General features: G+C 37.0%; 7 protein-coding genes and 1 long non-coding RNA gene across 15 annotated transcripts; 2 read left to right on the top strand and 6 right to left on the bottom strand.

The window, feature by feature from the left end:
• Positions 1-4,224: 4,224 nt before the first annotated feature.
• Positions 4,225-12,679, bottom strand: LOC120341674 (serine/threonine-protein phosphatase 6 regulatory ankyrin repeat subunit C-like). Its single transcript, XM_039410241.2, has 3 exons — positions 12,286-12,679; positions 7,575-10,245; positions 4,225-6,740 (listed from the first exon to the last, which is right to left on the bottom strand). Exons 1-3 carry the CDS (start codon positions 12,570-12,572, stop codon positions 6,441-6,443), a joined length of 3,258 nt encoding a protein of 1,085 aa, XP_039266175.2. The 5' UTR covers positions 12,573-12,679; the 3' UTR covers positions 4,225-6,440.
• A 35,879-nt stretch (positions 12,680-48,558) lies between these two features.
• On the bottom strand, positions 48,559-56,581 carry LOC120341686 (transmembrane protein 272-like). 3 transcript variants are annotated; one of them, XM_078120259.1, is made up of 5 exons: positions 56,409-56,581; positions 52,995-53,150; positions 52,461-52,520; positions 51,512-51,733; positions 48,559-51,024 (listed from the first exon to the last, which is right to left on the bottom strand). In XM_078120259.1, exons 1-5 carry the CDS (start codon positions 56,485-56,487, stop codon positions 50,849-50,851), a joined length of 693 nt encoding a protein of 230 aa, XP_077976385.1. In that variant the 5' UTR covers positions 56,488-56,581; the 3' UTR covers positions 48,559-50,848. The 3 variants fall into 3 exon arrangements, with proteins under 3 accessions (XP_077976385.1, XP_039266192.2, XP_039266193.2); XM_039410258.2 differs by lacking the exon at positions 56,409-56,581 and adding an exon at positions 55,446-56,358; XM_039410259.2 differs by lacking the exon at positions 56,409-56,581 and adding an exon at positions 54,399-54,626.
• Positions 56,582-59,374: 2,793 nt separating this feature from the next.
• Positions 59,375-65,329, top strand: LOC120341679 (carboxylesterase 4A-like). Of its 6 annotated transcripts, XM_039410247.2 has the most exons (8): positions 59,382-60,571; positions 61,400-61,506; positions 61,863-62,482; positions 62,823-63,039; positions 63,339-63,501; positions 63,862-64,045; positions 64,159-64,261; positions 65,094-65,329. In XM_039410247.2, the coding sequence occupies exons 1-8, from the start codon at positions 60,135-60,137 to the stop codon at positions 65,240-65,242; spliced, it is 1,980 nt and encodes a 659-aa protein (XP_039266181.2). In that variant the 5' UTR covers positions 59,382-60,134; the 3' UTR covers positions 65,243-65,329. The 6 variants fall into 6 exon arrangements, 3 of the variants coding, with proteins under 3 accessions (XP_039266185.2, XP_039266181.2, XP_039266183.2); XR_013480414.1 differs by lacking the exon at positions 64,159-64,261 and having other exon boundaries at positions 59,375-60,571; positions 63,782-64,045; positions 65,094-65,298; XR_013480413.1 differs by lacking the exon at positions 65,094-65,329 and having other exon boundaries at positions 59,377-60,571; positions 63,782-64,045.
• Positions 65,330-65,943: 614 nt separating this feature from the next.
• LOC120341684 (uncharacterized) lies at positions 65,944-88,293 on the bottom strand. The gene is made up of 10 exons (XM_039410256.2): positions 88,076-88,293; positions 73,317-73,412; positions 72,209-72,498; positions 70,971-71,073; positions 70,719-70,820; positions 69,950-70,051; positions 69,444-69,545; positions 68,981-69,082; positions 68,316-68,417; positions 65,944-67,551 (listed from the first exon to the last, which is right to left on the bottom strand). Exons 1-10 carry the CDS (start codon positions 88,122-88,124, stop codon positions 67,523-67,525), a joined length of 1,077 nt encoding a protein of 358 aa, XP_039266190.1. The 5' UTR covers positions 88,125-88,293; the 3' UTR covers positions 65,944-67,522.
• Positions 82,047-83,526, top strand: LOC144432148 (uncharacterized). Its single transcript, XM_078120263.1, has 2 exons — positions 82,047-82,591; positions 82,765-83,526. The coding sequence occupies exons 1-2, from the start codon at positions 82,563-82,565 to the stop codon at positions 83,093-83,095; spliced, it is 360 nt and encodes a 119-aa protein (XP_077976389.1). The 5' UTR covers positions 82,047-82,562; the 3' UTR covers positions 83,096-83,526.
• Positions 88,294-98,634: 10,341 nt separating the features above from the next.
• On the bottom strand, positions 98,635-100,149 carry LOC144432149 (uncharacterized). Its single transcript, XR_013480416.1, has 4 exons — positions 99,959-100,149; positions 99,543-99,647; positions 99,226-99,246; positions 98,635-99,139 (listed from the first exon to the last, which is right to left on the bottom strand). It is a non-coding gene; the product is annotated as an uncharacterized LOC144432149 (long non-coding RNA).
• An 18,284-nt stretch (positions 100,150-118,433) lies between these two features.
• Positions 118,434-122,278, bottom strand: LOC120341467 (uncharacterized). The gene is made up of 6 exons (XM_078120261.1): positions 122,117-122,278; positions 121,868-122,007; positions 121,355-121,437; positions 121,221-121,276; positions 120,764-120,848; positions 118,434-118,680 (listed from the first exon to the last, which is right to left on the bottom strand). Exons 1-6 carry the CDS (start codon positions 122,246-122,248, stop codon positions 118,517-118,519), a joined length of 660 nt encoding a protein of 219 aa, XP_077976387.1. The 5' UTR covers positions 122,249-122,278; the 3' UTR covers positions 118,434-118,516.
• Positions 122,279-133,429: 11,151 nt separating this feature from the next.
• On the bottom strand, positions 133,430-137,870 carry LOC120340962 (small ribosomal subunit protein eS1-like). Its single transcript, XM_039409363.2, has 6 exons — positions 137,712-137,870; positions 137,388-137,538; positions 136,097-136,203; positions 135,585-135,744; positions 134,241-134,433; positions 133,430-133,600 (listed from the first exon to the last, which is right to left on the bottom strand). The coding sequence occupies exons 1-6, from the start codon at positions 137,771-137,773 to the stop codon at positions 133,470-133,472; spliced, it is 804 nt and encodes a 267-aa protein (XP_039265297.1). The 5' UTR covers positions 137,774-137,870; the 3' UTR covers positions 133,430-133,469.
• Positions 137,871-143,342: the final 5,472 nt, after the last annotated feature.

Genomic DNA, 143,342 nt, shown 5'->3' with positions numbered 1-143,342 from the left:
AAACAGTCGCCGCGATTGCGCTCTCGTTAAAAAGGCCGAGTTTTTCAGCGTATACCAACTTTCTCTCCAGTAAAATATTCATTTCATGATAGCTACTAGAATCTAAAACTTTCTCCTATATTGATATAATCTTGTGTCCAACGTAACTCGCGGTTACGTCTTCTTGCGTCAAAATATAAACATTATTAGTCTGAAATACCACTCAATCTTTTGATGTAAAAATATGAGATAAACAGGCCTAATGCCTAATTGTATTTAGTTTCGATTGATTGTATAATAACTCTCAGCGAATTTCAATTCTGGGCAAAAATAAAGTAATTATTATCGTTGTCGTGAAATAATTGTTGTGATTCAGGGAGAATAAACACCAACTAAAAGTGTTTACGGCCTAAATAACACGTCACGCTGATAAAAACATTCAGGAATTTTAGCGAAAAGCAATCGCACGCGCTATTTGTTACTTTTTCAGTTTTCCAAAAATTTGAAAGGAGGGGGGAATTATAAAATCGCGAGTGGAAGGACTTTCTATTAATATTTGAAAATTTAACCCTTTTTCGCTTTACGTAATTTTGAACAAAATGGGTATCTTCAACAGGGGAATACTCCTTTTTCTAAGTTCGAGTAGTTTTAGGTTCAATGTGTGTGAAAAACTTAATATATTCTACTTTGATATGAAATTATAAAATCGCGTGCCTCTTGAGCGGAACATATTTCTATTAACATTTGAAAATTGCAAAATTTAACCCTTTTTCGCTTTACGTAATTTCGATGGAAAGGGGTATCTTCAACAGGGGAGTACTCCATTTTCTAAGTTCGAGTAGTTTTAGGTTCAATGTGTGTGATAAACTTAATATATTCTACTTTGATATGAAATTATAAAATCGCGTGCCTCTTGAGCGGAACATATTTCTATTAATATTTGAAAATTGCAAAATTTACCATTTTTACGTTTCACGTAATTTCGAGTAATAGGGGTATCTTCAACAAGGGAGTACTCCATTTTCTAAGTTCGAGTAGTTTTAGGTTCAATGTGTGTGATAAACCTAATATATTCTACTTTGATATGAAATTATAAAATCGCGTGCCTCTTGTGCGGAACATATTTCTATTAATATTTGAAAATTGCAAAATTTACCATTTTTACGTTCCACGAAATTTCGAGTAATAGGGGTATCTTCAACAAGGGAGTACTCCCTTTTCTAAGTTCGAGTAGTTTTAGGTTCAATGTGTGTGATAAACTTAATATATTCTACTTTGATATATATGAAATTATAAAATCGCGTGCCTCTTGAGCGGAACATATTTCTATTAACATTTGAAAATTGCAAAATTTAACCCTTTTTCGCTTTACGTAATTTTGATGAACAGGGGTATCTTCAACAGGGGAGTACTCCCTTTTCTAAGTTCGAGTAGTTTTAGGTTCAATGTGTGTGATAAACCTAATATATTCTACTTTGATATGAAATTATAAAATCGCGCGCCTCTTGAGCGGAACATATTTCTACTAACATTTGAAAATTGCAAAATTTAACCCTTTTTCGCTTTACGTAATTTTGATGAAAAGGGGTATCTTCAACAGGGGAGTACTCTTTTTTCTAAGTTCGAGTAGTTTTAGGTTCAATGTGTGTGATAAACTTAATATATTCTACTTTGATATGAAATTATAAAATCGCGTGCCTCTTGAGCGGAACATATTTCTATTAACATTTGAAAATTGCAAAATTTAACCCTTTTTTGCTTTACGTAATTTTAATAAAAAGGGGTATCTTCAACAGAGGAGTACTCCCTTTTCTAAGTTTGAGTAGTTTTAGGTTCAATGTGTGTGATTAACTTAATATATTCTACTTTGATATGAAATTATAAAATCGCGTGCCTCTTGAGCGGAAGATATTTTTCACAGCACTAATATTGTTATTAAAATCACCGATTGTTCAAAATCGGAAATTCCCATGCAACGGCTTCTAAAACGTTCGCCGAGATTGTGTGTTCGTTAAAACGGCTGACATATTCAGCGTACAATGACTCTTATGTGGCGTGAAATATTTAATCCGCGACAACTACAGGAATTTGAAAAGTCCTTCTATATTAATTTAATTGTGTTCAGTGTAACTCGTTGTTGCGTCGATAGAGTCTACTGTAATATACTACGGCAATCTTTGGACATAATAATGTGAGATAAATTGCGTCAACAAAATGAAAGCGTTAATTCTCAACTTAACACCGTAATCCGCGGACATAAAAATGTGTGGTAAAGTCCCTGATAATATCGTGTTGTATGTAATTTGTATTTAAGCAAATTTGATAAATCTGGGCTGTTCTTGTAATATTGACACGTATCTATCGCATTTCTTTCGGTGATAATGCTTTTAAGACAACCGTTAGACAAATCCCTGCGTCAGCAATAAAATTTAATTGAATTAAATTTAGTTCAAAAAGTTGATTGAAGATACTTTACACATTAATTATTTTATATAAAAAGTTACGCTAGTTTCCCGCCGGTATTTTTACAATGAATAAAAAGTGCCTCGCTCGCACAATTGACAAAAAATAAATAAACAATATGTAATTTTAATCTTTCTTCATGAAACAAGACATTTGTCTTTCGCTATTTGTCATTACGGCTGAATAACACGTCTCGCTGCCGAAAATAATCGGCTATTTTAATAACATCATTAGCGCTGTGAAAATCGTCAATTGTGCATTTTCACGGCGATTGTTGGTCTCGGATGGTTGGTCTTGATGTTTCTTCCATATCTATAATCGAGAGCAATTCTATAATCGAGAGCAATTCTGCCGTGTGGAATTTAGAAATCGCCTACGTTTTACTCCATCACCCTTCAAAAAGCACAAAACTGTAATATCACTCTTCAATGAGCACAAAAACGAGACTTAACGCACCGCTGCGCACAATTCGAAGAAGGTTTGCTACTAGCTTCACAGTGGTACCCCGGCGCACCAAGTCAAAAATCGCGGTTCTGATCTATGGTTCAGTAGATAAGCGTGTTTGTATGTTTTCAGTGTTGCGCTCCCTGAATACCGAAATATTGTTTGATTCCCCCAAAAATCTTGTCATGTATCGCAATCAGCCTTATATTGCACAATACCTATATGATAAGGCAGGGGTGGGCAACATACTGCCCGCGGGCCGCGTCCGGCCCGCGACGAGATTTTGACCGGCCCGCTGATGTACATCAGTACATTATGATAAATTCATTATTTTTTGGCCTCTATTTTTTGTAAAGTTTAAGCTTTACTTTTAACGCTAGTTATAATTTTTTTTTCTTGCATTAGCAAATAAATATGTGATTAAGCGTAAATATATACTACTACGGATTAAGATATTAAATACTATCGTAAATATATACTACTACGATACTATTCATGTAATAATCCGGCCCACATGACTTCATTTTCCCACACCTGGCCCGCCGGCTAGAGAAGTTGCCCACCCCTTTGATAAGGAAACCATTCTTGGGTGCGCCATGTACACTACAAATCACGCATGTGAACAGCAACTCATCCTAGTTATCTTGATTTGATAACCGTTAGGTACCGGTACGGTATGCAGTTAAAAAAGGTGATACCTGGGAAACCTCGTAGAACAATTAGGAGTGCAATGAATGGATGTTTCGAATGCTTATCACGATACGCCAAAAGTCGAGTTATTGAGCCCTTGATGCTTTTCCGAGCACGTGTTAGGATAATAATTACGTGCTCGTTCTGGGGGAAGCCGTCAGGGGACGGCTTAGTCATATGGCAAACCACGGCCTATCGCCCGGTTACCAGTCCATGTCGGGTGTGGTATCAATTATTTTGTTTTCGGTTGCATGGACTTTATGGTGGTGGAACGACCAGTGGTTACGTAAACCACCCTACGACGCACATAACTATCTACACAGGGTAATTAGCGGTGCTGTGGCAAGCGTATTACTAACGCATAGTACGATGCACCACACGCCTAGCCCGAATGCAGCCGAGCATTTTCATCTGCAGTTTTATGAAGTATGAACATAAATCACACTAAACTGTGAAATCTGACCCAGACACCCAATATTGCTTACCGGGCCACTCCTATCAAACTTTCATGTTCACATTTCTCATACCTGCATAACCTTCAATGACAACTGGAGAGTTGAAACTAAAGTCTTCATCGTTTTATGGAAGGAATTTACACAAATTAGCTCGCTCTATCAGCGCCTCAATGCAAAACCACCACAAGACCAATGAAATTAAAGGATTTTATAACTACATGACCAAATCTCTTATTATAAATGGTAAAGCAAAACGCTAAATTAATTATTACTGTAATGTTGACTCAAAAATATAACATGAAAACAGTGAATTCAAATTATCAATCCATCTAAGAATATAAAATAAAATTAATTGAGTCAAACATTGTGAGGACTGATTTAAATGTTGGGCTGTAAATAAACGTCAAAAATATGGGAGCACATTGGATGTATTTATCACTGAGTAGGTAGTACAGTTCTCATATTAACAACAATAACTAACTAGGACATGCAAAAAAAATCGATTTCCATACGTTATTGAGCAAATTATGAAAAATAATCAAGTTTCGGAGTCAAGAGATTAATATGACTTCCATCATATTACAGATAATGATAAATCATGAAAAAATAAAGTATAAACTTAATTGGAACATTTACAGTAATGTTAATTGAATGAGATGATGATAAATTAATGGACATGACAGAAAACAAACAGGTCTTCTATAAAATTCAAGGAAATTTCGTGTGCTATCAAACAAATTTGCAATAAGAGTTCGATAGCAGATTGAAAATTTACATTAATATTATTATACATTGTATAGGAGGAATTTTCTGTGTTACAAGAAAGGGAGTTTCCAACTGGATTCAGGTTATTGTAATTGCGTTGGCATAAGTTTTACCTAAATTTGTCAAAAAGAAATTATATAATACATGTATAACAATATCAGTTTGGAAGCGCTTAATAAAATCCCAGCCTGGTATAGAATACAAAGTATTCCAAACAACACAATGATAAGACAAATATAACAAACATATTAAATAGGTCCAAATAGAATACCAGTTACGATCTTAGTTACATAAATACACAAAATCTGAACAAGAATAAGTCAGAAATCTGCATCTAATCACATTGAAAAACTAAGTTGATAAACTGAGCAGACTAAAGCAATAAGCTAAGGGCAATTTAGGCAGGCAGTTGATAAAATATCACAATGCATTTTACTAAATAATGCATTTAGTCGAATATACAGAATACACTTTTGAATCGCATTAGAAGCATCTAAATATGACAATTTTCAAAAGGTTTTAAAAGAGCCTAAACAATACTGGTGGTCAGGAATAATCAAATTATCAGCAAAAATGTTTTAACACTCAAAATATATATATTTAGCAGGAAGGATCAACACTTCAACCATCCCAGAAGGGATCTATCTTTGGGATTGGGACCCAAATATATATTGTCGAAGGGGTGTTTGAATGAAAGCACACTCCCACAAATTGTATAAAGGCAAATCTTTTTAATCGCATAGATACAAAAGAAAGTGTGAAAGCTGTTTAAAGTTCCTAAATACAATAAGTGGCTGGCTGGTCGCAATCCAGTCAATTTCCATCTCCAGTTATAACTGGAAAAAGGAAATGAAACTATTCCACAAAATTGCATGAGTATGGATGATGATTCAAAAAGAACAATTCAACTATTCATATATGTATTCTCAAAGAATATATTATTTTCAATACTAGCTACCAGTAGTCTTTTTTGAGTATAATTTGAGGATTCCAGTTTTTCAATTCAAGTACAACTTGGTCTCAAGCCTGTTCCAATCTATGAAGTTGTATAATCTAATAAATAAATATAAAATCATGCTAAAAGTTATGCCAAAACCACCGCATATATAACGAAAAACATAATATTCTTAAGATGAATAGCCGGGAGACCACTGCTGCATGACATTGAATATACACTGCTGGACCATTCACATGATTCATTTTGGATTGATAATGGTGTTGATGACAAATAAGCTTCTAAACTTCAACAATGAGTATGAAATGAAGAACATGAATTCAAGAAAAGTTCAATAAGTAATTTGTTCCATGGTTACCAACTTGGTCATCATTTTGATCTCAAGGACTAAAAACTACCATACAGCTCGCGCTATAAGTATTCGAGGTAATAAAATTCATATTCAAAATGAGCTATCTATCAAACAATATATAAAAAAAATCCAACGTCTATGAATAAAAGAATTCGCATCAGGGGTATTTATGAAGCATTTGCCACCTCAACAAAAGTGATATACGTGAGATGAAGCTAGAACGTTGTTGCGGGTTACGGAAGTACTTATAAACCCTGTGATACATTAGCGATTCCTTGCTTCTTCGTTTTCTAAATCAAATATTTTTGTTGCCGGACAGATGCTCAACAACGTAAGACTAAAAGTATGTATCAGAGTCTACGTTATCTACTTCACCATTGACTTCGGGTTCATGGTTTTCTGATATTTTTTCTATAATTGTTCCAACATAGGAAGCTCTAGATTGTGACGATTCCATACTCGATCTTGGCGCAGTTGATGAATGTGAAGTAGTGTTTGAATTGTCCGTCATGAACGATATTATCAATTCGAGACAGTCTGCTACATCATTAGTTGGTGCGCAAGATAACGCTGCATTCATGCCTCGATTGTCCAAAATTTCTGTTGCTGCGTCATGCATAAGCAACTGCTGAGTAACCTGCATTAAACAATTATTAAAACATTGAGTCATATATAAATTACATGCAATTAATTTGATTGCAAACGCTAGAAGATTTCAGAAGATTTACTCAAATCAAGGTCATGCAGCCGCCTCACGCCCACTCAGTCAAGATGTAAATGAGACTCATCTCTGAGCAAAATAATGGATAACCACCAAAATATCAATAGGTAAATATTAAACTATATGGAATTACGCTGATGCAAATGTACTATATGTCACTGAATGCCGATTGACAAGAGTCTTGCAAATCAAGTTAATATATTCAGGAAAACAGCCAAGAACGACTATATGGGCGCTAAGGGCTAACCACTAATAATATCATCTGATAAGTTGTTGTACACAAAGGTGCGCAATTGGTGGTCTGTGAGTAAAATGTAGAAAAAGCAGGGTTTCTCATTTTTGTAGGAGTATGGGTGATCCTGATGTTATACGAACTTGAGCACGAGGCTAAATGTAGTGTTGACTTTTTCCCTTTGCCCTATATTATTGATACTGTGATTAACAACATATTATGAGTTACGAATTATGAAGTCAATTGATCAAAAAATAAATCAAATAAGTTCATACCAGCCAGTGTGAACATGAGTAAACGACTTCATGTTCTTTAGGGCTACACATATGCGTTTTTGATGGATAGTAGTTAGTTTGACTGGAGTTCACCTCACCGATCTGACAGAGTACAATACTGAATGCAAAACTGGAATTCTACGTATATTGTAATTATCTATAAACACTCTTATCTAAGATAAACCAAATGGATAGGATAACAGGATAGTATATAAAATATAGAATATCACTAATCAAACTCACCGGCAATAGACCAGCTTTCCCGGATATATGTAGAGGAGTCTGTCCATCATTATTCTGTGCATTCACAATTGCTGGTTCTCCAGCCTTTTCTATAATTGTAATAGCGCAGTCACTTTTTCTATTCAAACAAGCTAGATGAAGAGCATTGTTATTATCTTTATCAACCAGAGCTACATCAGATTTCATATTCAACAAGAGTTCAACTGCATTAATATTTCCTTCAATAGCCGCCAACATGAGTGGCGTCCTTGCCATGCTATCCACAGCATTGACATCTGCAGAGTGACTGAGCAGAAACTGTATGCAGTCAATATGATCTTTCATGGCAGCAACATGCAATGGTGTCCGACCCAAGTTATCGAAGATGTGTGTGACTTCATCATCGAAAACATCGAGTAGTCTGTCCGCACAAATCTCGTTATCGTTGTAGACAGCACAATGCAATGGACTAAATGCAGAACCCTCCATAGTAGAGAAAGACTCATGCATCACTAAAGCTTCAACGCAGCCTTCGTGTCCTTCGTAGCATGCGTAATGCAGTGCCGTGTATCCAAACTTATCGACAGTATTTACAGATGCGGCATAGCGTAGAAGAGTTTCCAATATATCTGTGCTGCCACGTATAGAAGCAAAATGAAGGGGGGTCTTTCCTGTACGACTCTGCATAACGGTAGCTTTACTGGCAGGACCACTAGTATTTTCATCATAACTACGTCCACCATTGAAATGCTTCAATAGACTGATTATGACATCCTCGTGTCCAATAGCGGCTGCACGGTGCATGGCAGTACAACCATACTTATCTCTTAAAAGTGGGTTAGCTCCTTGACTGAGTAAGAATTCTAATGACGTTACATGGCCATTTGTGACGCAATGCATAAGTGCAGTCGTGCCATTGATATCCTTAGCATTAATGTATTTTTTGACCTCTTGATCATCCATTCCTCCACTGTCAACAGCTGCATCCTCTAATAACAATTTCATGACTTTGGTGTGTCCATTACAAGCCGCCAGATGAAGAGCAGTCTGTTTTGTATTTTCATTTACTTGCATAAAGGAAGCACCTTGTATTAACAAAGATTGAATACAATCGGCATGACCTTGGAAAGAAGCGATTTGCAGTGGAGTTCGACCTTGCTCATCACAAATTTCTAAATCGATTAAGATGTCGGCAAGATATGATACTACATCAGTGTGGCCGTTGTAAGCGGCATAATGCAGTGGAGAGGGAACGTGCATATCTTTATGAGCTTGCTCTAAAACAGAAGGTTGTTGATCATACAGCATTTCAACAATAGTATCATGACCGCATATTGCCGCATAATGCATTGGTGTGTGACGATGTTTGTCAGTTAGGCCACAATCAGCATTGCGAGACAAAAGAAGTTCGACACAACGACCATTCCAATCTGCAGCAACAGCATGATGAAGTAGTGTTCTTCCACATTCATCTGCATCATTTATATCAAAAGCACTAACTCCATCATCAATGCTAATAGAAGCCATGGTTGTGATAAGTCGTTTGGCGCAATCAAATCGAGCAGATCCCAGAGCGTAATACAGTGGCGTCCGACCATGCTTATCTCTTTTGAATGCATCAACAGGTTCCACATATGACATAAACATATCAAGGCATTCTAAAGATCCACCGCAAGCTGCGTAGTGAAGACAAGTCCGATCATTATTATCTTTAATATTGATATGAACTTCGGGATTACTTTCAGGATCATCGTCTGATCTTGATAAAAGTAATTTACGACAGCAATTAACATTACCATGAATAGCTGCTAGTCCCAAAGGTATCGCACCATCTGTCCCATGCCTCCTTGGGTTCGCGTTTGATTCTAAGAGGGTTGTTACCAACAGTTCATGACCATAGCGTGAAGCAACATGAAGCGCCGTGTTACCTTCTTTATCAGCAAGGTCAACTCGAGCACCATTTTGTAACAACTTTTGCGATCGAGTAAATCGTCCATGAACTGCCGTCATGTGCAGTGGGGTCTTCCCATTTTCATCTTGTACATTGACATTAGCTTCACTATTAACTAGCAATTCAAGAGAAAGAGCACCGTGGGTAGACTTAGCCGCTAGGTGTAGCGGTGTACAACTGTTGTCATTAGCCATATTAACTTTTGCACCTGCTTTTAACAGCTCGTGTACAACAACATCCTGACCATTCAAGCAGGCAAGATGAAGAGGAGTATCACGATGCCCATTGGGAGTATTTATATCACAACCAAGATCTATAAACATTTTAACAACTGAAATTTGTCCAGCAGAGGCCGCAGCGTGCATTGGCGTATTCTGATTATGTTTATCGCGACAATTGATTTCTGCTCCATGTGACACGAGGGCTTTAATAATTTCAGTATGACCCATGTAAGCAGCCCAATGGATTGCCCTCCTCTCTTGACGATCATATGCATGCACATTTGCACCATTGTCCAGAAGTAAATTAACAATACTAATATGTCCATTCAGGGCAGCATGATGTAGTGCTTGCCTACCTGCCCTATCAGACAGATTGAGATTGCTTAGATGTGGCACAAGCAATTCTGCACATGCAAGAGCATCATGAGCTGCTGCAACATGCAATGGAGATTGCCAAGATTTATCTCTTGCATTGACATCAGCCTGATGTTTAAGAAGGATTTTGACAGCTTCACCTCCCCTACAGATTGAAAAAAGAGTTTCAGATATAAATCCATATAATACCTAATTACAAAAAATTCTAACAGTGCCCAAAAAGGTTTCATATTTAGAATTATATATAGAGATACGTTGTCTAGCAATCACAATTATTCTAAATTTATTAGTTTTGGGCTATGATGCCATTTCATTCATAACTTATGAATCATGATATTCATATCTGAAAATATCTACTTGAATAAATAATAATTAACTAGAACATCCTTAAATTTAACCATAGAGATATTCGCGGTATATTAAAGAATATGGACATACTAAACCAGACAACCAAATCATGTATTGAATGGAATATTTTGGGCTGAGCTACACAAATAACAATCAAAAACGAAACTAAATGGTATTCCAATCACCGTGGATTGCTTTCTTATAATATTTGATCAATTGTATTGATTTATTTTCCTCAGGAATAATTTATATCAAAATTCCCTCAAGAATTAATGAAATCATCTGGAAATCGGATGCCTTAATATGCCCAAGGCAGTTTAATTCTCTACTCGCGAAAGGCGACACTTGTTGCTTTTGCCATTTAATCAAATATCTTTCATGTTAAATGTCAAATACAAAAATGAATGAAAGATGAATCAATTGCAAATCACCAAATTGCTTTAAAACTCATATAAATCTCATCAAATATAATTCAAAACATATTGACAAAAGCAATAATAAAGATTTAATTGATAAATTGATTTAATTAAATTCTCTCAAAGTTTTGATAACAGTTGAACTGCAATGTTCAATAAACAAGTAATCAAGTTAATCAAGCTGAGCGAACATATTCGACATTTATTTATAACTACACAATTACAATAATGAACTTTTCACCTTTTTTAATACCAATAATATGAGGTTGAAACGTCACAAGAAACCACCATAGCAAGATCTTAGAAGGGATTTGAAGGATTTATTTAATATTGCCTGATTTGCTTATTTTATTTGCTTCACAACATACGAGTTTGTTTTTCATTAAACCGACTTGAACTGGTCGATGTGATTGAGATATTTCCTAGCATGAATGGTAGTCTTTTTTAATTCTAGTATTAATAAGTTAATAATCTTTTTATACCCCAATGATGAAAAGCAATTCTTGATTTATACTTTTGAGTTGTTCCAATTCATATATTATTATTAAAATAAATGATACAGTGTTGTTCAGGTATCATTTTAATCTCAAATGCTGTAGTACTGAGTCAAAATGGCGATGTGTGGTAATAAGGACAAATCATGTAGACTTGTTTAATGAGTCATAGAGTATTAAATCATGATTCATTGCAGAAATATCAATAGGGAAATAAAAACTAGCAGCAATATTTCCATATATGTAATAAACTTTTAAGAATTTCAAATTTCTTTTTTTGCATTAGTTAGGAATAGGATCAGATAGGCTCAAGGCTCACGTCATCAAACCTATCTGGCAAACCCTATCCACCCTAAAAGCAAACTGATTGCTGGCAATGTCAATAATCAAATGTGAATAGATTAATTATCTCATGCTAAATCCCTTTTATATAATTATACCAGCCAGAAATATGTCAAATCCATGAATTGAATTAGATATTAATAATGATATTACGTTGCTGTCTAATATGCCATGAGGCTATATTGATTCATTAAACTAGAATCTCAGTTTCCTTATTTATAATATTTACATAAGCAAAGTCATTGATAATATCTAAAAAAGCAGAGTGATCTACATTCTGTCATTGAGATTAGTTTGACCTCAAGCTTGCTTTGGCCTAATCATATCAATGCTAATTTACAATCTGACCAAGCAAGTCAAGAACAGTTGAGGGCACCGGCCCATATGTGGCCATTGATAACATCTTTGATTTTGTGACTAGTGAGGGTTTATGATGACAAAAAATTTTAAACATAATACCGTACTCTATGACTGAATTTTTAAGGATCTATCTTAATTAACAAATACATCAAAATTCTAAATATCCAAATCCATCAAAAAATCTAAATATTATCTAACATCTTTCAAAAAATTTCCAAAACTTACCTTGAAGCACAGGCTCTATGAAGTGGTGTAATCCATTTAGAGTCCTTAGCATTGATATGTGCACCACTTAAAATAAGCAGTTCCACAATTTCACCATCACCAAGAAATGCTGCGGCATGTAGTGGTGACCTCCTTTCACTATCTATCGCATTGACATCTTCTTTCTTAAAAATAAGTGATCTGACCTCATCTGCATCGCCATGAAATACAGCTTGCTCCAATATATTTGCATCCTGAATACTGTTCACCAGATGCTGTGTATCGAACAGAGCATGAACCTCTGTCATTCTTGTGACTTGAAAAAATTGGTTGTTCAATAATTTTGCTCCATTCACATTGTCAAAATTTATCAATATTAGTTTGAGATATTTTAAAATATAAATTTCTGAAATTTAATATTCCAGTTAAATATGGATAGCCTACTTGCAACATTCACGAATACAAAGACTATTAAAGCAATATTATGGAAGAAGTTGCTTCAATATATAATTGAAGGCTTAAATTGATTGCCTATGGTTTTTATTGGGAACTTATTGCCAAAATTCAAAAGTACATTTTTTCCTCAAAACAGTTGACAAAATAGATATTATTTGGTAAGATAGGATATTCAAATTTGAAAGTTTAACTTTGTGCATATACCAGTAATAGCGTCATAAACAATGGCAAGAGACGCCACGGTTCGTTCATGGCAGGAGTTGCCATGAAGTGGTAAGAACTGCAACTCTTTGAGTTTATCTCAATTACTCCCATAATAAAACACTATATCAAGGTATTTCTACATTTCATGAAGCTCTGATCAAAAGATAACACAAAGTTAAGACTCTCTCTCGCACTCCAGCTTCTTGCTTCACACATTCGCCGAATTTTATACTATGATGTTTGTCATCTTCGTTTATGATGCCTTGCGTAATCACAATGCCTCTTGCTAAATTTCAATCTAATTTATTTGCCATATTTCATGATTTTATTGCCTGTACGATAAGGTATTGTCCAGAACACACTGTTACAGAAAGGTACCGAGAAGTGAAACATTCTAGCTAGACGGATGTAAACAGACGTAATCAAATCAAAATACAGAATAGATGTATACAAAAATGAAAATACAAAATAGTACATAAATAAACTTATGAACCGCCTCTACCTATTTTGGGGGTCTGGTATAGTTTAGTACCACATGCACTTCTAGTTGGCCTGGCTCGACAATTTTTGCATATGTCAATCCTAACCCCCACCTGACTACGTCACCGAAAAAATTTTGTCATTTCGTCATCACAGTGGCGTAATAAGGCCCACCAAAATATCCGGATGGTCGTCCAAAACGCGCAGACGATCACCCGAAATCGAGCAATCTATTCCTCTAGTTTTCTCGTCACAACAATCACGATATGAGAGAGATATCCGGCATTAGCGAGCTCGTTATCGGCGGCGCAGATGCCAATTATACTTTGGCAAGGCCTATGGCGTGATGGTGACGAAATTTATGAATGACATAATCAGATGGAGGTTAGGAATAACATGTGCAAAATCCGTTATGCTACGCCTACTGGAAGTACTTGTGGTACTAAACTATACCAGACATTATTTTGGTTTGTCTTCTATAGTATTGCCATCCCATCATTATCTACTATTAATTCAATATACCAAGCATTTCTTGTTTAATTTCGACAATGTTAGTTGGATCACTTTTCACTATCTTTAAAAGCATTTATAATACTGTTAAAAGTTTGAATTTTTTTTTCAGTCTAAAATTGAGATGCAGGCATTCCAAATTTCCAAAGGCAGTAAGGAAAACTGTAAAGTACGGTATGTTGCAGTAGTTTCCTATATATTATTTGGCTCTTTTAACCAATTTTTTCAATAATCTTAAAATCCACTGTACTTGGATAGCATTAATTTGACTTCTCAAATTTTGATAATTAGCATTTTCAAACCCATTTGTGAAAAATCAGCACATACTATATCTATTTACTAATTGAGGCTTATCATTCCAGATAAATTTCCAACAGATTGATTCTATATTTTTTATCCGCATTCCGGGTATAAATTCATACCTAACTAAATGCCATAATTTAGATAGCAGTAAAGATTTTGTAATCAGGATTCTTCCAATTTTCAATAAATTTCTATCTATTAATTACTTTTTGTACCGTATGTTGTTTACTACATTGGACCAGTTTTTGTCTTCTAAAGATACTATATGCCATTTCCGATACACGCACCAATAATCTTAACCTCATCCTGTCATCTCGTTTAACTTCAATTTCTTTATATTCAACGCCTATCGGCCACAATTTTTCAGCTTCAATACGCTTACGCATCCACCACAGGGACTTGGAAAAAATAAGGGATCCTACCCTGTCGCAAATTATGCACTTTGATTCATAAATGAACTTCTTTGTTTCAAATAAAATTCTGATCAACTGAAGAATCTCCCTCCGGACCCGCCTGGAGAGGAGATTCTTCAGTTGGACTCACCTGGGGGGAGTTGGGGTGAAGATTCTTCAGTTGATCCCGTTTCCCAACTGAAGAATATCCCCCTCACCCAACCCACCTAAGCCGATAATACCAATTGATCCTTCATTTAACCTGGACTAACTAGTTGGCAGGGTTAGGGTTAGATGGTCTTAGTTGGGGTGGAGATTCTACAGTTGGTCTTAGTTGAGGGGGGGGAGATTCTTTGGTTGATCCTAAAATCCAATGCCAAATGGAATTTTCGTAGAGATTTAAGTGTCAAATTGGTTGCCCCAATTTTTTTTATTTTTTATTAAACAGTTTTATAATTTCAAACACATTCCCCACAAGTTCAAATGATGTAATTAACGATTAAATAAGTGACAATTAAAATATAAATCACACCATTACCAAAATTTCATATCATATATTATCCAATGTATGTCAATTGAAAACACGTTAATCCATTTATCATACAGTCGTCATCCAATTGCACATTCTGACATTTATTATATATATTTATCATTAATTAAATCGACTTAGTTAATTTTTGCATGGAAATTAGAAAATAGAAAAATTAGACAGAAAATCAGAAAACAACCAAAGTGGGTTTTTGGCACTTTTCTATTCACTATCTATGTATGACTAAAATTCAGACATTTAAATCTTTTCATATAATCTGCATTTAAGTTGGTGTTGAATAGAAAATGTCACATGATTGATCTATTATTCAATAATCAAAGAATGTATGAAATGAACAATAAATAACCATACAAAATTAACAGAAAGAATACATTAACAGCAGCCAGTAGAATTATTTCATTACTGCAGTACTGGTACAATCCATTGATTGTATTTTCCATTATATCCATTTATGTATCCATGTAGTTCCCACAGTGATTGACAGTGCATTATTTTTTAATTAACATTAATTATCTCTAATTTTTATTATTTCTCTCTATTGTATGTAAAAACAAGTTTTTCCAATTATTATTTATCTAGACTACTAATTACATACACTTGTATAGACATTTGTATATATACTTTCGTACGATCGTACGAGTATTTGGCAAGCTCTATGACGTGATTGTGACGTCGTAGTGACGTAATGTTTGCATGGCGTAGTCAGGTGAGGGTTAGGATTGGCATGTCAAAAAATTGTTATGCTACGCCTACTAGAGGTACGTTAGGTAAGAAACTACATGAGACCCCTTTATGTCTACATTTTAAAGCATTTTTAACTGTGTTTATTACACTATTAACACTTGGCATAGCATTTTGAAAAATTACTGCATTTTGATGCAACCAAATCTTATACCTAGTAATAGACAATAATAAAATAATAACATTTTTTCTACATTTGATAAATGTTCATAATAAGGGCTACTCAAATCTAATAATACACAAGTTTCATAATCAATTGAATTATTTCTGCCAGTTATTGTCATTATAATCCAAAAAACATAATCATATACTTGTTTTACAAACGGACAATTTTCTCTAATTCTTAATAGGATTTCTCTCCATTCTATCGGAAGAGCTTCATAAATGAACCAGATACCGCACGGTGTAGTGCCAGATATCGCTTTATTCATTCGCAACGCGGACGTCGCGAGGCGCGAGCTAAGGGAACGAGGTCACAAATATTTTTTTTTTTTTTTTTTTTTTGCCAAATTTAATTCCAGAGTCAATATGGAATTATTTAATTATGTTTTTGAAGCCAATTAAATTTTCAGTTTTTGTTTTATATAATTTTATTTTTTTTTTTGTTTTTTGGAAACCAATTGCATGTATTGCGTTCCAATTACGGTACTTGAGGAAAATTAAAACAGTTGGATAAACAATTATTAATACATATCAAACCCAGTGATGATAATCCATTTTTCGTCATATATCCGTTTGTATTGAAGATTGTCCATATTTCGTCATAAATATAGCATTTTTATGTACATATATAATTAATTATTTTATTTTAGCATGGAAAAAGAGAAGGTTTCAAAAAATTAGACAGAAAATTCAAAAACCTATCATGCTACTAGATTTTCATTTAATCTGTCTATGTTATGCAATCATTTATATAGTCAAACCTCCTAAATCAAGACAATCTCAATTTCTTCAAATCATTATCGATTTTTGTAGTACATCATCAACAATTTCGTCAGATAATATTCTTTGCCTATCAAAATCTGACATTAATCTGATTACACCCAGGAGTTTGCATTTAAAAATAGCTCGCAAGTTACATTGCATTTGGAATACATCATCATATTTGACACTATTCCTGAACTCCCATATGGCTGATTTTCCACATTGAATGATTAATGATACCACTTCACTATGAATATTATTAGCAATAATTATGTCACAATTGATTTCCCTTACATTGCACCACTGCCAAAAGTCAATTATCCAATCACAATAACAAAATAAATGTATACAGGTTTCTTCATTTTCATTACAAAATACACATTGTCCATTCTCATCATCAAACCAATATTTTAATTTGTCCCCCGTAGGTAAACCATTATGTAAAATTTTCCAACTTAGAATTTTATATTTATTTGAGAGTTTATATTGCCAAATATTTGACCAGTCTATAGGAATATTCAAATTTAATTTTTGTGTAATGTACATATCATGCCGTGTAGCAATTTCTGTGATTTTCCTTATTTTCAATAAACTACTTATTTTTTTGGTGGATAAATTGGAGTTCATATATCTATCGATTCCAAGTCTGTTTTCGGGTAAATTATGATTTCTCGATAGAATTTCTTTCCAGCTAATAGGTAGATTGCCCCAAACCTGTTGGATTTCACTAGAGCATCTATTTAAATAAAAGAGCTTTCTTCTGTGATCCCCAATTTGATCAATAGAATATATTCTATTTGTTAAATAATGCACTGTGTTATCCACAATATCAGCCACAGAAATGACTTTTGCTTGGATCCATTTGGACGAAAATCTAAAATTTTGCTCTGAGATTAAGGGATTGTACCATAAAATTTCATTTTTAACCTCTGTAATATTAAAGGGATGATTTCTCTCCAACTTAATATCCTTGAATGAATTGATAATGGCGGTATAAAAATTAGGTATGGTAGTTACTTTGTCAAATTGGACTTTCAAATACAGACATTCCAAATTATCTTTGGACAAAATATTACAATAATTATTAATAAAATAATTGGCTCTTTTACTCCATGGCCTACTCTCGTTTTTGAGGATTTTAAAAATCCATTTGACCTGAAGAGCTTTTATTTGGCTCCTGAGGTCTAACATATTCAAACCTCCGGATGTGAAAATATTAGATGTAATTTGTCTTGACACTAGTTGAGTTTTATTATTCCAAATGAATTTCCATATTATAGATTCTAATTTTCGAACGAAGTTTCCTGGCATAATTTCAAAATTGGCAAGGTGCCACACTTTGGATAACATTAATGATTTGACAATAATAATTTTTCCTATCATTGATAACTTCCGTCCCTGCCATAAATTTACTACATTTTGAATTGAGTTAATGATTTTCAACCAGTTTTTATCTCTTGATACAACATTGTTTCCTATATAAGCTCCTAGAATTTTAAGCTCTTCTTGAATTTGAATACCCTTGTATGAAGGTCCTAAGTTTAGCCGTTTTGCTGACCCACACAACATTATGTTGCATTTTGGAATATTTATTCTCAAGCCTGTAGCTTTTTCAAATTCTGCCATTAATTTTAATACTTCATCTATGGAGGATAAACTTTCTACTGTGACAATAGTGTCATCCGCAAAACCTTTATATTTCTCTCTATCTCCTGCACAATTTTGAAAACCTATTATTGCTCTATTGTATCTGATGCTGGATGCTAACAATTCGGACATTATAATATATAAAAGTGGGGCAAGGGGGCAACCTTGTCTAACTCCTCGTGTTATACTAAATTGCTTTGATAAAAATCCATTTGTTATTATTTTTGCATTGGTGTTGTTAAATAGGGTATTGACCCATCGAATGAAATAATTACCAAAATTAACTTTTTTTAATATTCGCAGTAACAAAACTCTATCAACAGTATCGTAAGCCTTTTCTTGGTCTATACTAAAAATTATTAACGGTTGGTTTTGTTTATTCGCCCAAAAAATGTCATCTCTTATTGTTAATAAATTTTCATGAATCGTTCTTCCTTCAATAAATCCTGTTTGGTCATGATTTATTATATCAGGCAGTACTGCTTTCATTCTCAAAGCTAAAACTTTTGCGATTAATTTATATTCGAAATTAAGTAGAGTAATAGGTCTCCAATTTTTTATATCATTTTTATCTCCTTTTTTATAAAGTAAAGTTATTACACCAAGACTTGTGTTCTGAGACAGACATGATTGTTTATGATAACTATTATAGATTAGTAAGAGAATTGGGCGCAATTGTTTCCAAAATTTGACATAAAACTCTTTTGTTAAACCATCTAGGCCTGGGGATTTATTTAACTTCATTTGTTTGAACGCATTTTCCAATTCCTCTTCTGTTAATTCGTTATCCATTTCTTGTTTTTGCTCATCTGACACTTTTTGCTGATAATTATTTAATAAATAATTTTGAATATTAACGTCCAAATTTTCATCACTTTGATACAGATTTTTATAAAATTGGACCTGTTCTTCCTGAATTTCTTTACATGTATAAACTAAAGAGTTGTCAGATTTCCTCAAAGATTTGAACATTTTTGCTTTACCTTTAGATTTCTCTAAATTCAAAAAATATTTATTCGATTTTTCCCCTTTTTCCGCCCAATTAACTCTAGCCCTAATTATTGCCCCCTTGGATTTTTGTTCATAATACTCCTTAATTTCTAATTCTGTATCATGTATTGCTTGAAGAGTGTCCTCATCCTCTATATTATCTTGCATTTCCCTGTATGCTTCTCTATATTTTACTAGTAATTTATCTTCCCTTTGATTATCTGATTCTTTTTTTATTTTACTACAATGGATTGCCCATATTTTTATTTTGGATTTACATGTGTCCCAAAAAGCTCCCTTTTCTGCATCATCCAAGTTACATAATTTAAAATGCCATGCCTGTAGTATTGATTCAATTCCCAGGATAAAATACTCAAATTCAATCAGTTGTGCATTAAATTTCCAATAACCCGGTCCTCTTTTTACATTTTTAAAGGATGAAGTAACAATTTGAAATGGATAGTGGTCAGAAAAGGTGGCCATTTCAACATCTGTTCTAATAACATTATAGATTTGATTTGAAGATAAATACCATCTATCTAAACGACTCTGGGCCATTCGCGAACAGCCTCTTTTTTGTTTCCATGTATATATTTTAGAATTTAAATTTAAATGACGCCAAATATCAACAAGATTCCATTTATCTATAATTTCCTCCAATTTTACAATACTATTATCTCTTCTGAAATTTTGTTCCGGGTATTTATCTAGTTTATCTAACACGCAATTAAAGTCACCTCCCAGCCAAATTTGATATAGTGGAGTTGTTAACAAACTTATATAAAATTCAATTTTACTATCAATAAACTCAAAAAATTCTTTTCTATCCCTACAAGAATTTGGTGCATATATATTTATTAACATATGGAGAGATTCAGATGATTGCCAAGTCAAAATTATATATCTACCATTTATGTCAATTTCTTTAATAAATAAGTCTGAATCCATTTTACTTGAAAATAAAATTGCTACACCACATGTTATATTAGAACTTACGGACCAAAATGCGTTATTCCCCCATTCCTTTGTCCAATCGTCTGCTTCTTCATCTGACCCACAATGCGTTTCTTGCAGGCAAATTATGTCTGATTTTCCCCTTTTTAAAAATTCAAAAATTGATTTTCGTTTAGCCATGTTTCGAATTCCCTTAACGTTATAAGTTAAAACCTTTACTCCCTCTTTAAAATGCATGATGTGTATCCTGTATGAAGAAAAAGAAAACTATGATAATATCTCCCTATGAAAGCAAACAATACTTCACTTCTAATACGAGCTAATGTGGGCTATCAAATTGCATGTATCAGTGTAGTTGAGTTTCAACTTCCAGTTTTATCCAATGCATGTTGGTATTTTTTCACATGCTTCTTGGCTATTGGAGGGCTGTCGTCTGTCGCCCTTTTTAGCTTTGGTTCTCTAAGTGTCACATATTCGTTTATATTTTCGATGACTACTTCCGCTCCTGTTGCACTGAGATGCATCATATCATCTAAATAATAGCTGTCCATGATTTTTTCTTCTGAGAAAGAATCTGGTTTTGGGACAAATACTACTCCTTGTTTCAGTGCTTCTTTTTCAAGTTGTTTGTTAATCCTGTCACAACCATATTTACCAGCACTTCTTCCATGAATTGGTATGATGCCACAGATATAAACATTGTCACTATATTCCCTTGCTTTGTGTATCATTTCCCGTATATCTTGTTTAATTTCGTCGTCTGTTTTATGGGTATCGTTTGTACCTGCATAAACAACAATTTTTCCAAATTTCCTTTGTTCATTTTCTATTTCGAAGGTTATGCGTTCAAATGTTCCTCCTGAGTAAGTTCTTTTTATAATCTTTTTGTTTTTAATTTTTCTTTGCATGTGCGCCATCTGGGAGTCGCCAATGAGTAGAATTTCATTCTTGTTCTCCGACTGGTTGCTGGCTGTTAACATATTTTCAGTTTCAGTGGCTTCCATTGATGAGTCTGGTTTATTCTCGGCGCTCTTGTCCTTCCTGGGATTTATCTTCGCAACATTGCTATTTGCTGACCTAGTATCTATTGTGGTATTTGTTATTTTCTTCGAGGATTCAGGATCTATTGTTTTTTGTATTGTATTTCTCATCTCAACGTTATTTATTGGATTCCCTCTAGTTATTTCTTGCCCTGAGTTTGAGACTCCGGCATTATTCTGGGATATATTTTTATTTCCAGTTTTTGTTGATGGTGACTGTGTATTTTGTTTGTTTACACTTGTTTGTTTCTGTAATTCTTTTGTTATTTCACTGATTACGGAAACGGTTTGATCTCTGGCAGCTCTTTCATAAGATTTTGACGTATCTGTATTTTCAGTATTTTCTTGATTAGCATTTTGACTTTTTTGGATTTGTTTTTTCTCAATACAATCTTTCTCTAAATGGGGTTTTCCTTTTCCTCCACAATATTTGCATTTCCTTCGTCTTGGACAAGCCTCCACTTCGTGACTTAGAGAATGGCATATGTAACACCAATTGTCAAATTTCCTCAAGTTAGCTGGTCTTGTGGTGTAATAAACCCCAAATTCATCACCTGTACAGCTATTTGGAAGTCTGACTATTGGTGGAATGTCACTATGCATGATTATTTTGCACTTTCTGATTCCGTTTTCCGTACCATCATCGTCCAAATATCTGTTGAACGACTTTATCTCCCCAAATTTTGATAAAATTTTATTAATTGTGTTGTCTGGTACTTCCACAGGTACATAGCTGAGTGTTACCTCAGTGGCATTAGAATATACCTCTTCTGGTTTGGCATTGTATACATTTTCCTGGTGTTTGTATGAAATTCCATTTTTGATTATTTTATCATAGAATTCTTTGGTTTTCAATTTGATCCTCCAGCAGCTCTTCTTATCCAAAAAGTATATGCTAGATATGCTTCCTATTGCCGTTTGATCATATATCAATTTCTTTATTTCTTCTCTTTTCAACCATCTGTTGTAGGGAAATTTGATATTAAAAGTATTTACGTGTTCTACAAATTCTTCTTCTTCTTCCATTCTATCACTTTCTTCATTTGCCTCCTCCTCGTCGTCTCCGTCTGGCATACCTCAGGCCTTCTGCAAATTCAGTTTACAATACTAGGCTAGTGCTTAATTATACGCCCTTAATCAAATAGCGAATAAATATCTGCGCCCGCTGGGTATACGTTTGAACTAGGGTTAGTTCGGATACCTATTATTTTCGCTATCCGGATAACGGATATATCCGGGTATTCCGTATATTGAAAATCCGATTAACCGGATGTTCACTGCTAATTTTAGTGAACCGATTTCACAATATTTTTGCGGTAGATTGACTAAAAACCACCTCACAGTTCTATTGTGGATACGCACATATTTTTCTCGAATAAAAATGATTGTGCATTTTGATGTTGCATGTGTCAATAAATAATAATTTGAGCTCTGTGATCGTAGCGATGTACAGCGGAATAATGAAACGAAACATTTAAAAAAAATACTGTGTCCTAATTGTCTTTCCTTCCGACAGCTACGTTATTTTCTCCTATTCAAATTTTATGTAAAGATTTATGTTATTTCATACTTTATTTTTTAGAAGTTTCTTTTTGTGTCTAGCTAGAGCGTCTTTTTAAATTTTTTACTCGTACTAAATTTCAGTGTCGCAGAATCACAATGACCATTTCTGATTCTTCGCAACTTCCTATCAATTGCAATAAAATTTATTATTGTCATGTATAGTATTTTGTGTTCTATATTATTTTGTGATTTCTTTCACGACGAAATAAACTTTGTACACATATACCGTAAGAGCATACATATAAATGAAATTATCAACACAAAAAATCATGCATTTTATTTCGGTGAGAGAAGTATCCAAAAAAAAAAGAATACAGGCGGGACAAAGACCGTGAAAGTGTTTAGGGAATATCAGTAATTTGAACAAAGTTTTTAATAATAAAGAAAAATGATGATTTTGAAAAAACCGAACTAGTCAGAAACTTCTCCTAATTTGAAAACTTCACTTATTTAACATGTCACTGTAAATATTCTCACGTTTGTACTAAATTAACAGAGCCAAAACAATGGTGCACCAGTTTTTGAACAACTTTACTTATCACCCTAGGTGAGTAAATGGAAAACATGACACCATACAAAGTCTGTTAAATTAAACTTTGCTGAAATATTATGGACCATCTTGCAAACAAATTGTTTTGGGAAAGTTCCATGGAAACCATAAATGTAATAACAGCCCTTCCCCCTTCTCTATTTAAAATTTTCGAAAACTTCACTTATAAAGACGGTCGAATATTACAGGCTAATTTTGTTATCATCGTCGATAGTTTTCTTCCGAGCCGCGTGATTATTTGGGGAATTAACATCGGCATTATGCCAGTTTTATTTTGATAAGAAGTTACATCCCGTGAAAGTTACCCTTGTTGTTAATTCAGTAAATACGATTATTACGAAATTTTGGCGCCTAGAATAGCGTTTTGTTTTATCTATCACTGGCTCATAAATCGAGAGTCATGGTATTTACATTCACTTCCCCATTTTCAGTCAAAAAATGTGTGTTTCAGACCTACTCACTTAACGATAGATAGATACAACGATAGATAACATACTACGGCGATTTCAGTTTCAGGCAAAATAAAACAATTATCGGCGTTATATACCGACGAGACCGCACCCGATTTTTCTTCCAAATATGTTGATATAAGGTAATTAATATCTGCATTTAATGTACTAAATAAATTATACCCATTGGAATTGCAACAATACCTCAAAGTTGATAAATTTGCAAGATCGCAAAAATACGAAACTTGATTCATTCATGCAGCTTACCACATATTTTAATATCTAGAGTAGAAGTGCTTTTAATTTAACGCAAGTTGAGCTTTTCTATAACGCAAATACGCAATAATCTCATTTGTTCTGCGTGTTTTGTGATGTAATAGTCAAGTTCACATTAGCATTAGACGGATGGCTGAAATATAGGCAGAATAGTGTGGATATAAGTTGCTATTATATGCTCGGAGGAGATGATGAGAAAAATATAAAAATCACTAATGAGCATATGCATTATTTATACTGCTCTATTATCCGGTTAACCGTCATAATAATATCCGGATATCAGATAGGAAAATACCTCTCGGTTAACCGCTATCCGGATAGTCCAACCCTAGTTTGCACTCACCCATTGAATGTTTCCCCGAACATCGATTTTCTTGTTTATTTCCGTAACAATGACCAATCAGCAAAATGTGAACATCGTCATTTGTAACACTGTAAATAAAATTATGTCATAAATGTAACTTTTTACGTCACATTTACATGACCCGCCAGTCTAGGTGGAAAAAATTGTTGGCTCCTGGTGCAAAAACCTTACCAACCCATGAACTAGCGTCACTCCAAATTCACGGCAAATGTGGCAGTCAAAACCATTTCTACTAAACAAGAAAGACGCCTAGAAGCATTTATTGTTCGAAATTTGATGAAAAATACTCTATCAAAGACTTATTTATCACCCTTGAGTGGCGCGACGGTATAGGCAGGCAGTGCACATGTACCTCCTATATTTCGCCCATTCATATTACCGGTATATGGTCCCACCACTCCAGGGGGCTGTATCTACGCCTAAATTTTTATTTTATCATTAGACATTATGTATTTGGTGTATTGAGTTGTCCCTATTTATATATATTGTCTTATAAACTCCCTTGTATAAACAGTTCTGTGTACTCCTTCCTTACCACTTTTGCCACACCAACCCATTGCCCCACCTTACACAATTGTCTGTATAAGGGACCATATCATATGCATTTAATCTGACATTTTTTGTTCTGTACTTGTCAAAAGGGGTGCATGTCGCACATTTGTGTTTTAGGCCAGTACGGTCTTGTGCATGCGTCCCGTCTCCAATAACAATATTGTCAATTTTTTATATTGCTTACTACCACGAGACTAATAAACATACATACATACAATTGGAAAAATCTGTACCATGCAGATTACTGGTATTACCACTACTGATTTACTGCAACCAACCCCTGTACGTACGGCTCCCAATCATAAAGCTGGATGTTGCAGCACGGTTTGTCAAACCGACCGCGCCGTGAGGCGCGAATAGGTGATAGATTTCGGTGCACGTGTAACGTGCTATGTGGTTGGGAAGTGACTTTCGAAAGTCGGGGTCAGCGAGTATTCTGGAGAAAACCGCAAGTCCTAGAGACACGCCCGAGGTGTCTGAAGAGAGCTGACGGTCCCCCCATGAGCAGAGAAATTTTTCAGAACGATCCCGCCACGGGAAGGGCCCGAAAAACGGCCCGAAAGACCGAAAGTGCCTTTCTCTTTCACTACGTTGGTCACATGACGATCCATATAAGGTAATCCTTTGATTTCTTGCCGTTTCCCGGGGTTACCGGGCCGCGCGAGGCGACAGGGACCTTGCTAAAAATATTTCGAATATTTTCAAGGCGGGGGGGTTTCCCCTCCCCGCCCCAGATAACGAGAAAGGGATTTCTTAGTTTTTAAAACCTGGCAACACCATTTCGGCAGTCTGGTCTGTGTCGTTATCGGAAATAAGGGTTCCCGTGTAGGCAGAGGGCTCATACTTGGAAAACGTGTATAACTAAACTAATTACCCACTCAAAAAAAATCTGGGACGGATCCGGCCACCTTGTGGTCAAATATTGAAATCGCTAAATTCCGGCTTCTGCGATAGATGGAGTCTTCAAAGTCGGTCAGTGGAAAGCTTTTGTGTTACTCTTTCTTAGTTTGGAGACTCTACCGCACCAGAGCTCCCACTAGTGGTCAAATCGCGAAAATCTATATCTCGAATTCTGCGATAGATAGAGTGTTCAAACTCGGTCAGTGGAAAGCTTTGGTGGTACTCTTTCTTAGTTTGAAGTCTCTACCGCACACGTGCTCCCACTAGTGGTCATTACGCAAAAATCTGTATCTGGAGTTCTGTAGTTAGTAGAACCTGTAAACCTGGACGACACGTTGTACTAACGACACTTATTCTTTATTTCATGAACTAGAGTCCTCAACGCCCCCTAGTGGTAAAACGCCTATAGATCGATTAAACGTGGTGAACAATTCAAATTTGGGGGGCGTGCGCCGATCGAATTTCCGCGATTCGATCGGCGCCACTCACGGCGGTGATAGAGACGCGAATGCTACGTTTTTAAAGAAGCGTCGAGCTTTACAAATGTGCGCGAGAGCGCTTTTCCCTCTCGTTGGGAGGCCAAAGGCCGCACCTTTGACACCACTGGATGTTGCAGCACGGTTTGTCAAACCGACCGCGCCGTGAGGCGCGAATAGGTGATAGATTTCGGTGCACGTGTAACGTGCTATGTGGTTGGGAAGTGACTTTCGAAAGTCGGGGTCAGCGAGTATTCTGGAGAAAACCGCAAGTCCTAGAGACACGCCCGAGGTGTCTGAAGAGAGCTGACGGTCCCCCCATGAGCAGAGAAATTTTTCAGAACGATCCCGCCACGGGAAGGGCCCGAAAAACGGCCCGAAAGACCGAAAGTGCCTTTCTCTTTCACTACGTTGGTCACATGACGATCCATATAAGGTAATCCTTTGATTTCTTGCCGTTTCCCGGGGTTACCGGGCCGCGCGAGGCGACAGGGACCTTGCTAAAAATATTTCGAATATTTTCAAGGCGGGGGGGTTTCCCCTCCCCGCCCCAGATAACGAGAAAGGGATTTCTTAGTTTTTAAAACCTGGCAACACCATTTCGGCAGTCTGGTCTGTGTCGTTATCGGAAATAAGGGTTCCCGTGTAGGCAGAGGGCTCATACTTGGAAAACGTGTATAACTAAACTAATTACCCACTCAAAAAAAATCTGGGACGGATCCGGCCACCTTGTGGTCAAATATTGAAATCGCTAAATTCCGGCTTCTGCGATAGATGGAGTCTTCAAAGTCGGTCAGTGGAAAGCTTTTGTGTTACTCTTTCTTAGTTTGGAGACTCTACCGCACCAGAGCTCCCACTAGTGGTCAAATCGCGAAAATCTATATCTCGAATTCTGCGATAGATAGAGTGTTCAAACTCGGTCAGTGGAAAGCTTTGGTGGTACTCTTTCTTAGTTTGAAGTCTCTACCGCACACGTGCTCCCACTAGTGGTCATTACGCAAAAATCTGTATCTGGAGTTCTGTAGTTAGTAGAACCTGTAAACCTGGACGACACGTTGTACTAACGACACTTATTCTTTATTTCATGAACTAGAGTCCTCAACGCCCCCTAGTGGTAAAACGCCTATAGATCGATTAAACGTGGTGAACAATTCAAATTTGGGGGGCGTGCGCCGATCGAATTTCCGCGATTCGATCGGCGCCACTCACGGCGGTGATAGAGACGCGAATGCTACGTTTTTAAAGAAGCGTCGAGCTTTACAAATGTGCGCGAGAGCGCTTTTCCCTCTCGTTGGGAGGCCAAAGGCCGCACCTTTGACACCACTGGATGTTGCAGCACGGTTTGTCAAACCGACCGCGCCGTGAGGCGCGAATAGGTGATAGATTTCGGTGCACGTGTAACGTGCTATGTGGTTGGGAAGTGACTTTCGAAAGTCGGGGTCAGCGAGTATTCTGGAGAAAACCGCAAGTCCTAGAGACACGCCCGAGGTGTCTGAAGAGAGCTGACGGTCCCCCCATGAGCAGAGAAATTTTTCAGAACGATCCCGCCACGGGAAGGGCCCGAAAAACGGCCCGAAAGACCGAAAGTGCCTTTCTCTTTCACTACGTTGGTCACATGACGATCCATATAAGGTAATCCTTTGATTTCTTGCCGTTTCCCGGGGTTACCGGGCCGCGCGAGGCGACAGGGACCTTGCTAAAAATATTTCGAATATTTTCAAGGCGGGGGGGTTTCCCCTCCCCGCCCCAGATAACGAGAAAGGGATTTCTTAGTTTTTAAAACCTGGCAACACCATTTCGGCAGTCTGGTCTGTGTCGTTATCGGAAATAAGGGTTCCCGTGTAGGCAGAGGGCTCATACTTGGAAAACGTGTATAACTAAACTAATTACCCACTCAAAAAAAATCTGGGACGGATCCGGCCACCTTGTGGTCAAATATTGAAATCGCTAAATTCCGGCTTCTGCGATAGATGGAGTCTTCAAAGTCGGTCAGTGGAAAGCTTTTGTGTTACTCTTTCTTAGTTTGGAGACTCTACCGCACCAGAGCTCCCACTAGTGGTCAAATCGCGAAAATCTATATCTCGAATTCTGCGATAGATAGAGTGTTCAAACTCGGTCAGTGGAAAGCTTTGGTGGTACTCTTTCTTAGTTTGAAGTCTCTACCGCACACGTGCTCCCACTAGTGGTCATTACGCAAAAATCTGTATCTGGAGTTCTGTAGTTAGTAGAACCTGTAAACCTGGACGACACGTTGTACTAACGACACTTATTCTTTATTTCATGAACTAGAGTCCTCAACGCCCCCTAGTGGTAAAACGCCTATAGATCGATTAAACGTGGTGAACAATTCAAATTTGGGGGGCGTGCGCCGATCGAATTTCCGCGATTCGATCGGCGCCACTCACGGCGGTGATAGAGACGCGAATGCTACGTTTTTAAAGAAGCGTCGAGCTTTACAAATGTGCGCGAGAGCGCTTTTCCCTCTCGTTGGGAGGCCAAAGGCCGCACCTTTGACACCACTGGATGCTATTCCGCCCACGTCAGTGCATATGGCAACGATAGTTGCAACAGAAATCGAAAGCCGGCGGCCAAGTGTGTGATATGTGGGTAATATAGGCGACGGCTCTAGTAGTGAGTGTTTTCGGAGAACCGCAAATGGTAGAGACACGCCCGAGGTGTCAAAAGATGGGGGACGGGGGGAAACTAACAAAGAAAATTTTTCGGAACGATCGGGCCAGGGCAAGTGGGCCAAAACTGGCTTTTAGTGGCCCAAAGCTGCTGATTGGTCAATGGGCTGTCAGTCAAGTCACGCAAGAGTGATTTTGGGGTTTAGAAGCCGTTTGGCTGCGTTTCCGGGCCGGGAAACGGTTCGCCCGGGCATTGGGAATTTTTCCAAACATGTTTGGGGGTGGGGGAAGTGCCCCCGCCCCCCCAGTGGTGAGAAAACGTGTGGAAAGCCACGCCCACTTGGGTAATATGGTTTTTGGACGATTAGGAGTCTTTGGAATCGGTTTTGGGGCAAAGTGATGCCTATTTATGGAAGGGACTAATTAATAGAATATATTACCACCTCAACTTTGGGGATTCCCCTTCCCCGTAACGGTCCAGTGAGTTCGGAATGTTGCGCTTAAGATTTGAGATATTGAGGAAAAAAAATACATAGGTAGGTTGAGAAAGTTTAGTTTAATACTTTTTTCAAGAAATTTTTTTGCTCCCGTGCCTCTGTCACGGTCTAGTGATTTTGGCCTTTTGCCGGCTTCTGAGAGGTCATATCAAGAATCTAAATGCATGGGCATGATCAGAAAAATTATTCCAATCACGTATCAGCAAAATTTTTTTTCTATCAGCCTTCAGTCACGGTCCAGTGATTTTAGGCCATATCTCGAGAACGGTGATAGATAGGGGTCTCGTATTTGGGGTATACGAGGTAGTTGGAGTAAAGTTTATGCCTATAAAATTTCGTCATGGTCGAGTGATCACGGACCTTAAAATTAATAAAAATATACTCCAGTCCGTACCGTTGAAACTCTTTATGTTAGGGGGGGCCGATGGCGTCGGTCGGATCATGCCGCGATCCGTCCGACGCAACGGATGGCGGCCCGAGCGTCGTAGACAAAACCGGCCTGAGCCCAACCAACCATTTGTGCGCCCGCGGCCCCCCTCGTCGTGTGCCGCAGGCAGACGTTTATTCTGGATGGTATGGCAACCCGGTAGCACTTTAGTGCGTATGCACAGTATAGATCAAAAGTCTTTGCACAGAAGACAAAAAGCTGGAAGTACTCTCTGGGAGCACTCGTAAATCACTATTATCTGAAGAACGGAAGGGCCGATCAGGACGAAACTTGGCATGTAGCAGGGGACACATACCAAATGAACACAGAAAATTTTTGGGAGCGATCGGGCCAAAGGAAGTGGGCCAAAACGGTAATTTAGTGGCCCGGAGCTGCTGATTGGTCAATCGGCTGTCCATCAAGTCACGCAAGAGTGGGTTTGGGGTTTAGAGGCCGTTTAGCTCCGTTTCCGGGGCCAGAAAGCGTTTGCCCGAGTATTAGGAATTTATCCAAGTATAATTGGGGGTGGGGGCACCGCCACCGCCCCCTCAATGGTGAGAAAACGTGTGGAAAGCCACGCCCACTGAGGTAATATGGTTTTTGGGCGAATAGGAGCACTTGGAATCGGTTTTCGGGCAAAGCGATGCATAAATATCGAAGGGACTAATTAATAGAATATATCACCACCCGAACTTTGGGGATTCCCCGTCCCCGTAACGGTCCAGTGAGTTCGGAATGTTGCGCTTAAGAATTGAGATATTGAGAAAAAAAAATACATAGGTAGGTTGAGAAAGTTTAGTTTAATACTTTTTTCAAGAAATTTTTTTGCTCCCGTGCCTCCGTCACGGTCTAGTGATTTTGGCCTTTTGCCGGCTTCAGAGAGGTCTTATCAAGAATCTAAAGGCATGGGCATGATCAGAAAAATCATTCCAATCACGTATCGGCAAAATTTTTTTTCTAGTAGCCTTCAGTAACGGTCCAGTGATTTTCTGCCATATCTCGAGAACGGTAATAGACAGGGGTCTCATATTTGGGTTATACAAGGTAGTTGGAGTAAAGTTTATGCCTATGAAATTTCGTCACGGTCGAGTGATCACGGACCTTAAAATTGATAAAAATCGACATCCATCAAGAGTGATCAGTTTATGACGTGTTATTTAAACTACTGAATGAACTAAAGTGGCAGGGGGCTACGCGCCGGACGAATTTCCGCCATTCGTCCGGCGCAACGACCCTGGTGCATCCAACAAACTCGTAATGAAACATACGCTCGTTTATACTCAAATATCTCCCTTACATTTCCCCTCGCGGGTAGCGCAGCGACCGTCCCTGGATGTTGCCGCACCCTGTTGTCAAACAGACGCGCCGTGAGGCGCGAATAGGTGATAGATTTCGGTGCACGTGTAACGTGCTATGTGGTTGGGAAGTGACTTTCGAAAGTCGGGGTCAGCGAGTATTCTGGAGAAAACCGCAAGTCCTAGAGACACGCCCGAGGTGTCTGAAGAGAGCTGACGGTCCCCCCATGAGCAGAGAAATTTTTCAGAACGATCCCGCCACGGGAAGGGCCCGAAAAACGGCCCGAAAGACCGAAAGTGCCTTTCTCTTTCACTACGTTGGTCACATGACGTTCCATATAAGGTAATCCTTTGATTTCTTGCCGTTTCCCGGGGTTTCCGGGCCGCGCGAGGCGACAGGGACCTCGCTAAAATTATTTCGAATTTTTTCGAGGCGGGGGGGTTTCCCCTCCCCGCCCCAGATAACGAGAAAGGGATTTCTTAGTTTTTAAAACCTGGCAACACCATTTCGGCAGTCTGGTCTGTGTCGTTATCGGAAATAAGGGTTCCCGTGTAGGCAGAGGGCTCATACTCGGAAAACGTGTATAACTAAACTAATTAACCACTCAAAAAAAATCTGGGACGGATCCGGCCACCTTGTGGTCAAATATTGAAATCGCTAAATCCCGGCTTCTGCGATAGATGGAGTCTTCAAAGTCGGTCAGTGGAAAGCTCTAGTGTTACTCTTTCTTAGTTTGGGGACCCAAACGCACCCGAGCTCCCACTAGTGGTCAAATCGCAAAAATCTATATCTCGAGTTCTGCGATAGATAGAGTGTTCAATCTCGGTCAGTGAGAAGCTTTGGTGGTACTCTTTCTTAGTTTAAAGTCTCTACCCCACACGTGTTCCCACTAGTGGTCAAATCGAAAAAATCTGTATCTCGAGTTCTGTAGTTAGTAGAACCTGTAAACCTGGCCGACACGTTGTACTAACGACACTCTTTCTTTATTTCATAAACTAGAGTCCCCCACACGCCCCCTAGTGGTAAAACGCCTATATGTCGATTAAACTTGATAAACATTTCAAATTTGGGGGGCGTGCGCCGATCGAATTTCCGCGATTCGATCGGCGCAACTTACGGCGGTGATAGAGACGCGAGTGCTACGTTTTTAAACAAGCGTCAAGCTTTACAAATGTGCGCGAGAGCGCATTTCCCTCTCGTTGGGAGGCCGAAGGCCGCACCTTTGACACCACTGGATGGTAAGGCAAAAGTGTAGCACTTTAGTGCGTTATGCACAGTTGAAATCAGAAGTCTTTGCACAGAAGACAAATAGCTCCATTATAAAGCGATAGCACTGTGAGATTGACTATTTCCCAGAAAACTGGAGGGCCGATCGGGACGAAACTTGGCATGTAGCGGGTGGAAGTTACCAAACTAACACACAAAATTTTTCAGAACGATCGGACTAGGGGAAGTGGGCCAAAACGGGGTTCTAGTGGAAAAATTAAAGGATGCGCGACATTGAGCTGTCAATCAAGCCACGCTATGTGATTTTGGGGTTTAGAGGCCGTTTAGCTCCGTTTCCGGGGCCAAAAAGCGTTTGCCCGAGTATTGGGATTTTTTCCAAGTGTAATTGGGGGTGGGGGCACTGCCACCGCCCCCCCAGTGGTGAGAAAACGTGTGGAAAGCCACGCCCACTTAGGTAATATGGTTTTTGGGCTATTAGGAGCACTTGGAAGTGGTTTTTGGGCAAAGTGATGTTCAAATCTCAAAGGGACTAATATATAGAATATTTCACCACCTGAACTTTGGGAATTCCCCCTCCCAATCGCCCTCCAGTGGCGTAAGAAGGTTGCGCACCTAAAAACGAAGCTATCGAGAAATAAAATAGATAGGTATGTTGGGAAAGTTTAGTTTAATGCTTTTTTCAAGAAATTTTTTTTCTCTCACTCCCCAGTCATGGTCTAGTGATTTTGGCTTATTGCAGGCCTCTGAAAGGACTTATTAAGGAAGTAAAGGCATGGGCATGTTAAGAAAAATTATATGAATCTATTTTGGAAGAAATTTTATTTCCTCATCTCCTCAGTCTCGCTCCAGTGATTTTACGTTATATCTCAAGAATGGTAGAAGGTAGAGGTGCCATATTTGGGTCATACAAGGTAGTTGAGGTCTAGTTTGTGTCAAAAAAAATTCGTCACGGTTGAGTGATCACGGACCTTAAAATTGGAAAAAATTTAACTCCGGTTAGGGGTGATCAGTTTATTACGTGGTATTTGAACTTCTTAATGGACTGAAGGGGTCGGGGGCAGAGCGCCGGACGAATTTCCGCCATTCGTCCGGCGCAACGACGCGAGTCCTCCAACAAACTTCAAACAAACATCTGCTTCTTAATTTACTAAAAATATTTCTATACATTTCCCCTCGCGGGTAGCGTAGCGACCTCCCCTGGATGGTCAGGCAACCCGAGAGCACTGAAAGTGCGTATGCACAGTATAATTCAGAAGCCTTTGCGCGTAAGCCAGTAGCCAGGACAAAGTTAATTCGAGTAGACCCCAACATTCTGGCTTTCCCGGGAAACTGTTGGGCCAATCGGGACGAAACTTGGCATGTACCTGGGGACTATTGCCAAATGAACCCAGAAAATTTTTCAGAAGGAACGGGATAAAAGAAGTGGGCCAAAACGGGGGTTTTAGTGGCACCTTCAGAGGTTGCAAGACATCGAGCTGTCAATCAATTCACGCTATGTGATTTTGGGGTTTAGAGGCTGTTTAGCTCCGTTTCCGGGGCCAAGAAGCGTTTGCCCGAGTATTGGGAATTTTTCCAAGTATAATTGGGGGTGGGGGCAGTGCCACCACCCCCCCAGTGGTGAGAAAACGTGTGGAAAGCCACGCCCACTTAGGTAATATGGTTTTTGGGCTATTAGGAGCACTTGGAATTGGTTTTTGGGCAAAGTGATGCTTAAATCTCAAAGGGACTAATATATAGAATATTTCACCACCTGAATTTTGGGACTTCCCCCTCCCAATCGCCCTCCAGTGGCGTAAGAAGGTTGCGCACCTAAAAATGAAGCTATCGAGAAATAAAATAGATAGGTATGTTGGGAAAATTTAGTTTAACGCTTTTTTCAAGAATTTTTTTTTCTCCTACTCCCCAGTCACGCTTTAGTGATTTTGGCTTATTGCAGGCTTCTGAAGGGACTTATTAAGAAAGTAAAGGCATGGGCATGTTTAGAAAAATTATTTGAAGCCATTTTAGAAGAAATTTTTTTTCTCCAGTACCTCAGTCACGCTCCAGTGATTTTACGTTATATCTCGAGAATGGTAAAAGGTAGAGATGTCATATTTGGGTCATACAAGGTAGTTGAGGTCTAGTTTGTGTCAAAAAAATTTCGTCACGGTTGAGTGAACACGGACCTTAAAATTGGAAAAATTCGACTCCGGTTAGGGGTGATCAGTTTATTACAGGGTATTTGTACTTCTCAATGGACTAGAGGTGTCGGGGGCAGAGCGCCGGACGAATTTACGTCATTCGTCCGGCGCAACGACCCGGGTCCTTCAACAAACTGCAAACAAACATCTGCTTCTTAATTTACTAAAAATATTTCTATACATTTCCCCTCGCGGGTAGCGCAGCGACCTCCCCTGGATGGTTAGGCAACCCGAGAGCACTGAAAGTGCGTATGCACAGTATAGAATCAAAAGCCTTTGCGCGTAAGCCAGTAGCCAGGACAAAGTTACTTATAGTAGACCCCAACATTCTGGCTTTCCCGGGAAACTGTTGGGCCAATCGGGACGAAACTTGGCATGTACGTGGGGACTATTGCCAAATGAACCCAGAAAATTTTTCAGAAGGAACGGGCCAAAAGAAGTGGGCCAAAACGGGGTTTTAGTGGCACCAACAGAAGGTTGCAAGACATCGAGCTGTCAATCAAGTCACGCTATGTGATTTAGGGGTTTAGAGGCCGTTCAGCTCCGTTTCCGGGGCCAAGAAGCGTTTGCCCGAGTATTGGGAATTTTTCCAAGTATAATTGGGGGTGGGGGCAGTGCCACCACCCCTCCAGTGGTGAGAAAACGTGTGGAAAGCCACGCCCACTTAGGTAATATGGTTTTTGGGCTATTAGGAGCACTTGGAATTGGTTTTTGGGCAAAGTGATGCTTAAATCTCAAAGGGACTAATATGTAGAATATTTCACCACCTGAATTTTGGGACTTCCCCCTCCCAATCGCCCTCCAGTGGCGTAAGAAGGTTGCGCACCTAAAAATGAAGCTATCGAGAAATAAAATAGATAGGTATGTTGGGAAAATTTAGTTTAACGCTTTTTTCAAGAAATTTTTTTTCTCCTACTCCCCAGTCACGCTTTAGTGATTTTGGCTTATTGCAGGCTTCTGAAGGGACTTATTAAGAAAGTAAAGGCATGGGCATGTTTAGAAAAATTATTTGAAGCCATTTTAGAAGAATTTTTTTTTCTCCAGTACTTCAGTCACGCTCCAGTGATTTTACGTTATATCTCGAGAATGGTGAAAGGTAGAGATGTCATATTTGGGTCATACAAGGTAGTTGAGGTCTAGTTTGTGTCAAAAAAATTTCGTCACGGTTGAGTGAACACGGACCTTAAAATTGGAAAAATTCGACTCCGGTTAGGGGTGATCAGTTTATTACAGGGTATTTGTACTTCTCAATGGACTAGAGGTGTCGGGGGCAGAGCGCCGGACGAATTTCCGTCATTCGTCCGGCGCAACGACCCGGGTCCTTCAACAAACTGCAAACAAACATCTGCTTCCTAATTTACTAAATATATTTCTATACATTTCCCCTCGCGGGTAGCGCAGCGACCTCCCCTGGATGGTCTCGCAACCTGTCGCACTTTAGTGCGAATGCACAGTCTAAATCAGAAAACGTTGCACGTGAGGTGGAAGTTAAAATTCTATGCGTGGGAGACCGACTGATGAGCATTTCCACCATGTAGGGTAGGGCAGATGAGGTAGGTGATTAGCACGTTAGTCAGGTAGCCCTGTCCGCATGACGCAGAAAATTTTTGGAAACGATCGGGCCAGAGGAAAGGGGTCAAAACGGGGTTTTTGTGGCCCGAGGCTGTTCATTGGTCAATCAGCTGTCAATCAAGTCACGCAAGAGTGATTTAGGGGTTTAGAGGCCGTTTAGCTAAGTTTCCGGGGCCGGAAAGCGTTTGCCCGAGTATTAGGAATTTATCCAAGTCTTTTTGGCGGTGGGGGCCCTGCCCCCACGCCCTCTGTGGTGAGAAAACTCGTGCAAAGCCACGCCCACTTAGGTTCTATTGTTTTTAGGCAATTCTGAGGCATGTGAATGGGGTTTTGGGCCAAGATTTGCCTAATTCTCAAAGAGTATTATTATTTGAAATTTTCTTTACTGAAAAATCGGTGTTTCCCCCTCCCAATCGCCCTCCAGTGGCGTAAGAAGGTTGCGCACTTAAAAATGGAGCTATTGAGAAATGAAATAGATAGGTATGGTTGGAAATATTAGTTTAACATTGTTTTGAAGAAATTTTTGTTCTCTTACTCCCCAGTCACGCTTTAGTGATTTTGGATTATTGCAGGCCTCTGAAAGGACATATAGAGAAAGTGAAAGCATGGGCATATTTGGAAAAATTATTTGAATCCATTTTAAAAGGAATTTTTTTCCTCCAACTCCTCAGTCATGCTCCAGTGATTTTACGTTATATCTCGAGAATGGTAATAGGTAGAGATGTCATATTTGGGTCATACAAGTTAATTGAGGTCTAGTTTATGTCAAAAAAATTTCGTCACGGTTGAGTGATCATGGGCCCTAAAATTAATAAAACTTGATTCCCATTGGGGGTGATCAGTTTCTAACCTGGTATTTAAACTATTTATTAATGGACTAAAAAGGTCGGGGGCACTGCGCCGGACGAATGCCGCCATTCGTCCGGCGCAACGACCAGGGTCTTCCAACAAAATCAGAACAAACACCTACTTTTTACCCTACTAAACACATTTCTTTACATTTCCCCTCGCGGGTAGCGAAGCGACCGACCCCTGGATGGTCCGGCAAGGCGAGCACTGAAGGTGCGTCAGCATTTTATTGTCGGAGAACGTTGCGCTTTTAGCGTGAGTATTGGTAGTTTCGAGTATATCTACAGTTCGGGGGTAGAACGAGCATTTCCCAGACAACTGCCGGGCCGATCGGGCCAAAACTTTGCACGGGTGCGGGGACCGTTACCAAAACGACCCAGAAAATTTTACAGACCGATCGGGTCGGAGGAAGGGGGTCAAAACGGGGGTTGAAAATCGGGGCGCGGCCACCTGTCAATATGTCGATCAATCAAGTCGGTCAGTTTGAATTCGAGACCGTTTCACGGCGTTTCCGGGACGGGGGAGCGACGGTCCGAGCCCTGGCAATTTTTTCGGGTACTTTGGGCAGCGGGGGCTGGCCCCCCCGCCCTCTGCGGTGGTTAAACGTGTGCCAGACCCCGCCCACTCGAGTTTCGTTTGTTTTCGGCCGTTCGTAGGCTTTTGAACGGGTTTTCGATCAAAGTGTCACTTATTTCTCGAAGAGGATACTGAAACGAAAGTATTGTCGCCGTCGAACAGGGAATTACCCCTCTCGGTCGCACGCCAGGGTCTTCGAAAGTTTTGCGTACGAAAACACCACAAACGTTAGGATAGAATAGATCGATGGGTATATAAACGAAAAGCGCTTTGCGCGCAATCATTTTTGTTTTTTGTCACTTTGCGATTTCGGAAGTATACTGTGAGTCGGGCGTAAAACGAGCATTTCCAAGACAACTGCCGGGCCGATCGGGCCGAAACTTTGCACGGGTGCAGGAAACTTTACCAAAACGACCCAGAAAATTTTTCAGAGCGATCGCGTTTGTGGAAAGGGGTCAAAACGGGCTTTTAGTGGCCCGAATCGGTTATTGGGCAATCGAGCTGTCAGTCAAGACGTGTTCGAAGCCTCGCCCATTCGGCGATGGGAGATGAAAGTATATATGTGAGTCGGGCGTAGAACGAGCATTTCCCAGACAACTGCCGGGCCGATCGGGCTGAAACTTTGCACGGGTGCGGGGATCTTTACCAAAACGACCCAGAAAATTTTTCAGAGCGATCGCCTTTGTGGAAAGGGGTCAAAACGGGCTTTTAGTGGCCCGAATCGGTTATTGGCCAATCGAGCTGTCAGTCAAGGCGTGTTTGAAGCCTCGCCCATTCGGCGATGGTAGATGAAAGTATATACTGTGAGTCGGGCGTAGAACGAGCATTTCCCAGACAACTGCCGGGCCGATCGGGCCGAAACTTTGCACGAGTGCAGGGGCCTTTACCAAAACAACCGAGAAAATTTTTCAGAGCGATCACGTTGGGGGAAAGGGGTCAAAACGTGGGTTTTGTGGGACGGAGAGAGGTTGCAAGTTAATCAGGCCGTCAATCAAGTCACACACCACAAACGGTGGGATAAAAGTATATTGCTATTATATTAACGAAAAAGAAATATACTCTTAGTGAAGAGGTCGGAGGTGGGTACCTCTGAAGAGCGTCAACCGAGATGATGACGCAGGCAGGCTGTCAGGCAACGGTGATCACTTCGTTCATAATATTTTTTATTTCGTGAAATTTTGCTCGTCGAGCGTTAGTGGTACAATTCTGAAGTATACTGTGAGTCTGGCGTAGAACGAGCATTTCCCAAACAACTGACGGGCCGATAAGGCCGAAACTTTGCACGAGTGCGGAGGATGTTACCAAAACGACCCAGAAAATTTTTAAGAGCGATCGTATCGCAGGAAAGGGGTCATAACTGGGGTTTTGTGGGACTGAGAGGGTTGCAAGGTAATCAAGCCGTCAATCAAGTCACACACCACAAACTTTAGGTTAGAAGAAATCGCTAGTATATGTACCAAAAGAAACAATGTTTCTATTGAGCAGCTCGGAAGTGGGTACCTCCAAATTATGTGAGTTGGCGCACTTGGACGGGGGGCCCTACGCCGGACGAATCTCCGCCATTCGTCCGGCGTGACGACGTGCCACTCGAAATAGCCACCTCGACAGCACTACTTCGTTAAAAACAATTTCAAACAGACCCTCTCCTTTTCCCTCGCGGGTAGCGTAGCGACCTCTTCTGGATGGTTAGGCAAGGAAAAGCACTATAGTGCGTCATGCACAGTATAGATCAGAATTCGTTGCACGAAAGACTAGTCCAGAGTATGTTAGGGCAGACCCTACGAGTTACCATTTCCCAGAAAACTGGCGGGCCGATCGGGTTGAAACTTTGCATGTAGCGGGGGACACTTACCAAACGAACACAGAAAATTTTTCAGAACGATCGGGCCATAGGAAGTGGGCCAAAACGGTAATTTAGTGGCCCGGAGCTGCTGATTGGTCAATCGGCTGTCCATCAAGTCACGCAAGAGTGGGTTTGGGGTTTAGAGGCCGTTTAGCTCCGTTTCCGGGGCAAGAAAGCGTTTGCCCGAGTATTAGGAATTTATCCAAGTATAATTGGGGGTGGGGGCACCGCCACCGCCCCCTCAATGGTGAGAAAACGTGTGGAAAGCCACGCCCACTTAGGTAATATGGTTTTTGGGCGAATAGGAGCACTTGGAATCGGTTTTCGGGCAAAGCGATGCATAAATATCGAAGGGACTAATTAATAGAATATATCACCACCCGAACTTTGGGGATTCCCCGTCCCCGTAACGGTCCAGTGAGTTCGGAATGTTGCGCTTAAGAATTGAGATATTGAGAAAAAAAAATACATAGGTAGGTTGAGAAAGTTTAGTTTAATACTTTTTTCAAGAAATTTTTTTGCTCCCGTGCCTCCGTCACGGTCTAGTGATTTTGGCCTTTTGCCGGCTTCAGAGAGGTCTTATCAAGAATCTAAAGGCATGGGCATGATCAGAAAAATCATTCCAATCACGTATCAGCAAAAAAAATTTTCTAGTAGCCTTCAGTAACGGTCCAGTGATTTTCTGCCATATCTCGAGAACGATAATAGACAGGGGTCTCATATTTGGGTCATACAAGGTAGTTGGAGTAAAGTTTATGCCTATAAAATTTCGTCACGGTCGAGTGATCACGGACCTCAAAATGATAAAAATCGACATCCATCAAGAGTGATCAGTTTATGACGTGTTATTTAACCTACTGAATGAACTAAAGTGGCTGGGGGCTACGCGCCGGACGAATTTCCGCCATTCGTCCGGCGCAACGACCCTGGTGCATCCAACAAACTCATAATGAAACATACGCTCGTTTATACTAAAATATCTCCCTTACATTTCCCCTCGCGGGTAGCGCAGCGACCGTCCCTGGATGGTAAGGCAAAAGGGTAGCACTTTAGTGCGTTATGCACAGTTGAAATCAGAAGTCTTTGCACAGAAGACAAATAGCTCCATTATAAAGCGATAGCACTGTGAGATTGACTATTTCCCAGAAAACTGGAGGGCCGATCGGGACGAAACTTGGCATGTAGCGGGTGGAAGTTACCAAACTAACACACAAAATTTTTCAGAACGATCGGACTAGGGGAAGTGGGCCAAAACGGGGTTCTAGTGGAAAAATTAAAGGATGCGCGACATTGAGCTGTCAATCAAGCCACGCTATGTGATTTTGGGGTTTAGAGGCCGTTTAGCTCCGTTTCCGGGGCCAAAAAGCGTTTGCCCGAGTATTGGGATTTTTTCCAAGTGTAATTGGGGGTGGGGGCACTGCCACCGCCCCCCCAGTGGTGAGAAAACGTGTGGAAAGCCACGCCCACCTAGGTAATATGGTTTTTGGGCTATTAGGAGCACTTGGAAGTGGTTTTTGGGCAAAGTGATGCTCAAATCTCAAAGGGACTAATATATAGAATATTTCACCACCTGAACTTTGGGAATTCCCCCTCCCAATCGCCCTCCAGTGGCGTAAGAAGGTTGCGCACCTAAAAACGAAGCTATCGAGAAATAAAATAGATAGGTATGTTGGGAAAATTTAGTTTAATGCTTTTTTCAAGAAATTTTTTTTCTCTCACTCCCCAGTCATGGTCTAGTGATTTTTGCTTATTGCAGGCCTCTGAAAGGACCTATTAAGAAAGTAAAGGCATGGGCATGTTAAGAAAAATTATATGAATCTATTTTGGAAGAAATTTTATTTCCTCATCTCCTCAGTCACGCTCCAGTGATTTTACGTTATATCTCAAGAATGGTAGAAGGTAGAGATGCCATATTTGGGTCATACAAGGTAGTTGAGGTCTAGTTTGTGTCAAAAAAAATTCGTCACGGTTGAGTGATCACGGACCTTAAAATTGGAAAAATTGGACTCCGGTTAGGGGTGATCAGTTTATTACGTGGTATTTGAACTTCTTAATGGACTGAAGGGGTCGGGGGCAGAGCGCCGGACGAATTTCCGCCATTCGTCCGGCGCAACGACGCGAGTCATCCAACAAACTTCAAACAAACATCTGCTTCTTAATTTACTAAAAATATTTCTATAAATTTCCCCTCGCGGGTAGCGTAGCGACCTCCCCTGGATGGTTAGGCAACCTGAGAGCACTGAAAGTGCGTATGCACAGTATAGAATCAAATTTCGTTGCACGAAAGTCAATAGCTAAAGCTAACTACTCTAAGCGACCGTGAATCACTATTATCTGAAGAACCACAGGGCCGATCCGGACGAAACTTTGCATGTAGCGGGGGCTAGTTACCAAACGAACACAGAAAATTTTTGGGAGCGATCGGGCCAAAGGAAGTGGGCCAAAACGGGATTTTAGTGGCCCGACGCTGCTGATTGGTCAATGGGCTGTCCGTCAAGTCACGCGAGAGTGAGTTTGGGGTTTAGAGGCCGTTTAGCTCCGTTTCCGGGGTCGGAAAGCGTTTGCCCGAGTATTGGGAATTTTTCCAAGTATAATTGGGGGTGGGGGCAGTGCCACCGCCCCCCCAGTGGTGAGAAAACGTTTGGAAAGCCACGCCCACTTAGGTAATATCGTTTTGGGGCTATTAGGAGCACTTGGAATTGATTTTTGGGCAAAGTGATGCTCAAATCTCAAAGGGACCAATATATAGAATATTTCACCACCTCAACTTTGGGAATTCCCCCTCCCAATCGCCCTCCAGTGGAGTAAGAAGGTTGCGCACCTAAAAACGAAGCTATCGAGAAATAAAATAGATAGGTATGTTGGGAAAATTTAGTTTAATGCTTTTTTAAAGAAATTTTTTTTTTCTCACTCCCCAGTCATGGTCTAGTGATTTCGGCTTATTGCAGGCCTCTGAAAGGATCTGTTGAGAAAGTAAAGGCATGGGCATGTTTAGAAAAATTATTTGAATCTATTTTGGAGAAAATTTTATTTCTCCATCTCCTCAGTCACGCTCCAGTGATTTTACGTTATATCTGGAGAATGGTAGAAGGTAGAGGTGCCATATTCGGGTCATACAAGGTAGTTGAGGTCTAGTTTATGTCAAAAAAATTTCGTCACGGTTGAGTGATCACAGACCTCAAAATTGGAAAAATTCGACTCCGGTTAGGGGTGATCAGTTTAGTACGTGGTATTTGAACTTCTTAATGGACTGAAGGGGTCGGGGGTAGAGCGCCGGACGAATTTCCGCCATTCGTCCGGCGCAACGACCCGGGCCCTTCAACAAACTTCAAACAAACATCTGCTTCTTAATTTACTAAAAATATTTCTATACATTTCCCCTCGCGGGTAGCGTAGCGACCTTCCCCTGGATGGTCTCGCAACCTGTCGCACTGAAAGTGCGAATGCACAGTCTAAATCAGAAAACGTTGCACGTGAGGTGGAAGTTAAAATTCTATGCGTGGGAGACCGATTGATGAGCATTTCCACTATGTAGGGTAGGGCTGATGAGGTAGGTGATTAGCACGTTAGTCAGGTATCCCTGTCCGCTTGACGCAGAAAATTTTTGGAAACGATCGGGCCAGAGGAAAGGGGTCAAAACGGGGTTTTTGTTGCCCGAGGCTGTTCATTGGTCAATCAGCTGTCAATCAAGTCACGCTAGAGTGATTTAGGGGTTTAGAGGCCGTTTAGCTAAGTTTCCGGGGCCGGAAAGCGTTTGCCCGAGTATTAGGAATTTTTCCAAGTCTTTTTGGCGGTGGGGGCTGTGCCCCCACGCCCTCTTTGGTGAGAAAACCCGTGCAAAGCCACGCCCACTTAGGTTCTATTGTTTTTAGAGAATTCTGAGGCATGTGAATGGGGTTTTGGGCCAAGATTTGCCTAATTCTCAAAGAGTATAATTATTTGAAATTTTCTTTACTGAAAAATTGGTGTTTCCCCCTCCCAATCGCCCTCCAGTGGCGTAAGAAGGTTGCGCACTTAAAAATGGAGCTAATGAGAAATGAAATAGATAGGTATGGTTGGAAAAATTAGTTTAACATTGTTTTGAAGAAATTTTTGTTCTCTTACTCCCCAGTCACGCTTTAGTGATTTTGGCTTATTGCAAGCCTCTGAAAGGACATATTGAGAAAGTGAAAGCATGGGCATATTTGGAAAAATTATTTGAATCCATTTTAAAAGGAATTTTTTTTCTCCAATCCCTCAGTCATGCTCCAGTGATTTTACGTTATATCTCGAGAATGGTAATAGGTAGAGATGCCATATTTGGGTCATACAAGTTAATTGAGGTCTAGTTTATGTCAAAAAAATTTCGTCACAGTTGAGTGATCACGTGCACTAAAATTAATAAAACTTGATTCCCATTGGGGATGATCAGTTTCTAACCTAGTATTTAAACTATTTATTGGACTAAAAAGGTCGGGGGCACTGCGCCGGACGAATGCCGCCATTCGTCCGGCGCAACGACCAGGGTCTTCCAACAAAATCAGAACAAACACCTACTTTTTACCCTACTAAACACATTTCTTTACATTTCCCCTCGCGGGTAGCGAAGCGACCGACCCCTGGATGGTCAGGCAAGGAAAAGCACTTTAGTGCGTATGCACAGTATATATCAAAATTCGTTGCACGAAAGTTAATAGCTAAACTATAACCTCTGAGCGTATATGATTAAGCATTTCCCAGACAACTGGCGGGCCAATCCGGGCGAAACTTGGCATGTAGCTGGGGGCTGTTACCAAACGAACACAGAAAATTTTTGGGAACGATCGGGCCAAGGGAAGTGTGCCAAAACGGGCATTTAGTGGCCCTGGCGTGGCTACCTGTCAATCAAGCTGTCCTTCAAGTCACGCAAGAGTGATTTTGGGGTTTAGAGGCCGTTTAGCTCCGTTACCGGGGCCAGAAAGCGTTTGCCCGAGTATTGGGAATTTATCCAAGTAATATTGGGGGTGGGGGCACCGCCACCGCCCCCTCAGTGGTGAGAAAACGTGTGGAAAGCCACGCCCACTTAGGTAATATGGTTTTTGGGCGATTAGGAGCACTTGGAATGGTTTTCGGGCAAAGTGATGCCTAAATATCAAAGGGACTAATTAATAGAATATATTACCACCCGAACTTTGGGGATTCCCCTTCCTCGTAACGGTCCAGTGAGTTCGGAATGTTGCGCTTAAGATTTGAGATATTGAGAAAAAAAAATAAATAGGTAGGTTGAGAAAATTTAGTTTAATACTTTTTTCAAGAAATTTTTTTGCTCCCGTGCCTCCGTCACGGTCTAGTGATTTTGGCCTTTTGCCGGCTTCAGAGAGGTCTTATCAAGAATCTAAAGGCATGGGCATGATCAGAAAAATCATTCCAATCACGTATCAGCGAAATTTTTTTTCTAGTACCCTTCAGTCACGGTCCAGTGATTTTCTGCCCTATCTCGAGAACGGTAATAGATGGGGGTCTCATATTTGGGGTGTACAAGGTAGTTGGAGTGAAGTTTATGCCTAAAAAATTTCGTCACGGTCGAGTGATCACGGACCTTAAAATTGATAAAAATCGACATCCATCAAGAGTGATCAGTTTATGACTTGTTATTTAAACTACTGAATGAACTAAAGTGGCTGGGGGCTACGCGCCGGACGAATTCCCGCCATTCGTCCGGCGCAACGACTCTGGTGAATCCAACAAACTCATAATGAAACATACGCTCATTTATACTCAAATATCTTCCTTACATTTCCCCTCGCGGGTAGCGCAGCGACCGTCCCTGGATGGTATGCCAACCCGAGAGCACTGAAAGTGCGTATGCACAGTATAGAATCAAATTTCGTTGCACGAAAGTCAATAGCTAAAGCTAACTACTCTAAGCGACCGTGAATCACTATTATCTGAAGAACCACAGGGCCGATCCGGACGAAACTTTGCATGTAGCGGGGGCTAGTTACCAAACGAACACAGAAAATTTTTGGGAGCGATCGGGCCAAAGGAAGTGGGCCAAAACGGGATTTTAGTGGCCCGAAGCTGCTGATTGGTCAATCGGCTGTCCGTCAAGTCACGCGAGAGTGAGTTTGGGGTTTAGAGGCCGTTTAGCTCCGTTTCCGGGGTCGGAAAGCGTTTGCCCGAGTATTGGGAATTTTTCCAAGTATATTTGGGGGTGGGGGCAGTGCCACCGCCCCCCCAATGGTGAGAAAACGTGGGGAAAGCCACGCCCACTTAGGTAATATCGTTTTGGGGCTATTAGGAGCACTTGGAATTGGTTTTTGGGCAAAGTGATGCTTAAATCTCAAAGGGACTAATATATAGAATATTTCACCTCCTGAATTTTGGGACTTCCCCCTCCCAATCGCCCTCCAGTGGCGTAAGAAGGTTGCGCACCTAAAAATGTAGCTATCGAGAAATAAAATAGATAGGTATGTTGGGAAAATTTAGTTTAATGCTTTTTTCAAGAAATTTTTTTTCTCCCACTCCCCAGTCATGGTCTAGTGATTTTGGCTTATTGCGGGCCTCTGAAAGGACCTGTTGAGAAAGTAAAGGCACGGGCATGTTTAGAAAAATTATTTGAATCTATTTTGAAAGAAATTTTATTTCTCCATCTCCTCAGTCACGCTCCAGTGATTTTACGTTATATCTCGAGAATGGTAGAAGGTAGAGGTGCCATATTTGGGTCATACAAAGTAGTTGAGGTCTAGTTTATGTCAAAAAAAATTCGTCACGGTTGAGTGATCACGGACCTTAAAATTGGAAAAATTCGACTCCTGTTAGGGGTGATCAGTTTATTACAGGGTATTTGAACTTCTTAATGGACTAGCGGGGTCGGGGGGCACAGCGCCGGACGAATTTCCGCCATTCGTCCGGCGCAACGACCCGGGTCCTTCAACAAACTTCAAACAAAAAAATGCTTCTTAATTTACTAAAAATATTTCCATACATTTCCCCTCGCGGGTAGCGTAGCGACCTTCCCCTGGATGGTCAGGCAAACTTGTAGCACTTTAGTGCGAAAGCACAGTAATGGTCGAAAGCCTTTGCTCGTAGAGCAAAAATAATGTGACGAAGTCTGTTAAGAGATAGCGTTAGAATTACCATTTCCCAGAAAACTGGCGGACCAATCGGGACGAAATTTGGCATGAAGCGGGAGGTAGTTACCAAACGAACACAGAAAATTTTTGGGAGCGATCGGGCCAAAGGAAGTGGGCCAAAACGGGATTTTAGTGGCCCGGAGCTGCTTATTGGTCAATCAGCTGTCAGTCAAGTCACGCAAGAGTGAGTTTGGGGTTTAGAGGCCATTTGCCTCTGTTTCCGGGGCCGGAAAGTGTTTGCCCGAGTATTGGGAATTTTTCCAAGTATTTTTGGCGGTGGGGGCTGTGCCCCCACGCCTCTGTGGTGAGAAAACTCGTGCAAAGCCACGCCCACTTAGGTTCTATTGTTTTTAGGCAATTCTGAGGCATGTGAATGGGATTTTGGGCAAAGTATTGCCTAATTCTCGAAGAATATAACTAATTGTAATTTTCTTTACCCAATAATCGGTGCTTCCCCCTCCCAATCGCCCTCCAGTGGCGTAAGAAGGTTGCGTACCTAAAATTGAAGCTATCGAGAAATAAAATAGATGGGCATGGTTGGAAAATTTGGTTTAACATTTTCTTGAAGAAATTTTTTTTCTCCTACTCCCCAGTCACGCTTTAGTGATTTTGGCTTATTGCAGGCTTCTGAAGGGACTTATTAAGAAAGTAAAGGCATGGGCATGTTTAGAAAAGTTATTTGAAGCCATTTTAGGAAAAAAAATTTTTCTCCAGTACCTCAGTCACGCTCCAGTGATTTTACGTTATATCTCAAGAATGGTAAAAGGTAGAGGTGCCATATTTGGGTCTTACAAGGTAGTTGAGGTCTAGTTTGTGTCAAAAAAATTTCGTCACGGTTGAGTGATCACGGACTTCAAAATTGGAAAAATTCGACTCCGGTTAGGGGTAATCAGTTTATTACGTGGTATTTGAACTTCTTAATGGACTAGAGGTGTCGGGGGCAGAGCGCCGGACGAATTTCCGCCATTCGTCCGGCGCAACGACCCGGGTCCTCCAACAAACTTCAAACAAACATCTGCTTCTTAATTTACTAAAAATACTTCTATAAATATCCCCTCGCGGGTAGCGTAGCGACCTCCCCTGGATCAGAAAATACCACACGGTGTTTTTACCATATACTATATGTCACAGGGTGAGATTATCCATGTAGTTCATATACGCTGCATGTTTTAAACCAATCTGAAGTGAAGACCACTTTCCTGGTCGTTTTCCTTGTGTATTGTAATTTTTTCTAAATGAAGTTCAAATTAGAACCATCTTAACTCAAACAACCACCATAACACCATGATAAGTAAAAGCAAAGCAAATGAACAAATTGTAATCAAACCCATAGTTTTATTAGTACAACTTATAAGTTACATTATAAGGAAAACGAGTAGTAAGTACTTTATTTAAGACGTTAAACACATGCAGTGTTATAGTTAAAATAATTATACTATTGAATATTAAAATTGAATTAGATAAGAAAGCCTTTTTAACAGAATAGGACACTAAGTCATTAGGATAAGTAAACAAACATCAACTACTTTTTTCAACACCAAATCTGTAATTTAAAATAAAAGTGCTTCAGAAAAACTTTCCAAATATATCTCTTTAGTTTCAGCACCAATGCATATAACTACAATATAATTATGTAATCATTATAATTATATTACAATTAAATCTATGGAAAACAAAATCAAGTCCCAATGCATAAGGTGAAACATTTCTGCAAAAATCGGGCTTTTGTACAATGTGAAACTACTACTGAAAGAAAATATCCATTCTACATTGACTTTCTATTTCGATAAAACTGGATGGCAAATTTCAGATAGTCAGGAATATAAAAATAATGTTTTCGGTCAGAATTGTCAGAACCAAAATTGTGGGCAACAGATTCCAACTTACAGGCAGTTAGAAACAACTAAAATTGTGAAATTACTGAATACAAACAAAAGTGATGTAAAAATCTTGTACCATTTCGGTATGCAATCTCATTTGGTAACATGATCTCAATCGCATACGAAACTTTGGTAAGCATTTAATCACATATAGACATTCTCATAGAATTCAGTTCCTAACTAAAATCACTGAGATCCCACAACCGTTGAGATCACATATCGAAGTAGCACTAAAATCTCATCTGTGAAATGATATATTATGGATGTTGATGAAAACTAAAAAAATACTCTCATGATCACATAATCAATTAAGTCAAAACAATGAAATATTTCATAATATATTAAACGATACATTTACACTTATAACATCTAATAGAGATTAATCCAACTTCGTATAATATACCGGTAATACATTGAAAAAAATATCAGATAAAATACCACCTCAAAAAGAACTAAGATGAGCCAAATTGGGAATAATGATTTTGTGCAGAATAATTTAGATATCTGTAAATTGTAGACATTGCGATATCAAGGAGTAAAGGCAGGGGTAGACGTTTTGCATGAATATTAGGGAAATACAAATCGTTACCTGAGTACTAAATAGAGGATCACAAGGTTTTTTGAATGCATGATAGATATAATAGGTAAGTAGAAATTGAAGAAAAGTTTGCGATAGATATACTTACACACCAAATTATTAAATTTTCCCCAAGACAACATCATATTCGTTGCTTGGTGATGGATGATATTCACTAAAGCGATTATGACTGTGTATGGTAGAGAAACACTGTTCTTAGGGGTTTCGATTTAACTTTCTATACATTCATTTTTACTGATAAAGTTCTCAAGTAGCTGTATCATATATTATTTTAAATCTCTACAGCAATCCTTTCAAATATATCTCATAATAGGGTCATCAAAATAACTATATGACAGACAGTAAGATACTGAGCAATGTGCAAAAAAAAATGGAACAGATAAACAAGTTGAAGAAACACTATTTCTGCTACGCCCTGATTAAATAAAGTAATGTTATACAACTGCATATCATTTTTATTAACGAAAATGGTATTTATGATATCTTCCATATTAGATTGTACGCATCAATCAAGTGTGTATAAAAATACTATAATAGAACCACATTGAAAGGCAAAATAGGTGCAACGGAGAGTAGGACAAAATTTGGATTAAAGTGAAAAATTTGTATAACATAACTGTTAATTTTTTAATCTGTCCGCAAAAATCGAAAAATCAGAATACATTAATCGAAACATAGGTCTTTTAAATGTATCATGAAACAAAGAAAAAAAAAAAAAACTCTAATACGACTAAAAAGAAAAAACCTACTGCATTCTACAACACATAACAATACATTAGAATTAACATACATGCAATAACAAGTAGTGAAGAAGTACCAAAAAAAATTTCTTGAATAATAAGTTTGTCCATAATCTGAAAATCTCTTGTTTATAAGAATGGTGAAACAAAAAAAATAATGATATATACTGAAAATGTTCCCATGATAACAGTTTGATCAAGAATTGATCTCAGACGAATATGGGCAATTGGGCATAACACACTGCTGAAGAATATTCAAGATGCCTATCGACTATCGAGCTAACCAAATAGTACAATAAAGGTAACATTTTAAAGTAATGGCACTGAAAATATTCCCTTTTAATAAAGTAGGAAATAGCAAAATGATGAAATTCCATATAGCGTTTTACAATTTAGGTCAAAATAGACTATAAATCAACTATTTAAATCAAACAAACAGTATCTGTAGTGAAATACAGACAATGCACGCCTTAAACAAATATTAATCTTTTCAAAGCACACACATGATCTGTTAAGCATGACCACTAAGAATGCTACATTAGCAGTCTGTAATGCTTCATCACAACCAAGGTATGCACAAATAGACAAAAGGGCAGTATGACCTGTCCCCACCCACGCAGCAAATTGAATTTTCAAATTTTCAGCCAATAGGAGAGATAAAGTCAAAGGTAACTAATTTGAAACTATCAGCAAATAGGTGAGATATCTTAGTATAAAAGATCTTGGCACGAATTATCGTAAAATTGGGTCATCATTATGAAAGTATATTTAACTATCTACTAAACTGAAAATGAACGACAAAGTAAATATAATTTCAATCAAAACAGGGAACCGCTTCCATGTCCTCACTTGGAACTCTATTTTCTTCCACCTGCAGCAATGCAACAGGAGCAACAACACACGAGTGCCAAAATGATGTAAGCAGTCGTGATGATCCAAAATGCAAAATAATATGTCACTGGATCACAATAATTTTCAAGTACAGGATTACCTGTATTTTTCGACGAATATGCTCTGTAGACCCATACATTTCCTAAAAACATTTATAAAAAAGTTTTAATGAATTACCATAAGCAAATTAGGTACATAGCATCAGGATTTCGAAATATTATAGAAAAAGAAAATTTTATAGTATTGAATACAGTTTACTGACTATAATATCCCATATGACGATATGACGAGGGAATTATGGGAAACATATCAATGACTGTTCACATTTTATTTTTACTCAATCGCTAATCAAAATTTCATTAAATTTAAAACAAAAATAGCACTGAATTTTCTCAGAAATTCGAAACAAGTCAATATCCATTGAAGCAAATCTAATTATAACAGTCTGAAATTTATTACTGATAAATATTTGCCAATAGACTGAAAAACTATAATACCAAATAAAAGCAAGACTTATTTAATAATTGTAAAATTTATTAAAACCGTTTACTTTTTTCAAAACAGATAATCAAATATTCGTATCCTATACGGGATAGACACAATTTGGCTTATCATATAATTAAGCATACCAGCGAAAAACCATGCAATATTGAAACACCCGATAAGACCATTGAATCCATTCAGCACAGAGGAAGATTGTGCTTCTTCCTCAGGATCGTCAATTCCGTCACATTTAGCCTTGATTTTTTTGAAGATAGATCCAAGTTGCATGAATGCACTGACTGAACCAGCTACAATCAGCCATATTGGAATAAAACGTTCAAGAGGACAATTGTTCAAGTTTATTGCCCCTGTTAAAAAAATGGCATAGCATATTGTATAAATATTGAAGCATTTAGGGATCTAGCTTTGGTGAACTTAGCAATAATCTAAACTATTAATGCTGGTCTTAGCCTGCAAACTAATAGTAGTTGAAATGTTATTAACATATGATTGGTTGATTAGATCAGGAGTGTGCAACCTTTTGTACGAGTGGGCCAGATACAGATAACTGGGTGAAACCGCGGGCCGCACCTTTATTTAGCATGTGCCTTCTGGTCAGGCACAAAAATTTTGGTTATTGATCTTATGACATGCGTTGTTTGCTTCGCACGAGTTTTGCAACGCAAAGGGATTGGAATTACCTACACTTAAGAGATTAAATCAAATTAAAAACCTGTTTCGAGGGCCGCACACCATTCAAAATTGGCCTCTTCTCCCCGGGCCGCACAATTTTTCCCTGTGGGCCGCAGGTTGCACACCCCTGGATTAGTTTATAAAAAATTTCTGTCTATATGGTTCATAAAGTTTCAATTTCACTGATGATCTGTTCTCATTCCTGACCCATCCGACGGATTACTTTAATTTCAATGTCTACTCAATGATTGAGCTTCTTTTTTCTATTCTAGCATACAAATGAAAAATGATGCTCGCATGCAACATTGCTCAATAATCATTTCTTTTTCTTTGTAATGAGTATTGTACTATTTACTTGTCCATGTTATTCTCAATTGTATTGTATGAATAAGTTTTACTCACCAATAACAATCATTGACACAGGGATGCACAGCATAATTGCAATGAAGATGGTGAATCCAACTGCGAAAAAATAATAAAAACTTATTAAGAGTTTACCAAGGTTATTGTGAAAGCCTCATCCAGTCACGCTGTGATTCAGTATTGGCTCAACGACTATTTTAATATATTATCATTATCTGTATTATTTCCACACGAATTATATTGGATCTGCAAAACGTGTTTAAATGAAGTTCTAACTCTCATTTTTCAAGCTTCAGAATGTGTTTACTATGTAATACTATGTATGGAGTATAGCATGATTGAGGAAGTCCTGACTTTGATCAGGCATTACAGAAATACATTGTGTCAGTCGGTGAATTACCTAGGATAGTCATGTTTATCTCTGCTATAGCATCATTGCCTTATAAACATAAGGATCCACTCTGACAAAGTCATCGACAAAGAAAAGTCATTCATTCTCATGTAACCTGACCTATTGTTTGAAATGTGTAATATAAAAATTTATTAGCTAACTAATCTTTAATTAACACTTACTTGTACTGAATATGATGAAGCAAACACTTTTCAAAAAATCCGCACTTCCTGTGGATTTATCTTTTGCATCTTTGATTTGACCAAATAAAGAATCGTAAGATGGTGGAGGTGCACTGTTCGTAGTATCAGTGTATGTGGGTGGTGCTTCAGCATCCGCTATGTAAATAAAATATTACATGTTAGTTCATTATTGAAAGTATAAAATATTATATTTGAAAGATGATTGATAGAAGATATATGAAGATACCGTAATTGTAAGTAGGATCAAGATGAGAGTTTCGAAAGTTTCAGATACAAGTTGAATAAGGTATGCCTACAGTTCATGATGGATGATGGTATTGCTTTATTACTGGTATTCAAGAATTTTTAGTTTTGGTGTTGCTAACGTGCTATGATGAAAAAATGAAGTTTAAAAGTAGCAGGGTCCACTGAAATTGATTAAGAGTTTAGCATGATGAAATGTAAACAAAAAGTGAATCAATTCAAAAATTCATCACAAATTTCTAAATCTGATACAAAGCAAAGTATGACACCCTTAAATAATAATGAAATAAAATTTTAATCCAAATCAATCAATAGAAAATTTCATCAAGATTTTGAAGTTCTACTACCCTACCACTATCATGAAATGAAGTTAGCATCGATAGAATAGCATCTCTAAGTGAGTTATGAAGCACATCAAAGCAGAATAGCAAATTCAGTAACTCAGACCAACAATTGATATTATAATATATAAGTATTGCATAATATGTTATTAAATAAGTATTGCATAAAATGAATGATCTTCAACTCAACAACAATAGTGTAACATTATTTAATTACTTTATAATATTATTAGAAGAACCTAATCCTTGCTTTCATGCAGATGGATGATATATAATTTCAATAAACATATCCATTGAAATAAGTAACAATAGAACATGCAAGTATGAACAGATTATTTCAGTTGAAAATGACATGAAAACAGCAATTCCACAAGCATATCACACCCCTAATAATCTATACAGATGCCAGAATTTTTTTGTGGTGAAGCTGTGACAAATTGATTGACGATATTCCATTTGCTGCAATTAGGAAATAAACGAAAATGTATTACAACAGGCAGACCACAATTTAATATTCATTAGTCAGGTCATTAGATTGTCTTGTCTACAGCCAAATATTAATCCATAACGTCCTTTTGGTAAATACATGTGTATTCGTATTGTGATGAGCAATACTAACTGTTGTCAATTTCCACCAATTGATTCAGTGAAGAGCGTCTAAATACAACCCAACCATGCTTGAGGGTTATTAAATAATTACTGGGAGTTGTGGATAAAGAATATGGCATGCTGTGAAATTTATAAAGAACCCAAATGGCATATCATTCCAAATGATGACAAGATGTCCAACTTTACTCACATTTTAAAGGATCTGTAGACATATTTATTTTTCTTATTAACTTCTTTTAAAAATTAAATTACTGTAATTGATATAGATCTGAAGACATATAAGGTAATATGCTCTCAATATCAGGATAACTAAATAGTGATAAAGGCACATGCCTACATAAAAAATTTTCATATCAGAGTGACATTGCTTTTGACAAAGTTAGATTTTGGCTTTTGATTAACACAGATACACTCAATTGTTCCATGAAATAGACCAGGGTGGTCCAAACCCAGGCCCGCGGGCCACATGTGGCCCGCCGCTCTATTATCTGTGACCCGCGTCACATTTGGAGAGTAATCAAAGAATCCTATTTCGTGTTGTTTCGTAATAAAATTAATCAGAAAAATCTTTTGATATATTGTTACATCACTACTGTCACTGAATGAACTAAAGTTATGGCTAGTTCGGGCAACTAGCGAAGTCGAATGATGTGCTTGGCAGTATAACTCATTATCTGGCTTTCTATCTTTTTGGTCGGGAATATATGCTAACAATATAGGTACCATAGAAACAAAAATCGAATGCGGATTTCTATTAGCCTGAGATGGCTATGTCTGATAACTATGTGTTTGCACAATAAAAGGGTTCGTTTTGTATTGCACTGTTTACCTATTCTTGGCACAATTGCGGCCCGCAAACAATCCAAAAAATATTTGTGGCCCGCGGAGCCGACAACATTGGACCACCCAGAAATAGACAATATAATAGACAATTGTATTATAAATTCAATCACAACACTGATAATATTGGATCACGAACGAAACTAGATAAATTATAATACAACAAAAAGAATTACATATTCAACAACACAATCATTCTTAGAGACCAAAACACGAATACACTTTTTAATTATATGATAATATAAGTATTTCATTATTTTAAATTTGGTAAAAAGGAGTTTATATTCAAAATATATCAAATCTTTAATCTAATTCATATTCAGATATTTCTCACATGTTTTAGTCAATCATGTCAATTCATCAACTGAATTCATATTTTACTTCACCCTGCTCTCACCTGTAATCTGTTCCGGAGCGACAGCCATAGTACATTTGTATAAAGAATTACAATTCAAAGCAGTAATATTTCAAGCTATTTCATTTCAAATCAGACTGAAGAACAGTATAAACATAAGTCTAAGACATGAAGCAATCAATTGTACGCATTCTAGTTTGAAACTTCCCAAGTAATCAATTTTTCAAATATGCAATTTCCCTCTCCATATCATATGACAAACAGTAAAGCCTAAATTGGTATTATATACATGCCAAACATGGCTCATTGAGAGATAGAGATTTAAGAGTACAAATCATATATGGCCCACTCCTATTTTTAGCTTATATTCGGTGGATATCTTTTCGCAGCTTGAGAGTAGCAATTGATATTTTTGTATTAATTATGCAAAGCTTTGAGTTTGTGCGTGTGAGTGTGATCACAAGACGGTTTGGCTATATGACAAAATCTTGATGAAACATCATATGACAATAAAAATAGTAAGCATTATTAAAATGTAAATATTGCAGATATTGTATAAGATAAAATATATAGGTCATTCACAGGTATAGCTTTGGATTTCTGTTCACATATTCTTTTAATTAAAGGTATTAAGTTCAAGAAAAAAGACTCATATTATTGAAGATGATGGGGTAAAGTCAGGCTGCATTTTGCAGGTAGAATACAGGACATGTAGGCATTAATCATAAATTTGGCAAGTTATATTGTAGTTATATAATTCTTGGAATGATATAATAAAGCAAATGCGGTTTACAAAATTATTCTTTCTTGGGAAGAATCAAAATGATCAATATTGAAATAATAAGCATATAAAAATATCTGGGACAATATCACATTTTGCAGATATGCGGTATGCATAGAAATTATTAGGTTGATGAAATTAAATAATAATGCAACAGAGCTGACAAATCATTTACACTTTACATAAACTAAAAAAGAATTATATGCATGTGGAAGATACCGTACCTTCTGTTGGTTCACTGTGACCAGGTGCTGATGCATCACCCTCAGTTTCTAAGGCTCCATAAGATTTTTCATTCGACATATTTGAGTGTTAGTTAGATATAGCCTAACTCAGATAAGAATCGCTTAACTGGACTATTGCAGCTTGTATAAGTTATAACCTATCACAATTCTGTAATAACAAAATGATAATTTCTCCGTAAAAGGCATTGGATGTAGATATGGTATAACTCACTTCTTGCTATTTTTTACCAATACAGTAAATGCGTGTCAAAGGAGAAAGGACAACCATTCAGCATTGTTTGATAATCATCAAATTATATTACAGTATTAATATTCTTAACTTCAATGCCACATATATACTGTTACTTCATGTACTTACAGACCATTATTTTTGTCAATTTATGATTCAAAGCACAGGTATTCTTAAAACCATCTGAGCTATTAACCTGATTGCAATTGCAAAAATAAAATAAAAAGATTGTTGCATCATTTCAGAATCACATGATTGTCTTATAAATTGACTGTGCGTCATTCTAAATCATGAACACCTCCTCCAAAATTTAAAACAACAAAACTTACTATCATGAACACCTCCTCCAACATTTAAAATAACGATTAACGAAACTTTCTATTTTTATTAAATCAAAACAATTTTTTGCTTCAGAATATCTGCGTCATTCCACCAACACCCACGCGGCTTTTGAAAGCAGACAGCATTTCGTTCTGCGTATTGCCACAACTCACTTCCTGTGCTCATCAATACCATAATTTCCTTGCTGGTGAAATATTTTTTCAATTGTCACATGTCTGCTTGCCATATACAAATAGCATCAAATAATCATGTGATATAAAATGGCTAATACAGTAATAATACTGTAATAAACATGCAACACAGCATAGATTAACTTGGAACTGACGCTTCAACTCATTATGCAGCAACTCATTGTGTTGTCTGGGCAATACGGTACAATTGCATAGACGTGTTTCCTACGAGATAAATATTATATTGATAAGATAGTGAGTCCAAAGAAATACCGGCAGACCGGTATATTTCAATAACAGGGGTCTTACTACTTACTGAATAGAGCGTAGAAGAGCGCGAAACAGCGCAGAGAGAGGGAAAGGGCGCAGAAGAGATGGAAACATTTTTCTTTCATTATTTTTTAGCGTCCGTGAAATTTTAGATAATTTGATGGGAAACAGTATGCAGTGGTAGGGAATGATCACGAGTTTATATCAGTTTTCTTCAACATCTTTAAATAACCAAACACGATGCACCCTAACCTGGTACACATACTGTGTTCAGGTTGTGCGTCATCTTGGTGCACATACTTCATAATGCACCCTAATCTGGTACACATACTGTGTTCAGGTTGTGCGCCATCTTGGTGCATCTTTTCTGCGCTGTTTCGCGCTCTTCTGCGCTCTTTCCCTCTCTTCTGCGATGTTTCGCGCTCTCCTGCGCTCTTCGCGCTCTCCTGCGCTCTTCGCGCTCTATTCAGTAAGTAGTAAGACCGAACTGAACCTGCATAGCAGCATTGTAAAACACTTTCAGACTTTTACAGGATTGAACAGTTCAGCGGACAAGAGTTAGCGTTACTACAGCAAATTCTTCTGCATCCTTATCAATATGAACAGGAAATGAAAGCCAGGTGGAAGGATGATCAGCGGATCTACACAGAACAAAAGCCTCGAAGGATTGATTTTGATCAAATTGAAGTCTCGAATGAGCGAAACAAGAATTCAAACTAATCAAAAGAACTAAATTGAGAATGTGACTTTGACATAAGCAAGGTTCATAAATGATATGTGTAAGTTTGCTTGAAGCAAGGTCATAATGATTCAACTAAAGACAGAAAGGTGGGGAAAAGATAACTGCTACAAACCGCTGTGTCATGCTAGAAAAACGCATTCAATGCTAAGGAAACATAGTTTGCTAATGTATGACTTGATACAGTTGAATTTGGAAATATTTCACTGTCACGCACAATTTGTTCTAATATGCATTATTATATTATGTTTCCTTCATGTAAAAGAATGGCAATGAGCAACTCACCAGTCAAGTGAAACTTTCAACTTGTACTTCTCTAAAGGGCAATTTTTCCGTGCAGACAGGTTGAAAGAGATTTCACAAAAGTGGCGTCAAATAAGTTAAAACTGATGCATCCATTTTATTTCTGTGAATTCGTACAGAAATGTTAGAAAATTATTATTTCATGACTATATGTTGACACCGTTATATTAATATATCGTTATGTTTATCTATTGTATGACTAGTATTAGTTGCCACTATTTACCGATGCAATTAATAATATATATACTACAAACTTTTTCATACTTCAAACGTTATGATATGTTAAAAATATTGGTATTTATTATCTTAATTTTAAGAAATTCTCGTGTTGCATCACCTACATATATATGATATATTATATATACCGTCTGTAATCCTTGCACTAATTTCAATTTAACTAATAGGGTAAATACCACACGCCTTTCAATAAAATTACTGTTGATGTGTTTAAACGCCAATTCAATTAATTGCACAACAAATATGTATCTTGTAGGGATGTAGGATATTTCACCAATTTCAATTTAGCTAATAGGGTAAATACCGCACGCCTTCCAATAAAATTACCATTGATGTGATTAAATGCCAATTCAATTAATTGTACAACAAATATGTATCTTTATCGTCAAGCCATTAAAATTCACAGAAGTGCGGCACCATTTAAAAAGCGCTGCATTCATTGCACCATAACTGATTAAAACTGTTAAGAGCGCCGGAAGTAATAACCCCATCACTAATGTGAATATTACTAAGTAGCCTAACTACCGAAATATAAAATTTGAAAAGTATTAAATCAAATTGGAATGTGCCATTTCAAAAGAACACTATACGCATTGAAAGCTCATCAGTAATGAAAATATGAAAGAACAATATGGAAATGGCTATGCATTAAAATTTGTCCATACATTAAAACTAGATATATATATATATACCAAAAGCAGTTTAATGTGATATAGGTTAATGCTATATAGGTTATATATATTATTGTGTACATACCCGAACTGAGCAATTTACGACGATGCTATAGATTTTGTGGGCATGTAATGCACTTGTCGAAAAACAGATTTACGTCACTCTACGTCTACGTCGTATGAATAACATTAATTTTTTCAATAATACCAAAAACGGCATTGATGAAATCAAGTAATCGGAATTTATTTTTTTTCACACACATTTTTTACGTTTTTTTCCCTATTTTATATTGATAATAATTCTGTTGATAAAGCTTGCGCTTTGAATTTTCCACCACGATCATGATAGTCGTGTTCACTATATGGCATGTCCCTATAAAAGGGATTGCATATATTTTTTCTAGTTCGCGACCGCTCCCAATTTGATGATTTCAGAATTATGTATGGAGCGCCACCATCCACAAAATGTCGCCACTTTAATGGAAATCCCACGACTGCAATCAAGTTTAACATTCATGAGCATTCTAGCAAAATACTGTATAGTGTATTATAAAATTACGTAACATTCACAAGAGGATATCTATGGCGCCATAAACTCGGCCGCTGGCAACATAGCCTCGGGATATCCATAAGATTAGGATGTTTTGTCCGACCCTTACCGCCAGGCACGAAAATATATTGAATAATATGACACCGTGACAGTTTAAAATAACACTTCAAACAGTTTGTCGTTGAAAAACAAGAATGAAGAGCAGCAATAAACAAAAAATAATAGTTTTGCTTAACCTGTGCCTGTTATTTGCATTTTCCGGCGGAACAGAAAATGAGGAAAAACGAGCTGTTGTACGGTTGAAGCAAGGTGCAGTTGAAGGCTCAATTTTCAGTTTAGGTGGAGTTTTAAAAGTTGAGCAGTATTTAGGAATTCCGTACGCTCAGGCTCCAATCGGGGACTTACGATGGAAATCACCAAAAAAATATGATGGGTGGCAACACGAGAAACCATATGCCACGACATACGGACCTAACTGCCCCCAATTGGCAATTTTGTCAGACCCGACAGCTGATGCAAGCAAAGTAATTGGAAATGAAGATTGCCTATATTTAAATATTTATCGCCAGCATAGATCTACTGACGCACCTCTCCAGCCAGTTATGGTGTTCATACATGGTGGCGCTTGGATGTGAGTAAATCGGGTCCATGGGGGAAGCTAAGCCTGATATTATATTGATTTATATTAAGAGAAATAATCTTTTTCGAACGATTCTTGACTTTTGTTTCCATAAGTTCGAGCACTTTCATGTCGCCTGTGTAGAGTTTTTGGCGGTTCAAGTTTTTTAACACTCACGAAAAAATAATCATTTTATAAAATATATATAATATATATTTAAACTTTGTAATATCAATCCAAAATCATTTGAACTACGCTTCGAAAATTTTGCAAATATTCAATTTAAGCTTGTGGATCCAGTAAAAAACTAAATTTACATAATGTATCTGAAAATTCTTGAGATATATTTAAGTTCTGGCTTATTAAAAAGTAACACTCTTAACTGAGTGAACTTGGTTTTTAATTTTGACTGATAAAGATCATAACCGATACTTTTCCAGAACTTCCATGATATTTGATCGTCCTTCTGTAAAATTGTGAATATTTTTGTTATTCTTCAAACAATTAAGAATCAATTGAGCTAGCTCTCAACTGCAATGCTGATTATTATCAATCAGAATAATACGAATTAAACATGTATATATATTATATATATAGCAAAAACTATATCGCATCAAATAAAATGTTTTTGTCGATTGAAATGCAATTGCATATTGAATTAAATTTCAATCAATGAATGTCAAGTTTACCCGCGTACTTTGATAAGAATTTAAATACATTACCGGCATACATGAAGACCTTCGACCATGTCTTCAAATAAACTACGTCCTTGCCAGATGGCTATCCCAAGTTTGCTGATAAATCTTGGAGTTTCAATATATATTTTTAATACGTTCACAGATATAGTTCTGCTGACATATACAGGGCATATGCATTGGCAACGTTTGGAAGCGTTATTGCGGTAACGTTCAATTACAGACTGGGGGCTTTGGGATTCATGAGTTCAGGTAAGCAAGAGTGTACGGCGAACCTGGCACAAAAATGCTGTTTTTCATGCAAAGTGAACTTCTAAGTGAGTTATTTAATTTTGACTTTATGCTCATACTTTCGAGTATTGACAACTGGAATAATAGTTTGGGTAGGATTGAACAAAGGCCAAACTTAGTTTTTTTTAGAATATACAGCTCTCTGTGCATTATTTTAGTTGTCTTGGTGTAAATTGTGAGATTATATGTCTTTAACGCGCAAGTAATAAACAATACTAATTATCAAACTCCCTTTACCTGTAGCAATTTAAAATTTTGAAAATAATAGATAACTTTAAATATATATATACAACTATCGGTGTGGTATTTTTAACTAGAAAACATTACCAAAGACGGAATGTTTAACGGAAACTACGGACTACTAGACCAATATGCTGCTCTGTCATGGGTTCAAGAATATATTGAGTATTTCGGAGGAGACAAAAATCAAGTTACCATATTTGGGGAATCTGTAGGTGCAGTTTCGGTCTTGCTACAAGCGATGTCACCCTTTGCTCTGCATACCACTTCTAGTGATTCGAAACAGCCGAGTTTGTTCAAACGGGTGATAGCGCAGAGTGGAGTAACGTTAGTTCCAGGTGCTATATCCAAACCAGGAAGTGCAAAGAATTTTATTCTTAATTCTCCATGTTCCGATCTCACGGAGAACGAAATGTTAGAATGCCTTAAAAACTTGACTGCAGTTGAAATTGTTCGCTTGCAGAGAAATTTTCAGTGGAGGCCTGTTGTTGACAAAAAGTTTATTGGCGATTTTCCTGATTCTTTTATGAAAAATGAACAGCAGAACTTTCGAGGAATATACGATTTCATTTTGGGCTTGAACGATGTGGATGTTATTAGTGTATTGTTCGAAGAGATCTCTCAAGTAAAATCATTGAGTATGCTTCAAAGCTACACCAATAGAATTTTGGCACGGAGTTATGACAACACAGAAAAGGTTAGTTTGACTAAGAAAAAGAGAACATAGTCTAAAACTGACAAAATATTCACGAGAACGATCTTAAAATAAAACGGAGAATATATATATATATGTAGTTTTCGTTTACATTAATTTTCAGTACGTATGGCACTGAATGAAGCATTGTATTAAGGATCTTTCTTCTGCTACTCCATATATAAAACATAACATTTAAATATATTTATTTGAATAATTCATGCACATCGTGAATTTAAACGAAGTATTGGACATTAAAGGCAAATAACACAATATTATATTGCAGAACAGATTTCTGCTACCGTACGAAACTTCATCACTGAATTTTAACTGTTCTCATTAGGTCACAGATATTGTCATCGAAAAATATCTTAACATTTCGTCCGAAGAAAACAATTCAAACAAATGGAGGAGAATAGCACTCAATATCACTAGAGATTTCACCTTACTTGCACCCACAATCAAATTTGCTGATATCGCATCATCTTATATGCGCTCCAATGTTTACTTGTATTATTTTGTGCAAACTCCTTCGAATGGATTGATCAACGCTCAACTAGGTGAGAAATGTTTCCACAAAGCCAAATAAAATTAGTCTAACACACACCTATGCAAATGCGCGCAAATGCATTGGACCATCGATACGCTTTGAGACGCATAATCTAATCGGATTTTAAGGTTCTGATTCCATTGATACCGTTGACACATTTTATCAAACAAGTGTGAGGATTTCAATTTACCGGAATAAAATTATTCACTCTATTCGGATGGTCTATTGGTCACAGTGGTCCATATTATATTTTTTGGAATTCCAAAGCAATATTTTTACATTTCTGATTTACACTTTCTATTTTTTCAGCTATTCCGCGTAACAAAAGCCAGGAATGGGTGGAGGGAGCAAGACACACAGAAGAACTCCCGTATGTTTTCGGTGCCCCATTTAGTTTTTCCGATACCAGTCAAGACGACAAGACACTTAGCATGCAAATGATAATTTATTGGACCAATTTTGCTAAAACCGGGTGAGGAAAATAGGTCATTACATGTCTTCTAATAAGAAACAGGTTACTGCGAATAGATACTCGTACATTTCAATACGGGATCGCTTAAGTCAAAAGCTATTCGTCACCGTTTCATGGGGCATATATATATATATCATATTATTAACTTAGACGAGTGCAAGTAAATACAAATAAGCATATTAATCTAAATTTTCTTATATTTTTTATTAACACATTAATTTACCATATCTATTTGATGTTACTCAGAAAATTTAAACGTCTACCTTGTTATCTATTACAGTACTTGCAAGCGATTGTTATTTTTAAAATATTCCTACCCCAGACGTTCGACGCGCTTTCAAAATTCCCGTTTTATGCTAGAAACCCCAACAGTAATGGAGTACGGGTCACCTGGCCGACTTATAATTCTTCAAGTGGTAAGTACATGCGTTTTGGACGAAAGAGCAGCCACGAAGATTTGGTTGAAGTACGAAGTCACCTAACTGGAGACCTATACAAATTTTGGACTGAAGAGATATCAATCCTGTCTTATAAGCGAAAACAGGTAACTAACAATAGAATTGATATACACAGTTATATTCTTAGTTCCCCTTGGTTTTGTCAATATGGTGGTTCAAAGATTTTGATCAACAACCAGTGTTTTTTTTTATTTTCCAGATAAAAGAAAACAAGGGAAAATTGATGAACACCGAAGTTATTGTTTTACCAGTTATCGCAATTGCAATAATCATGTTTGCAATGGCCATAATTATCATGAAAAGTTAGTTATATGTAGGCTATTAAGAAATTATATATTGCACAGAACGATAGACTCATTCACCTTTTCTCTAAGTTTAATTAGTGCTTATATATTATGTTATATCGCTACACCCTATATCACCCGTATTTTTATACTTACCTCCATTGGTCTATTTTAAACACTCCATTCCTCCCATACTCGTAACAAATGTTTCTATTTGTCACTCAATTTCAAAGATTCGACTTTAACTTGTGATACGCACGAATAGAACTCTAGTTTTTGTACAGTTTGAATAGTATATATATAATTTCTGCATAAATAATCATTACAATAAGACGAAATAGGCCAAAACTATTAGTAATACTACAAGCAGATACGAAGTAAAATATCCTCCGCTAAAACCACGAAGTTCCTTTCTGGATGGAACGCTGCTCTAAGTAGTCTATGTTCCGCATATTTTCTTCTAAATATATCATACTGCTTCGGTTATTTTTGTCGTTCTTCATTTCGTCTTTTTATTTAGTAACCAGCGCCGCAAAATATGATGACAGAGAAGTGTGGTAAAATGACCCAATTCCATAATATTTCTCCATTAAATTTGGAGACTCAGAAGCACTAAAATTATGAAGTATACTTCAAACGAATATATATATATTGTAAACTGGAAAATACTGATAAAAACGTAGTAGACATATATATATATATGAACTGTTTATAGTGCAAGACGAGCCTCGAATTTTTTTTATCTCTTTCTTTGTAGTTCAATTATTAGATTTTTCAAAAACTTCGTCTTCTGAATAATTATCTATAAACTATTTTGTTTAAAATTACTGACCAGAATCTTACACTTCAGGTCCATATCATCGCAGGATAATACATTCTTATGTACATTCGATTTGCTGCTGCTGTTGCCGGAAATCGTACAGTACTTCGTTGCGAGAAGGCGGTGAAGGTGCCGAATTAGTGAAATGTGAACCTATAAATATTCGATCATACGCATAACTGTCTTTGTTTCCAATATTTATTATTTCGATTTGATTACACTGTTAAATTTTTGAGCCTGATCTCAGTAAAAATGTTTTACCTGAATATTGTGAGTGCACAATAACTGCTATAGATTACTACGGGACAGACGATCTGGATAGCACAGGTGGGTCGAAATAGATATTTGAAGCGGTAATTTTCGGCGAAAGATGCTTCGTATACCATCGAGATCTGATCGAATGTCACATAACCATGCTAAAATGTTTGAAACACCGACGGACCAACGTCTGACAACCGAATGATTGGATGTTTCCCTGATCCTTGACCCCAGAATATGTCCATTCCTCATTATTGCAAATTTTTCGATGCTCATTTGAAGTGTGTTCGCATCGTTTATACCCAAGTTTTGCAAACGTTTAAAAATAGTGCACGCGAAACTGAAAAAACGAAACGTGCTTAATTAATCGCGTTAAAATAATATTTGGACGACTGCATAAATTACCGATTGTTACGTCACAACTAAATTAATGCTGTGCTGATTGGGGATTTTTACAGAAGTGAACGAGAAGTCGATGCTACGGGATGAATTCTAGTCTGTGAGTTAACAGTACGCACCGGTTAAGAGTAATTCAATAGCAAGGCGGATAGAATTCTGGTTAAGACACATAATTTTCATCTTGGCTAAGTACAACTACGTTTAAAAAATGCAACACTTCACACATGTTTAATAAGTTTATTATGTCCGATAATGTAGGTGGAATAGGAATGAATTAACTAATTGTAACAAGACAGATAACAAAACAAGTAAGTTATGAGTATTAAGATGATCGTCAAGGACTGCCACATGATGGTCATCGAAAAATCACTCTTCGGTCCATGAATGGGGTATATCTCGTAAAAGCACAATAAATAACGAAGTATTTAAGTTGCACTGGAATAAAGTTCAGCATTATGTGATCATATGGTGTTTGTGGTCCTAAACCCAGGAATGTTTTTGGGTGAAAAAAATCTTTTGGGGTGAATTCATAATCTCGACCTAAATTTGAGAAAAAAAATAATTGGTTACCAGAGCACACAATGAGCAAAAAATGAGAAAATATTAGGAAAGCAATCAAAAAATCCCAACAAAATGATTTTTAATTTATAACATTTCATCCTACAACGTTTTGAGAATTTACATAAAATTAACAAATATTACAAAAGCTCGTTGAAAAAACGGCCAATTTCGAGATAAACACTGCGCGTATGCGTACACACCGGTTGGGTTAGTTTATTTTTATTTCGATATAATACTACATAGTTTACAACCATTCATCACTTCGGGTAGTTGGATTTAATCTACATATCAATATTAAATCACAAATCTGGCGTTTGTTAGTTGATCTCATTAACAACATTATAAATTGTTACGTCATAATACATCGACAATTATGAAACAATAATAAACAATCTTTCATTTTTTTTATAATTCACATATGACCACTAAATATTTATAAAGCAATCAAGCCGTGCCAAAGGTGGGTCAAAATACAAATTCATACATGTTTTATAACTGGGACCCACACCCCTATAAATCCATTTTTATTTGAAAAATGCAGGGTTATCAAGAATTTTTTTCGAATGATTTTCGTTAAAAAAGACAATACAGATATACCAATAAACGCAATACAAAGATAATTATAAAGTTGTGATAGCCAGAGAAACTATATGCAACGAAATTAGACATGATTTTCATAAACAGAATTATTAAAAGATTGAGACAAGCAAAATTACCCTTCCCGTTTCGCAGTGAAATAATGAGTTTTATCGTATATTAATAACGCGAAATTTGACATGTCCGTAGTTAGCTCTAAATTGATCCAGTTGGTCAAAATAGCTTGCGTTGAATATAATTCGGACGTGGACAGGCGGGTGTCGCCAAATGACGAACGCGAGTAATTCATTCTACCATCGATAGAAAGATAATACAACAATTGACCCAAACGTGAACATAAACTAATATTATATGGTTTGAAATGTCCATGCCATCAGGCGCTGTACATACTTGCCTTGAGATGAGGACGTACTGTACAAAACCAAGCTTATATAATTCAAAATTTACGATGATTCTTAGCAGTTCAAGACAAAAAAATAAAAATAAAGCAGCCGACGTGGTTAAGACATTTAAATTGAATATTGCGGAACGCCGCTGACACTGCTTGAGTTTAATTTGAATGTTTGGTGCGGAAAATAAAGAACATCATCTTAGTTATTTTCACTCTGTCGTTCGTTTTCAATTTCACGAGTTCTTTTATTCGTTCAGGCTTCAGCTTTCTCCTGGTCAATGGCTGGAAAATAATGTATTTGTTACAGCAATGAGATGCAAAAATTACGACATATCTACACTAGAATATATACAGATTTGTTTATATTCAATTGAATACTGAATGATTATTTTGTGAAGCAAATTTATTCAACAGCATTTTTTTCCTACGTTTAGATATTTACATCAAAGTTTTTCGACAGTCGGGATCAGTGACCTATTCAGTCAAATCCATATTTTATTATTACTATGATTTCTGGAGGAGTTCCGTCGGTTTTAGTTTGGAACCAACGACGTAGCTAGCTCCAGGAAAAAGATCAAGAATTTTGTGATGAATAGTGTCTGCACCAAACCCCCACACATTCGCACTTCGCTTTTATTGTTGGGAGGCGTAAATTCGAATTGTGGGGTTTCGCTATGACGGTAGCTAATTAATCATTCGGTGCTCCAGAAGTATGCGCACCAAAATGTCGCACAACCTGAATCCTAGCCGATACACACACACACACACACACACACATACTATGTTCAGGTTGTGCGCCATCTTGGTGCGCATACTTCTGGAGGCCCGTGGCTATAAAACTCCCGCACCCTCTTTTAATTAGCGCTTTGTCTTTTTGTTTGATTCTACGCTCTTTTTAGTTGAAAATCTTACACCGATAGGGCCTCTCATTTTTCGAGGTGACATAAGCAAGTTACTACCGATGGTGCTGATACCGGAATCTACTAGAACTTGTTTGCCATTACAAAATACAAAACACAATATATATAATTTGATATGTTACTCACTTTCCTTGGTTGGCAAAGTGTTTTTCTCTTCTACGTCAACTTTGTTTAGAGATTCTTTGCGGAAGAGGGATATGTTTTGAATAGTCTTTTCTGCCGCTATATCTACATTGGGAAAAATAACAGTTAAGGATCTAACCACTGGTCAGAAGCGGATGGAAGGGGCCAGTCGACTTTCTCTATCGAGTAGATGGTCGGTTTGAATCATGCAAATGAGATTTTATATGTTTTGTCAAGCGGAAAACATGAACACAACAAAATATATTCGAAAGCAAATAGTTCTCGGTACAGAGTGGGTGGCAACGATACGACGACCACGCGGTCATCGGAGTCAGTTATCATTGAATTTGTATGACCGCCCAAAAGCGCTTCAGATGTGGATTAATATATTTTGGGTTTATACACAAATATAAATGAAATTTAGTGGAAAATAGTTTAGTTATACATACACTATGGACATGCATCTGGAATGACATGTTGGCGTCTATAGATTAAATAAAATTTCAGTCAAACACGAACGACACTTATTAAATGTTTAGTAATTTAGGCTGAGTGTATACTGTATACTATCAAAGTATTACCCTGTCGGCGAAGAAAACACTAAGAAGAAGAAAACTTATCAAATTTGGCTAATATGATCAGCGATAGATGGAAGTAATTTTATTTACCCTCCTGTGACGGCAAGGAGTGCTTTTCCACTGGATCAACGTGTTTTAGTTGATCTTGGTCGAAATTAGCAGCCTCCTGTGGTGTCTTTTCATGGAGAATATCTGTCAAACACATTCAAAATATTTAGTCAGTCTTTCATGAACGAAAATGCATGAAAATCAGAATAACGGTAATAATGAAATTGATAGGTGTTTCGAAATTATAATTCTTTCATCAATCCTGAGTTATGTTATTCCTTTCCCAATTATTTATATGCTTAAATGGATTTACAATAATTGAAATCGGAGATGAAAGTAGGGATAGAAAAAATTCTAGAATAGTTTTCCTATCTTACTCTTATGACTCGGAAAAATCAAATATAGTCTACAATATAGATAAGTTTATAGCTAGCTAACAAAGTGCCCGAAACAATTTTTTTGGGATAATGTTTGTAAAATAAGAGTAGCACAATATATTTATTACCTTGGGTAGTTGGCAATGCTACTTTTTCTGCTGTTTCAACGTGCTTAAGCTCTTCCCTTTTGAAGTTGGCAGCTTGCTGTGGCGCTTTTTCTTGAGCTATTTCTAATATAATAAAAATACTTTTGTCAGTTATAAAGTTAGTAATTAGGAAGCTCAATATATGGTCATTATTTTTGACAAATAATAGATTATAGATTAAAAAGCATCTTAATTATGTATGATAAGTCGACATACTTTAAAAACTTTGGGTACAAATATATACGAAAAGCGTAATCTAATATATATATATTATATTACAATAGTGTGATTTATATTTCTTCATCATAAATTTTTGAAATCTAAAATATGAAATTGATTGTATTACCAATGCCAATAATTACATTTAATACATTTGAAAAAATATATAATTGCAAGAAAAAGATGAAATTCGTTATTATGACAATGAAACTATTATGAACGCACAATGTCAAGAATTTCCGAATATCAAAATAATTTAACATAGATACCCTGGGCAGTAGGCATAGCCACCTTCTCCACAGTTTCAACATGGTGGAGTTTCTCTTTTTCGAAACTGGCAGCTTGCTGTGGTGCTTTTTCGTGAACAATGTCTTAACAGAAGTATCACAATTAGTATACAGCTAGGAACAATAATATAAACGAGTTTGATCGTTTTGCCTCGAGGATCAAATTTTGTTATTTACAGTATTCAGTTACTATATACCAAACCACAGATATTCATTTCTGCAATTGTTAATAAATAGCAAATATTTGAGTAATCTCGCCACAGTAACTAGCAAATTTTTCATTTACAGTGAAAATTAAGATAATTTAATGCGTTTTTACTCCAATCTGCCAGCGATTTGTTGACGAAACTAATTTCTGTTTCCAGGTGGGGAAGGTCGACAGTATATCGTTCAAATACTAGTACAGTGTGATACGCAAACATAATATAAAAGTCATAAATTACCGAACAAAATTAACTTTGCAAGGGAATTTGGTTTTGAAAGTTTAATGAGTTACAAGCTAAGGCAAAACTATTTTGAACATTTCATGAGATGCTTGTCGCGTTCTCTCAGAACAAAGCCCCTTCGATCACCAACGTGGCTGATTTTTGAAATTCTTAGATTTAAATCGGATGAAATCAATCCTTGAATTATTAAGACATAAAACTGATAGACGAGTGATTATTGACCACAATACTGACTGCATTGTTCTCAAGAGTCAAAGATAAAGTCTGGTTCAAAAAATCGTCAGGTCAAAGATTTTATAAGATACCTTGTGCTGTTGGTAACACAGATTTGTCTTGTGTTTCTACTTGTTTCAGCTTGCTGTGGTCAAATGAAGCGGCCTGCTCTCGCGATTTTTCTTCAAGATATTCTGTGAAAAAATAGATCGCGTTTGAGAAAAATTCGAATCGCGTTTCTGTCGGTATCACCCAGATTCATTTTTCCTATCATCCATAGCTGAATTCAATTAATGAACTAAGGATATTTCTTTTCGTTGACAGAAAATAGGTGAAATACTTACGTGATTTGGCGTCAGTCTTTTCCTCGGTTGTTACTTGTTTCAATTTGGTTTTATCAAAATCCATAACGGCTGATACATCTGGTTTCGACATGACTGGTTGTTCCTATAAAAAAAGCGCGTAATTTAAGATAAAAAACTAAATACACTCACTTCTTGTAAGTCCGTCTGAACTCGTCTGTGCATTATCGGTTATTGAAGAGTAAAGGCAAGTCGGAAATATAATGTCCAATCTCTTTGATAAAGTTTTATAAGTGAATTTTTGTACCTTGCCCAGTGTTTCTAGAATGCTGGTGTAATACAATCCGACTACATAAGAACATCATTAGTGATGTAATTACAACTTGGTCTTAGACTTATGAATTTGAAAAGTAGTTCAAATTCGTTTAATACCGTTACAGAAATTATACCTGGAATATCTTCTAAAGCAAATAGCACAATTTACAACTTATTCACCTCCTACTGTGCGAATATACAAGTCCACGCGCGTTCAAAGCACAGTCCAAGAATTTAGACATAAAATACACAAATGGTAAACTGAATAAGCAAATCGCACATTCCATATTGCTGACAGCTATGCGTGAGTGAACTAGTGCAAACACGAACGAAATCTACAAAAAATTAATTACGAACGAAATCTACAAAAAAGTGGATCTCAATCCTACTAAGCATGTATCGCGAATACAGCGGGCAGTTTGAATTCGATTTATCCATGGAGTTCTTAGCCGCCGAGATCAAAATTGAAAAATCCAAAACGATGGATAATAAAATATCAGCAGATGCCTTCGTTGTCATGTAGGGCCTACTGCAGGCCAGGCTTCATTAGTAAATAGGTTTGGTGAAACTGGACACATACCTAACCGCGCTAACACGAATATGAGATGTTCAAATCGCCTTATCGTACGGCATTTTAATAAATAAACAATGGAGGTCTCTCAAAAATACATAGCAATAAAGGTGAATCGGGATGCGTTGTTTGCGAAAGACAATGTTATTTGATGTAATGAATACCAGGATGTGGAATACACTTATATATACCGTATATATCTCCGAGTTCGGAAAATTGAAATACGCTAGTCTGTCCCATGTTCATGCTACAAATCATAAAAATAGTCATCAAGCTAGCACGAGTTAAACAAAACTGAACTTTTGAAGCGGAGATTCGAGGTAAAAGCGTATAATTTACTTGTGAATATTTGATGATTCTTAGCAATGATATGTCTCTATAATTCAATACTCACTTCTTGTGCTGATTCTTCTTGTGTAACTTCTTTCTCTTCTTCCGGTTTTGCTTCGGCAACTTCCGGCTTTGCTTCCTCTTGTGTTTGTTCTGATTTAGCTGGTTCTTCGGCTTTCGTTTCCTCTGCCTGTTGTGCCGGTTCTTCTTTTTTCGCTACTTCTACGACCGCTTCTTGCTTTGGCTCTTCCTTTTTCTCTTCAGTAGTTGAAGACGACTCTGCCTGTTTCTGTTCAATCGGTTCCTCGCTTGTAGTAGCTTGCTGCTCCTCTACCTTGGGTACTTCTTCTACAACTAAAAACAAGTCAATATTCAGAACGACATGAGAAAAAGATGGAATCAAATAGAGCGTGACAACCCTAACAAGTGAAAATAACCTCTAGCACATCACACAGAGGCCGGCAAAAATATATCGCGCATTAGATCGACTGCACAGAGTCGCGTTTCACCTGCGAGGCAAAACATTCTGTAGCTAACTATTTATTACATTCGAAGGCTATAACCTTAACAATATCAGAACACTCAAACGTAAAGCGAACCGTCGATTTATCACTTACAGACCGCACCAAGATGCAAAAACCCATATAAGCTCAAGACAGTTAAGACCACAAAAAAACTAATACCAACTCGAGACAATTTTCACGCTTAGGTAATTTAAAGCAATACCTCAATATTATACGAGCAAAACGGAAACCCGATCTGACAAAAACGCAAATGGTGATTAATACGAAACTAAAGACAAAATTACATATCTGAGTAAACAGCTAGCTCCAAAAAAAATGTCGGCAATGAGCGCAATAACCTCGGGCTGAATTTTACAAACGGTTTCAACTGAAATAAACTGAACTTAATTAAATTTCATAATTTCAATCAATGTAAATCTAAATTGAGCCACTGCTTGTTCAAAAGCTTTGTTTAGGTGATTATATACAATTCCATATAATATGAAAGTAATAGTAATCCTTCCTGCGGTTCGAAAAATCATGTCAATTCAGTATGCTGATTATCTGTGGCACTGCTTGATTTCTGACGGAATCATCGAGTGTCAAGAGAAGCAGGGTATTGGGCGGTGTGAAAGTGTCAGTGTATATTTTACAGTCTGCTGATTTTACCTTGTTTTTCTTGCTCTGTTTTCTTATCTTCTCCTGAGACAGGATCTTTATCCGTAGATGAATTATTTGATTTCTTGGAATTCTTTTTGCCGCTTTCTTTTGATTGATTTGTTTATTATGTTCGAATAGATATGAAAGAAAAGGAAAAAACATCGTTATTTTCGTTAGAATAATGAACGAAACGTGATATAACAATCTGATTTTAAGATCAAAGCGGTTTTGTGATGTTAAAATCTTGAATGTGTGAATACATCTGGTATATGCAAAAAAATTTTTTATTTTAGCTTAAAGATTTCATAGAAAACGGTTGATCATCGGTCCAAGATTAACAACGACGAATCTCGCATGCATACGTACTACCGCTAGAATTATAATATATTACAAGTAGCGATAAAAATACAAATAAGGAGGCCACCTAGATTTTGTTGAGCACAACAAAGAATCTGAAATTACTAATTGGACGCCTGTACTTGTAGACGTTCTTTGTTCAAAAAATTTAAATTAGTCGATTGCAACTAACACATTCCCAAGCACGAGTGGTAGATGTAGAGCACTTCTCTACTATTGATCACACTCGGTCCAGATTAACCGGGGAAAGACTATTTAGAATAACATCCAATTTCCTCTCAGTTCGCTCGACAAATACATTCAGAGCGACGTAATGGCAATTTTACTGCTTTGCGTTCGATTGCCTCTGAGCTAACAAATTTAAATTGCTATTTTTATGCCTGCCTGCCTGCCTACTTGAATCAGCTACCGTAAAGCCAGCCTCCTTCGCGCAGACAACACGAAACCACAAGACGAGATACGAAGGAATAATGAGGAGCCTCCTTTAAATAACTACAAAAACAATAAATTTTAACAACACATGGACGCGAATTATTTGGAGGGTTATAAACGCATTTTATCGTAAGTATTCTAATGAAAGAAACGTCAAATTTATTATTAATAAGATAGTATTATTAATACTATTTCTATGAACTGAAGCAATAACAGTAAATGTCGTTTATGGCCAACTGGCTATGCAGTGTACGTATTCTACATCACTCGTTCTATCAGAAGTTTTCACATTCTAGGTTCTAGATGACATTCGCAACACCAATTTCAGGTTCGTATGCAGCATACCTTGTTAATGTATTCATGTATATAAATATTAGTCGCCATAGGCATCGAAAATAGGAACCAGCAGAAGTGAAACTATTCGGACTGGCAAATGGCGCGCACTAAAATTGTCTAAAGTTTGTTCAAAACCACTCTGACAGCAAAAAAACAACATAATATGGTAGTCACCAGACCATTCACGAGGGATGAAGAATACAACAACCTAACAAATGAAAGTTCTGCAAAAATGAAATAATAAGTCTTATCAGCCTTCATAATTCGACAGCTTCTCGCAAATACTGAAATAACGGAATACAGTTTTCGCTGGATTTGGAACAACATAGAAGAATGCGCGGCTCGAAAGACACACCATACTTATGCAGTAACACGAGAAGCGTTGCTTCTGAATGAAACCATATAACAAGTTCGCCTGGAGCAAACTGCGGCGAATAAGCTTACTACGAAATATATTAATATCTAGCATGTATGTCAATAGAGCGCGCGCATTTTTGGTCGTAAACCTAGGGCGTGGTCTTAATGGCTTTATGAAAGAAGAGATATGCTGGAAGTAAACATGCAATGTGTGCGACATGCTATCTAGCTGACCCAATATCTACAATATAGAACATATTGATCGGAATAATTTATAACGCTTTGGAAGTATTTGACATGGGTGACCGGTAGAGATACCTATCATCCACAATACCGTAAGCGTGTACATAAAATATTTGTGGTCCAATGTGCTAAAATAATCTTATTACCAATCAATTCAATGTTAAGCACCAAGCGTGACCGGTTCTAAGGTTACCACCCCTCGCGAATTGTGGTTCATAGCCTAAGATTTATAGTATATATAATTAGTAATACAGCATGACAGTCAGAAACAAGTGCTCTATATCTGCAATATTTCGCACTGAATGCTAAATTCTCGACATTTTCATCAGTTGTTTACGATAAAGCCATACAATCCTATCCTCACCGGGTTATAACGATAAGACGAGCTGAAATCTTTCATTTCAATTACATCCTCACGTATTAGTCGATTCGCATTGCTTGCCGAGATTGAAACTGATCTAAACATATAATTGTCTAATTGCTTCGCATTTAAATCAGAGACATGTAATTAAAAATACGCAACTCAATTAATTGCATTTCTGTATTAACCAATCATTAAATCAGTAGTAGTAATCAAACGAATTGCAAAGTCGGGCACGAACTTATTGAAAGCTACTAATCGAATCGTATTCTTATGACTTGTGTAACGAATCATGGCATGTTACACTGAAAACGAATTAAATTGATGCTGGTTTTAACAGCGGGCAGCGGACAAAGCTCTTCATGACGATAGGTTCGGAAATTACATAATCACGATCATCCGCTCTTACAGAGCTGAACGATGGTGTTATCATCTTGCTTAACTCGATACCCACGCATTTTGAAACATTACTTCCCGTCATGTATTTATTATCACAATACAAAATATAAATCTTCAAGAGTTCCCAGCTCGTTTTACTAATCTACCTTTGACTTCGCCGAATTTGTACATAAAAGTGTATATTTCGGCCGCATAAAAGAATTTAGCTGTAATTAACAACTGTCGAATAGCTTTACAATAGCGTTAGGTTGGAATTATGGTTACGCTTTTATATTTCCCAAAAAGCCAAATCCCAAACTACTTGAGGCATCTATCAATTTTCAACCAACTGCGACACTTTTCCGTTATTTCAATTTGTTGTAATTCGGCGATCATCACAGCCACCCAATATAGCTACCATCGGTTAAGTATAGAAAGCGACATCTTCGAACAAAATATTTAAGTGAATTAGCTACACCTCACAACTACCAGTCAGCCTTCAATCATCCTCTCTCGATAGGTTATTTACGTTCTCAAAATTTTCGTTCAAGATCTTTTCATGTCAACAATCAACATATTTAGAGCAGACATGCATCCACATGTGCCTCGGGGTGCGTATCGATCTTATCTCCAGTAAATATCGTTAAACAAACATATCACATTTCTGTTTCTTAGAAAAATAGGACTGAGTATAGCAAAGTGAAAGAGATGTATATACGTAAAACTCGTTCGCTCGTAACAAAAAAATTAGACTCATGAACGGGATGCCCACACAACAGCGATCCGCATTCTGGAATTCCATTCCGTTTTGACATTGAATATTATACTATATTTTCTCCCTTACCCATTTGATTTGTCATTAACATTTTAGTACCTTCTGATCTGATGTAAAAAAAAACGTGAAAAGCAATGATCACATTTATGGCAGGTAGCACATCGATACCCATAAGTCCACAGCTGAACACCGAGTTCGCTGAATAATACATATTTCCCCGAGTTAAAATAAAACTACAAATCGGAAGAAAATCGAATAGTCCTTCACTTGCGGTGAAAAACACCCAACAATGAACATAATTTAGTTGGGCCAAATAACTACAAGAGCTTACTACTGCGCGCCTTGCGCGGTCTACATAGAATCAAAAAGAATCAAACACTATATATGAAGCACTGGGTTACGTTTCCACTACAAGCTAACACAAATGACAAGGGGCCTCAACCTATGAATTTATAACCAGAACGAATCACGATGCTATAAAATCATCCAAACAAATGGCACAACAGCCAATGATATTTACCGAAAATGACGTTATCGACGGTTCAATATCTCAAAATCCTTTGTTTGAGAAATATCAATCACTATACAAACTTTCTCGAAAAAGCTTGACGTTTCATAAACGAGAATTGGACATTGGTAGCCAGTAATAGCACACGGACTCCGCCAAATCAAATAAATAGATGTTGGGGCAGTATTGACCGAATGTTGCTGACAAAGTTGCGAACATACATAATGACGTCACCGATTTTTATCATCATAAGTAGACGAGTTATCCGATTCATTGTCATAAATAGGGAGGCTGTTGACATCGAGATTATGAAATATAACACAAATCGTTGATTTAGTTTACTGTACTGATATATTTTCACCTGTAAATCTTGTTTGTAGGAAGCTACCCGAAAATGAGATCTGTGATTCACAAACAGGTGAAACCAATTTGAACTATTATTTCAACATGACATAAAAAAGAGATGTCTTATTGTTTTTAGCCCAAAGTACAAACTTCAAACAAAGAAGAACAAGTCGACACACAGTCGCAATGTTTGGCTCCGAAGTCGATGAATATTTTTGTACATATAATTTTAATTACCCATCTATTACTGCGGTTCCACTTTTGGCGTTGGTCAAACCATAACAACTTATGCGTGTGGATGGATATTTTTGACAGTGACGTTAGTAACCTATAATTACGAGTTACGACAATTGTTTGAGATCGCTTTTCAGAAGAACCCACTTTAATACAATTCAGAATCACTCGACCTTCTTCGCTTCGATTAACACTGTATACATTGTACACTGAAGCATAAATGAACTCATGAAATAAGTAATGACGCTCAGAAAACTTTCTTCTTGCTGACAATATTAGCCATCTAATGGCAGGGTTAAGCTTGGAGTAGAAGATATTTTGTAAAATCTTAACGACAGACCAGATCGAAATAACGAAACAATGATAATTACAGCAAGCTCCTCTCAAGTAGGTTTGGGATATGATCTTCATATGATCTAAAGCTCTTTCTAACAAGACAGTAATTTTTTAAAATCGATTCTCAAATTAGCCTATTGCAATGAGTTAATAAAAAACGACAATCTGATGGTTATTTTTGACAGCTGAAAATATTTCGTGCATCATATCCGGTTAGCGGATCACATTACACAGGAAATGCACTGCATATTATAGCCCGTAGGAGGTTGTATTATTATATACACAAATATAAGACGGGACTATAGTACACATGAAACAGACTACTTCATCGCGGTATCACTAGAATGAAAAATAAATCAATAATAAATTAACTTTTTTTTATAGGGAGACTATAAACAGCGTTGGAACGCTTTAAAACTAAACCTACGAGAGTCCTTCAATTTATATCAGCATTGGAATGGTTTTCAATTCGTTCCTATCAGTTACGCTGACCTGCAGTTGACGTTAATTACGAGTGATGCAGAAATAATGTTAATCTAGGTAAGCATAATGATGCTCTCGCAACTAGACTTGTCCGGTTGACTTATACCATTGCACGAAAATGTAGCTTAATTAACAATCGCCTAATAAAATTGAGGATTTCTAATAATCCTCTTCAGCAATAAATTCGTCTTCGTCTGGTAGGACTACACCAGCAACGAGTTGTTAAGAAAATGGTAATAAAAACTTTCTCTTTGAGTCCCCGCTACGCGTCGTATCCGTCTAGGAATTTAGACAAACGTCACCAGTATGAGAGAATCTATGCCATACAAGGAACAACGGAGAATAAATACGGTCACGTCCAAAAATGGTGAAAATACAGATGCTTCAGTTAGACACGAAATAGATTTACACTATGATAAATATAAATGTTCCGAAATAATTTATTACGCACAATTTCTTGATTAATAAATAAGAATACAAGAATCGGCGGTAAGAGTAAGACACAGCAAACCCATTTAAGTTGATATATTCCTATTCGGGACCTCAACCTTCTACTAGACGTGGAACGATTACTGATATATGAATTGAAACTTGCAAGATTCCCCACTGACCGATGTGCCACAAAATAGTAAAATATGTCATAACCTGGAAGGAAACGCATCATACACCGGCTCACCTCTCCGCGAAGAATTATGAATAGAAACTCTCAATAAACAGCGAAATTTTTTTTTCACAGAACAATCGAATAAATGAAATATAGGATGTGACCGATCGATGTCATGCGCGTCATACTGTATAATTACACATTGCTATGTAACATAGAACAGCTAGTTAAAATACTTTCCAGAAATGACTAATAGTTCAACTGTTGGGATGTCCCATAAAACGCCTGATAGTGATGACCATTCTCTTGCATACATACTGCATCTCGAAATACTTCAGTGAAAAGCGTGGACATCCATAATACTGACCGTAACCGACGATGCAAATCTAAGTGTTCTCTAACTACAGTATAAGCGCATGGAAAAATAGCTGTTAAAACACCATGTAAACAACTAATTCAGGCCACAGACAACTGAGTATGTCATACATAGTTACAATAAGAACAGTCAAGTAGGCATGAAATAGATGCGCAAACGTGTTATAACAGTACTTTCCTTGGGGCTCCCGAAGTATGCGAACCAAGATGGCGGACATCGGAATGTAATATGTGTACTAGGTTAGGGTTAGGCCATAATTTTAGGTATAAATAGTACGGGAGGCCCTTGGCTAGTCTTCGAACTGATAATAGGACTAAAATAAGGAAAATTGGAAAAACATTATCGCCTAACCCTAACCTGTAACTCATGTTACGTTCCGATGTCCGCCATCTTGGTTCGCATACTTCGGGAGCACCCTTTCCCTTCTTTACCTTTCTACACACAATCACACAAAAAACAATCCATAACCTGCGAGAACCTAATTTTCAGTCTTAGTAGCACCAATTACTTTTCATTTACGCTTTTAGAATGTGATTTTTTTCAGTATTAGTTTTCTGATCATTGTGGCCATTACATGAATATAAAATAAATAAAATGAAATGTTGATTGTTTGGATTGTACTTAATTACCTAAATCAGATACAGATTAAAGATAAACGACGTGCATGAGATTGGAAGTAGTGCGAACAGGCAGTTCTGAATTTCATGTACTCCGTTCGGCGTAACCGACTAACAATGAAATTAGGTCTGACCACAGTCTGCGGTCACGTCACTTTCTACATTTAAAACCATACTTGAAATAACTTCATTCACTGGCATTGGACATTAACATGTCTTGGTTGGGTCCCAATCCTTAAACAATGATAAGATTTTCAATATTGCTGTTGCGATCCAGAGCTTCTGTTAAATTATCCGTTGACAGAACGTGTATAATAAGCATATTCCCGCTTTTCTGAATATCCCATTTCGACATGTGTTATGTATTACCAATTACCATACATGGGATGTGAGTAAATCACAGTTCCAAGCGCCGCCATCATATTATTCTGACTAGTCCCTAATGAAAAATAGTTAAATGCTACATCGGCATACCCCGCGACGTTCGTTGACTCATTGGGAGTGTCTTCCAACTGGGCAAACAAATCGTCACTGGCCATTTGAAGGAACGTTAGTCAATTGTCAGTCTCTCCACTATTTTACATGGCTACATTGGGACTATATATATATACTAAGTCTTACAACACTTTATGAATGGGAACAAGTGAATGTCATAATCGATGATGTCCAATCTGAAACCTCACTTCCCTTACTTTGACTGATATAGGCGAGTCATATTGGTACTGTATTACAATTTACAAGCCTTTAGAATTTCAGAATTTTTTAGAATAGAAATTTACTTCATCTAAGAATTTCGCGTCGGCAATACCTCTCACGAATAAACGGTGCGTCCAATATATGTCCATGTTTTATTCTTTGTTATTGGGCCCAATATAAAACAGTCGTTGAAGACGAAAAGCAAGTAATAATATTTGTATATCTGTATCCTTGCGAACTTATACTAAGACCTGATGACTCAAAAATGGCGGTTTGGTAGTAAAATTCGGTGACCGTACATTTGAACCCACGTACATTTGAACCCATGTGTATATTCGCGGGTCCAATCTATATGCGGGTACAAAACCCATGGGTTAGGGTTAGTATGGGTTCAAATATCCGTAAAACAACAAAAAAATCCAGAGGTGCAATAGTATGCCGGTGCAATCGTCGTGGGTTCAAATGTACGTGGGTTCAAATGTAATGGAACCGTAAAATTCATATGCGCGTTTGGAATACGAAAATAATTGTGAAGGGTCATTATAAATAATCATGTTGCACGTAAATGCAATAACATTTAAACTCTGGCCATATCTTGTGAACCAATACACAAAATCCTAGTTAGGTGAACAATTAGTTAGTTGCCCTAACAAATTAATTTAAATATAGCCATCACATTGCGACGTGAACTTATGCGATTCCGAGGCGTGAAATACACATCCCCATTTAATGACGTTTCTTCCGAATTTTATTGCCTAATATCTCCATCTAGCGGAAGATAGAAAAATTGATAGATATATCTTTATCATACACATCATTAAAAAAATGCAAGTTACCGGTCTAAAAACCTCTAGCAGTCGAAGAGAGTTGGTTGTACTTCATCTAAATTTTATGTTAAACTCTTAACACTCGTGTTCGAAAGGGCACAGCTGCTTTGAGTTTCGAATTTTTTTTCTGTTAAATTTCGCCGGTGTCGGTGAATAAACAGTGCAAAGTCGATAAATGATCGGTACCAAATGAGAAAAATACTATTTTTTTTGTGATACGTATGCTATATAAAGATACCAACTGCGGATTATTAAATATTAAAAATGTAAATTCCGGTCGTATGACTCTTGGCAAAATGCAATACATGATACAAGACAACGGACCTGTAACAGTAGAACAAAGTAAACGGAATCGTTATTATATGAAATCTGCAACTAAAAAATTGTGATCATTTTGTTTTGCGCTGGTAACAAGAATTTATGTCATATAAAGATGAAATTTTAATCAGTACTCGAAAACCGTCAAGTATATTTAACTCTTTGCGCCCTGAGCCGCACTATAATGTGGATGGCGAGAAACACCCCCAACCTGAACCCCAGTATATTGCGGGTAAAATATGACGTCATATCTCCGCTTCAACGGGCACGAGGCATACGATCTTGGTATCAATCGTTAGTGTGTTTCGAGCCCGTTATTATGAGCTATCGCTCGAACCATTCGAGCGTATTGGGCGATTTAAAGGGTGTTCCCCTTTTTTGATATTTTTCTGCTTTTTTCTCTGCAGTTGTATGTTTGTTCATTGAAAATTGAAGCTCGTAAACCACCAAAAATAGCTAGGGAACATTCGTTCTTTGTTTTGAGACTTCAGAGTAGACTTTGGACTATTCATTTGTCGTCGACACAGGGGATAGTGTTTATGACTGCGGACGAGAGTCGTCTTTTTATTATTGTTATGCAGTTGATTTCGGTTCTAAAGGGATATTGTTATATAAGACGTATTTGTAAGTTTATTAGGATTCTGGTAGCTATAAATCAGACAAGGTACCGTAATGGAGAGTGAGAGCGATTTTGATGCAAGGTAAGTGCAATACCTGCATGCATTCTTCTGCTATTTTTTAAAAAAAATTTTCTTTATATTCTGAGAAAATGATAGTTTGTAAGCTGACTGTGGCAATTGTTTGAGCAAGCCTCATAGCTTGGACTTGTTATTAGTAATAATCCAGTCGTTAATCAACGCAATTTTTCTTTTAGTTCTGGTGACGAGTGGGAAGAGACGAGTGAGTCATCTAGCTCCGATGAAGAGGTTATCCCAGTCCCGGCTAGGCGCTATGCTGCAAGCACAGAAGATGTACCAGCTGAAGCAGCAGCGTCAACGGGCGGAATGTTCGGAGCTTCGAGCCCTCGGCGATCACGAGTTTGCAGGGTGTGTTCTGAACGGGACAAAAAAGAAAGAGAAAGAGAAGGCAGTAGCAGAAAATTGAAACAAAAAAGGTCTTCATATTGGTGTGAGAAATGCCAGGTAACACTTTGTGTTACCCCGTGTTTCGAGAAGTTTCACACCCTCCCAAACTATTGGGAATAGGAATCAAAACTTATGTGCAATATTGTGATGTTGACTTTATCAGAGACTGTGATTTTTGTTGTCTTTGCCAGAGACTGTGATTTTTGTTGACTTTGTCAGAGACTGATTTTTCTTTTTACGTGCACCAAGGTGTTTTATGTACATACTGTGTAATTCTTCATTTTCGCTATTATTATTTCGTATGCACACTTTCTTTTCACATTGTTTTTCACCACTGTTATTCACATTCTTTCAAAACTGACTGAATTTAATTTTTTTGTGTCATTTTTTACTCGTATGTAAATATAAATATCTGATTTTTCGAAAACAAAATTTTCAATTTTTTCGAAAATTTCTGCCATTTACCTGAAATTCATCAGCCTACCATGACAATTTCATGTCAGTTAGAGAAAAACTGCAAATTTTCCCAATAAGGTTACACCTCTACCCTTCTTGTGAGTAAGTTTGATATGTGTAGTGTTTATAGTTTGTGTGTGAGTATTTTGTCTTTGAAAGTGGTCATTTTAGTCATATTTCGGACGAAATTTGAGAGCCGTAAAAAGTGTGTCAAAGCTGAGCCATGCCACTGGCTTGCTGTTAGAACAGGTGTGAAAAACTTAGTTTCCTGGTGCTGTGCTTGGAGTTGCCTTTCAAAAAAACCAAGAACTGTAGGGATTGGGCCTATGGTTAGCTTTTGACAATTTTTTAAAGTTTGTGAATTTTGTTCGAAAACGCCAGGAATATAGTGTTTTTTCGATATCGCGGTCCAGGGCAGAAAGAGTTAAAAAGTAATTTACACGCTCGCATTTTAAAATTCGACATCGATGCGGTCCAGTTTTGAGAAAACTAAACTAGCCCGATGAGTTTAAACTCGACTGAACTGGGCACCTGGATCAACGGTGACTTGACTCGAGAGACGTCATTCCAATCCACTGAATCCCATCGCTCCCTATAAACCACCTTGTCAAGACGACCCGGCGATTCGAACCATTATTTAAATCTGATCAAAACGAGACCATATAATCACAGCATAGGACTAAATGGACTAAATAAATTAGGCGATTTGCATACAATTTTGAGGGATAATAGAGGAGAAAATCGTATTCGATTCACTGAATGTTATGCTATAACCCGATAATGCCACTTCATTTGGATTGAGCAATTTCTGAAAGTAGGACCATGGGGTGATGTTTCCAAGAAAAAAGAATTAATAATATTGCGTTTTACAAACAACCTTTACTGTAACACTGGACATTGTGGTAAGCTAAGAGTATTACTTTTTTCGGAGTTACATACATTACGGGATTACAATATCAGTGTGTCATGTTACAAGAAGAAAAAGACGTTGCTGTGGCCACAGGTTAATATTGCCAAAAACAACGAAATGTATCGTGTTTTATTAACAGCGCAATACAGCTATCAACGTTCGATTCGCAAATAAAGAGAGCAACAGACGAAGTAAAATAAGTGGTTTAGCGTTTCTGAGCACAATATTACTATCTTTACTTGAAACAAATATCCCATTTATTTCAGTCAACACGCTATCTACGCCTCGGGCTACGATGGCTCATTCCCATGCTCGGCATTTATCTGTGAGAAGATGAGTTGTTTTCGTGTAGTGAAAAAATAAATACGCTCGTACTACAGTAAAAAAAAATTATTCACTTCTCTGGCAAACACAAGTAATTGTGTAAGATTGGTGTAATCGGAATTAAATGTTAGGTGCATATAGATCACGCTCATTATCAACCAATCACACACCAAACATACTTGGGTGGGTATAATAAAGTGGCATGCTGCTTAAATGCGGTTTCATTTTTAAATCATAGTGAATTTGATAAATTTGTTCACAGTATATGACGAGAGTATACAAACAAATATTATTTGTATTTTGTGGGATAGCCACACCACACAGTTCACTAATACAGACTAATAAACTCTTGATATGATTTATTGCCATTTTTAGAGTGTTGATTGCTACATTTGCGCCTGATTGATCAAAGAATCACATAAAATCAATCGAACAAGGCAATTTTAAGATTTGGAATTCAATCGGAAGATAGACAATTCACATGTATTTCACTCCCCTTTCGGCAGTAACCGAATTGTGTTGCAAAAGTTGCCGGTCTTCCAATAAGTATATATGATAGGAATGAACAAAATACAATGAACAGTGTAATGAGAGCACTAGATTTAGATCTATTGTTCGCATGAAGCTGAAGTAACATATTTGTTCGTTTTAAACTATATACAAAAACATCGAAGCGCGGATGAAAATTAGATTCGAACGTTATGATCATCCGTTTATCTTATTTTTATTTTTTACAACTTTAATTCAAATTTAAGAATCAATATTTATTTTCATATTCTTTTGAACAAGAGATAAAGAGTTGCGCACTATTATTAATGTTAGAAGACAGCACGCTACTTTTACTTGTGATGGTCAAGTTAAAAGCCGTCATTCAAGGAAAATATTTTATTGGTCTGCTGGTAAATTTATAATGATAATACAGGCATAAGATGTTAAAAAGTAATAAAAGTTCGGTCCATTAGTTGGAACATTTAAATCATCTTAAAACACCCCTTCAACAAATTCAAGTCAACTAGTTTTATGGTGAAGTTTTTCTGCAATATGTACCTGTAGTTTATTATGTATCTGTAAAGGTCTCCTAACTCGTGTGACTCGTTTTCGCCATACTGTTTGTCAACGCTTTTTAATAAAGCCACGAACATGGGAATGCACAGAACCACGAAATTACAAGAAGATCGGGGAATTGACTTGTTCTCAAGAATTTTAAGCGCGTGTATATATACTTGTACTAACCAAGTCAGCGATATTAAAAGCAACTACGAAGCAGCTAATTCAACTTCTACAAAGAGTACTGCTACAGTTGATAAGTATACCAGTAACAAGTTCAGTCATAAAAATCGTTCAATTAAAAAAACAAAATATGCCAAAAGAATACTTCATGTATTTTGTGTAATGAAGTTGAAATAATTCCGATTATTGAAAGTCCAATGAAGATCCGATGATCCATTGAATTCACTTAAATATTGTACAACAAATAAATACTACGGAAGTGACTAGAGAGAAGTAAGAGATAACTATTATTACGGTTTATGAGTTTTCTGCCGCATTACAGCTCGTTAGGCAACTCTTAAAGAACGTTCGTCGTATTTTTCATTATTTTTTCATTATTGTGCGGTACACGCAATCGCCGATACATTCTTAACATTCTTGCAGAAGTTTTGGCAACGAGTAGAAATTTCTCCGCACCCGCTCAGCGAACCAAAGCCGCAACCGGCAACTACAAGCTGACAGCATTTATAAAATAATCAGCAAACAGCTCATCGTGTTCAAGTCAAATGAGCGAGCACAATTATTTCAAAAGTTAAATTCAATGTTGTGATTATTATGTGTCACGTATATCAACCATTTTAATAGCATATAATATTTTTCAGGAATATTAGAATAAAAAAACTTTCGTTTTACTATTTTACTACTTTCAAATAGGATCGATTTTGATTAAATAATCAAAGTAAAAATGTTGGGGTTGGCAATTTGGTTTTTTCATCCAACTTGTGATCAAAACCCTAATTTAGATTTAGACAGTACAGCATATATATATAAATCAACAATATTGTTGAAAGAATTGTAAGTTGACCATCATGAGTGGCATTTCTGTACTAAAACAGACACTCGAAAGCGCTACCAATATTTCATAGATGATTGCCAGTTACCACATACTCGTGTAGCGTATTAATTTACCAATCAATTGTAAACAAATATTTGACTCATTCTCCACATTGCTAAGCACCGGCGTAGCAAACTAATGAATGTTCCAACCTACGACGACATGAAAGAGCTGACCCACACTCTTCTTGAGCTTAGATATCCCAAGATTTGAAAACACGATGCACAATTTAAAAAAGTTTTGAGTGCGAATTATGTGTTTCCTTGTCGGTTTATGGTATCCCTTCATGTTGCAATTGCATGAGTTAATATACTATCGGGCCCTTCCATGTTAAGGTATGAATAGTACATAAAAAGAGGAACGTCTTCACGAAAAATCGATTTATCTGCGATGTTATTCGTCCAGTTACACGACACTGTAACAGGTAGTGTGTAATGGATACTCGCGCGTATGCTGAAATACAGTAGCATGCTTGGCACATTTTCGACATTGCACTGCGATCCTCAAATGGACAAAATTTACATTTGCATAAATTTTTGGGACAAAGATGCTCTCCCGTACATCTGAAAGAACGGGATGACGGAGAAATACATTTTGTGCTTACACTACTCCAGGCTAATACAAAAAACTCAAAAGTGACACTGTGCTCATTGGAAATTATTCTACAGTTCCATAAAAGAAACGAATTCTGTTCTTTATATCCGATTGTGGATGATTTTTCCACCCGTTATTTGATGAAATACACCCTAAGCTTCCCCAGCAGTAACCATGCAGCAATATATTCAAATAATGATCGTCCCCCCAAAAACTAACAGAGGCAATTATCGGAACCAATCATTAGATGATTAGATCATTCAATGGGATCGACAACAACGCAACGAAACATTACCGTTGTTTCTTCCAAACTCTCCAACTTTTCTTCGATTTTGATTCCATTACGTCAAACCATATATAAATTCCAACAGTATCAGACAGATCCGGGAAACACGAAATGTTTTGATAATAATTCTATGAAGATCAACCGCAACTATACGGAGTAGGCTTACTGCATGTTCGTTTACGATTTGAAACTACGTGGCATTTCATCACACATAAACTGAGCAAGTTTTAGCACAAATGGCATGGACCGATCAACAAAAATTCTCCTAGATTATTAGCATGACCATGGCCGAGTTAGACCAGATAAACGACCAATACCAATGTGAGTGACGAATATTGAAAAGCTGGCAACCATTCAACTTTCAAGATTGTACCGACGTACAAATTCAATATCAAATAAGTAAATAGAAATAAAACGTATACTCACTATTTCTTCCGGGAGAGAAGTTCCCACTCTTGGAAAATAAGTTTCCCATGTTATTGATTACGACGATCCACGAACTCTATATAAATGCAACCAATCCAATCTAACTTCATATACGGTAAAATCCAAACTGCATATACAAGTCTAACCGACGCAAACAGATGAAACCCTCCTTCACAGATTTCAGTAGTAAGAGATATATGGCTATATAGTAATTATTTCATCTATTAACTAACGCATGGAAAAATAAACAGCAAATATGAAGATAAATTGATTCAAATTGTCATGGTAGTCATAATACTATCCTCACAACAAATCGCCTAATTATTTTTGCATGCATGTGTGCGTCCATGCTAGTGTGGTATGCGGAACGTCGAACTAAGTTTTAGTATATATCGTAAGGCTACATCGAAAAATTCCTGAGCTTTCATTCTAAGACTATTGACTACTGCTGCTCAAGAAATGCGGCCGAGTTATTCAGGCTTATCGAGGAGACCATCGCTTCCACTCGACAGATTACTTTTCTGCGTTGTATGTAGCCGAATGAGGTTTGCTGTTCAGCGTTGCGTGAAAACCGAATTTCTCGAAATTTTTTACCAACACTACTTGGATATTATAAAATTAATTTATTATAAACATAAGTACAGACAATTGACATATTTTGCTCTCGCTAGTAGTGTTACCAATCGCCCAAACATGTAAAAACGCCCTACTTTTTTTTCGTAACTGTCTTCAACCCAATTTCGAATCAAGTTGTAAAGCCTAACGCCTAATTAAGTCAAATACGAGGCACGTTTTTTAAAACCCCATATAGTTATAGCAAACCGAAGTCGCGACGTATGGGACGAACACAATGGTTACAATGAAGTGAATTATAGGGCATATGCGCTCGATTCATTAGTAGTAGTATTATTATTCACAACTCCAGCAGTGTGAACGAACTGTAAAAAATAGGGTATTTTACTAACTTTTTGATGTTATTTCATCTCAGGCACAATAACACATTTCCCAAACCACTTACCGAGATAAGTTAACCGAAATTCACAAATATTTTTCGAATGATTTTGAATCTTAAACTACACAAAGTAACGCTATCCATCAACATCGTACAGTAAATGATTTAAATTAGAAAACAGCAAGTAATTACTCGCAATTGCACTCTAATATTCCCAATTATACCACAGTATTTCATGAAATATACATGAAAATTATAAAGGCGTCAAGTTGTCACTCACTGAAATTTAAAAATTTATAAGGAATAAAATCCGGCTGCAAAGCCTAGTTTAAATAAACTACGACGTGAAAAATGTTGTCGATTCAAATCAAAGTCGAAAAATTATTGGATAATTTTTCAAAAATGTTCACAAATTCATGACTTTTCAAAACTAACTACTGTACTGAGATAGAAAAATTAAACACGAATAGGGGCTGAATTCAATACCCATGGACTGGTGTTAATTTTAGATAAATAAAATCAAATATTCAATAATAATCAATTCGTGTTGAGCAAAACACAATTACCGATCGAGACAAAAGTAAAGAGCACGAACATTTGAGTAGCCACGTCACCACGTCACAAGAATGGAATTCACCCTCTCCGGTTGTTTACGTCTCGCTATTTTAAGCGACATGTGTCGAGCACTTCGGGTTTTTCAGTGACACCAGATAAAATTAACATGTACTAGAGTCAAAAAGTAGTATTCGGAATCTGATTGGTCTGAAACTGAATTCAAAGATGGTGCAATTAATCAAATGGGAAACACATGACACTTTGATATGAGTATGTGGGGCATAATACCAAATCACAGAATTGAGCCCGTACTCAGATATTACTCGGTACAAATATTAGGACAGAATTAAAAACTGACGGTCGTCCTGATAGACAAGGCCTCAATTCTGGCTGCACTAACCCACATTAATTTGAACATTGATTCGTTTTTAGCCTGGCATTATACAACCAACAGAATTATACAACTACACTACCTACTACCTAGTTAGCAAATTATTCATTTATGGAAGAGATCTGGACTTACTTTACTCCCGATCCCCTCAAAACCCACGCAAGAACTCTAAAGCCAACATTCGTATTTCGTATGTTTTCCGCAAAAATTCTTGACACAATGTCTCATTGGAAAAACATTTCCTGTTGAATAGCGGCTGCTTCCACGCAATAGAATAGATCATTGCGCATCTAACTACGGCGTATTTTAATAACCTCGGAAAATAAGCATATGGGAAATTGGTTTAACGCAAATTTTGGAGATCGGTGACAATATCCAAAAGAATTGTGGATGGGAATTTACCTATCTTTTCGAAATAATAATAAAACGAATGAGAGTAAAAGTTAATAATAAGTATACCAATAATATCCCCCGTGCCCTGTGAAAATGGGCACTGACAGTTTGCCACGTACACCTATCTTCAATGAATACTTCATTGCAAACTTTCTAGCTAAATAAAAGGAAGCAATATGCCGCAATCTATTTATTGATGAGATTTCATATTATTCTTAACCTCGAAAGGTATATCGCCAACCAAATCTAGTCTATATTCGGCCTTGTCTAATGCTAACCTAAAACAAACGTGACACTCAATTGATTGGGATGGCACTCGGCCGTAGATAGATTTGCTAACCCACAACTGCAGCCCATGTTTGAACTATGATCTATTTCACAGCAAAGCATAAAACACAAACACAAACTCAGGAAAGCATACTTTCAATGACATGAGTCACGTGGATTTATTAATAACATTATAAGGTATTAATTACGTTCAAAACGAAATAGGGATATAGAATTCTAAACTGATTCTGACATCCAGTTTTTATGAAAATGAATTTTTTTGGTTAAACTCCATTCTGATATGTTTTCGTTTATCGCTCCATTTTATCCTAACCAAAGTAGAATAAAGAAAAACAACACTGTTGTCAAAATTTTTGGTGGTACAATAACAGTTCAGCGCCTTTCTGAGATGAAAATGAGCATCCCGAACATTAGCCTGGTCAATAGTGATACATACTACTTTTTTTTTTTTAATTAGACTTGGACCAATTAGCTATGTAACAGGTACGTCAACAACCTCCTTAGGTCTGCAGCTCTTGCAACTTCGAATGCCGCAGTACGCCACACAACAAGAAACGCATCGACCGGCATGCATCATTGGTCGAAGTGACGTAATTAACGTCGGAAATAAGCAGCAAATATACAAGTCAATAACTTTGACAAAATTTGTCGATTGTTACATTTTATGAATGACGCAAATCGTGTGTCATGACACAAATTTGCAAAGTTACAATTTAGTGTCTTATGTCAATCCGAATGCTTACAAAAAAAGAAACATTGACCCCGTTAGCTTAAAAATAAAAGTTATTTATTTGCAGGTTACACACTTTGGGAGATGGCAGCGTTCATATCATGTCTTAAATATAAGTATAAAATTAGTTTTCTTCATATATTACCTATGTATAATATATCTTCTATATCTTATCGGCAATTTTCTCTTTGGAAGACTAGGTGCATCAGGATAGGCAAAATTAATGATATAATATATGATATCAAGTGGAATAATCATAAGCGACAAAAACCCCACGAAAACGACGAAATTATGAAGCTCGGCTATACTAATCTCGAAGCATAACATTCAAAAAGTTAATTTGATAATGCAACTGGGGCAAAATCATGGCCTATTAAATCATCCCTATAACAGCATAAATAGCTATAACGACACAGACTAACAAATTGGGCGAATGAGTTATGAATTAAAAATGTTTTATTTATGAAATTCAACCTGATTCTGATGCATATAATTACACAACAACTTGGGTGACTGACACGCAGCCAAGAACAGGTCACAAGGTCTAAAATTAAAGTAAATAGTTATACAGCTAACAGACTCGAAGAAACTATAAAATTTAGGGCTTGCTTAAATCCGATTAGATGTAGGAATATTTTAAATTATTGATTCACACAGTCAGCCTGTAGTTCAATCATGTCCACGGCTGGTGAGTATTGGGCGATCTAACCCAAGATAGGACATTTGAAGTAATCAAGATGTCTACATTTAAAAATATTGTCAGGCTAATAACCGAATTGCCTAAGTCACTTTTTGGCGGTTTTGAGTTTATTACACAATAGTTAATTATGTAACCTGTCAGTTAATTCAGATTTTATCCCAGGGATTCCGGAACGCATAAAAATGGAGATTTATGTGACATGCATTTTATTGCAAATGCGCGTTATATTGATGAAATATATATTTCAAACATTAAAAATGTTATTAAAAAAAGAGAAGCTGTTTTGGGGATTAGACATACGTTTTTCGAATGTTTGGTTTCAAGACTGATGATATAGTCAAGTTGTAAAATTGCGTATGTCCCCAAATCATACCCACATTTATGCGTAAGTCACAGTACGACATTATGACGTCACATGCCTACATCATACAAATTAATTTAAAATCCGCATATGACTAAAAATGGAACCATGGGAAATTTTTTTCTCTCAATGGCATAACAATATCATTAGGAAGTTTTTTACGTTTTTCTCAAAATTGCTAAATATGAATCACGCAATTTGGTTATTAGCGTGACGATATTGTCTAAAGCTGAGGTATTATGTCACATATCTAAATTCTTTGAGAGGCAAAGCATGAAAAACTTCCAACTAATTTCACAGTCTACATCACTGGAACAATTATTATAACGAGCCTCATTTGCCGTCTCTTTGAACGAACTCAATTAAATGGATCAAATGATCGCTATACTCAGATGAAGACGTAAAATAAATATGTCTTCGCGATATTAATGGGGCCAGTGTGCGCAGAGCATGTTAGGGGTTTGTACACGCATGTAGAGCATGGTATGAATCTCATATGTTTCATCTAACAAAAGGAGTCGTATGTCGACCAGACTGAGTAAAAGTGAAACAATTTTATACATGCTCTATCGATAGAGAGCCACATTCAATTAATAAAATAATTTTTATTAACATTTTCTATTAGTAGTAAGTAGCCGGCGACTCTTATTAAAGTTCAGATGTAAAACAGCAGTATATCTTGAGTTTTATAAATACCTGGTGGTATTGCGTCATAAGGTCTGGCCTTACTGTATTTACTGAATAACATGGTAGATATGCTGAACGCTACACGTGGTTTCCAGAGGATCGTTTACAACATGTTTATTTCTCATTGTGAATGCGGGTAGAGCATCGTGAAATATTTTATTTTGCATATATATTTGAGTATCTGAGTAATACAACAGTCGATATTGCCGATTCTATTTATAATGTTTACAAACAACACTGTGTTGTCATGGCGAGTACTGCTAAATATATAAGAGTAGGTGCGGACGAGATTAAACTAATTATGTACTGCTGAATATGCATCGACTCCTTATACAATCCTCACTTGATTAACGTTGTTTCTTTTTAATAGAATACAGTAGCACAAAATATGATTTTAGCCGAATAATGTAAGCCGAATCATGTGAGTTACAAAAACAAACTTGCACAAGTCACGTACTCGACACTAACGTTTGGTTGAAGTCCCACGGGAACTAAAATTTAAGCAACAACTAAATACGGAAATAAGGTTCACTTCAAGAGACAATGATATTTTGTATCAGTAAATTCCAAATCGACTTACCGTAGTATTTCCTTGAAATGCACACAATGTTTTGGTATTTCAATGTCGATTGTTAAAATGTAGATATTCTAAACTGTTATTAATACCTATCTACCTAATATGCTAGAACGGTTCATCTTCCGCACAATATTAGCTAGCGAGATGTCTTGTTTTATCCTACAAACATGGTATTTTATCACTTTGATTATACCACGGATAAATGTGAACTCGTTTCGCAGCACGTGTAATATCCTATTGCTACTGAAATACGCGAAAAACATCAATATTCAGTGAAACTATACCGAAAGCCTACAAACAACTCAAAGAAGACTAATGCGAGGTTAATACCAGACAACTCTCCTTACTAGTCCGCGTCCCAAAATCTGGAGATCAGAACCCAACAAAACGGCGTTTGATCCCGAAAGAAACACCAATGGCCACCGAGGCGTGCGATACCCAAGCACGTCGGAATAGACGTAATTCGAGGTGAGAGTCGAGTGTCTAGAAGCGCATCAAATTTCTCTTTTATTCTCTTTTAAAAATCGTTCCCGCCCTCACCTCAAGAGTTTATGTATTTCTGCTGGGTGGCGTCTAAGTACAACTGAAACATGTGGGCAGTTTTATATCGCCAATACCGTAATTTTTAAATGCTGCAATATTCCGTCGCTGATATTAAACAAAAGAAATGTGCTATATACAGATGCAATTTTGAGATGAAGTTTGTATAGTATTGTGTTTACCGCAATCAGTCACGCTTATACACTGAAAATTTTCTTGAAATAATTTGCCCGGGGCGAAATTGTTATTGTTTCATCGTGAAGTTTAGCAGCACCTCAACGAAATATATAAGCCACTCTGTTTTGAGCGGAGTAGACAATTTATATGAATGAGTTAACAGCATGGGTCCAGCCGATTCAATTGTTCGCAAATTTGGGGTGACCTTGGTCTTAAAAATACTATAAAGTTCATTTTAAACAAAAATATACAAAGCATTTGAAGTATCCTTCTTACATCGAATCTTTAAATGTGTATAAAAGTCACGTGTTTTCCTGAAAATAAGACCTAGCATGGATTTTAAATATGATTTTAATGGTGACCGTACATTTGAACCCATGTACATTTGAACCCATGCGTATATCCACGGGTTCAACCTATATGCGGGTGCTAAAACCCATGGGTTAGGGTCAGTATGGGTTTAACTATCCGTGAAACAAAAAAAAAATCCATAGGTGCAATAGCATACAGGTGCAATTGTCATGGGTTCAAATGTACGTGGGTTCAAATGTAATGGAACCGATTTTAACATAAGCCCTCCCCCCCAAAATAAGACCTAGTCAATACCGCAAATTTTATTTTTTCGACTTAGTCGATAGCAAGAAATCTCTCCTGCACGTTTTAAATGATTGATAATTATGTTATGCAGTTATTTTGAATAAAAGCGTGTTGATTATATGTATAGATATTGGTTTTCATATTTTGTATATTTGAAAATCTCGTAATTCTCTGCTTTGTAATTTTGTTCTTGATAACTGAAAATATAAGACATCCCGAATATAAGACATCCAGAAAATAAGCCCCAGTGTTATTTTTCGGGAGAAAATTGAAATAAGACCCTGTCTCATTTTCGGGGTACGCGGTAGTACAAGAATAAGAAAACTTTTTCTCTCTGCGTTTCGGTTCTAAGGAAAAAAAAATTGCAGATACGCCGTAAAAAATTATCAGTCATCAGCACTGAAAAATTCCCACAATACGTTTTTATTCACCAATGAGGTTGCAGTTTATCCCGGCGAACGCTTCCGCCATGGAATTAATGCATGGAAATATTAATCGTGACAACCGCAATAAGCCTACTACTAGTCATCACATGGGTGGTCGAAGCAAGGATTTCCCTACACCCGCTTAATATTTCATACGCCCACCCCCTCCTAATTTTGAGGTCTGACAGAACGTTTTACTCCCTAACTTGGATAAAATCGTATTTGAATATCCGGAAAGTGGCGTATATATGCCAGTGCAGATGTTTAAGTGAAATACATTGCACCTCCCCTAAATTTGGAAACATTTCCTGAAATGAAAAGTAGGAATGCATACTGGGTTGAAGGCCCCACATTCATGACATTTGACTCTGCAGGTGACGTTAAACCCCATAAACTCAGCATAGATGTTTGTTTTGCACTCATTTTTCCATAATACAAATTTTTATCAGTAATAGGTAATCTTTCAGGAATTTGTGACAAATTTAAATGCTTCTTCGAACTGCCTCCATTTGTGACTTCTGTAACCTTAGTCCCAAATTTTACTCAACTTGCAACTTTAACGCAACGCTACAACGAAAGCAAAATCAAATTGTCATTTTTCCTGTAACATTGTCGGCTGCTATTTCGTGTATGGATGTTAAAAATGAGGTAATTAAGTCTGTGTTTCCATATACCGCCCAACGAAATGAACGAGACAAAACTATTTCGAAGCATGTAACCAGGGAAAGAATGGACTTCATGGACTAGCATCGGCCGCTTTTTTCCAATTTGGAACCTTTCATAAATAAGAATGCCGATCACCTTGTGATTACACCATTATATTAGTATTGTATATCGATATATATATGTATATGATCAGTTTTAGCTTTAACATCTTCTGTGACATACTGACATATAACACGGCCGGCGCTTAAAATTTTGAACTATTTTTTTGAATTTCAAACGATAAAGCATTAGGAGAAGCGATTAAATCTGCTGCGAGAACTTTAAAAATAATGATACAAAATGAGGTTAGGTTGCAAACAATGTATGCTTGGAAAATATACAAATGTTGCTAAAATTTAGAATTGTTCAACGTGTATAATAGCTGTTTATGGTCACCGTCTAGGGATCAACTGAAGAATTCCCCCCCCCCCCCCCCTCAACCCACCTAAGCCGAGTTCTGGAGATTCTTCAGTTGGGTACCCATGGGGTCTTCAGTTGATCCCCGTCTAGCTAGGGGGAATGTGGTGTTGCATACATAAGAACTGTGAAGGCGAGTTTGCGAAGTTGCTAATGAAAGATAAAGTTGTATTTTCGAACTCGTCAGAATCGAAATTCTGAATTAGTCTGAGTCATAATTCCACACTTTCAGTGGTGATAAAACAAGTTAAAGATTTGGGCGGAAACTCAAAAGCATTAAATTTAAGCGTTCTCACGAGTCTCTTAAATTTTCATGGGGTTTTCTATTATCAAAACTTGATTTTCTCGGAGCAGGAGTCAACATATTTCATTAACAGGAGTTAAATTTTCATCCCCAAACACACACTACCACATCTCGGGCATATAGATAAGTAATAATTATCCAAGTTCCGAATATCCTCCAATATGATATGACGTCAAGTTTCCTCTCATTATTCACTTCAATTTATACTATTTTATTTATTATTTAACAATCTCAACACAACCAAATACTCCAAACAAAACGACAAGCATACAATAAAGCGACAAGTACCAGGCAGCACAATGCAAGAAAACAGAATATACACAATAAAAACACTTTGAACAGTACTGAGTACTGATGATAGCTAATTCCCTGACAACAACCAAAACTACAACGCTGAAATAACTGCAATGTCACAGTACTGAAACAATAGTATCGGCCTACTGTGTAGCATAATAACATCCAACAAATCCCCATCCCGCAGTCACAAAACCACAAACAAACATCCCTGATAACCCACCGGAGACCAGAGGCACTAACACAGACACTCATGACCAGAATCAAACCGAAAACCAGCCACACTGTACCGGTACCATACCAACCACATCACACGCTAACAGCCACACCCAAAAGACAAACCGACACACAGCGCCCCCAGTGTCTTCAACGCCAAAATACCAAATATGGAAACAATATCACATGACATCATTTAATTTAAACGATAAAACAAGGGTCGTCACACTCTCAATATATAGTGCCGGAAATGGTGTTGCATGAGCAAAAGATCGTCGGCGGCAATTTCAGAGCTTTTAAATATTAATCTTTATGTATGCATAAGCGTTGTGAAACCATGTAAAAAGCGTTCCAACTTGATTGTATCTCGAAAATTAAAATCACTGCTCATTTGGAGGTGACCTGTTTGGAATTGTTGAATAATTAAATGCAACAGAAAGAGATGTAGGCCTACAGTTCATGCGGATGAAGCAAAATATGTTGTCAAAATGGATTTTCAATGCATGCAGGGTGCTTCGTTGGTTCCGGAGGGAAGTGATTTTATAATCCTAGCAAAATTAATCTTCAATCTTTCTGTACTTGCCTCATTCAGAAAACAAAGAGATAATTCGATGATCTATCTATTGCTATCACAGCTCACTCGTTTTGAAAAAAAAAAACGAGTGAACAACACACCGGGGAAAAGTCTCGTGGAAACACTTCATTATCACGTCTACCGGATGGATGGAATTGCCGTATTAGCGGGTACATTCTTCTTCAATTCGGGACCTGCGACCTTCCCTTGCACTAACCTGCCCTTTATACCTTTTGGCATCAAATCGAAGAGTAATTAGCAATGCCCTAAAGATTCGCCCACGACCTTTTCTATACTGCACAACTAACGTTAATTAAATAAATGCTTATGGGTGGTTTTATAGATAGAGTTGAAAGTCGACATTGTCAGCCAAGCCTCGACATCGTCAACTACAAATGAACTGTAAGATGTCTTACAGTATTCTGGGATTCTCAGATCACAGGGTGTGAGAAAAGTTTATTACGGGTTGTTACATCGTAAAATTGACATTGATCAAGATACACGCGAGCTAAACGGAAACTCTGAGATACTACAATTTGGCGTATCGACGTCGAGGTTCGATTAAATTCCTTCGGTAGATAGAATAGCCCCGCGCAGTTCGCGAGTATAAATTTAATGTCTGACTGCTTCACCATGTAACTTCTCAGTACTGGAAAACAACAGAACAAGCAAAACGCTGAGAGAAAAATCTTTATATTTCTGAATAGTGGCAGTTGAATACAAGAAAACAGCCGCAATTCAAACAAATGTACAACAACCCTCCACGATTTGACCAAAAAAAAAATATTATATTTTACCAATCTCTATGCCAGTTCGAGGGGCTGTTAAAACAAACAATTGAAGGGGTAACAGAATTTGTTCCCCCACAATGATGCTTGAAAAAATAAGTCAGTAAATCCCAGTAAGAGACTAAACGTAGCCCAAATTTATGAAACTATGTTGTAAATATACCTAAACCAAATTACGTAACTACAATGAATTTTGTGACAAAGAAAAGCGGACTAGTTAATTAAGCGCAAAACGCGATTGAGTATATATACCCTTTAACATTAAATGACATTTGAAATAAATACGTCTGCAGTAGAATCAGAAAACATGATAATAATATGATGAAAACATAGCGGCGAATTCCCATGAAGTTGTCCAAATGATATGCTGGATCGGTTAATTTTTCGTTTCGGCTGCAAAAAGTTAAAAGAAAATACTATGTCAGTCGAGTATCGATCGCGAAAGAAAGAAAAACAATATCCAAAATTTTAAAACGAACTCTTTTTTTCGCTGTCGATATCTGAAAAACAAGAAAAAAAAATGTTCAGTTAAGTTTTCAAAAATTTAGTAAAGATAAACTTACTCAACAGTGAATATACTAAATAAAAACAAGATAGCATTGTTAGTCTGGCAACAAATGTACCAGAAATTAATCGAAATATAGTTTTTTTGAAAGCTTGTTGATGTCACGATTTATCATACGAAGATATAATTCACTTTAGGAAATAAAAGACTCGACATGTAAATATGATGGCATTACAAGCTAAATATATATCTATTATTGAAATAATGAGCGTTCTGATAATATCATCTTACCGTCTTTCGTGGGTAGGCGGTTTTTTTCAACGGTCTGTACGGATTTCAATTTGTCCGATTTATTAAACTTTGTAATGTCCTTCAAATTTTGTTCTCGGGCATACTCTGAAAAGTGTGGGAACAAATATTTAGTGTCAAAGCATCCAAGTACTGAAATTTTGTCTCGCGAATGGTAGTTGCATTTAACAATTTTATAAATGGTAACAGAGTCAACATAGCTTTTTATAAAGCTACCTAATGCAGTAATGGAAAACAAAACAAAAAAGCTTCAAAAATGGGCAGCATAACAACTGCCTCCAACAACCAAAACGTATTTTTGCTTGATCGGAAGATAGACATTTCGGGATTAGGATTCTATGGGACTTCAAAAAGGTTGGCATTGAGCTTCAAATTGGTAATTTTAAAATATTACTTACGTGCTTGCGGTTCTACTTCTTTTTTCTGCGTATCTGCATGGTTTAACGTTTCTTTCTTGAATTCCTTCACCTGAGCAAGGTCGATCTTTTGTTCTGTCGCCATTGTGCTAGAGTTGTTGATTGGGGAAGCGTTATATTATCTTATAAATAATCCAATACGAAGGTCTGAAATATATAGCACTTTATTGAAACCCCGTACATTGGTTAGGACGGGGATCGGTGCAACCTCTGCTATATGGAACTAGAACCCCGTGGTTGTGCATACTCGCACTTTGAATCTAGTCTACTTAGTGCGAGTCGCAACTTTGCCAGAAGAACAAGAAAGCAAAATAGCAATTTTATATAGGCTAGATTGACTGTTTAGATTATTGTCATGTTAAGAACTAAACTTAGCTGTTTAACCGTGCTATATATATCTATATTTTAATAATTTCCTTTCTCTGCCGCGAAATCAACATTATCAGTGCACTGAAATATTGGGGAATATGCCATCTCGAAACACGTTGACTTTCTACCACGACGTATTTTTCTAATCTACGTTGCATAATATACTATTAATCCCCTCCGAGGTTAGTCCGTGACTAACAACCATTTTTACATCCGTTTTGTGAAAAGGGAGCAACGACCGAAACCAGCCCGATATGTTTTGATGCGAATGTGGCAAAGATGTAATCTGAAGCCTCATTGCTCAGATTGCCACTAATAATTATTGGTTTCATGTTGTTGTAAACAATCTAATTGTGCCAGGACAGACTGAATTCTACAGGTTTACAGAAACTTTTTTTATAAAATCCCAATTTAGCAGTTTAATATGAATTTGGTTAGATACATAAGGCGCGGCTGATACGCCATATCGGTGACCGTACATCTGAACCCATGTGTATATCCGCTGGTTCAATCTATATGCGGATGCTAAAACCCATGGGTTAGTTTTAGTATGGGTTCAAATATCCGGAAAACAAAAAAATCCCATAGGTGCAATTGTCATGGGTTCAAATGTAATGGAACCGCCATATCAATGTAATCAAATGTATACTGTTCATAATTGAAAGGCAAAGATAAAATTGATGATTTTCGCTTCAGGACAGAATGAGTTTATGAATACCAACATTATTCACTTTATATAATATGTTTAGTATTTTAAAAAAATATTTATTCCAGAGCAATGAATCCTCAATTTGCAGTCGGACCGTGAATTATAAATCAAGCCCTTTGTCTGATGAAAATTTGGAATTTTTTTGTTGTTTCTGAAACGACCATTCCATGCGCTCCAGTCAGAACTGAGCTCGAACAGGCGTCAGTTTTAGCAGTGTATATCTATGACAACGGAAGTGTGGTGTGACGTAATTCTTTTCATGAATCAATATGCATCAGTCACAAGCCGGCGACTTCTATGCAAAGCGATGTGAGGAACACGTTGAATAAAACGTTTGCTTATTCTAAATTCTAAAGCTGAACATGGCGATTTCACAAAGCGCAATCTATTGTCGCCTCTCAGCAACAGGAAATCGACTTCATAAATCAAACAAATTGCATATAGACGACCACGAATGCTACTGGCGCTCTAAACCAGTCCGAAACAGCTAACTTATTTATATGAAGAATTCGGGCGTGGTTCATTTACGTCTGAAGCTAATATTTTCACCGATTCCCGTGCCGAATGGCCAAGCCAATATTGTTGTATTCAAAACGTCTATTGAGTGTTGGCTTATTATTATTATTGCAGTGAATTTTTTCCATGGATGGGCTAATTTCAACTGTTACTAAAAGTTACTTGAAACAGATCAATTGCGAAAACTGAGTCATCAACACGGTATTCAAGTAAACGAAGTCGGCCGGAGGACAACTGGTACACATTCACTCAGAGAATAGCTACACATTAGGTTGAATTTTTTCTGCTCATTATTTTTTAGTGGCATAGTTTTATGAAAATAAAAATACTTCAGAGGGTTGATATTAATTTTGAATTGTAACTCAACTTCAACGGTCGATTTATCGGCGTAACAGACAGCTTTTCGTATGTCTAAGTACCCATGAAGTAGCTCTTATGTTTCAAAATTTACCCCTACCATGGATCTATGTTATAGGGTTATTTCACAAGAGAAGTCTGCAAAAATTATCTCATCGCATATACAGTAAAACCGATGAACTATTTGTATAAAAACCGATACGCAAAATATTATAATCCGAACTGCATTTTTACGATTATGAACTGAAGAAACAGCAAAAAATTTTGTGCACATGAACGTGTTTATCTATTTATCTAATTCAAGCCTGGAACAGTTTTGAAAGATCAAATGAGCCAGCCCAATGCGATTCCTATTTACTGTTGCGCAAACCAGCTGTGTATAATTGGAAACTGAAATGCAAAACTACGAATGCTAATACCTTTATTAAAAAAATATTCACCTAATATACCCTGAATACTGAATTATACCAAACCGCCAAAATATCAAATGCGCTCTTTACAAATGATGCCTGTTCGGTAGATAGCTTAACAGTTATATCGAAGGTATTTAATTAACTTATTGATTAGCAGTTAAATATCATTTTTAAAATTCGTGATTAAATGTGATCGACAAATCGCACATTTTCACGCTTATGCCTGGCTAGGGAAGAGGTTCCGGTGATATTTTAAAATACGTCCTATCATAATAAAAGTAACAAGATAAAAATATGTATTGTATTCAAAACGAAAAATCACATAGACGGGATTCCGATTACTGTATTAGAATTACTAAATATAATTATGACAGCCCCGACCAAGTATGGAACTTGATAAAAAAAAATATAACACGTAACGATAGCGTACTAATGATATTCCATTCCTAACTGACAATAATTGATATAAAATTTCTTAGTTAGTGCGGCTGTCATTGATGTCATCACGATCTTTTGGACCGAAATTGTGAAACTAATTGATTCCGGGAAAACAATTTTCCAAATCAATTGGAATATTACGAGTTTCGTGTCTGCGAATCGTGCTGCCGAAAAAAAGTATAACTAAGTTATCATTATAACGACTAAAAGATTGATAGTTTAGAAGTAGAAGTTTGTTACTAACTTTAAATCTATGGTTATATTCTTTAAGGCTGGCGTCCCAGTAGAAAGTTCTACATACGTTATCACAACGCATAAAAAACTATACTTCCTGCCTATAAAAAATATTATCTGATTGAGGTTGATTAGAAGTATTATTGCTACACCTCCCTCCAAAAACATCGCGCGAACTAAATGGGTGAAATTCACAGTTTTTCGTGTGAAATGTGTATTACATTAGTAAGTAAACTAAATGACATGTATGTACAAACAAAATCGAGCTTTCTAAAAGTAAACACGATAATGCGCGTCTAATATTGTCAAAATCACGTTTCAAAGTTAAAAGCAACGCCAGATGCTGAGAGCGTTGGCAAGACTGAGGAAATTTATCTGGCATCTCTGCTACTCGAGGAAGTCATCAGTCTCGCGTGCTGCTGGCTTTTAGCTGTAGCGAAGACAGGAAACGCCCAACGAGAGCGCATCCAAACATCCCTATCCCCTGCGCTGCGTGACTCTATCAATTGACGACGTTATAAAGATAGCCATGAATAGGAAACAATATCATCTCGATATAGGATCAAGGATGAACCAAAGATGCGACTAAATAACACACTTATAGTCCAGCATATACAAATATCTTGCTGACGAACATTCTGACTCATAACTTTTCAGCAAAATAACTATCGCAGTCCGATAAGTGAATACATTCACAAATAGTGTTATATGGAACGGATCGCAATCCCAATCTTCGAAGATACTTTATTTCATTACCTATAACGACGTTACTGCGCACACGGACTGATGCAACCTAAACACCTCATTGAACTCTCAATTTCCCACCACCCACCTACATCCCAAATACTGAAAGGAAATTATTTTTAGATTCAATATATATCTCTATATTCCTGGCTGGCAAATCGCTATGGTATGAACTGAACGCAGAACACTAAACAAACCTACTTCCCGTCAACGCGTCCGGCATGACTCAGTCTACTGAAAGATGTCTCCTACAGAATGGAAAACCTAATATGCACGCTTCAAATCCTTCGTGAAATAAAGGCCTTGCTGATCATAAATATCTTTCTCTCGATATTAACAGAAATTTTTTTCATTTCTTCTTAATAAAGTCTAATTATTGTCGACATTATGAATTTTGGGTAGCTTATAGGCTAGAGCTTGCAAGTTGACTGTTAATAAGCGACATTTTCATTTTGAAGCAAGCTTGTTGACTGGCAATCGAGAAACCTCCATACCAATTGATCACGCCGACTAAGCCGCAGCTATATCTGGAATTTAAGTTTTCAAATATACTCCCATTTTGAAATGCAGACGTTTACGGTACGAAATGTAAAAACATTTGCCATCTATGGCATTGATAATAGAATATACCAATCGGGCTGCATGACCAAGGCATGTTTTCATTTTCAAATACAGACGATCGTAATCTGATAATGCTGTATTACGTTCCTCTCTTACCAAACATGGGGCTGACAACCTTTGGAAAAAGGCAAGGGACTTTGTCCGTTCGTTACCAAGTAAGTATTTGGAAAAACGTTTTCTCGGCAGTTTTAGAACAGGAGTATATAGCTTTATTGTAGAGATATCGATTCATTTCTGTCTACTGGGCTAAAAAGCTAGTAAGTTCGTCTGCCCGATAACAGTCATCAACCACTTATATACATAATGAAGTGCGCATGGTGCGCATTTCAATCGCTCAATCCACCATAATCTGTCATCTAATTTTGTTATTTCTTAGCCTGAAGCAAGTCGGCCCGATACATTCAGCCACAGTGAACCGTCTGATAGATATACAGAGTCTCGAATGACGGGAATGCATATTCAACGTCGCTTAAAATAGCTCGATTCGATCGCGTTTATGCAGTCTCTTGTATATAATTTCAGGACTTTATTATGCCATAAATGAATTGTCGAAATAGTGCTAATACGCTAATAGCATGACTACAGTTGCTTAATATACCATATCTAAAATTTAAGCACTTATTAAAACAAATAAATATAACATGAATAGCAGCAAAGAATTTGTTCATATGTTTAAAATACACTACATAACCTTATTGAGGCTACACATAAGGCACCGCATATATCACGAGTCTTACTCTTTACTACCAAATTTTTTGGGCATTTCGTCTCATGATTTCATCTTAGATTCTCTCATTACTTTGAAGCAATTAGGGTTGGTGAAGCGTTTTGCTATGATTTTTGAATTCTTGAATTTTCCGTGCTATTTCTAGCCTAGTATGTTTCAGGGAATCTTTTCGGTATGATAGCAAATCACACCCGCAAAAATGATGATATTTCCAAATGTATGTAAATTGAAATTGATTTCTCAAATTAGAGTCGTTGTTATCGAATTTGAGGTTATTTAGTGTTGAAATTAATATATATTACCTGTAACATTGACCAGAACTAAAATAAATTGAGCGGTCAAAATAGTAAAATTTGCAATATACTTGCAATCGTGATTATAATAAGCGTTTTTATGTATGTACCAGACGCATTTAGTAATATATCCCATGGCAACAAATTATAGTTTTTTCGAGATTACTCAGACTATCATTCTACTTTACAGTACGTGGAAGAAAACTAGCCTCTAAGAATCGTATCCTTGGAGCGTCACAAATAAATGCTGTGGTATTTTCCGAAAAAGGACTTCTTATACGACAAAGAGAAATATCAGTAGACACCAAAAATGAATAATTCATTGACTAATTCAATTATGTTACAATGGTAAAAGTTCCCCCATTTTGCAGGTGACTTCAGAAATCTGATTCTAATCGGCGTATGTCAAGCGCGATCCTCGTGCGAACCACGCCCGAGGCCTTTCTTGTTTCTGATCACCGTATGCTTCGAGCGTCAGTATATGTGGTGATAAACATAAAAATATCTGGCAACGGGGGTTTGGGTAAAAAAAAAACATTAGGTGGTGGCAATTTCGTAATGACACGGTGAATTAGTTGAATTTTTCGAAGCAGTTTGATTTGAAAAACATGTGATACATTTGGTGTACATTTTTTTAAAATTGGCTACAACTCATTTTTAGTGCATTAGCTACATTGCAACTAAAACTTGAGGATAGCTTTCCACGAATTTGACTACAATAAATACCAGCGGCATGGCATGGAAACCAAATGAATAATACATTTTAAACTTTCCGTATGTGTTGAGCAAAATCTCACACAACTGAAGGAATATATTATTTTTAACAGTCAAGGCTTTCCCGTATAAGGCACGAGCTTGGCTGTTACAATTCCGACTGGGATCGACTATATAAGGTGAAAGAACGGACAGCATGAGTCATTGGCCACATCAGTTGATGGATCGCAACAATATGAGTACGTGAACGAACGTAAATTCACTGCCTATGTTAACAATAAGCTGCACGAGTCCATACGCTCGAAAGGAAGCGAGGATTTTGTTAACTCGGTATTTCACTTCAACTAACTTAGAACGGGGACAGAATTTAAGTTTTTCTATTGCCACTGGGTCATTTCTCCTCGAGGAGGTCGTTAAAATTTCGGTCAACCCAATTATTATTATGATAATATAAGTTTCATTTAATTACTAATATAAAAACTTTAAGGGAATCGATATTGTTAATAAAAGAGTCTGTTCTCATTGGCGACCAACGGCCTTACCAATACCCCGATTGTACCTCAAAGATGGTTCTGTATAAGCTTGGTGTTGTTACATTGGAACCAGGAGCACTCATGCTAATTGAAAACTGGTTTAACCTTCTATGCCAAATAAGGTCAAGATATTATATAGCTTACTTCACATTAATTATAGCAAGTGGGCCAGTAAAATGCCATTACAAAACAGTACTTTCACGAGCAGGAAATAACGTCACATAGTGTGCGATGCTAAGAAATCTCGTGATATTGAAGCCTTCCTTCTCAAGATATCAAATCGTACTGGTTACGTAAGATAGCGTTCAGAAATTACTCACTAACCAAAAATGCTTTCATAAATCCGCACCGAATTACTAAGGGAAGTATGATAAGGATTTTTACCGATCAGTAAAGAATGATCAACAAGATGTAGTCATGTTGTTTATATTATAAAACGTAGCCTGCTCAGGTTGGAAATAACATATATATGGCAAATAAGTTGATTATAACTTAGGCTTAAGCCATCTCATAATAACCAATTATATAATAGAAATGATTATACAAGACTTATTTTTGCAAGATATAGATATTACAAAATATACTAACCACTTCCGATTATAAAGCCTACTGAATAATGCATATACCTTGGAGAATGTCGGTTTTAAAACGGTAAGGTTCGATTATTTGGAGGGAAAAAATACTTCAGAAAGATTATTTTAGCGACAAATACTATTTTAGTAGCAATACATCACGCTTGAACTATGATAACATTTCCTGTTTATGACTGCAAGCTTTCTGCAGACATATCATAAAACACTAACGAAAGAGTGTAATTTGAAAACGAGACACAATCCGACTGTAGCTTGAATCTGGCAAATAGTCAGAGCACGACCTGCCACAAAAAAAAATCTGATAAATGTTTTATCATCATGCTGCATAATATTCGAATAGTCGATATAGACAGAAAGCAATTATGATAAAGCATTCATGATCCATAGAATGAAAACTCTTAGAAAGTATGGTCCATTTTTATTCATGTTTAGCAAAGCGATATGAGATACAAGAAAATGCAAAGTTTAATGGTAAATTCTGAGCGACATTTTAAAATGGGAACTCCCAAAGCATTAAATGAAAAGTCTTAATTGATTCTTGATTCAATTTGGGAATTCAACTTTCAAAAACATGACCGTGGAGCGTGAGCGTTTCGAAATTAAACGACTTTGTGAGCGCATAAAATATATTACAAAATATCAAGTACTTTCGAACGAAACTTCAGCACTTGGGACAATTTCAGCAAATATAGTTACTGAATGTTGTTCAACATTAAATGTAAAATACATACAACCCATAAAGCGAATTTCAATAACAAAATTCCTTTACTTATCCGGTGTTCTCTTATTAAACTTAGAATCGCAATGTAAAATTTTATGGCAGGTGGATTTATATATATATATATATTTTGAATGATACATCCTGTGATAATACAAGTCAAACATAACTCAACAGGCGATTTCAACAACGTAAACTATCAAGATCAATATTTAGGGGAAGTTTTAAAAAGTTTATAGTAAACGACTATTTTTCAAATTGATACGTAATAATTTATATTTAAATAACATGGAAAGTTCCAACGGCAAATTGCAGACAACAGACATCATTTCCGTGCACTTTTTGATCACATAGTACGATCTCCAGACATAACCAGCTCGACTAAATTATACATAAGTTGTCTCGCCGTTTCCGTGACGTATTGATAGAACAGTTCAACGTTCATTATTTATGCGTGAACCGTCGGAATAGAGTAGTATAATAGGGAGGTGAAACACATTGCGGGATCCACTCATGAATCATGATATTGTGATTGATAATGATGTTATAGGTCAGGGGTGGCCAACCTGCTTTCGACCGCGATCGACTAAAATCCTCAAAATAGCCCGCGATCGACTGGTCGGTAAGGACAAAAACGAATGAATACTGAATATGCACACATACATACAAGAAAATTCCAGCGTTGCCAATAAGCTCTGTTCTTTGGGCGAACTTTTCATGAAATCGCCACAAAAATGCTGTATTTCAATTTGATCATGTAATTGTACCTGGAGTAAATGTTTCATCATTAATTTACGATATTTATTCAAATCATACAATTGGTCCAAACCCAGGCCCACCGGCCACATGTGGCCCGACGCTTAATTATCTGTCGCACGCGTCGCATTTGCGGGAGAGTAAACAAAATATCGCATTTGCTGTTGTTTCGTCGTAAAAATAACCAGAAAAATCTTTTGACATATTGTTACATCATTAATGTCATTGAATTGACTAGTGTTATGGCTACCTAAGGAAGCTAGCGGGGTTGAATGATATGCTTGGCTAGTCTAAATTATTAACTGGGGTCTATCTTTTTGGTCGGGTACATATGCTAACAAAATAGGCTTTATAGAAAACTAAAAATCAAATGAGGAATGTATTACCCTAGGTTGGCTATGATGCAGTGGTGAGCTAGGAAAATCGTAACAACCGGAACGCACCTAATTCTCAAAAATGTAATATATTCACATAACGACGCGGAGGTTTACAGAAAGTTTTGTCTGTCCTAAGATAGAGTCGAAGAACTGCAATGAAATATGAATAAATTGTCTGAAATATTTCCATGTAAAATTACAAGAATATTCATAGCAATTCAATATAAATGTTATTATTAGAAAGGTATACGGTGAATTTTCACGGGGTCAAAGGTCGGGAAAACATCTATTACACGTCACTATTGTACTAATCTAATTACATATATTTAAACATCGCTCTTTTGTTTAATTTCACGTGGTATTGTTGAGCGGGTATGATTTCTCGGTAAAATATGTCGAGGAATCGGAAATTTAGGAATCGGATAAGAATTGAATGCTTGTAAGAGTAAGTAGTCATACCTGGCATCATCAATGCTCACTACTACTCGTGTTTGGGCGATAAATTCATGAATATGATATCAAAACTGAATTTTCGTTCTACACTTTTTTTAAAAACTATTGCAAAAAGTGCAGATGTAATGGAAAAAAATATCAACATTTTTTGATACAGAACGCCAAAATTGTTTTTGTCGTATTTTCACTGTCTGCCATTATGCAGTTAATAGAATGAATGTTCGACATTTTTAATTTGAAGATCTGATATGGAATGGAACCGGTAGGATCATCGAGCCAGAGTTCAATTTACCTTTTGATTAGACCAGCGTTTCCCAAACTTTTTTAACCACGGAACACGTACGCTTTTTATCTCGACTCGCGGAACACCAAGAAATGAGAGGGGGGGAAATTGTGAAGAAAAATGGTGTAATGGATATACTCAAATTTAATGAGAAGGGTGAGATTGCACAGAAAGACGTTTAATATCGGATGCAATAGTGGGTAGCTGAATGTACACCTCCGCTTCGGCATCCAATCGGCCCCTGTACTTTGTCTTGGTGGACACGTACCGCGATAACTCTGTTTTGCAAAAGGAGGTAGTCGCAATAGGCTAAATTTTCTTCATTGCCTCCCTTGCAACGGTAGAGTATTAATTTCGAATATTTAGCCAAAATTTGCCAAGCGGGTGATTGTGAATTCTAATTTCAAACTGCCATCACTTAAAAGTTCGATGAACTCTTCCATAGTTCTGCCAGTGAACGAAACAGTCGAATTACTGCATGAGTTACGAATCCAATCAAAGTTGTCCGTCTCCTTCGGGAAAATACTAGAGAAAAGTTGTTTGTAGTTCGTTCAAGTTTCGTACAATATTGTTTTTCACAGAGCTATCTATCGTGACATTTCTATCTACGAGAAAATTGTGCAGGAAAGCAAGATAGATCTTTGATATTTACCATTTCACTCCATAATTTGAGTTTCCCTTTCATGGCGGTAACTTTATCTTTGACTGAAAGAACAGTTTCATACTTGCTTTGCATGCATAAGTTAAATTCATTCAACTTGTAAAGTATATCAGCCATATAAGCAAGACACTTCAGCCATGTTAATCCGTGCAAACGGCAAGATGAACTAAATTTGTCTTCCTCATTTTCTCTCACAAGCACTTTACCTCGGCTCAATCAGCGCACAGCTAGCTGTATGCAACAATATAGATTGCAATGGAAACTTACCATATCTTCGCAGATAGTAGAAAAGAGCCTGCTTATCAGCGGTCTTGACTTGATGAAATTAACAATTTTTACCACGTCATCCAAAACCCTGGTTAATTCAGAGGGCATTCCCTTTGCTACCAACTGAAAGCGGTGTATAGCGCAATGAGATTTGGTACATTTCAGATTTGTCACCACATCTTTTACTGAGCCAGTCATGCTTTTGGCCCCACTAGTGCACACATCCATGCATGTTCCCAAAATTATTCCGTTTTCACTTATGAACGAATCCAAAGACCTGAAGATTTCCACACCCGTGGTATAAGTGGGTAAAGTTTTACACATAAGCAAATCTTTCTGAATATCTCCACCATAGTCGTAACGACCAAATGCAAGTAATGCTTCCAAACCTGCCACATCTGGAAACCCGTCGATCTGGAGACAAAAAAAATCGCGCTTTTGTAAACAAGAGCATACTTCATACCTGATATAAATTCCCATGTGATCTATACCCCGGAGTCACTGGCTAGTGCCGCAGGATTACTCTTTTAGTGGAAATTATTATCATTTTCAACCAAAACCGTAACGTTTACAATTTTACTTTGTGCTTCAACTTGCACAACCGGCTTTTCACGACATCTTTTGCCGTTTCCCGTTTTAAGTCTAATATTGATAGTTATAGTCTAATATTGATGGGTATAGTTTTATACACATGCCACCCATCACAAAAACAGATGGTGTTGGTGCTTATATCCGAAACGATTTCACCTATAATGAAATTTCAGATTATAATCTCAATCACTCCAACTGTGAAAATATATGGTTTGAAATGAGTTTTGCCAACACAGTCAATAGGTTAATTGTTGGTATTATATATGGGAACTATATTCCAAGCTTTACAAATGCGTTTGAAGCATCCCTTGCTAAATTGGCAGGGAAACAGTTTTTGATATTAGGAGATTTCAACATTAACTTACTTACAACGTCAACTATTGCCTAAATAGCAAATTAAGCCAATATGTTAATTCTTCCCAATGCAATTCCCAGTCATCAATTAATCACCAAGCTTACTAGAGTAAGCCGTACATCATCAACACTCATAGATCACATTTATACTAATATTTCAAACTTTAGAATCAAATCTCATGTAATTCTTTCAGACATAACAGACCATTTTCATGTCATGTGTTGCCTCAGTGGCATAAAACCAGTTCATATGTCAAAATATCAACGGAAAAAGTCAAAATTCTCGATTGTTTGCTTTCGCACAGATACACAAGTATAATGATTATATTGCTAGAAACAATTTGAGTTACGAAAACTTTAATAGTGTTTTCAGCGAATTTGTAAAATCTTTTGTTCACCTGTTTGATCGCCATGCCCCGCATCGACAACTCTAACGTCGTCAGAAAAGGCTACGATTAAAACCACGACTAACCAAAGTGCTGCTTGCTTGTATTTGCCACAAAAATAAGATGTTTGATAAGATTCATCACTGCTTAATTTTTATAAAAATCTATCTTCTTAAAGAAAATCTCTATCAAAATTTGACAAATCATGCGAAAATATTCACTCCGATGTTTGAAAGTACATATGTGAGCAAACAATTATTTTCGAAAATGAACATTACAAAAAACAAACAGAGAACTAGAAAATGTTCCAATCTTGGCGTTGTAAAGCTATCAAGCGTGATGCAGAAACAATACAGTGTTAGTGTCACATTAAATGTCATTGTAAATTTTTTTAATAGAACGACTGAGTTGAGTTCACGAATTGTCGCAGTCTTCGCGCGCTGTTCCGTTTTTAACTTTCAAAAAATATATGCGGCCCGCAAGACTTGCAACCAGTGTTCCCTCTAAAGAGTGCGCGTGCGCGCGCGCACACAGCTTTCAGAGGCCGCGCACACGCATAGATTTACTGCGCACAGACGTATTTCGATGTAATGTAACAATGTTCTCGGTTGTCAGGTTGAGAAAGTTTGTTGCTGGCCCACTTATTACCCGGTTAGAACGCCAAAATTTCTTCATTGGTTTCTGCACAAATATTAGTCATTTCCAAAAAAGTGCGCACACACCAAAATTTCTGCGCACACATACTACAAAAAATTAGAGGGAACCTTGCTTGCAACCTTTAATTTTGGCACGCGAGCGACAAAGATTTGCCGACACCTGGGCCGTAGCCGATAGTCGGTCACGGCTTCCCCCACCATCGAGTCCATGAATCTAAAACAAATAAATGGATTTTAATTTCATGGACTGGAGGCCGTGTTACATGATGAGGAATCGAAGATGAAGTTCACCGAAGATCGTTATGATGTATTTTGGTGCAGGTCATTAGGCAAGTACCCGGCGATTTTTGAGGAGGTTGGATTCTTTCTTTTTTGACCCATTATATGGTGGTGGAAAAAGGGTTTTCAGCAGTGACACTTTTGCTGTCAAAACAACGAAATCGTCTTGCCATCAGTAAACGGGGGGATTTGAGATTGTGCCTGACGAAAATGTCCCCAAATATTCAAAAACTCGCTGGAGACCATGCACTAGGGCTGTCCAAGCGAACCAAATATTCGAAATCGAATCGAATCGCAAATTATTCGAATCGTTTTTCGGCTAATTTCCGAATCACTAAAATTAGGTACAAAAAGCGGAAACCACCTTTGCAGGACGTTTTTCATCGGACAAGTGGCGGTGCTTCGAGCTTAGACCACCGGCTTAATTGGTTTCCCGATATTTCTCTCGCCTTCGTTTTGTGATATACATGTTATTCCTAATGCCCACCCGGTGGCACATGATCAGCCTCAATAACCAGTGTATATAAGCGTAAATATATACTACGATATAAGTGATAAGAACGGCAGTCTGTATCATAGTTTAATCGTTGTGTCGTCCAGTCTGGCATCTCTCATTTACAGCAAAACTGAATGTTCCTAAATCTTTTTGTCTCATTCTGATTTGCGGCCAATAGGCAAACCTAACGTCACAAATTTTTTTTTCTCAGCCATTTTCAAAATGCTCTAAGATAGGTAATAGCACGATAGTTCAAATCGGGGTAACATCACTCCGAGATTGACAGACAACAGGCCTGTCGACGTCATAAACATTTGAAACATATTATTAAATACCAAACGCGGTCGACGCAAGTGACTGAATTCGACCGTGCGTATTGTGCATGGACCTTGGTATTTCCATACAATCCACATACTAAAAGAGCCCTGCGTATTATACATGGGTAATGGCGTATAATACGGTAATTACTGAAACGAAAACCTAAAACAGAAGATAACACCATATGTTTTGTTTAAGCAGACTCTCGACAGATTAAAGACGCTTTTTTAGACATTGTAAATCACAAACTTTGGTGTTATGTCAGGTTATCTATGAAAATTATACCGTAGTCACTGAAATCTAAACACAGTCAATTGTGCGCACGATGTTGTACCTTTTTATCCATTCTGAAACTACCGACGGAGCCCCATGCGATTTCTGCTCGATATGTGACGATATATAAGACGAGAATATCGGTCGGAGACCGAAGACTTATCGATCTTAGATCGGTAATTAGTTAATAACTCGCTAATTATACGACATAATTAACCCAAAATCTATAGGCTTCTGGTCCGAGGTAAGATGCATGCACATGCGAAATTTGGAGCAGATTCAACCTCGCATTCGCGAGATATCGCGTTCATCTAACAGACACACACACAGACAGACAGACATACATACAGACAAATACCTATCAATATACTTACCGATCTTAAGATCGATAAGTAATAAGATAATTGTAAAGATTATTAATCAATTTTCTATTTCGCAAAAAATAAATTTCAATCCGTTTTTTCGTATAGATCTTGGGACGGTAATATCCGAAACGGAATCGGAGTGGCAGAACTGTGATATGGCGGAGTCAGTGTTATAAGAACGTCTCAAATTGGTCGAGTTGGCTAAATCGCTGTGATCTGCTGCCCAGTCAGTCATGATTATGATTTAATGGGGACGGGCACAAATATCATAATTAAACTTAATTAATCTTGAGTGCTGAGAGAACAACTCAAATTTGCAAATATAAGATTTCAATCTATTTATAGTTGGCAGTTTACCACGTTTTTTATGTTATTTTAGAATAGTAATAGTATTTTTTATTTCAGTAATCGTAATAGTAATCTTGACTCAAAGGTGAGTAACGATGAACAAACAAATTATTATGACAGGACATTTTAAATGCTCGCATCGGCCATGGATTGAATATTTCGTGCGACAGAAAACTCGTTATCTAAAGGGGCTCAAGGAGCCCCTAGGTTTCTCTCACGGAGCCCTGGGGCTCCGTACGGAGCACTTTGAGAATCTATGGTCTAGCCCACCTCTTCATGCACCCAATTCTGAAAACAGTTTATCATTACTGTTCACTCCCATTTATAAAATAGATCAATTCGGCAGTGGTAAACATTAACAAATTATGAATATGTTGTGGCAAGTAATTTTTATTGATTTATTTTCTTTACCTACCTGTATGTAATTTATCATGTTTTTTTTACTTTAAATTTTCTGTATGATTGTGTGTGTGGGTGCGTGTGAGCGTGTGTGAAATATTTACATTATTTTCTAGGTGAGTGAACACGTACCACTTCTTCTTGGCAAAACCTTCCATCTTATATACATTCTGTACGGTTTAAACCTTATCTAAGGTTTTGTTTGCTCTCCTGATTTCCCAATCAGTTTTTATTTATTTTTACCAATCATTTTATTGTTATGCTGATTATGAAGTCGAAATAAACTTATACTTATACGTATATGAAAATGCTATATGAATGATTGTAATACAAACATTCAAAAATACCCTATCCGTGAACTAGCGATCGTCATGCGAAGTCCAAGCAACGCAGTTGATGAAGTAAACACAACTTTAGCGAGAACAAAAATGCTCATGATAGTTTCAATAATGATTTCCATAGCTTTGTTCTTTTCATCATAATAATCAACCTAAAATGTGCGAAACTTTTATAAATTACCAAATGGTTTTCATTTATTATTTTGACTGAATGTTTGTTCAAATATTCAAAACATTTGATTTGCTATGTTCGAAGCCAAAATAAAACACGGTTTTTCATCATTCCGTCCTATTATACAGCAAGATCCAGATATTATTTATTACTTGAATGGAGCAACATGAAATGCATGGACGGGCACGGTATTCGGATCCAACAATTGCATATAAAAAGTATTACCTCTTGTGATTACGGCCATCAGCGATATCGCCATTAAAACAGCAAGCGCTAAACATCCAATTGATATAGCAGCCTAAAAAGTTTGAAACATGTACTAAATCAAAAGTGCCGGAGGAATGAATTATCAGAAATTAACTGTTTTCAAAATACGAACCACAAATCGGTCTTCTCGTTTGTAAGCAATAATAACTCCGGAGCCGCTTTCAGCAATATCTGAAACAAAAGTACAGAAGAGAATACCAATTTAATGCCGATCTACTATTGCGCACACTCACAAAATAATTCTTCATGTTTCCACACCTGAGGTATTGGCTAAAACTTTGATAACTTGTGATTTTGCGCTCAGTATTTTCTTATGAAATCCATAGTGCTGTACAAAGTAGAGATGTACCGATACCACTTTTGTCGCCGATACCGATACCTATCCGATACCAGCTAAAAACGCCGATACCGATACCGATACGCCGACACTACAGAAATGCCGATATTACCGATATTCCGATACCGATACTATGTAATTATTACTTAATTAAGTGTGCTGTGTAGGGCAGAAGGGTTAAAACAATGGTCTTTGAGCGTTGTTCATAGTACACATTATTTCAGATCGAAAAAGAGATATATCACATAATATGAAATTGATGTTTGGTATCCAGATGCTGATTAAGATGCATTGTACAGTGACGCTAGTAATCTCGGTGTTCAATTAGAAAACTCATAAGCCGGGATGTCCAATTCGAAGTTAATGTTAATATCGCGACCTTCGAATATCGTTATTCGTGTTTAAAAGAATATCGAATATCGCCCACACATTCTAACGCCGCCTTCCTACGTTCAAATTAGAAGCATTTTACAAATATTTTATTTTGTGGTTGATCATGATCGTCGCCGCAATAAATCAAAGCCAACATAAAAGTATATCAATTAGCGCCGACAAAAAGAAGGCCTACCTATAACTGTCGAGGATGTTTTTTTACTTTACTATTTTATAATATTTTACAATTGCTATCATATACTTTGAGACAGTCTAGGGCTCTAGGCGGTCATGTCAATATATATATGAGGAAATTAAACAAAATTGAAATTAATACCTGCGTAGAGGGATAATTGTGTCGAAATTTAGTTTATCGATGTCGACGGACTAAATGACACTCGTACTTGACCTAACAGTCAGAATTTATAGCGTGCCCAGAGTGCATGTGGCGTTAACAAGGACTCCAATTCCACTGTATATGATTCAAAACTGGGCGCCTCATTGCTTTTCGTTATGTGCTGTGTTGATATATTTCTTCATAATTACTATGTAATATTAAGAATGTCAATATAAAAATTTGACAGCGAAAACAGCCAAATTAGTTGAGCTAGTTTGGCTGATAAATAGCTAAAAACAGGTGAATCCTATTCCCTCGCGGGGGTGGGGACATGTATGGCTCATAGCTCACGATCTCTCTGGACAAAAAATAAATTAAAAAGTAGTATTTCAACTTATCTTTTAAAACATTCTGGACCATATCAAAAAAGTTAATATATCGGAAATATCAGCCTTAATCCAACCGATACCGATACATGGCCGATACCGGAAAAATGGCCGATATCGATACCCGATACCGATACATCGGTACATCTCTAGTACAAAGTACAATACTCACCAGAAGTGAAATCCAAACAGGAACACCAGGTGCACCAAGGAAAGATGGCGATGGAGAAGTCAATTCTTTAAATTGGCAGAAGTTTGCAAGTAAATCAAGTGTAATCAACATCACCCCTAAAAATCATTTAAACTTTATTGCTCATTAGCGAGACCAAATACAGTATATGATTTATGAATAGTATATCTCATGCAGTATTTTAACGGGTGTGAGGTACTGATAATCAAACAGGGGGGTTCAAAAACGCGTGACAAATCGGATGCAAGCTAACGGATGAGTGCCAATATTGGCGTATGGTAATCACAATTGTTCAGATACACTTATAAATTGCCTGTTATAAATCAAATGAAGCTATATCTTCATTTTTAGAATAAAAACGCTGACGTTACTCACGAAGCTAACCACACGACACATTATTGTTGTACCCCATTATGGGGTACTTAAAAATCAAATGAAATGGTTCATTCCAGATCGGAAGAATTGAGTTTACTTCATGAGATAGTATTTTCACTTAAGTGCTTATTTCGATGAATGTTATGTTTTGTAGAAATGTTTCAAATGTATTAGGACAAAACAAGACAGGGAGACTCAAATTAATAGACACGGAGGTCAAATGACTTCTATCAAAGTGACTAACTTCGGATAAACTGACCCTATTTTCACAATTTATTGTTACAATACGACCGAAGATCCATCCGTATAAAGTGCGATGATGCAGAATCTAATCGTCTCGTTTGCGCTATCGCCTGATGTTCCTGACCTGAGCTACAGCCAAAGTCCGGCCATCCACTTTTTCAATATCTTCAACATTGTATAACATCAAATTACATATATATATATATAATATATTAGATATAATATTTAGTTATTTTGTAAATATAAATACACATAGTTAATAACTATTTAGACATCAGCAGTTTAGTAAGCAATTGTTTCTGGCATGGTAAATTTATGACAGCCGGATAAGTACAGGGGAACTGAGCTCCAGCCACCACCGATTGTAACAAGCTTGTTGTGCACTCGTAGAATATCTTCTCCAGTGGAATATGGGTTACGACTGTGAACCCATATATACTTTGGACCTAAAAAGTGAGAATTGGAGAGCATTTATGATGTTACATTGCCAATGCAGAAGGATCGACATTAATAGAATCTCTTGATTAAAATGGCAACAACTAATGCCCAAATCAAAGCGATAATGAAATTGTCCGTTCCGATTTCACCAATGGGAAACGTAATTTTTATCTCACTATTTTGAAAAGAGTGCAATAAATTGAATGTTTTCCGGAGGTTCAAATCATATATATGTTTATTTCAGGGGTGTGCAACCTTTTTTAACGGCGGGCCAAATACGAGTAACTGGGTGAAGCCGCGGGCCGCACCTAGAAACCCTACCTACGAAGGTCTGTCTCTGGAAACGGAAAAAATTGTAGATTTTATTCGGTATTTCTCTTTTCTTTCTGCTTATGAAATGTGTACCTTAAAGAATTTTCTACTTGCAAAGGGGTTTCCGTAATCTAATTTGTTCCAAGCCCCTGCGTACATAAAAAATTCCGTAAGTACGGACGCTCTTTACCTGAAAATACATTAATCCATTCCAAGCCCTTACAAAACTCGGTCATAGTATTTGACTGCGCTAAGCAAAGACAATGAAGAGTGAGAAGACGGCGGTCAGAGAAGGTGGGAGGAGGCGTTAAAAGTTAAAATTTTTGGGAGAACGTAATGTACGAAAATGAGCCCACATGGAATTCAAAATTAAAATTTATACTTTTTATTTTACAGTTTTATTTATCTTTTTTATTTCATTTTTTCTAGTTTTAACTGGCATCATTGTCTTCTCAACTGATACTGAGTGAGACTTATTGTGCGTACCCGCGGGAAACAAACGGTCAGTGGGATGGCAGATAGTTGATTGGCGTGTGGCAGGGCAGCTAATACGGACTTGATTCCGTATTCCCATCTCCTAATAGAACAGGAGAATCAATGCCGGAAATCTTTTTTTTTATCTTGCGAGTCGGCGCTGATTTAAATATTTCATGTTGGCTGTTATGATTTTATTTTTGATTATAAATTAATACCGTCAACTTAAACTGAATGATATTGCCATCAATGACGCCGCGATTGATACTAAATAATAATTAAAAGCTATTTTATACGCTCTAAATTGCAAAATGAAAGGATGAAAACAATTAATTACAACACAATAAGCTCTTAGATTTACTGCCACGCCGCACACACGACTGCCTTCAATTACGATAAAAAATGAATTGTTTTAATATATGTGCGCCATATTCGGTATTCTCACAAACACGAAAAACCATATTGGAAGTTCGCGATATTCGAATAATAAATTCGAATTGGACATCCGTACTTCAAGCACTACAATAAATCAACCTTAAATCAACAAATGTGACTACACGTGTTTTTTGTTTTAGTCCTTTCGTAGAAAATCTTAGTTAGCCGAAGCAATATTTTTACAAAAATAATTTTCGTAAGTTGGATTTTTAATCCCCAGAGCCTTTCGTAGTTTTTAGTGTAGTTGCAAGCACAAAAATTTGATTTTTTTCGGTATTTATGTTACGGCATCATTCGGGGTCCTGACAGAAATGTTGAGTTGAAACGCAAACATTTCTAAAAAAAAGTGCTATTCAAATTTATTGCCACACCGACTTTCAACGAATTCAGTGAAAAAGAAACACGCTTTTAGAACATTGTGTATTTTGCAACAGTATCTCGCTAGCTGTGGCATTCGGGTACTGGTATAGGCTTCGCGACGCAAGGAGATTAAAATTGCTCGCACGTTTACGATTAATTAGATTGAAAGCTCGTTTCGCGGGCACATTCTTCAAAATTGGCACTTCTCCGCGGGCCGCACAATTTTTCTTTGCGGGCCGCAGTTTTCACATCCCTGGTCTATTTGGTTGTCAATGTCTAGGAAATATTTTCGTGGTCTCAAGGAACCGTGAAACTTTCATACTACTTACAGATGATAACGAACGATTAGTTTCGATGATACATTTTAAATACGGCAATTTCAATAATTCCCAATAATTGAAATCCGGCGTTAATAAATAAATCTTCCATGTGACGCTTAACGAATCTATTTAATAATGTGGCATTTGATTGTCAGGTAGCTGAAAGTGGTTAGTTGAAATTAATACTCACCTTCTTCACCACACTCCAAGCACATGAAATAATGCTCATAATCCGTGAAGCAACTCAACGGATGCTCGTTAAAGTAATGAATTTCGGCAATGCAAGAAAGCATATTTATTGATTAGCTCTGTGACCATTTTCCTCTATGCATTCACGTTCGGCACAGATATCTAATATAAATCCTGTAGCTTTAGAATACGTTTGTACGAGTCGAACCGAAAAAAATATCTGAGGCGTATACATCGTCTTGTGAAAGATAAGTTCATGCCACTTATAACAGTAAAAAGAATTCAAATAATTGTCATTGTTATATTAATTTTGAGTTACTTGTTTTTGGATTATTATATATATTTGCTACATAGTTGTTTTTTGAGTAACGGTATATCTGGTTTGATCTATTTTTTATCTATAATATTTTTAGCAATGTGAATTATAGTGAAAATAAAAGTTATCACAAGAATTTACCTTCCAAAGCATGTTCACCTGCTCCGTTATGTTTTGCCCAATTAAACCACAAATATTCTGCAAAAAATGATAATTTGTTAGAAAAGTTTAATTGAATTGCATTAAACTCAATAGGTAAATTTTTTTTCTACAAACCGAAACTTGTGTCACGTCTGACGATTGAGGTTCCATTGTGATACCAACGGAATGGTATGACTTCGTTGAGTGAATTTGTACCTCTGCATAAAAAAAAATCATGTTATACCTAAGTCCTTATTCGGAAAATTGAAAATTTTATTTGTGTACCTTTTTTTTTATGTCAGTCATGTAACATTTATTTACAAAAGTTATATCGTATACCATTATCAATATTGGACCATCGGATATCCGGTTGAGCAATTTTCTAAGTCCGCATAATTTATTGTACTATTATTTGCTACACCAGTTCGTCGGCTGTTACAACTTTTATAAATTTTAAACTCAGTAAATATCAGACATATTTTTTACAGAAAAAATCTCTAACTCTATCCGTCCGAATGCTACATATTTCTGGTCGATAAACTTATTTAACTTCTATATTCCCGGGGACCTATAGAGCAGTGAATGCAGAAACCGAACAGAAGGTAACCATTTTATAATAAATTATCTATGTATATAAAAAATATTTACTTTTCCGCAAATGAAATAATATCCTTGAATTCAGCAAAAATTCCGTCGGGAGTTTCTTTGAAATATTGCATCACATAACATGGCACACCGCGTTCAACTGGATCATTGGTGTTCAGAATTTGATACCACGAATCAGGAAGCTGGAATATAGTAAGAAGTTGGACTATGCTGAATTCTCTAAAGGCTACGTGGTTGAACCCTCAACCAAGTATTTTTTCTTTCAATTCAATAATTTCTATTAATGCTCACCATATTATAATTTATTTTATTAGACACAGGCAATGCGCAGTTTTCGTTTTCACGACGGTATCCTGGTTTTCCAACTGCCGGGTTAAACAACAAGCAAACGATCAAAATGGAGAAAAAACTTGAGAAGATCATTGTTACTCGTTCGATTGTCGCAAACGAAATAATAAAATATGCCCAGATAAAACGTGTTAAATTGGAATTACTTCGCTGCGTTTTACTCACATGCTACTTGAAATGCAAACATACTAAGCACGTTTTCACTGCACGTTCAGTTGATTCAATATCACCATGCAGGCAATACGAGATGCACTGTTTGTCAATGAGACATTCTTGTCAATTCATCGAAAAAAAATAAAAGTCTACAGCAAAACTGGAAGCGATGCTTAAAATATACGAACACGAAGAAAAAAAATATATGGATACGAATCTCTACCGTCAAGGGGTCTTACTACTTACTGAAAAGAGCGCGAAGAGCTCAAAACAGCGCAGAAGAGAGGGAAACATTTTTCTTTCAATATTTATTAGCGTCTGTGAAATTTTAAACAATTTGATGGGAAACAGTATACAGTGGTAGAGAATGATCACGAGTTTATATCAGTAATTTTCAACATCTTTAAATAACCCAACATGACGCATCCTAACCTGGTACACATACTGTGTTCAGGTGGTGCGCCATCTTGGTTGTTAAGTTGGTTGGTTACCGATCGAGATCGATAAGTAATGAAAGGAACGTGATTCTCAACTTAGTAAACAGAAATTAGAGGTGAAAATTGATATTTGAGTAGCCGACTAGCCGCACTGACACTTTTTTCCCGTATGCTTGTTTGCGTAGTTATAAGTTTCATATGATACTTTCACAATAAGCGTTGAAATTTCCACGCGCAGAAGATCGGGTGTAATGTGCGTGGGTGTTACACAGCTTAGTGAAATATTTATCGAATGTTTCAGGTAGGGTGTTGTTTTGGTGTTGTTAACGCATTAGTTTTGCAATTTTAAAATGGAATAAGTCTGTCAATTTGAGAATGTCGAGTATCGAATGAAATTGGTTAATCTTAGTTCTAGGTGCTGCATTGCAAGGAGATCTAGCAATTCGGTTTTTTAAAACTTTAATTTGTCTTAAATATTTTTGTGTAGCAGCTCCCCATGCTAAGATTCCATACTGAACATAAGATTGAAAAAGCAAAAGATACACAGAGCATGGAATGTATTGTTTGAGCTTGTAGGTGGGTTATACCAACTGCTCTAATTTTTACCACATGCTCAATATGTTTTTCCCATTTAAGACCAGAATCAATAAAAATTCCTAGGTATTTGTATGATAGCCCTTTTTCTAATTTGGTACCATCAATTTTTATTGCTTGGGGAGTATCATAGATTTTGATTTTTCAATATTAATTGTTAGTTTATTTGAAACAATTCAATCATGTACCTTCGCCATTTCATAGTTTACATTATTCTCTAAAGTTGGAATTGATACATGACTGGAAAAAAGACCGGTGTCGTCGGTGAATAGTTAATAAGTTTGAGCAGTTGGTGAGATCATTAATATATATTAAAAAAAGGAATGGGCCTAATCATGATCCCTGTGGGACGCCGCAAACTATTGGTAAAGTTTTAGATGTTACTTCGCCAAGTTTTATAAATTATACTCGGTTTGTTAGGTAGCTTTTTAAAAGTGATTGGCGAGTCCACGAAATCGGTAATTAAATAGTTTATGAAGCAAAGTCCAACACCACTTCAAAAAACTTTCTCCTGCATTCATGAAATATTTTTTAAAACAGAGCCATGTTCACTCAACGGAACACGGTCCTCTATAAGCAGTTCCTGTTATGCAAATCGTTTTAGCACCAAACTCACCCAAAACTCAATCAAGTTTATTGGTGTTAAATTGTATGAACATGCACTAAAAAGCCTATACCTACATGCTTATTGGCCCAGTTGCAATTAGTCCGGAAATATTGTATTTGTATATGTACTTAACCATGTGGTGCTCCTGTTCCATCCATGTTCGTCAAGTAGGCTACAGGTAGCTACAGTCTGACAGTTATAACGCAAAACAATGCGCACACAAAAACGAAGAATAAAGGACAGAAGAGGAAGAACGTATAAAAAAAAAGTAACCAAGATAAACGAAATATTTAAATCAAAATTGAAACAATTAGACTTGGGAATACCGAACGTAACTGAGGAGGAATTAAGCCTAGCATCGGTGGTATCGGTAGAAAACCAGAAGCGTGTTCAATCTCCGAAAGTGATGGCGCCGGCGCGAATGAATTTTCTTCCAAAACTTACACGACAATGATCACAGGTAAGCTACTGATTTTTGAAGCAAATTGAAAAAGTTGATATGATGAAGATGGTGGATGAGTTTGCTAACACGAGAGCGCAAATTTTAGGTTACCATTGCTTTTTTATACCGACATGTTATGCTTTTTGACGAAATAAAATAAAAAATTTGTTGTCCGAGAGTTTTTAGGTTCATTTCCACAAAATATTTTTGCGGGGGGCCCACGAGAGTCTTGCTACGCCACTGGTTACACAGTTCTCTCGTCATGGTATTCTCTCAACGCGATATTGTGGCGGGTGTAGTCATTATGCTATGTGGTTGTAGCGGATATCTAATGGGGATATAGGTTATCGGATTGATACGATATCGTAATATATTGTTTGAATGTCTTGTGCCTTTGTGACAAAAATCGGTTGCTTCTGCGAGCAAAACTCATAAAATTATATCTTGAGACAAATTTATTTCTGTTACCAAAATTTAATTTATATATATCATCGTTATACATACCACCTGTGGCAATTTTTTCAATTTATCGTCGATAAAATACCGCTCGACATTCGACCAGGCGTGTGTCGCGCTTGGGCGACAGAAATGAATTCATCGGTGACTCGAAATCCAAGATATATATAGATATTTCTTGCCCTATTGAGGGGCAACCCTAAAATGCGGGAAACGGGAACTACGAGAACGACGGCGCTATACGGCGATCCCGAAGTGTGTGCAACAAGATGGCGCACAACCTGAACATAGTATGTATACCAGGTTAGGGTTCAGTGCGTCATCTTGTTGCACATACTTTCGAAGTGCCATTTATACTTGAGTGTGCATGTACGGGGTAATTGTACTAACATACGTATTATCCGTATCTTAGAGCGATTTCCCGTCACTCCCACTCTTTGTGAAATTTTTCGCTTTTTAGTGAAATTTCCGTATCCACATAACCCAAGCGTATATTTCCCATTGCTTCCGTTTTCTACTGCAATTTCTTCTAAACATACTCTGAAATGAGTATATATTTCCCGCACTTTAAAAAGATTTGCCGTCATTCCCGCATTTTAGATAAATTTTCACGTACATACACCCCCAAGCGTATATTCCCGTAGTTCCCGCATTTTAGTTTTTGCAATTTCCCGTCGTTCCCGCAGTTCCCGCATTTTAGGGTTGCCCTTTATTGAGAGAGCAAAATAAATGTAACAAAACCCCATTGTTTTGGGTTATAACTTTGTATTTTCGGAAACCGGGTGTCGTGAAAAGTAAAATTTGATCTAAATAAAAGCAAATAATTATTTATCATCTAACTTCGGGTACTCATCATTTTCCGGGAGTACTCGAAAAGTCATTTAATTTGAAATAAAGAATGTTTCACTATTCCCTAAAAATTAAAATTGTTGTAAAATCGTAAAATCGCCTGTAAGATGGCATTTGGCACCAATATTAATAAATAAAATGGTGCAATACCGCCGTCTTCGCGTTCTGAATATTCAAGCTGGGAATACGGTGTTTGATGCCTGCCGCAAACGGTTTTGCGGGCTCTTTGCGAGAAACACAAGTATAATCACACAAGACAGATTTCGTCACGAGAGAAAAACGCCCGTTCCTGCTTAATAAATTAGAAATACAAAAATTGATCTACAGCGCCAAAGAGGCGGATTCCGAGTCTTATAGGTATTCTATATCGTCCATCCCTACCGGGGAATATCTGAAATCTCACTTTTGTGCTATAATCCTGGTAGAAACCTTTAATTACTATCCAATGAATGCAATCATAGAACAGCAGAATTACTACACTTTGATAACTTATGGTACCGACGTAGAGATGACACGATTCCATACTTTATCCTAGTGCAGGGGTCGGGAACCCATGGCTCGCGAGCCATATATGGCTTTTTTGGTGACGGCATATGGCTCCCAGAAAAATCTAATGTTTTAAGACAAAGCTTCCTATTGTTACGAGATCCCATACTCTTTTATAACCGAATTTGGCAGAAAATTCCCAATACGTTTCGAAACACACGCCCAGCACATGTCTATGTTATGTAAGACAGTGATTCCTAAAGTGGGAGATATCGTCCCCCAGTGGGCGAAAACGATACAGAGGGGGGCGAAAAAGTCTAAGGGGCCGATTTCGCGAAAGCTGTTTTATGTTCGGCGCACTTAATTCTGTACTCTGTGTGCATTCGCAGGCTTGAATCATGTGGGCGATATTCACACGCGAACGGATTTCTGGTCTCGTCTTCGCAGTAAGGTAAGGTAGTTTGCGTATCCCAGTGGTCGGCAAAATACGGCTGAAGTAAAATAATTTGGCCCGGGACGATTCACTGAATGGAAATTTCCCCGACCTTTGACCGCGGTAAATTCTTTCAAGGAAGTCTATGCCCGGGGAAATATCCAAACGGCGGTTTTGACGATGAAAATTTTTTATTTATAATCTACGCTCGAGGAGTAAATTACACTTTTTTACGTAACAGAATTTATCGTGAGACACGTTTAGACTAAATTATACTATATACTGACAATTTAGTGAACATCCACTCGTTTAACGAGCCTACAATTTAATTATAATTAGACAAATGGAAACACGCAGAAAAGCTGATTCTGAGTGCAGGGGTTCAATAGCGCAGTAAATATTCGAATATATTGCAAAGCAATAAGGAAATAAAATTCATATTCTATTCGAGAGATTCATCACTGCTTAATTTTTGTAACAATGTATCTTCTTAAAGAAAATATTTATCAAAATTTTACAAATCATGCGAAAATATTCACTTCGATGTTTGGAAGTACGTATTTGTGCAAACCATTATTTTCGAAAATGAACATTACAAAAAACAAGCAAAGATGTGGGTTTGGTGATGCCCATTTAGAAAATGTTTCAATCTTGGCGTCGTAAAGCTATCCAGCGTGATGCAGCAACAAGACAGAGTCACATTAAATGTCATTGTAATATTTTTTAATAAGACGACTGAGTTGAGTTCACGAATTGTCGCAGTTTTCGCGTGTGTTCCGTTTTTAACTTTCAAAAAATATATACGACCCTCAAAAGACTAGCAACCCTGAATTTTGTCCTGCGAGCGACATAAAATTTGCCGACCCCTGGGCCGTAGCCGATAGTCAGTCACGGCTTCTTCCACATCCGAGTCCATGAATCCAAAAACAAATGGCTGGTTAATTATGGACTGGTGATCGGACTGGAGGCCGTGATAGGATGAGGAATCGGGATGAATTTTTCCGAAGTATTTTGGTGCAGGTCATCAGGCTGTACGAATGAATGAAATGTACGAAAATCATTATTATAAGTTTGGGAAAATTAACTTTGTTTTTATTATTTTAATGTGAATTGGGTGAATTTAGGAAGTGAAATGCTATAAGGCAAGAGTACGCGGCGGTTTTTGAGGAAGTAAAAACCTGGATTCTTTCATTTCCGACCTATTATATGGTGAAAAAGGGGTTTTCAGCCGTGCTACTATTGCTATTAAAACAACGAAACCACCACGCCATCAGTAAATGGGGTAATTTTAGATATAATAAAAAACTCGCTGAAGAACACCAAGCTCATCTATCTCATTAAAAAACACTATAAACTATGATTTGTCTTCTTATTTGGTCTGTAATATATATATCGTCACGCTAATAACCGAATTGCGTAAGTCATTTTTAGCAGTTTTGAGAAACCATAAAAAACTTCCTAATGATATTGTTATGCTATTGAGAGTCAATAATTTACCAAGGTTCAATTTTTTGATCGTAGCCGGATTTAAGGTAATTAGTATGACGCAGTAAAGTGACGTCATGGTGGCGCACTGTGACTTAGGCAGAAATGTGTCTATGACTTGTGGACATACGCAATTTTGCAACTTTACTATATACACCAGTCCGGAAACTAAACATTCCAAAAACGAATGTAATTTTCAGTATCTAATGTCTAATTTCCAAAATAGCTAATCAGTTTCAATTACATTATTTTTTATGTTTAAAAATATATATTTTATCAATATATATAACACGTTCTGCACACCCACCGAAATAATACTAAGAATAAATGTAATGAATAAAACAGCAATGCACCCAATATAAAAGCCGAACAAGGTGAATTGGACTGGGACAGCGATTATCACAAGTGCACGTCTTCCTATACTGTAGTATAAATTCCAATTAATACGCGGTAATCTAGAATCCGAGATGCAAAAACTCGAAAATACTTCGCCGAGGTTATTTTGCCTTTGTGACGTCACAATAGTCCTATGATAACAATGGTAATTCATTATGACGAAACAATTGCACAAATGTGCATGTCATTCCAAATCTCCATTTTTATGGGTTTCGGAATTCCTAAAATAAAATCTGAGTTAACAGACAGGTGCGCAGCATTACATAAATACCTATTTTATAAAGAACTCAAAATCGCCAAAAATGACTTACGCAATTCGGTTATTAGCGTGACGATATTCGTTTCTGACTTTATATCTTTTGTTGTGCAGGGGGGCGATGAAATTGTGTAAACTACTTTAGGGGGGCGATGGTCAACAAAGTTTGGGAACCACTGAATTGTAAGATATTTACTAGACAGGCATTGCGACAAACAAGGGGATTCTGGAACATATATTGTGACATCACAAAGCGATATAGTTTTAAAAACACTACGGAGGTCGGAGATGCCTAAACGAAAAAGGGTGATGAGCAGTGGCGGCGCGTCAATAGGGCCAACCGGGGCATTGCCCCGGTTGTTTTTTCGGTATAATAAAAAATATTCGAAAAATACCTCAATATCGGTTGCACAAACTGTGTGCACTAGCCATATTCTCCCGACATGGTTCATTTTTCGCTCGCAAAGCCTTCGCCGAACGTCGACGGGGCGACGCCGATTTTGCCCCGGTTGCTCATTGTATATCGTATTCTCTCTTTTATCTTCCACTCGCCGCGTTGGTCTCGTTTGTTTTCTGTTTCTTTTACTAAATCATCGGGGCCGATCGGGGCTAGCCCCAAAATTATGACGACACAATGCCGACGTTTCTTACAACAACGTGTTGACATATTCACGCATTCCTTCTCGTTCGTTGGTTGCTTGAAGAGTTGATAGTTTCCTCGCCTTCGTTTTTGTCGCTTGTTTCGCTATTTGAATCAGTTAGAGACCTTTAGTCCATTTGCTTTCGATTTTCCACATTCCTTTTGAGCTCCTCACTTCTTTCCGGCTTCGCATTTCTTAGCCTTAGACCTCATAATGAATAAGGTTGATGCACTACTTCGCACTCCGTTTTCGCAGCTGCCGCTTAAACAAAAATTAGAGGTACAACGTCTTGGGCCTTATCAACCAAAAAATTGTTCACTGGAACAATCCCATGACGGAGGAAAGCGTCGGCGTACATTCTGCGCAGAAACTTGGTATAAAAAACACGAATGGTTGTGTTACAGCGAGAACAAAAATGCACTTTTTTGTTTTTATTGCCTACTTTTTGCTACCGCCCGTGACTCACGTTGGTGTAAATTTGGTTTTAGAGATCTTAAACATCTTTCCGAGCGTGTCAGGGATCATCAATCTTCTATGGAGCATCTGGACAATGCAGTAAAATACCGAACATTCGGAAATGTTAATATTGCAGCACAGTTGGATGAAGGACGCGCGGTTTCTATTCGTCGGCACAACCAAAACGTCGAGAAAAACCGCCATGTTCTCGGTCGATTGATAGATGTTTTGAAGTTCATTGGTTGTCACGAGCTGTAGCTCCGTGGGCACGATGAACGGGCTGGCTCTTCTAATAGAGGGGTATTTTTGGATATGGTGGAATACACCGCATCCCTAGATACAGTATTGAGAGATCATCTTGATGCCGCAACTGTTTCGAAAGGGACATCTAAGGATATCCAAAATGATTTGCTCGACTCAATGTATAAAATTCATTTACAACATTTGGCTCTGAGGCTCTTTGGCTCTGAAATTGAGAACTGCCAGTTCCTTTCGATTCAGTCTGACGAGACAACTGACATCACGTGCGTTTCCCAACTGGCTGTGATTTTTCGGTTTGTGAAAGATGGTAAACCTACCGAAAGAATTCACAGCTTTGTACCAATCGTTGATCGCACGGCTTGGTACGGATATCGGCTGTACTGAAAGAAGTGTTACAGCCTTACAACGCGAAGTCAAATTGATAGCTCAAACTTATGACGGCGCGGCAGTCATGAGTGGGTCGAAACATGGTGTTCAAGTTTATATAAAAGAAGATTTTCCTCATGCGCATTTTTTACATTGTTATGCACACCAATTTAACCTCGTTATTAAAAATATGTGTCTTGATACCCCTCTCGTCCGTATATTTTTTGCAAATGTTTCGGGGTTTTCTTCATTTTTTTCCGTTTCGCCGAAGCGGTCTGACCTCCTTCGCCAGATATGTAGCCGCCGTCTCCCAGCTTGTGCACCAACACGTTGTTACTTCCAATCACGCGTGGTGCAGGGCGTGTCCGAAATTAGGTCTGAGCTCATTGAGTGTTTCAATGGCATTCAGAGCTCTCCGGTTTGGGACGAACGCTCTGTGAGGGAGGCGGCAGGTCTAAAGCGTCTGCTAGAAGATGGTGAGTTTTCATTTTTTCTCCACAATATTCTATCACGTGGATGTATTATACGGCGCATTGCAGTCAAGGCTAATGGATGGAGCGTCTGTGCAGTCGTGTATTTCAGACTTCTGCGATGCTGTATTTCGTATCCGGGAAACAATAAAATACGACGACACATGGAGTGCTTCTTTACGCCGCGGGCAAACAACGCAGCGTTTGATTTTGTCTGCAAAGGAATGCTGTGACATTCTGGTGAATCAAATAGGCGATCGTCTGCGCACTGAACACCTTGCCGCGTTCTCTTTGATGAACCCAAAAAATTTTTCAAAATTTGCACGTCAATTTCCCATCCATTTGTTGGCTACTGTCTCCAAATTTTACCCTATGATAAACGTGGGTAAATTGAAAAATGAATTGCAATGTATATACACCAATCAAACTTTTTTGAACATCACATCAACTTGCGCGCTCTATGGGTTCCTCATAGATAACACTCTAGTAACTAACTACCTTTGCGGCGTCTGCAAAATTTCTGGACATCATTTTGACGACGCCTATTTCTTCCACCGACGCAGAGTGAACATTCAGCACGCTGAAGCGTATTAAAACGTATCTCAGAAACACAATGAAGCAAGATAGATTAAATTCCTCGGCTGTTTTATCCATTCACAGAGACGTTATTTCTGGGATGCATGACTTTAATCAGCGCGTTATTGAGCATTTTGCTTCCAAGAAACCGCGACGTGTTGCATATATGTTCAAGCAGTAGAAGTCTAGCAGCATATATATCTATGAGTGAGCGACGCATGTCCTTATCTTAATTAACTTTCCTTTCTTCATAGTAACGTTTTAAAACTTATTTTAGGTTTTGTCTGCTTTCCCGAAGTTTCTGTTAATATCAATCAATCATCATTTATTCGTTAATATGTCATTGTATTTATCTGGGTAAATATTGCCTTTCCTTTTGAAAGAGGTTTCAAAATAATCTATGTCTATATTTATTAATCCCTTGACTTGGACCGGTTTTAAAGACACTTTCTTATCGTTAAAAATTGTCGCTTTTGCCGATTGGTTGTTACCGATGGAATGGTTTTTATTCTCATAAAATGATGTGAGAACTTACAGCGCTCATCCTGTCCCCGTAGATGGGGGTGACTTGGTCCCGCAGTAGCTTGCTCCGGATGTCAAAATGACCACGCGCCGCCACTGATGATGAGTATCGTAGATTTCCACATTGGGCTGCAGGTGAGCAACCGTTCAAGGCCCGCAGCGACTACATGCCGCATCAGAAATCACATTACATATATATTGACATTGTATGTGTTGACTTTTGAGTCAACATTCCAGGCCTGATTAAGTGAAGAAATGTCATAAGGCTCGCACGGAAATGCAATTAAAAATATGTATATTTTATGGCTTTCTTGACCAAAAAGGTTCCCGACACCTGTCCTAGCGTCTCAGTATAAATGGTTATTTCGTATTGTTCCATTGGCTGTACGTATTGTGGAATTCTTTTCAAATGAAAGATATGGTGCCTTAGGGGTAATTTCTATCAAATATTTTACAGTGTTATGGTTCTAGTGAAAATGGGTATAGGCGGCTTCTTTTAAAGTGTGGTAGGTCTAGTCGAAAGACACATTAAATGTTGATGCTAACAACTGCAAAGTGATATTGTAACGCATACAAGTTAACAAATTTGTTGAAATGGTCCTGCCTTTTTCCTTTCTTTGAAAAACCCCTTTTTCTAACTATTCTTTTTCTCTCTGGGGATGGCGAAAATTCAAATATTGATGGGACATAAGCAGCTGATAATGGGTTATCTTTCCTTTTTCCTGAAAAGAAATTAAACCCTAATCATCATTTGACAGTGTCAAGTTTGTGTATCAGATCAGTAATAGATTACCTGCTAATTAACGAAACAATCAAGGGGAGGATTGCAAGGTGCAACATCGTACGATTACCATTCTATGTCGGGATTAGTTAGCCAGTTGTTTTCAGAAGCATGGACTTGATGGTGGGATGTCGTAATCGACCAGCGGTCGTGTGAACCACCCTCATTGGGAGGAGAGCTGCAATCCTCTTGCACATTCTGTAATCATCTACCGGCTGATCATAGATACCTTCACTTTTCATAAATAATCGTTATGCTATTTCCTAATCCCAGAGACCGAAGTTTAGGCAGCGGAGACGCTAAAAGTTTCTACGAACATCGGTATTTCAATTCAGTTATTACAGATGCAGATTCATCGTAAGTGTGATAGCCACCAGTCAGGAAAACAAGTCTGACGAATTTTCGCGAAAATTGTGCGTTTAGAGCCTTCCATATGGAAATCACAAACCAACTTACGACGATAAATATAAGAGGATAGAGTGTGGGTAGCACAAATGCATGTTGTATTAGATCAACTGACCTTTGAAAACCTAACTCATGTCGACAATGATATACAGAAGCCTCACAACAAAGGCAAAGATGACGAAAATTTAGAGATTTTTTCTTTTTATTTGGTTGGCAGAGAAAAATCAAACGGATTCTTGAACGGGAGGTTCGAATCCGTCACCAACGCGAGTGACCTTTGAACCAGCATCACCGTCCTCTCCTACAGTTGATTTTGCACCTTTACCCTCGCCATGCAATTCCATCAGACGACCAACTGCAAAACGATAATGTGTTAGGTAGGCAACTTTCACTTCATATATTTCCAAAATGCGAAATGGGTTGCTATCTCATACGTGGGGGTTGCACAATGAGTAAATAAGCTCCAAGTTTTAACATTCATGCAAAGTGAAACATCAAAATAACCATTTTGAGCTAATTCACCCAGCTAGGTATGTATTGTGCTGAGATTCTGTTTGGTAAAAAGCACCTAGATCGAGATCAAGTCACCTATTTTCAATGCTTCAAATTCAAGCATTGAGATTGTCATAACTGAAGGTTTGCTGTTAACCAAACGAGGATGTGTAAAATGATGAATACAGTCAAAATTGGTGATATTCGATATAGTAAATTTTTATGATTCTTGGAAGAATTTAGAATATATATTTTCATTTGAAAATTTATTGCCATAAGCATTTGACATATGACATATGACATAAAATACAACTTACTTATTTAACTGCTGACAGAAATAGAGCAAAAAATAATCAACCAAAAAACCTTCATCTCAACTATTCTGCATTATCAAATATTTGGTCTGCACTGCCGTCCTAATTGCTGAATTCTAACCAATTTTGATTGCTACTACCTGCTATCAACAATATCATCTAACATACAATAATTTTCAGAACACTTACTGTCAAATTTGGGTTTTTTCAAAATTTTCACTTTTCGAATGTGAACATCATGAAGAGGGTAGATTCCCTGACAGGCCTTCTCAATATCTTTTGCAATAGAATCTGGAATGAGTTTGTTCACAAATTCACGAAGATCAGAAGCTGAAACTTCACGAGTCATGATTTCAATCATTTTCCTCCTGATGTTTCGGATCTAAAACAAAGAGTTGGTATAATCTGGAACGGGCCATAAGTTGACTATGTTTGATCCAAACATGTATCGCTATACACACATACGAGTAGCATAAATTTTCTACAATTCAAGTTGAATATTCAAAATTCTACTGTGAATGGCAATACAAAATTTTACTTCGAATATTTGAAAAAAATCAAAATTTTGCCAGACTAATGCTAAATCAGTGATTTTTAAGTCTAAAATATTATGAAAGCAAGTTTTCCAAATTCCCTCATGCTTGAATTAAATTTAATGTGCACAACAACTCGTACATGTGTACATTTTCACTCCAATCATGAAATAATTTTAGTCCATGATTAAAACAGTAACAAAAAAATACATGTCGAGAGCATACTGACCGATAAAAACACTTCATTGTAGATATCGGTAGTGTTGAACTCATTCAATATAGCGAGTATTGTGTCACAAATTTCAACAATAAAGAAATTTGTGTTGCGATAAATTAAACTCGCAAAACATGAAATCAGTAATGAAAATCCTGAATTTTTAACAAGTTTTAGAAGGGGCCTGAAGTAAAATGATCCAGATGTCAGGAATGGGAATTGATAAAACAACCATTTTCTACCAGAATAGTTCGTTTTCAGTTTCAAAAGTATCTTGAATATTAAAATTTGGTTTACCCTGATAACATTCTCTGATTGAGATTATTATTTTAGTAGATCACACCACAAGTTGAATACCTTTTCAAATACAAATGTCCTCAAACTTGAGATAAGAAATCTTAATGTTATTTCATTGGAATTAAATTAACAGTGAACTAAATGAACTAAGCATGAATTTATTTTTGAATTGGAAGATTTCTAAACCAATCAGATTTTGCAGTGTGTAATGACATTCCTTGGTACTACGCAATTGCTGAACCAAAATGTAAATCAAATTCTTATTAAATCTCTACCAAATACAGTAATTGAATTGACTGTATGAAAATGTTTATACAACATTTTAATTGAGTTATAAATCTTGTCATTCAAGTAAGGCTGAATACAACAGAATGCGAGAATAAGTTCATTCATAAGATGCATGATAAAGACACAAGCGGTATTACAAGAAGCAGAAACTGGATTAATGGTAAGTTAACATGTTGTGGAAAGAGAACAATTTAAACATACCTGCTGGTGTTGAGCATAAGAAGTTTTCTTGATTTGATTGTTACGTTTGTGAGTGAATCCAATGCAAAACAGACGTACTTTGTATCCATCAGTTGTTGTAAGATCTATATTAGCTTCAATGAGGGTTTGCCATTTCTTCACCATTGAACAAAGCTTGTCTCTATGAAACAATAAAAATTTAGGCCTCGGATGTAGACATTCAAGCTAATTTTAACACTGTGGTTTAGCAAGGTTAATTATAATGCATTGCCACTCACTGAGCATCAACTATATGCAAAATAAAAGGGATTACTAATTACTGAAAAAATAGAGTAAAACACGGCAAACTGAGAAAAACATCTTGAAATGAAAGAAAACAGAGCAATACTACGTCACTGTTTTATTCTGTTTCACACCTCTCTCTACTTTTTATCAGTATGTATTAAGACAAAAACAACAAATAACAAGCATGAATGTAGTAAGTCCGAAACAATAAATATCAATAATACAGTAATAGGAAGCATGAAACCAACCTTGTCAAAACCATTCCGTGGAAGTTTGTGAGACAATGCTTGCCTTGCACTTCTTCAACAATTAAACGCATCTTTCTGTATGTTGATTCATCCCCATGAAGATCGGCCTAGGACATATGATTTAGTGATTGGGTTGTTGGAGGAAGTTATGAAGGTGACAATTCAATTACTAGTTGTCCCAAGTACAAACATGAAATCTTAGCAGTACAAATAACACTAACACCCTGACCCACTTAGATGACTTATTCTACCTATAGACAGACAGACCAAACTACATTTATCTCCGACAGTCACAGTATTATTCATATGAATAGCTATCAGACTATTGAATTTATCATCTGTAAATAGATCTCCTAGGCCAGGCAACTTTTTCGGCTCGCGTGCCAAAATCAGCTAAATTTAACCATAAAAATCTACCGCGTGTCGACTAAAATTAAAAAGCTTATCCACTTTCAAAGCAATGATACATAATAACAAACATTTTAAACATGCAGGCCTACAGACATATTCACTATTCGGGAAATCATCAGTAATTACTTTTCTTATTCTATATCAGTGAGACTTCTGTTGCTGCATTACCGCTGATAGAGATTTTACAATGGGTTTATATTTTGCAACTTTCAGGGAAATACACAAGCTTCTGGTTTCATCCTTCTACTCATATTACGAGACTTAATAAAGTTCATAGCCGAGAACAAAGATTCACAAGCGTAAGTAGATGAAAACAGGAAGAGTAAAGTTGCAAAGTTTTTAAAAAACAAATTTTTAGGAATGGCATCCCAAATCATGCAATTGTTCGTTGCATGCACTTCTGTCTTTTATTCCCCTCCCTTGAGCCCTTTATCAAATTATAACAGTAAGTTAGCAAGTAACTCTAACCAACATGATCTGTACAACTTTATAAATCAAGCCGAAATGAAAAGAAAGGGAGCCGGCACAGACGAACTGTATTATGTAAGAATGCCGCGATCTTCTCGAGAGCTCACTCATTTGTTACATCATAATATTTTTTTTTAGCAATACCGGTATGCCATGAAAGGACAAAAAGAATATAAATAAATAACAGATTGTTAACAAACGATAATGAATAAACGAGCACCTAGTTTCATCAGATAATTCAGATTCTTGGAACTTTTTATCGCAAGGAGAATGATCTCGTTTCCGGGGCCTCGCTCGCATGCCGAACAAATGGGATCGCGTGTTAAGTTTGGCACGCGTGCCAGGGGTTGCCCACCCTTGTTCTAGGCCATACACTATTTGAATTACGAGATTTTTATAAAAAAAGAAGTACCTGGTTACATTCGAACACTCGTCCCTTCAAACCATCTGATGCAATTTTCGTGCCAATGGTTCGAGAAACCAGGGTCTTGCCTATCTGGCGTTGTTTAAACATAGCTGGGGCTTTGACATCATACCAGTCCTTTTTGGAAAACGGGTCCACACTGCAAATTCAAAAAATACACATTAATCTTGTTCACTGATACTTCTTAAAAAAACACTATCATCGATTTATATCCAATAACATCGGGACAGTGAAGGGGTCAGAACATAAGAAATTTAGCTTAAATATCACATGATTACCTTAAAATTATTATTTACGTAAAACAAAACTTACATCTTCTTCTTGCCACCCTTTTTACCGCCTTTTGTAAGGCGCTTATTCTTGCCTACAGCCATCTTAGGGAAACTGGAAAAGAGAGGGCAGCTCAATCGGGACTGACAAGTCGGCTGATCCTGAACTTTGACCCTATATTGATGATTTTTTTAGTCAGTTTTCATCTATTTTTGTATCATTAAATTTCTGCGCATAGCAACTAAAGGAAATTCAGCAACAGAAAATTTTTTATTTATGTTTTAAGCATAGAGCACATGAATTTTGTTCATATCTAATACACTGGCTGAAATGAAATCTTCGTAAATTATCCATGCGTGAAAAGCCATGCGGATAGTAAATTTACCAATTTGACTATTTGTTGTCCTGCGGTTCGCAGCCTTGTGTATCTGTTGCCGTAATGGAATTTATTTGTTATGTCAGTATATTCGTCTCTTTTTGCTACGAATAATACCACAAGGCATTTTAAACTATTTACTGGAGAATACTGTGATGAAAAGAAACAACAAAACGGGCGCGGCGCCAACTTCTGTACGAATTGCCCACAGCAAAAATATTGAGATGGTACCCAGCAGTTTTAAGTTATGATTAAATTATTCTGCCCAATCCAGCAATCATGCCTCAAATAAGTTGCATTATTCTTGTTAGTGACGTACCGGTAGTCCAGATCATTTTATAGCCGAACCGACCGACTAAACTGATATTCTGAGTTTTCTGATCATTTAAAACAGATGATTTGAAACTTGACAGAAAACGAAATGCCTAGGCCTACATAACCTTATTATATATGTCATTATTCGCTATATGTCATTATTCGCTATTTGATTAAGATATTTATGCCCGTCCCGATTAAATTATAACCGGGACGTGTAGAATTCCTAGGATAAAAATAGCCTTCTGGCGACTTCTTCCATCTACAAGTACTGAAAATTCGAAATTGATTGTTGAAGTGAGACATTGCACATTATGGACAACATCATTCGGTTATAATTGTATGGAACTAATGGAAGTTTTTGGAATCTGGAGGTTGGAAAATAACAGAACTGCAGAAAGCTGGAAAGTGAATACCATACCGGTACCATACCTTGCAGCATCGTCCAAAACAATGAAGAATGGCATAAAATAAATCAACACTTCAGATTATCCAATATCAAAGTTAAAGAGGGTTTACTTTATGCAGCTCTTTGCTGGCATGGGGTTACAATTTTAAAGACAATCACAAATTCTTCAATTGCACGCGTGCCACAAAAGTCATTTTATTTCAAAGGCTCAAGTATTCATGTTGGATTTCTTGATTTCAAACAAGTGATGTCCTACCTAGCACTGAACAATGTTTTACAATTAGGCAATGCATACGTATTGCTCACTAATATTTCAAATTAATATAACTCATTTCTTTTTTTTATTATGAGCTATATCCTTACTCCTGTACTCAGTAGATATTATTTGGTGGTATTTTTTTTTTTCTTTTGACTGCCAATAATTTATATATTTTTAATCACAGTTTCAACCACTTTACTTGGATTATGTGGCACTTATGACACAAGCATATTTTAACTTTATTTTTGTCACTTATTTATTTTTGCTCATAGGTATTTCATTGTGTGAGTGTGTAATTGAACCTGCTTTTACTGTTTTGATAAATTCTTTTACATCTTAATGTTGCCTACCAGTATTGGTAGTTGTATGAATATTGTTTTGGCAAATGGTTCCATTGTATATAGCTATTTTGTATTTTTTTCAGACACACTGCCCTAATCTTTTTTGTTGTGTTCACTACTAGTCATGCTTTGTATTTGCAGCTATTTCAAGCCTGTCTGTAGGCAACTATAGCACTTTATATTTGTGCTTTTCGAACAACATCATTCCATGATGGATAACATATTTTTAAGGCCCTATTTCATAACCATAAGAAGCATGACCCCACTTACATAGCACTCTTATTGAAATTTGCTGTGTTCAATATTTGTTAGCAAACTTATCAAAGAAATAATCTATGAAATCAATTTGAAATTTTTTTAGTGATTTTGCAAATTTACACTTTATTTCCAATGTTCAAAACTTCATGCTGCCTTTCATGCATGCATTTTTTTTGTTCTGGTTTGTACATTTGATAAATTATTGGTGAATGGTGATATTTTTATGAATTTGAAAGCAAGATGTTTCCTACAGCTATTTACTTATTGAGCAATACACAATCTAGAATTCCAGACCTAGAGTTAAATATTTAAAATCAACTTCATTTATATATAAATGAATGATTACCATAATTGGACGAAAGAGGTCGTCAGAAGTCTATTACATTTTATTTATCTACCTAAATTTTGTTATATTCTGTGTAAGTTTTCTACAGATCCCTTAAAAAGCATTGCCCGATTCTGAATCGTGTTTTTTGTAGTCTTGTAGTAATATTTTTTATTTTTTTTGGTGGGTGGGCGCGTACTTTTACGTTTTTTAACTTTATTTTAAGTTATGCTCGCCTTCCAGGTATCTCTGCATTTTGTTTGTTTGTCCAGTTTTTGTGTTGTTTTGTTTTTATGTCAGAGTACCGAAATAAATGATTGATTGATTGATTGACCCCAGAAATATAAATATTTAAGATCATACTGACATAGTCTCTGTAAATTTTACTACAGTCTGACAGTACCAAGGTGCTATAGTTAGGCTCAAAAGGACACATTGCCGATATAGATTCTTGAAAATTAGGGCTCCAACTCTGTAACTAGCCTAGTTTATCAAGTCACTTTTTCAGTATTCTTTCCGCACCTCATCAATCAGTCAATGTAATCTCATTCTGTCATTGAACGAGAATGCAAAAATTATCTTAGTCATACAGTGCTCTTATCTTCTAAGATCTGAAGATAGGAATTTTTGTTCTTGTGAATTTTAACCATTGTTTTTGTGCATTTTTATTGCAGCTTGTATTATCAGTGGAATTTATTGAAATATTCTGTGCAGCCCCACCATTTAGCATTTGATTTGAGAATGTTTCGACTAGGAGGAATGGGGGCTGGAGCTCCACCAACACAAAAGGAATTAGAAGAAGCGAAAAAGCAAGAAAGTAAACAAGTTCGAAAGAACATTTTGATATTTCTCTTCGCATGCTTGACTATGAAAGGAATATCATTTGTCTATAATCAGATTTCAGAATGACAATGCATCGACTATTTAACTTTTTGAACTATTCATTTCTTGTAATTTGTAACTTTTGCAGTTCTTAACTATAAGCTTGATTGCCAAGATCTGAGGTAGTCAAATTTGTTCTGAAAATGGACCGTGTACATATACTCTTGTGCATTTCAATCTTATTGAATAAAATGATTATAAGGATATTAGCTAGAAAGTATTGAATGTACACTTCTGATAGACTTGTTTCCAGGACTATAGAATGAACAAATATTTAAATATGAAACTACTGCTCAAAAATATTCTAAATGTTGATAAGAAACTATGAATTCATATTTGCAAAACTTTAGGAAGTCAAAATTGATAAAATCTGCACCTACTGCATCATGGGGTTTCTCCAGTTAATTGTTGTCTTATTTTTGAAATTGCTTTCCTACTATTTTTCACCTCTAACTCTAAGTATATACCTATGTGTTCAACTGTTCATGTTGGTATCACAGTGCCAAGAAGGCTGTCGGTTTTATATAAACTTTATTTAACATACATCTACCTTGCCTTCTCTTCTTTGTTTAAGGCATAATGAATCTGAAAAAAAAATCAGTTGTGATGATACCTAAACAGTACAGATTGTATTAGATGTATATGCATGTTTGTATTTTTGGTTGCATTGTATCTAGGGCTGGGCAACATAGCGAATGGAAAATTAAGTTATTGGAATGGCATTTTACTATTCGAATATCGGGTACCACGTGATCTGGGCCGCTTCACTTGGACACAGAACTCTCTGAACCGATCGTGAATTGCGCGAGAATTCACCTATGACGCTCGCTAACAGACAAAAGTGACAAATTTGAAAAATCGTCATTGCGTTGTGGTGGTATTTGTTTTCTTTGCGTTTCAATCGTTCATTTCATTCCCTATTTTGCAAAGAAAGGTACCGACACCGTTCCCTAAATTAAGAAACGTCAAATCAGATGAACTATTTAAAATAAATATCCCAGATTTTAAACTCTGTATGACTGGCGGCACGTGATTAGCCGTTTCATGCATGAACCAAACATAAATTTGTTTAACGAAAATTAAAAGTTGATATAACTTTCGCATGAAACCCTACATCGTATAACACGAACAAGCTATGACCAGAAAAGAAATGGCAGGACATAGTTCTTTCAATGTACTTTCAAATTACTCTTCAGCGATCCCTTTCATTCTTGACCAAGTACCGTAATGTTTCGAGAATGTAAACATTTAACTCGGGCATGCATGGCGGGTGGAGTGTAGAAATAGTGAACAGAAGTATAACGTAAAATCAACCGTGAATTTCGATGCGCACTGTCTCGTTTACGAATTGTTGTAGCATCGGAAATGATTTCATTCGTTATATTTTGAGCATTTTTGCACTAATAAATAGGGCGTGGCATCATCAAAATCGTCAAGAGAAGTAAAAGTGAATTTGCGAATTCCGTAAATAAAATTGTGAATTACTGGGCAACGATATTAGCTATGATGATCGCGGGGTTTGTTGAAAGAAAACGTCGGAACTTGAAAGAGTTAGTTATAATTAGCGCCTGGCCATCTATTAGGCCCAAAAGCGCAATTTTTTCAGCATTAGGTCGCAGATGTAAATTATTGTTAAGTTTATTAACGTCATCTCGTCATTTTGCCACGCAGAAATGCCTTTATTGCCGAATTATTCAGTCACTATCAACATTCGGGATTGACGCAATCGCAGCTTTGTGAGTTTTATCTGTAACGTAACATAGACACCATAGAAAAGCATAGCAAGTTAATTACGGTATTGTCTTAATAAATATCTGCATCCCGGTATCAATAAAATAATAACAGTTGGCTTAATTTTGTGACGGTAAATTTACAAACGTTGACAAGTAATATGGAAGCCAATGCAAATGATGAGAATTAGAATAATATTCATTTGGGTTTTGAAATCAATCTTTGATGGTTTTAACAGCTGTTGCCGACGTGAACGTACAGGAAAACCGGAAATATAAACTTCGATTCCCGCCGACCCGAAAGAATTAATACTTGCAAAAAACAGAAAAGGCGGTAATATAGATTACATATCACCGCAAAAACGGCGATTATGACGAAATGAACCAGTAAAAAAACGCGTTGTAGCCGATTTTCAGTGTCCTTATTAATTTCCAAAGGGAGTATCGACCGACGTTCTGGACCTCCTGTTGTGTATAAAAAATATTCGACTATTCGATATTCGTTAAAATTATTCGATTTTGCCCACCCCTAATCGTATCTCAGATATTCAGGCTTTGTGATAAATAGGGTGCTTCAATCAATTTAATGATATTCACGCGGTGAGCATTGCCATTGAGCAAGAGATACGTAAAGATATTTGGTAACTCCTGTACTGCACCTCTGTGGATGCTGCTATGTACTCGAGGGCTTGACCAGGTTGAAGGCGGTATAGCCCAGCCCTAGTGGTTACTGGCGATGGGTTCAACTACATTAGCATCGCAGGTTAAAGATGTCCTC

Source organism: Styela clava, chromosome 14 (assembly GCF_964204865.1).
Source record: "Styela clava chromosome 14, kaStyClav1.hap1.2, whole genome shotgun sequence".
Classification (NCBI taxonomy): domain Eukaryota; kingdom Metazoa; phylum Chordata; class Ascidiacea; order Stolidobranchia; family Styelidae; genus Styela; species Styela clava.
Note: the sequence above shows the minus strand (reverse complement) of the source record. Positions and strands in the feature narration are given on the sequence as shown.

Excerpts from the sequence above, each read along its gene's own strand:
- LOC120341674 (XM_039410241.2), bottom strand. The coding sequence starts at position 12,572 with ATGACAGAGGTTCATGCTCTGTTCGATACACAGCATCTGGTGAACAGT. Across the intron at positions 10,246-12,285 it reads CATAGAGCCTGTGCTTCAAG|GGGAGGTGAAGCTGTCAAAA; the intron begins GTAAGTTTTGGA and ends TTCAATCTGTAG. Across the intron at positions 6,741-7,574 it reads GGAAAGCTGGTCTATTGCCG|GTTACTCAGCAGTTGCTTAT; the intron begins GTGAGTTTGATT and ends TGTTTAATGCAG.
- LOC120341686 (XM_078120259.1), bottom strand. The coding sequence starts at position 56,487 with ATGTCGAATGAAAAATCTTATGGAGCCTTAGAAACTGAGGGTGATGCA. Across the intron at positions 53,151-56,408 it reads TCACAGTGAACCAACAGAAG|CGGATGCTGAAGCACCACCC; the intron begins GTACGGTATCTT and ends TTATTTACATAG. Across the intron at positions 51,025-51,511 it reads TATTGCATGGTTTTTCGCTG|GAAATGTATGGGTCTACAGA; the intron begins GTATGCTTAATT and ends AAATGTTTTTAG.
- LOC120341679 (XM_039410247.2), top strand. The coding sequence starts at position 60,135 with ATGAAGAGCAGCAATAAACAAAAAATAATAGTTTTGCTTAACCTGTGC. Across the intron at positions 63,502-63,861 it reads ACCAATTTTGCTAAAACCGG|AAACCCCAACAGTAATGGAG; the intron begins GTGAGGAAAATA and ends GTTTTATGCTAG. Across the intron at positions 64,046-64,158 it reads TGTCTTATAAGCGAAAACAG|ATAAAAGAAAACAAGGGAAA; the intron begins GTAACTAACAAT and ends TTTATTTTCCAG.
- LOC144432148 (XM_078120263.1), top strand. The coding sequence starts at position 82,563 with ATGGAGAGTGAGAGCGATTTTGATGCAAG. Across the intron at positions 82,592-82,764 it reads GAGAGCGATTTTGATGCAAG|TTCTGGTGACGAGTGGGAAG; the intron begins GTAAGTGCAATA and ends TTTTTCTTTTAG.
- LOC120341684 (XM_039410256.2), bottom strand. The coding sequence starts at position 88,124 with ATGGGAAACTTATTTTCCAAGAGTGGGAACTTCTCTCCCGGAAGAAAT. Across the intron at positions 70,052-70,718 it reads TGTGTTACCAACAGCACAAG|ACATTGTTCACGAAAAAGCA; the intron begins GTATCTTATAAA and ends ACTTCTGTTAAG. Across the intron at positions 69,083-69,443 it reads AGCATTGCCAACTACCCAAG|ATATTCTCCATGAAAAGACA; the intron begins GTAATAAATATA and ends TGTGTTTGACAG.
- LOC120341467 (XM_078120261.1), bottom strand. The coding sequence starts at position 122,248 with ATGATCTTCTCAAGTTTTTTCTCCATTTTGATCGTTTGCTTGTTGTTT. Across the intron at positions 121,277-121,354 it reads CAGACGTGACACAAGTTTCG|AATATTTGTGGTTTAATTGG; the intron begins GTTTGTAGAAAA and ends CATTTTTTGCAG. Across the intron at positions 118,681-120,763 it reads CTTGGAGTGTGGTGAAGAAG|GTCCAAAGTATATATGGGTT; the intron begins GTGAGTATTAAT and ends CTCACTTTTTAG.
- LOC120340962 (XM_039409363.2), bottom strand. The coding sequence starts at position 137,773 with ATGGCTGTAGGCAAGAATAAGCGCCTTACAAAAGGCGGTAAAAAGGGT. Across the intron at positions 134,434-135,584 it reads CTTATGCTCAACACCAGCAG|ATCCGAAACATCAGGAGGAA; the intron begins GTATGTTTAAAT and ends TCTTTGTTTTAG. Across the intron at positions 133,601-134,240 it reads GAAAAAACCCAAATTTGACA|TTGGTCGTCTGATGGAATTG; the intron begins GTAAGTGTTCTG and ends ATCGTTTTGCAG.